The 144,179-nt window shown below is 37.4% G+C and overlaps 6 protein-coding genes across 6 annotated transcripts in view; 2 read left to right on the forward strand and 4 right to left on the reverse strand.

The window, feature by feature from the left end:
* Positions 1-1,733: 1,733 nt before the first annotated feature.
* Positions 1,734-8,982, reverse strand: LOC140143916 (uncharacterized). The gene is made up of 3 exons (XM_072165744.1): positions 8,885-8,982; positions 7,862-8,055; positions 1,734-7,198 (listed from the first exon to the last, which is right to left on the reverse strand). Exons 1-3 carry the CDS (start codon positions 8,960-8,962, stop codon positions 6,916-6,918), a joined length of 555 nt encoding a protein of 184 aa, XP_072021845.1. The 5' UTR covers positions 8,963-8,982; the 3' UTR covers positions 1,734-6,915.
* A 406-nt stretch (positions 8,983-9,388) lies between these two features.
* LOC140143925 (signal transducing adapter molecule 1-like) lies at positions 9,389-43,434 on the reverse strand. Its single transcript, XM_072165767.1, has 9 exons — positions 43,326-43,434; positions 35,629-35,713; positions 30,787-30,862; positions 28,605-28,700; positions 27,648-27,873; positions 26,587-26,797; positions 21,432-21,526; positions 13,268-13,447; positions 9,389-9,675 (listed from the first exon to the last, which is right to left on the reverse strand). Exons 1-9 carry the CDS (start codon positions 43,366-43,368, stop codon positions 9,389-9,391), a joined length of 1,299 nt encoding a protein of 432 aa, XP_072021868.1. The 5' UTR covers positions 43,369-43,434.
* Positions 43,435-43,479: 45 nt separating this feature from the next.
* LOC140143919 (COX assembly mitochondrial protein homolog) lies at positions 43,480-79,030 on the forward strand. The gene is made up of 4 exons (XM_072165757.1): positions 43,480-43,672; positions 70,230-70,334; positions 73,107-73,197; positions 75,911-79,030. The coding sequence occupies exons 1-4, from the start codon at positions 43,582-43,584 to the stop codon at positions 76,071-76,073; spliced, it is 450 nt and encodes a 149-aa protein (XP_072021858.1). The 5' UTR covers positions 43,480-43,581; the 3' UTR covers positions 76,074-79,030.
* Positions 79,031-90,424: 11,394 nt separating this feature from the next.
* On the reverse strand, positions 90,425-102,820 carry LOC140143926 (uncharacterized). Its single transcript, XM_072165768.1, has 3 exons — positions 102,620-102,820; positions 92,716-93,526; positions 90,425-91,246 (listed from the first exon to the last, which is right to left on the reverse strand). The coding sequence occupies exons 2-3, from the start codon at positions 93,472-93,474 to the stop codon at positions 90,425-90,427; spliced, it is 1,581 nt and encodes a 526-aa protein (XP_072021869.1). The 5' UTR covers positions 93,475-93,526; positions 102,620-102,820.
* Positions 102,821-110,018: 7,198 nt separating this feature from the next.
* LOC140143922 (endoplasmic reticulum-Golgi intermediate compartment protein 3-like) overlaps positions 110,019-144,179 on the forward strand; it is a 44,732-nt gene continuing 10,571 nt past the window's right edge. Inside the window, exons 1-8 of the mRNA XM_072165763.1 lie at positions 110,019-110,223; positions 117,611-117,681; positions 122,826-122,913; positions 124,031-124,191; positions 125,791-125,867; positions 126,586-126,751; positions 127,461-127,550; positions 128,701-128,797. Coding sequence (XP_072021864.1) covers positions 110,127-110,223; positions 117,611-117,681; positions 122,826-122,913; positions 124,031-124,191; positions 125,791-125,867; positions 126,586-126,751; positions 127,461-127,550; positions 128,701-128,797 — 847 coding nt within the window. The 5' untranslated portion in view covers positions 110,019-110,126. The remainder of the gene's footprint in view (positions 110,224-117,610; positions 117,682-122,825; positions 122,914-124,030; positions 124,192-125,790; positions 125,868-126,585; positions 126,752-127,460; positions 127,551-128,700; positions 128,798-144,179) is intronic.
* Positions 141,528-144,179, reverse strand: part of LOC140143923 (reactive oxygen species modulator 1-like) — a 5,195-nt gene continuing 2,543 nt past the window's right edge. Inside the window, exon 3 of the mRNA XM_072165765.1 lies at positions 141,528-144,179. This exon is cut by the window's right edge and continues 80 nt beyond it. Coding sequence (XP_072021866.1) covers positions 144,151-144,179 — 29 coding nt within the window. The 3' untranslated portion in view covers positions 141,528-144,150.

Raw genomic sequence — 144,179 nt, forward strand, 5'->3', positions numbered from 1 at the left:
TTGCTTGAGTGTTTGTTATTCGTAACATGATTGATCAGTGATCACTGATGGTCCTGCCAGTCGTTTGGGAAACTTCATGTATATCATCAATACAAAAGGTCAACATTTTCATATGATGGTCGGCTTTTCTCCAGGCACACACACACTTAAAGTATATATCATTAGATTGATTAAGTTTACTTACTGACTGTTTGTTAAATGTCAAAAATGTCAAAAAAATGAATTTGTAATAATTTGCCATGAAATTATTTGATATCAGAACGACATTCTTCATATTCAGAATGCAATTTGATGTGTCTGATGGGCTCTCATGTCCCACAAAAAATACAGTGCAAATGTTGCTTCCGATTCCTTAATCATGTTATGAATTATTATGATTACTCAAAAAAAATGGACTTTCTATTTCTGTGGTGTTCAAAACAAACAGCGAAACTATTCAGAAATGAAAAAGTACGAAAAATTTTATCACTAGAATATCTGCCGTATCAACAAGGGAAGAGGCTTATGCATCGTACACTAGAACATAGAAACACTCAAACATTACAAAAACAAGCGCACAATATGCTTAAAAGCAATACAATCCGAAGGTCTGGGGTTCAATTCCCCGCACAGGCAGGTATATGACTGGAATTTTTTCTCTGGCTTATCTACATATATGCATGTTATGTTTCCATTGTAATTTCATGTTTAAATGTGTTAGTGTGCAGTGCATTTTTTTTTTAATATTTCCCCTATCTGCTATTTAGTTTTGAATAATATGGCAAAACACCAGAAAAGATATTTTACTCTTCCCAGAACCCTTTGCAACACGATGCATCACCTCATTACATAAAACAACACTCCCATTACATTGTACAGGTTCCCTTTGTTTTCATATTGAGAATGGACTGGCTAATATGGGTTGATAGTCAAGAAATGAGCATATTTTGCAAGATCTGGATGTGCTCTGCTCATTGAGGAACTTTTGTCACCATATTGCACTAGACAGCAAATCAGTACAGAAAAATGAAATGAGAGAAATGCATTATGGGAAGTGTAAGATATCTTCTCTGGCAAAACACTGTAAATGTGGCAATTTTCACACAACGTTTTTCGTGAGGTGTTAATTTCACGATTGAACCTCCATTTGGGGAATTACGCAAAAAGAAAACCCTAGTGAAAATTACCACTTATGCAGTTCATTCTGAGATAAGTAAAGCATACAAAACATTTGTAATGTGTACAAAGAACCTTACAGTACAATGTATCATGGGATTGATTATAAAAACACATGCAGGATATAATTAGTAACATACACAAAATGAAGATTCAATGTCAACTTCCCACAATGCTTTGCAAATTGTGAACTCAGCCTTGCTCACTAATTAGACAAGAAACACTTCCCAGAGCGCTGAGCCAGGTTGCATGTATATCAGTAATTCTTAAATACTTGAGAACGTTCTTACCCAGCTTTACCCGTGTGATATGACACGATATCACATGGGTCAGCGCGTGTGCGTCAACGCGATACGCATACTCGCTATTTGGACAAATCGGAGGCGCACAGCAACGGGACTGATCGATTTTAAGCCCTAGGTAATTCCTTGCAAATGTAGATTTAATTTGATTAAAATTTGTGTAATATTTTTATTTGAATTGAAGTGTTAAGAATGAGAATAAAGGTATTGTTTTTTTTTCTTTTGTGTATCTATTGTCTCATATAACACGGGCGACATCATTATTTTTGGCGTAAAACTTAAAATAATGATGTCGCCCGTGTTATATGATACGATAGATGCACTTCAGCGGCTAAAAACAATACCTTTATTGTCTAAATCAAATTAGCCTATTCTTTTATACAGGGGGTGTATGGATTTCAACTGGAATACCCCAAAATGGGATCTGTTACTATAATACTAATGCACTGCTTGATATAATAAACAACTTGCATAAAATAAATAAATAAAAATTTAAGTTCCAATAAGGCGACAAAATAAACCCCGTTTTACGGGCGGATGGACTTTTCAGGTAGGGTCGGTCAATCTGGATTTTTTTTTTTTTGGAAGCTAAAGTTACCTTAAAATATCACCAAAAGCTTGAAAATTTTACAAAAATTTGATTATTTTTAGCAAACATATTTTGAAAATTTTCAGTCAAAATTAATCAATTTTGGCCCCAAAATGGCTGATTTTAAATGATTTTAGCATCAAGTATTTAATATAAAAAAATCCCAAAATGCAAAATCGGTGTTAGTCTGGCCCGTAATACAGGTTGTTTTTTTTGTCGTCTAATCCCTTTCAACTTTTATACTAGGTATGTATAAAACAAAGAGCAGGAAAGAAATTAACACATTTACAACAGAAGCTCATAATGAATATAATTTGCAACATATCACAGATGTAGAATTCCTTGAAATTATTTGCACAAACTGTAAAACAACTTAATTTTGCTAGCAATTAAATCGCTAAATTAAATTGCCGCTAAACATTTATGATTTAACATAGCAAGAGGATGCAAATTTGTGAAATTAAATAGCCACAAAAAGATGACTTCTTGCCAATTCGCCAAATCAAGTTGCCGTGAAATTTAAGTGTTTTACAGTATTGAAATGTCTAAATTCCACATAACAGGATCAATAACAACATGGAACCATGATATAAAACAACATGCACTGCATTTAATTATAACTTTTCCTTCCTACATACATTTACAAACATAATTCACACCCTCTAAATTGAAATGCTCACAGTGCAGTGACCCAGGGTCTTAGCTAGCCACCCGTCTGGCCGTCATTTTAGACGGCCAGTTTGCTCCTGGGACGGGCAAATTAAAGTTAATGCCTTTGACAGATGCTATATTATAAATTGTATGTTTTGAGAAGCTAATTGACCTTTTTAGCAGACCCAATTGGTAGAACAAGGCCATATCAGCACATATTTGAACTCTTTGAACCCCCAATGGGCTATAGATGTCTGGTAAATGTTTTAAAGATCAAATTAGGACAGGCAATTTTATTCAAATGACGGACAACAATCAATTTCTAGCTAAGACCCTGCAGTGACCCATTTCAAAAGAGAGTGCACATGCATGCATTTCAAAGAAGCAAAAAGCTATATTTGATATTTTTTAAATATTACCTTCATTTTATATTGTATTTCAAATCAAGTCGTATAAAAATGTTGTACGGGATGTGCCACTCAACCCATTAGGCAAAAAAAAAAAAAATTGTTGTGTTGCCCTCAACCGCCCGACCCTAAATCCTGAAAAATCAGGGTCGGCATTTTTTTTTTTTTTTGAATGATGATTTTTACAGATTTGTTCAACAAATCAATGTTTTTCACTAAAAATTAATATTTTATTGAAAGACTAGTCTTTAATTGATGTATAACAGGTATCCAGAAGTCAAAATTGACAAATGTTTCCTAATTGAAGAAGCATTATTTAATATTTGAGGGGATTTTTAAAAAAAACTGAAGGTTTGAAAAAAAGAAAAGAAAAAAAAAAGAAATCCAACCGTCAACTTTCCCATTTTCCCACTTGAGGGCAACACAACAATATTTTTTTTGGCCTTATTAGGCCCTTGAAACTCGATTTCCTGTTTCCTGTCACCCGCGCATGTTATGTAATTTTGCCAGCATTTGTGAACAAAGAATCCCAATATAAAATTGTACTTTGGAATATTTTCTGTAAATATTTAAGTGTTCTTCAAAATGAAAACGGGTAGCAATACGTTTCGGAAGCAGGGAATAAACAATTCAGCATTCGATTATCCCCTATTTATTTCACTTGCTTCAAGTGTCTTGTTTCTGTACAAGCCCTTGCAACTTTTTGTGAGAAATGGAAATTGACAAAATAATGAATAATGAAAAAGTTGCCTCATTATGAGCTGAAAAAAGTGATGGGAAACTGGAAATCAAGTTTCAATGGCCATATACCTTTTATTTTGTGCATAATGTCCTCACACTTCAGTGCTTTTGAAGGAAAAATGCAAAAATGCCCCTAATTTGTCTCTAAAACCACAGACAAGAAAATACACACTTTACAGACCATCCACTAACAGACCAAGTCCCTGTGCTTTGTACGCTTAGAATTATTGCATATTTATGAGGGAAGATCATTAGATCGTGTATGTCTAACAAATCACACACACGGCATTTGTGGCTATCGTGGAGATGTATTATGGTTTATTATCAGCTCTATAGTGCCTGTACATTAACACGAAAGATGTCAAAACTTTTGAAAAAATATGCGGCAAAAGGAACAGAATGTGTATGTGCATTTTCGTACACTGCTTTATGGAACAGTTGGCCCTCATTACAGATGATGATGGACATTGCCTGTTTGTGGATGGTCTGCATATTTTCTTGTCTGTGGCTGAAAACCACAAATATAAACATGTGATGGGCATCACTATACCCAATAAATAAAATCCTTGAAAGTGCACCCAAAACTGTGGCACATACCCGTATAATCATCAAACAAGGATACACCCTCCCCCCCTCATCAAACAAGGATACACCTACGGATACACCTCCCCTCCCCCCCCCCCCTGATATCAACATGTACAGAACAAGTTTATCTCTTATTGAGTTTTATGTCATTGACAGTGTTTTAATTAAAAATGTAAGGTTTACGTCATCTTTTGAATAAAATTGGCTATTCATGTTGTAACCATACCATGGGAGACATGACCTTAATCTCTTCCCACACAGGGGGTGTAGATTTTCAATGGAACCACCCACTCAGGTAACCCCATTTGAAATTCACACTCCCTGTGTGAAAGATTACAGCTATGTCTTCCACAGGGGGTATGGATTCAAAATGTAATAGCCCAATTGACCATCTCATTTTGAGATGACCGCGTAAATAAAGGTCAACTTTTTTGTGTGCAGTGTATTTGTTCTGCCTATCAGGCAACAGCAATAACATAGATCTCGTCCTGTAGTACCCAAAAATGTGTGATTATTCCTTATGCGGTCACATGATCAAGATTTAGGGCATTAGGACAAGATCCTGCTTACTGTCAGGTAACAAACAATCATCTTGTCATTATTACATAATATTTATATATATTTATCACTTTATGTACATTTTGCAATGGCGAGAAAAATTGTTATGTTGTCACAGTTGGTCTCTTACAAAGCAGTCAGTGGCCCAAGACGCCAGCCCTCGAATTAACCCACGGCACCCATGGCATTTTGCCGTGGGTGCCAATCACCACTGCCATAATGCCCTCAAAATATGTCCTTTACCCAAGGCAGTCACTTGCCCCTAATGAAGTTGCCGTCGGTGCCCCAGCCCTGCCCCTTCATTATAAAATTCTTTTATTCACTTTTGAGAAATTGCCTTGGTGCCCCTCTCATATTTTCAACAGTTGCCATGATGCCCTTTTGAAATATTACAAACTGCCGTGCTGCCTTGCCTTTTCAGTGGAAATCCAAGGTAATTATCAACTTGCCCTAAAAAAGTTGCTGTGCCCCTTCAGATCCTTAAATCGAGGGCTGCAAGACACATGATACAAACTACTTTCAAACATTCAGCTCTATACAGATCAACGGTATGTTCCTTGTGCAAGGGAATTTGGAGTAGGACTGTTTTAATGCTCTGTGTGCTGGTCATAGGCGTCAACATAAAAAGTCCCAAGTTATATTTGTTGCCAAAATTTAGGGAATAATATTAGTAACGACTACCAGGGAGGTTTTCCGGTCATTTAAAGCAGAAATAATACGGTAAAATAAAGAAAGCTCACTTAATATCTTGGCCTCTTAAAGAGGAAGCCCCACCAGAGCAGTTCTGGGGCGAACCAAATCTGCCATGTTATCAAATTAATCAGTGACAAGGTTATCTCTGAATTTGACAGGTGCTAATTGATGTTTTAATGTTATTGCATCAATTAGCACCTGTCAAATTCAGAGATGACCTTGTCACTGATTAATTTGATAACCAGGCAGGTTTGGTTCACCCCAGAAGAACTGCTCTGGCAGGGGGTTCCTCTGTAACTGTGGAGCTCTATGGGGGATTTAAATTTAATGTCTTAATAAGGCATTAATTCAAAATTGTTCTGTTGTCTTACAATCACAATTTGGGTAATTCCAATTAGTTGTAAAACTTGGACACGTTACAAATATGTCCAAAAATGAGGTTTAAAACTAATTTACAAAATTCATTTTAAAAGATCATACATTATGGCTTTATGATACAACAGAGGATATTATTACGAGAATTCATATGGAATATAATACATCCTAAAAGTCATTGAAAATACTAAAACAACTAGTGACTCATAATCTTGTGTTCCATGGCTACAGTGTGAAATTGATATGATTGAAAGCAAAATAAACAGTTTGTCAAACTCTGTCCCAGCCAAAGATGTTTTACTTTAGTAAAACTACATAGATCCGGTTATGCGTATACCGATGCATGGCCGACTGTCCCGGCTGAAATCCAGAAATGACATCATTTGTTCTGGTGCTGTCACTTCCGGGTTTCCAGGAGGAAGAACATGCCTTTTGCGAAAAAAATGGCGGACATGACTCTGCCCCCTTTCCAGCAAAATTACAGCTTATTTAGCCAATGTGAACATGGGGTCATCGCATACTCTAAAGCAAACAATAGCTGATTAACCCCATGGGCATCATCCTCTAAGAACTATTTTCATTGGTTACAAAGAGGGAATATATCATGTATTGAACCAATCAGAGATGTGGTAAGAAATATGACAAGCTTAAAATTGCCAAGATATCTAAAAGCTCTATCTTGATTGGTTAATCAGATGATTATATCATGACATTAACCAATCAGGAGCTCTGTAAGAAAGATGGTAGGTCTTTTGGGATTAAATCATCAATGAATCAAGAGGCAGAAAATAGAAACACCTTGAAGACAACATAACAATTTTTCTGCCCACTTCTTTAAATTTTGAATAAAAGTTGTTGGCTACATGAGCAGTTGTTGCTGATTATGTGGGGGCGGAGGTTGCCCCTGGGCCCCCTGCATGGGCATGCCCCCTGTCGTTCCTGGGTACGACGTTGTGGGCGGTGGTCCTTGTATGCTAGTAGGTAAACTGCCTTGGTTGGTGTACGCTGTGGTGGTCATGGCCACGCCCATGGGCGGGGCATGTTGTTGTGGCATTGAGCTGTATTGGGGTGGTTGGCCAATACCCTGTGTCATGTGACTTGGTTGTGTCATGTGACTTGGTTGAGTGGAATATACACCAGGCCTGCAAACAAACAAACATACAAACAAAGAGTGTGTTTAAATAAGTAGCTACATCAAATTTGCTTATCTTCCATTCACAACAATTCGCTGGCGAAGTCACATTAGAATATGACTGTTGCTAGGTCATTTGGCTTACGCTTTCTTTGATACAAACCACTGATCAAAATGATCACAACACAAAGCCTATAGCATGTATTAATTCGGAACAGGTGTATGACCTATGCTTGAACCGGTAACCAATGGTTGTTAATTATGTGCACTATGGTAGCGAATTAGCTTAATTCAGAGGTTCTCACTTACTGTGCACAAGTTATGAAACTTGCAATTCAACCCAAAAGGGACAACAACACAAGCACAAGTCGTTTTTTGACCATTTTCCAATGGGATTTTCTAAATTTTGCAATCATGTGCCCCCATGCCCCCCCCCCCTGCCCCTATGACGCTACTCCACTGGATTTATTTTACTCCCCATTCCAGAAAAATACACACAATTAAGACACCCTATATGGAAGACAAGACTTTAATCTTCCATACAGGAATTTTAAATGGGGTTACCTGAATGAGGGACTCCAATTGAAATCTACTCCCCCTGTGTGAAATCTTTAAGATCATGTTTTCCATAGGAGGGTATGTATTTCAACTGGACCAACCCAATAAAACTTACCCAGATGAATACTGCACTTGTCCCCCCGGCTGTGTCATAGGAGCCCCTCCAACAGCACCTGCTTGTGCCCCCGGATGTTGCTGTTGCATGACCATCTGACCATCCGGTCCCGGCATCTGACCGCCCTGTGCCATCATAGGTTGACCGGCTGAGCCCGGTGGCATGTACGGTTGACCACTTGGAATGGAGTTATACTGAAAATGATGTAAATCAATAATTCAATTAAACACTTTTGATAATTTAAGTATCATTTGTTTATAACATAATTGTTACTTAGAGCAATTGGGATATTCTATTTGCAGACCTGAAACTGACCATTTGTGAAAACAGAGGAAAATGCTTTAAAAAAGAAGAAAATAGCACAAAATCATGCTAAAAAACTCAAATTCAGGGACTGCCTTTTCAGGAGAGCGAGAGCAATCACTCTCTACTGCTCTCCTTAAATCTGATATAGGAGAGTGACTTTTAGCTCTCCTTAGTTGACAATTTTCTCCTTACACTCTATTGTAAATGCTCTAAACAGTTCTCCTTGAAGGCTCCAGAAGAGCTATTTAATGCTCTCATGCAAGTTCCAAAATACAGTCCCTGAAATTGGGCTGAAAATAAATAATGCGTAAAATTTAGGAATAAAAAAAAGAGTATGCTAATTAGAAGATCAACGAGTCAGAATCATGTAAAAAGAGGAAAAGTTTCAGGTCTGCATTTGTAATCCACCTCCCCCCCCACCTTAATCGTCCTTGACCAATCTTTCCAGGAGATTAAGGTCATATCTTTCATAGGGGGTCTATGGATTTCAATTGGAATAGCCTATAAAGCCATCAGGGTCATTCCGCTTTGCGCTTTTGTCTTTCAAAAGCAACACGTTGTGAAGACAATGAATAGTAATGGAGGTTGCGACACTGCATTATTGCTTCCAATTGCGTTGTAAAACAACCAATAGAAATGGAGGTTTTGGCAACTAGTTGCTTTCAGAATTTAAAGCACCACCCAGGTGGCCCCTTCTCTCCACACAATATATCTTACTTGTGTAGGCATGCTTGCATACTGTCCTGGTGCTCCACCAACAGCCATCATTCCCGGCTGAGGCCCGCCCTTCAACATATAGCCATACACAGGGGCTGCTTTCACTCCCCCCACCACACACACAATGCTTGCATGATACTGGCGGTTTACTAACAGCCATCATTCCTGGTTGAGGCCCAGTCTTCACAAATATAGCCATACACAGGGGCTGCTTTCACCCCCTCAATACACATCCCCACCCCATGCCCCCTCCTCTCCACAAACCCCCACACAATATCTTACTTGTGTAGGCATGCTTGCATACTGTCCTGGAGCTCCACCAACAGCCATCATTCCTGGTTGAGGCCCGCCCTTCAATGTATAGCCATACACAGGGGCTGCTTTCACTCCCCCCACCACACACACAATGCTTGCATGATACTGGCGGTTTACTAACAGCCATCATTCCTGGTTGAGGCCCAGTCTTCACAAATATAGCCATACACAGGGGCTGCTTTCACCCCCTCAATACACATCCCCACCCCATGCCCCCTCCTCTCCACAAACCCCCACACAATATCTTACTTGTGTAGGCATGCTTGCATACTGTCCTGGAGCTCCACCAACAGCCATCATTCCTGGTTGAGGCCCGCCCTTCAACGTATAGCCATACACAGGGGCTGCTTTCATTAATTTATGGTACATTGAGAATGCTTCTACTAGTCTGTAGTTCAGCCCTGTAAGATCGGCATGTTCACGGTCTACTTTCTCTAGTTCTTGATCAATGAGGGGTCCCATTCTATTACATGTGTCTGAAATAATAAGAAGTAGATTAGTCAATTACATGATACGTATTTTTTGTATGTATTTCAAAAAGTGTTAGGGGGAACTTATAAATTGTGAATCCTATTATTACGACATACATTGAGTTTGTAAATTATGGGATGGGGAGCATCTGTGATTCATTCAGAATTAACGAATGACTGAAACTTTATTTCCATAATTTATTTTGTGTTTACTTTTATATATGATTTATGTTATTGTTATGTACGGGAAAAAAACACGGTCTTTCCTGAATTGCCCTTAACATTATTTTGGTAATTAAAATAAATATTATTATTTTAAAGCAAAATACATTGAAATCCTACATCGAAACATAAAATAATACAAAGACAATTATGGAGGAGTTGGTCGAAAGGCCAATAAGGTCAGCCTTGACCATCCCCTTACAGAATTAATTTAAAACAACAACAAAAAAGTATATGTGCATGACCAAGGGGAATGAGTCACATGTCGGCCCTGGTTGAAAATGAGTTTTACATGTTTCTAAAGAGGACATTTAGAGCTTTTAGAAACTGAAAACCCGATACTGATACAACTTTTCTTTGCAAAGTTACGTCAAATTATCAATCAGTGAAAACAATAAAACAAAAGAATTTCAACACTTTCTTTGCCAATATATCAAAATCAATATTAGCGACATCCGACTCATTTCCTTTGATCGTGTCACAAATAAAGATTAGCAGACAAGAACAAAAAAACGGGGCGCAAAGAATTAGTTACAAACAAATTACTTATGGTGGGGTCAATTTTGGGGAAAGGAAACCACTGCAGAAAAAAAGAAATAAACCCTAAACCAAATCCCCCCCAAAAAACCCACAAAAACAAACTATTCCATTTTCATCAAAAGTCAATTTTGAATTAGGCCAAAAAAAAAATATTGTTGTGTTGCCCTCAACCGTCCTACCCTAAATCCTGAAAAATCAGGGTCGCAATTTTTTTTTTTTTGAATGATGATTTTTACAGATTTGTTCAAAAACTCAATGTTTTTCACTTAAAATTAATATTTTATTGTAAGACTAGTCTTTAATTGTTGTCTAACAGGTATCCAGAAGTCAAAATTTACAAATGTCCCCTAATTGAACAAGCATTATTTAATATTTCAGGGGACTTAAGATTTGACAGGATTTAAAAACTGAAGGTTTAAAAAAAATAATAATAATCCGACCGTCCTACCCAAATTTCCCATTTTTCCACTTGAGGGCAACACAACAATATTTTTTTTTGGCCTTAATGCTCTGCATGCTTGTCATAGCTTTCAACATAAAAAGTCCCAAGTTTTCAGATATTTTCTCAAGGTATCTTAAGGGCTGGGGTATGAACGTTTGGACAGTATTTATTTTGGGACATCAGAGCACATCAGACATATCGAATTGTATTCTGAATACGAAGAATGTCATTCTGATATCAAATAATTTTGATTTTTTGAAATTCGCAATTTAATACACATTTTATGGCAAATCATTAAAAATTGATATTTTTGATATTTAACAGTATTTGAAGCAAACTTTATAAATCTGATGATTTATACTTAAAGTGTATGTAGGTGGGATGAAAAGCTGACGATCAATTGAAAATTTTGACCTTTTCGTATTGAAGATATGGATTTTTTTTCCCAAAACACCAAAAAAATTAGGTCTTTTGGGAAAAAATCCATATCTTCAATATGAAAGGTCAAAATTTTCAATTGACCGTCGGCTTTTCCTCCCTGCTACATACACTTTAAGAATATATCATTAGATTTATATAATTTACTTCGAGGACTGTTATATGTGATGCGATCAAGCCAAATCAGTCGGAACTCGGAAATATTGATTTTGAGATATAGCCAAACAAAGAAAGTTTTTCCTTTTGTTTCCTCTTGTTTTGGAAACTCTTAAATTGCTCATATCTTTGAAACTGGTTGTTCAATTTTAATGGGGTTTTCTGCAAAATCCAGCTGTGTAAATGCGTTTTACTATTCTATAGGAAACTGAAAATTTATTATGGCCGAGTTCCGACTGATTTTGCTTGATCGCATCACATATATCAAAAATTTGAAAAATATCAAATGTTTATAATTTGTCATAAAATTGGTATTATATTGTGATTTTCAAAAATGAAAATTATTTGATATCAGAAAGACATGCTTCAGATTCAGAATGCAATTCGATAGGTCCGAGGTGCTCTCATGTCCCACAAAAATACTGTCGAAAAACGCAATAAACGCCATTTTAGATCCCTTAAAGAACCAATCAATACAATGCTTGTTTGCACTCATTTTAATCCATTTTTCATTATGATTCCAAATATGGTCATGAAAATTTACAATTCTGAAATATTTGAATTTTCAAAAAAAAATTGAAATTGTCGTCTGCAGTCGACACTCACGAGTAGAGAGTTTATGTAATGTAAAATGATCCAACCAGACCAGTCCAAACAAAAGTAAAAGATATAAATATTGAATTACTAACATCAATTTGCACAGTAACAAAGCGAGCTACTGGTGAAAGCCATCCATCATTTAAAATAGCACTTTAAAGGAAGTCTCCGGCAATCATAACATCATAACACAATCATAAAAGCATAGTATATGCGCTCTTGCATTTTTCTAACATTTGCTCTGATTGGTTCTCACTATCTATGAATGTGTGAATTGTTTTTAAATTATTGCTATGTTCCCTATTTTTGTCTGCATCTCTGTCTTACCTAAATACCAGCATTTTTTGACCAGCTAATACCAGCATTAAGTAACATCTCAGGACAACTTTCCAATATATTCAGGTTTTATTGGGGCAGTTCTATTGTCCTTATTTCAAATGATACCAGCATTTCACCCCGGTCATCCTTGACAACCCACTCCCAGTCTTACCTTCTAATACCAGCATTTCTTGACTATCCTGCCTCTCCTCTGTGGGGTCAGCATTCTGTAACATCTCCAGACAACTTTCAGGATTTATTGTGACCTCCTGCGGTGCAACTTCTATAGTCCTTACTGATACTAGCAGTTCACCCCCCCCTGTCACCCTTGACAACCCCCTCTCAGCCTTACCTACTAATACCAGTATTTCTTGACTATCCTGCCTCTCCTCTGTGGGGTCAGCATTCTGTAACATCTCCAGACAACTTTCAGGATTTATTGTGACCTCCTGCGGTGCAACTTCTATAGTCCTTACTGATACTAGCAGTTCACCCCCCCCCTGTCACCCTTGACAACCCCTCTCAGCCTTACCTACTAATACCAGTATTTCTTGACTATCCTGCCTCTCCTCTGTGGGGTCAGCATTCTGTAACATCTCCAGACAACTTTCAGGATTTATTGTGACCTCCTGCTGTGCAGCTTCTATCGTTCTTACTGATACCAGCATTTCACCCATCACCCTTAGCAACCCCCTCCCAGTCTTACCTTCTAATACCAGCATTTCTTGACTATCCTGCCTCTCCTCTGTGGGGTCAGCATTCTGTAACATCTCCAGACAACTTTCAGGATTTATTGTGACCTCCTGCTGTGCAGCTTCTATCGTTCTTACTGATACCAGCATTTCACCCCCCCCAATCACCCTTAGCAACCCCTCTCAGCCTTACCTTCTAATACCAGCATTTCCTGACTATCCTGCCTCTCCTCTGTAGGGTCAGCATTCTGTAACATCTCCAGGCAACTTTCCATCTGTTCAGGATTTATTGTGACCTCTTGTGGGGCTGCTTCTATCGTTCTTACTTCAACTGACTCATCAAATGATACTTTCTTCTCTCTCGCTTTGATATCTGTAAACAAATAAATATATTTTTACATTTTCAATGATTGAAATTACTTGAAAGTTATAAAAGAGTGGGCCTATAAGGTGACCCCCCCCCCCCCCAAAAAAAAACTCTGTTCTACGGACGGGTAGACTTACCAATTAGGGTGGGTCAGTTCAGGTGTGTTTTTTCTAGAAGAGACTATAAATAACCCTAAATATCACTTACACTAAAAGCTTAAAATTTGTTTTAAAAAAGGGTTATTTTTAATTTTATATACTAGGGCTAATCTCCAAAACAGCTAATCTCGGTCAGGAATTGTTGTATATTTAAATCCTAGTAATCAGGCCTACGTTCGTTTCTCTTAAATTTCAATTAAATTTCTGCTATATTATAACAAAAACTGTCTAATGTGACATTTAGAAATTGAGCTCTTCCATTAAAAAACACTACCCCTGTGGAAGATTTAGCTAAAATCTTCCACAGAGGGAGTATGAGTTTTGAATACAATAGACAATTGGGTAGCTTCCATACTCACTCCAGTTGTGGAAGATAAAGGTAAAGCCATAATACAGGGGGAGTATGAGTGTCAAAATGATTAACTCTGACCAATTACATTTGAAAAACATACTCCCCCCGTGAAAGATATTTCCAAAATCTTCCACGGGGTAGTGTGGATTTTAAATGGAATAGCCCAATCTAAAGTCTGCACAAAAAGTAACTCAGCTGTTATAAATACGCCTATAGCTTCAGAACTAATAATTGTTTTCACAATATTTCAACATAGAAAGAAGGGTAATTTATTTACGCGTATTGTGATACCTCATTTGTCAAATGTTGTTCAATATTAACAACACAGTAGTGCTTTTAAAGAAAAATACCCGAATTTAAAAGTTGCAGTTTATACCGATCAATGGTTATTACGAAGCATTGTGGCACATAAAATCCGCCATTATCTTCGCGCTGACTTCAAATCAATACAAATAGCTGCAACTTTTAGATTCGGGCATATTTCTTTCAAAACACTGCTGTGTTGTTAATATTGAACAAAATTGACGAATGAGCTATCAAAATCATAAATAAATTATCCTTCATTCTATGTTGCAATATTGTGAAAACAATGATTAGTTCTGAAGCTATATGCGTATTTATAACAGCTGAGTTACTTTTTGTGCAGACTTTAGTTCAAACTGTTATATTATCACCCATATCAGATGTTTTACCATAAAATTCAATCCACACCTACATGTAATTAGCAAATTGAAAATATATTATATTTTGTAAGTGATATTTTCCTTTCAAAGTGAATCAACAAGCCCATGGATCAATTTCTAAAATGTCCAATAAATCACTATCTCTGTAATTTGACCCCACGTCTATGCAAATTGGAGGTTTGATATCTATTAAAGCCATAATGTACAATCTTATATAAAAAGCACCTAAATGGTATCAGCCAAATTTGTTGTCTTTGCAGGTCAACAGAGCAAAGTCAACATAATGTCATAAGAATTATGACATTATGTCCTCCAAACTGGCGCTTTGGCAGTATATTGTGGCATACCACTGTCACAGTTGCGGACTTTTTCTCTTTCATGTGAAGGGGTCACACTTTATCTATGCCCGTGCAACGGGGCATAGATATTGTATTTGTTGTGTTTAGTCTTCGGCTTCTCCTTCTCCGTCTTCTCCTTCTTCTTCTCACGCTTCCTTTGCACTCCTCTAGCTCAAGAACTAAAGTATCCTCGGGGTCCATACTTGGTATAATGATGGCCCATGACCCCAAGAAATTTCCTAGCGTAGCCCCGACCCCAGAGGTCAAAGGTCATGGGCTGTAGGGGGCAATATGTGTAAAATTTGAAGCATCTCTGGTCCAAGAACTATAGCGCCCTCAGGGTTCATAATTGGTATAATGATGGCCCATGACCCCTAGAAGTAACTTATGGTAGCCACGACCCCAGAGGTCAAAGGTCACAGGCTACAGGGGGCAATATGTGTAAATTTTTAAAACCAATTTAGCTCAAGAACTATAGCGCCCTCAGGGTTCTTGTTTGGTACAATGATGACCCATGATCCTTAGATATTTGCTGCAGTAACATCGACCCTAGAGGTCAAAGGTCATGGGCTACAGTGAGCAATATGTGTAAAATTTCAAACAGCTCTAGCTCAAGAACTACAGCGCCCTCAGGGTTCATACTTGGTACAATGATGACCCATGACCCTTGATGTATTCTATATCAGCCGCATCCCCAGAGGTCAAAGTCTAAAGGCTTTAAAAGCAAAATAGGTACGACCTATTAACACAGTGTAGCGCAATAGGTAGTATTTTGTTAGCTCCTTGTGTTTGCAATGATAAAGGTCTGAATCGTACGTCAAGGAAACTGATCACTTGACAAAAACTCCCTTAAAAGGGAATGTGTGGGCATTTTGACCACCTCAAAAGGTTGTCATTATGGGACAAGGGGTGTGTGGTTGGTTAAGGGGTGGGGTATTAGAGAGAGTATGGTCCAGTCTGGTGGCGTTTTAGAGAGAGTGAGGGTCTGATGGTATCATGGGGTATAAGAGAGAGTGAAGGCTTGGTACTTAGAGAGAGTGTGGGCCAGTCCAGTGCTATGAGCATTACATGTATACCAAATGAAAGCTTAAAATAAGCGCTTTCACATGGTGCTCACCAAGTTATCTATGCCCGTGCAACGGGGCATAGATATTGTATTTGTTGTGTTTAGTCTTCTCCTTCTCCTTCGCCTTCTCCTTCTCCTTCTTCTCACGCTTCCTTTGCACTCCTCTAACTCAAGAACCGAAGTAGCCTTGGGGTCCATACTTGGTATACTGATGGCCCATGACCCCTAAAAATTTCCTGGGGTAGCCTCGACCCCAGAGGGCAAAGGTCATGGGCTACAGGGGGCAATATGTGTAAAATTTCAAACAGCTCTAGCTCAAGAACTATAGTGCCCTTAGGGTTCATACTTGGTATAATGATGACCCATGACCCCTAAATGTAACCTATGGTAGCCACGACCCCAGAGGTCAAAGGTCATAGGCTACAGGGAGCAATATGTGTAAACTTTAAAACAGCTTTAGCTCAAGAACTATAGCGCCCTCAGGGTTCATACTTAGTACAACGATGGCCCATGACCCTTAGATATTTTCTGCAGTAACATCGACCCCAGAGTTCAAAGGTCATGGGCTACAGGGGGCTATATATGTGTAAAATTTCAAACACCTCTAGCTCAGGAACTACAGCGCCCTCAGGGTTCATACTTGGTACAATGATGACCCATGACCCTAGCTGTATTCTATGTTAGCCGCATCCCCAGAGGTGTAGCGCAATAGGTAGTATTTTGTTAGCTACCTGTGTTTTCAATGATAAAAGTCTGAATCGTACGTCAAGGAAACTCATCACTTGACAAAAACTCCCTGAAAAGTGAATGTGTAGGCATTTTGATTTTGGTTCCTTGGACCACCTCAAAAGGTTGTCATGATGGGACAAGGGGTGTGGTTGGTTAATGGGTGGGGTATTAGAGAGAGTGTGGTCCAGGCTGGTGGTATTTTAGAGAGAGCGAGGGTCTGATGGGGTATAAGAGAGAGTGAAGGCTTGGTAGGGTATTAGAGAGAGTGTGTGCTAGTCTGGTGGTGTTTTAGAGAGATTGATGGTCTGATGGGGTATAAGAGAGAGTGAAGGCTTGGTAGGGTATTAGAGAGTGTGTGGGCCAGTCTGGTGGTGTTCTAGAGAGTGAGTGTATAGTGAGTATAAGAGAGAGTGAAGGCTTGGTGGGGTATTAGAGAGAGTATGGGTCAGTCTGGTGATATTTTAGAGCGAGTGAGTGTCTGATGGAGTATAGAGGAAGGGGGTTAGGTGTGGTCACGGGCATAGATATTCGTGTTTGGTAAAACACATTACTGTGGCATCTAGTTATCTATGCCCGTGGAACGGTGGCATAGATATTGTATTTGTTCTGTTTAGTCTTCTCCTTCTCCTTCTTCTTCTTCTTCTCAAGATCACTTTTTGCACTCCTCTAGCTCAAGAACCAAAGTAGCCTCGGGGCCCAAACTTGGTATAGTGATGGCCCGTGACCCCTAGCATCATCCTAGGGTACCCCCGACCCCAGAGGTCAAAGGTCGTGGGCTACAGGGGCAATATGTGTAAAATTTCAAACGGCTCTAGCTCAAGAACTATAGCGCCTCTGGGTTCATACTTAGTATATAGATGGCCCATGACCCCTAGATGTAACTTAATGTAGCCTCGACCCCAGAGGTCAAAGGTCACAGGCTACAGGGGCCAATATGTGTAAAAAATAAAAACTGCTCTTGCTCAAGAACTATAAGCGCCTCAGGGTTCATGCTTGGTACAATGATGACCCATGACCCTTAGATATTTCCTGCAGTAACATCGACCCCAGAGGTCAAAGGTCATGGGCTACAGTGAGCAATATGTGTAAAATTTCAAACAGCTGTAGCTCAAGAACTACAGCGCCCTCAGGGTTCATATTTGGTACAATGATGACCCATGACCCTTGATGTATTCTATATTAGCCGCATCCCCAGAGGTCAAAGTCTAAAGACTTTAAAATGCAAAATTGCTAAAACATATTAACACAGTGTAGCGCAATAGGTAGTATTTTGTTAGCTACCTGTGTTTGCAATGATAACGGTCTGAATCGTACGTCAAGAAAACTGATCACTTGACAAAAACTCCTTAAAAGGGAATGTGTAGGCATTTTGATTTTGGTTCCTTGGACCACTTCAAAAGGTTTTCATGATGGGACAAGGAGGGTGCTTGGTTAAGGGGTGGGATCACGGGCATAGATATTCGTGTTTGGTCAAACACAAGTGGTTTCTAGTTTATGTTTGTGAATAGGGGAAGGGGGTTAGGTGTGGTCACGGGCATAGATATTCGTGTTTGGTAAAACACATTACTGTGGCATCTAGTTTGTTTTGTTTTCGATATATTTAATGTAAAAAAGACACAAAATATGAATTATATGATATGGGATTTTAAAGGAACATTGACTCAGGTCTGATGAGTCCTGTTGGGGAAAATATGTTTATCATATTCTTGACTCTTTTTTTCTCTCTTTCATTTGACACCAGTGTTGTAGGTCTCGAGACCAGGTCTCGGTCTCGAGACCATCTCGAGACCTGGTTTTGCAGGTCTCGGGTCTCGGATGTCAAGGTCTCGGTCTCGGACCTCAAAAGTCTCGGTCTCGGACCTCAAAAGTCTCCGTCTCGGACGTTTTTTAGTTCGAGACCTGTCGAGACCTGAAGAAAAAGATTTGACTTTCTGTTGTTGATCATTACTTTTTCCTTACCCTAAATTTCAATGAATGTTGAAGAAATTGTTAAGAATAAAGATACAGAAATCATTTTTATGATACTGACATGTATGAGGTTAGGGATTTAACAATATGTGGAATTATAAATGACTCAAAAGTGAGCTAATGCTTCCGCCGCCACTCTGATTAAGCTGGGGTGGGGTACTCAGTACAGTACAAATGGCCATATGGGGGACGTGCTGCAAACATGGGTAGCAATTTCAGCCTTTCGGTATATCAATGACCTCCTTTTTTCTAGACCAAAAATGGATCTTAGGATGGGTCCTTTTTTTCTCAATTTTGCCTCCACTATAGCCAACATTTTTGAAAATTTCACAAAATTTGGAGGAAAAGTTGCAAAAATTAAGACACATTTTGTTAAATTCGGGTCCATTTTGGTACATTGATGGGTCTCCTTTCAAATTCCCAGCTGCACACCCCTACCCAAACCAAACTTGAGTATCCCCCGGGATTAAACCAAGGTCTCGGTCTCGGTCTTGGTCTCGGAACTTAGAGGTCTCGGTCTCGGAAGGGGTGGTCTTGGTCTCGGAAGGGTTGGTCTTGGTCTCGGTCTCGATCTCGGACGGGCAGGTCTTGGTCTCGGTCTCGGACATAGAGGTCTTGACTACAACACTGTTTGACACCACTCTGTGGTCTTATTTACCTTCTGCACATTTCAAGATTATGAAATTATGTTTATTATATACTGCAGGGGTCATACCTTCTTGGCATTTTGAGATATGAAATATACAGGTCTTATGATGAGTGTCACCCCCGGGTGGGAAAATATTTTTGCAATATTCTCTTTTTTTCCTTTCATTGACACCACTGCGGGGGTCATGCCTACTTGGCATTTCGAGATATGAAAAGGACCCATATGAATATTGACCCGGGTCTTATGATGTCACCCCTGGGTGAGAAAATATTTTTGTTATATCCTTTACTTTTTTCTTTCTTTCAAAAGCACCCGGGTGGTCATACCGTCTTGGCATTTGGTCCATTTAAGATCAAAACGCGAGTAGGTAAGTAAGTTATTTTGACTAATATAATAGGCTGATACCATTGAATGGTTCAGTAAAAAAGTTTAGAAGTTGCTACCAGACTTGGAATTTTTGCATGTGAAGTCAATGATTTTTTTCCCGATTTTTTTAAACAAAAAATATCTTACTCTCGTATGGTATACCGTTCATAATATTTTACCTCTGCAAAATTATTGCTATAAAAAATTATCAAGGGAATGCAGCCATTAAATGCACTGGCATTACCAGTATGTAAGCATGCATGGTGTTCAGAGATCAAGTGACTATTTAGTGGCTGTTCCATGTACTGCTGTGACCCAATTGAAGCAATTTCTATTTTATAAAATGCCCTCTCTCTGGAATTTGATACGGTTTAATGGTTTAAGGTAGTACTATAATTAAAGACAGAGATAAATGCAATTTATCGCGTCTGATGTCACTGTCAATTACGATCCTTGATTGGTTTACACAGGTTAATCAGCGCAGTAAAGGAAGACCGATCTATCTGGTGCTGATCGGAGAAAAGGAATAGCAGCAAATGGCGAAAAAGTTCGTACTTTTACAAGGCAAAAACAGCTTTTCTAGGGATTGTGGACATGGTGCTTTCACCAAAGAAAGTTTCTTACTATAAAGCCCTAACTTTTGAGATGGTTTGCATGTCGAAAGGTGCAAAATCAACAATAAGGCGCCCGGTTATAAATCCGCGTTCAGCAAGTCATCATCACGACACTTGTAAACAAACCGTGCTCGAGTTTGATTGACAGGTGACGTCCAGACGCGATAAATTGTCTTTATCTTTGTCTTTCATTATACACCCCCTGATAAATTTTGTGACTAATTTTGCATTTTTCTCAAAAAATAACTACACACTGGTTGTCTCATATCCCTGATACCGTACACACAATTCTTTTATAAAGCGCTGTTACATCTAGACCACAGCGCATAAACAAATTCAAAACAAAAACACAATATAGCAAAACAAAGTGAGCGATAAAAACAGTCAACTTTTTGGGAAGAGATATGACTTCAGTAATTTCTTGAAGACTGGTAATGAGTTTGCAGTACGAATGGTGATGGGTAAATTGTTCCACAGTCCAGGAGCAGCCAGAGAAAAAGCTTTATTTGCGACAGAGTGGAGAGATTTGGCATTTAATTTATGTACAGTAAGCCGTGTTGTATCTGAAGCAGAACAAAGTCCGGTACGTGATTGATGGTAAGGTGTGAAACAAGAAGCTAAATAACCTGGAGCATGTCCATTTAAGCATTTAAACACATATAGAAGTACTTTGAAATTAATGCGTTCTTTCACAGGGAGCCAGTGGAGTTGGTTTAAAAACAGAGTCGCATGATTTATGTATATTATAGGGGCAAGGAATCCAATTACTTCATTGAAATTTCAGTGATTCTAAAAAAGTGGTTCATTATATATGTTAAGAAATGAGGTACATTAACTTGTAACCGCTTGTTTTGAGTCAATGAAATTCCAGTTCAAAATTGGTCACAATAATTATTCATTTTGGCCAATCGGCAGGTAGTTCTCATGGGGTTAACTGGGTCATTTACAGGTATTCTTATTAACACCATCCTTGATTGGTTCAAAATTGGACACAATATTCATTTTGGTCAATCGGCAGGTAGTTCTCATGGGGTTAACTGGGTCAGTATTGCATTTGTTTATCTCACCTGCTTCTGTTTCTGCAGTTAAATCAGCCGTCACAAAGTTAGACGGAAATAATCCTACACCGCGGAAATTTTCTCCTTTCCACCAATTTTGATCACTGTAAGGAAATGATAATTAATTTATTAATAAAGAATTAATTATAGAATAAAGGTTTTGTTTTTGGATGCTGTTGTACGCATCTATCTTCTCATATAACATGGGCAACATCATTATTTTAAGTAAATAGACAACAAGGCGAAGTCCAGTTGCCATATAGTCATTTTCACGGTAAAGGGTGTAACTTTTGATTTTTAGGGTCAAAATTTCAAACCACTTAAATATGTTTCTGTTTACTGAAATCATGCATAGAAGCAACTTAAATTCAAGTAAAATAATGTTTCAAGGCTTAAACCTTTTGATTTCTAATAAAAAATTTGACATTTGCATAACATTTTGGTTAAAATCTAAGAAAAAATGTATTTTACATAACCTCAGAAAATTTTGACATGAAAGCTGGAATACATGTGAAATTCCATTCCAAAGTAAGGCAACACATGTAAATTAAATTGTATACTATGTTTTGGTATGTTTGTAATTGTAGTTTTGAAAATTTTTAACGTCAATTGTCATTTACAATGGAAATTTCCAAACCGTAAACATATTTTTTAAGTTTTAATTGGGTTCCTAAAATAATTTGAATGTCTAACTTCATGTACAAATACTACTTGATGAAAGGAACCTCCCAGCCAAGTTTCACAGAAATTGGAGTTATTTTTTAGAATTGGCAATTCAAGCGATTTGTGTTTCGGAGGCTTCAGTTAACAACACAGGTGATCATAAAAGTAAAATATTTAGCTAACTACTACAAGTTGACATAAAAAATAGGTAAAAAATATCACAATTACCAATTTCATGCTTTGCTTCTAAGTATTGAATTTCAGTTGTGACAAAAATTAAATTATCACAGCAAGTCATTTTTTTTGTTTCGAGGCTTCATGTTAACAATTGTTAAACATTGCAGAAGTAGTTTTTTGAAAACAACAGTGTTGGGATCATCTAAGCTGTTATTTTCTTGTGTGTATTGAATCAATAATTCTATGCGGCAGATATTGTAGATTTATCACACATTAATTTTTTCACCCATTTGTTAAGTATGGTGTTTTTTGCATGTGAAGCCTCCGAAACAGGCTTTTTAAGGTATCAGTATATTTTTCAAACATTAACCATAATGTCAATTTTTTTAAATTTATGACATTCTGCACATATCAAGTAATAATTACAATGCAGATATCATTATGAAACACACCAATTTAGATATGCATAGATGATAATTAAGTTTACTGTTGTTTCGGAGGCTTCATTTGTTTCGGAGGCTTCAATTGTTAACGGAAAGTTTGTATTGGGTCCCATTTTCAAACGGTGATATATATCTCCACGATTTAAAAACATGTGACTTGAGGATCTACTTTGCTACATTTTGATAAATAGATTGGATGAGCTCTTTTATTTATATTTGCACAAGCTTGCTGAACAGTTTGTTTCGGAGGCTTCAAAAAGTTAACGGAAAAACGGCTATTTGAAGTCAAGATTTTATAAAAATTTTAAAAGCTTGCAAATCGGCTAATTTTTGTTACCCATTTCAAGTTAAGATAACAACTGTTATAAATCAAGAAGAAGTGAAGAAATAACCAAGAATTATGAACCAAAGCTACACCCACAAAGTTTGTTAACAATTGTTAACGGAAAATGAAGCCTCGAAACGACAAATATCGAAGTCCGGTTCTCAAAAATACAGGGCCGTTCACAATTAAATCTAATGTGGCAGTGTTTACTGAACATATGACTGTACTTTCAGGATAAGAAAAATTATCCATGAACTAACTGAAGAAAACACAGGGTTTTACAAAAATGTTACTGTTTTTTATAGTTTTTCAAAATGGCAATATTAAGTACATTTAAGCCTGCTAAAACTGAACGCAGTAACTCCCAAAGCTGATTATGCTACCCAAGGTAGCTGCTAACTAGATGACTTATGTGGCCAAAAATTATGGAATTCTGTGGCTTTATTAGAACACTACGGATTAAAATGTTAAAAATCCAAAGTTACACCCTTTACCGTGAAAATGACCATATATGAATTTTTTCCTTCATTTTTAAAATATACCTTAAAATATCAACTTTCTAGATTTGTGTCTTTAGAGCACAAATATGCAATTTTTGTCAATTTTGACACTTAGGGTAAGTTGTTATGGTGGACCGAAAAAAAAATTGGCATGGAAAATAAAATTTGGCACTTTTCTCAAAAACTGTTCATTTTTGCAGAAATCTGCCATGCTAGTTGGATTCCTTGTATCATTTCCTTTCTGAAAATGTATACTTTTATGTACGTATCATCGTTACTTTTAAAGACACAATACAAAACAATGTCTAATATTTCCCACTTCTAGTGATCCTGCCTGCCCTCTTAAGGGTTGTGCAACATCCCATACACCCAAGTGTGTTTGAGTAAAAATGTAAATAAATGGGCGAGGTGCAGTGGGGCCCATTATTTCAATGCTTTTACTGCCAAGCCCATTATGCATAATAAAAGGAAGTCGCTAAATCTTGTCCAGAAGCAGGCTCCGAGATGCTTTCACTTTCAGCTCTGATTTTTTCGTACATTGATCGGGTACATATTGCCATTAAACCATCTGACGTTCATTTTTGCAAAACTATTCAATCACTATGGAAATAACAAAAAAAGTGGTAGGTTGCTAGGCCGTTGAGGTCAATAACCTTACGGCTCAGGTCATGACCAAAAACGCGTCAAATGCACGCGCGTGATTAGTGGCGTGTCACACACCCTGACACGTACTGCGTCTAGGTGTATAGGTCGCTCGCCGTAGATAGGTCGCTCGCTGCAGATGGTTGTCCGAGGGGGGGGGGTGTGTCCACTCAGAATTGGACACTTGATCAAAATAAAGGCCTAGGCCTAATTGAAGCCATTTCGGGGCCGTTTTGTTGTTATCATTGCTTTAAAGTGTACAGGTGTCCAAAACAGAAGCCAAAACGGACACCTCTTTATCCATACGCAGTGGTTGTCTTGGGGGGGCTGAGTATTTGAAAAGAAAATCAAAATAAAGGCTCAATTGAAGTACCATTTTGACACTAATGTTGTTATCATCGTTTAAAACGTAAGTGTATCTGAGGGGGGAGGGGGATGTGGCCCCCTTAGTAGGCACTCTAAAGAATTCAAAATAAAGACCCAATTGAAGCCATTTCGCGACTTTGATTATTGTTATCGGATGTCCCAAAGTGGCACTTCTTATCTATACGCGGAGGGAGGGTGTCTGATGGAGGGTGCACCCGGGGGGAGGGCACTAGAATATGAAAGTATCGTAGGCCTACCTGTAACTACCGGAGTATGACACTAGGGTCCGTATGCACAAAAGAGCGAGACAGGGTCTAAAGTTAGACCAGGTCTAACCGGAATTAAGTTCCACCAGGAATGGTCCTTTACTCTTATTCCTTCCTAGAGTAGCTAGCACATTCTAAAGATTTTAATGCAACGTTCAAAAATAATACAAAATAACTTAAGCAAATGTAAAGGAAAATGTCTTTTCTCATGGTACTAAATTCCACTTAGACCAGGTCAACCTTTAAACCCGGTCTAACTCTTTTGTGCATACGGACCTAGGGGTCTATCGAAGGCGATTATGGTCAAAAATGGGGTCATTCAGTGGGGCTCCAAGAAAATGTGTGAGAACGCTAAAAGTGTCATTAACCGTAAAATATAACTTTCTGAGCAACGTTTTGTGAAAATTTGCCTTTTTGCAGATTTGGTGTAAATTTCTATTAAAAAAGGGGGTAATTAGGTGTAAGCTGGTGAAAAAAGGGGATATTGGGTGACAGAATTTGCAAAATAAATGTGACGGGGATTGAGTGAGTAACAACATTATCATGCACAGATCTGGATATTCATTTAAATAAACGTTTAGCTTCTATAGGCTACATGACAGGAGCTAACATGTGGGCTAACATGATTATCAACATCTGATTATTACTGGATGAATAATCTACACCAATATAGCATAATTATCATCACCGTTTACCATGTTTACTAACCAGTCCCGTTTACCAACCAATCCCGTTTACTAACCGCTCCCGTTTACTCAACTAGCGGGGACCCGCGCGAAGCGCGGGTCTCCCGCTAGTTATGCATAATTACAAGAAATTGTAACCCTTTCTATTCTAAAATACCCAAAAGTAATGTGATTTTGTGCAAAAAATACTAAATATGGTGCAAGTAAAGCAAAGTAATAGCGCTTATCGCCAGAAAATTGATGGGGTAACCACTCGTTATATAATATGGAAACTTTAAGCCACTACTTAAAATAACAGGAGAAAAGTGTGGTCTATTAATCTGTTAATCATGTTCAGAACATATCCAGAATATACCTCACAACCCACATTAAGGCCACAAGGTATGATCTTTTAAAATGAGTTTGGTCAATTTTTTTCAAATATGATTGATTTTTTTTGACATACATGTCCCAACTTACACCTAATTGAATCAGCCAAATGTACTGTGTTTCTAGGACAACGGAGCAGGTTTGAATTAAAGTCATAAATCTAAGTAAGAGAGTTTTCTATTTTCATTTTTCATGCTCTCCTACAAATTCTTTCAAGGAGTTTTAGAGCATTTACAATGGAATGAATGAGAATAGAATAGAGAATGGGAAACTAAGGAGAGATAAAATTCACTCTCCTATATCAGATTTAAGGAGAGCAGTTGACAGCGATTGCTCTCGCTCTCCTCAAAAGGCAGTACCTGTTAGATTGACTTAAAATGACCAGAAAACTTTCCTGACAGTTGTTACTAATAATATTTGGTAAAGAATAACCAAATTAGAATTTGACCGAAACCATATCTGAAGGCTATCAGGTTGGCAATAGAGCATAGCAAACAAGCATTTTGAATAATGTACCCTCTGTGTAATAGAATAGTAAATAGCTTGCCCATCATGTTTCCTTTTTTCAACAATTCTGAATGAGAAACATATAATATTCCATTTTACCTGGCCTCATTATTCTCTAGTTACCATGGTGACAATCACTGGGAGTAAAATTACACTTGCCTGTTGTCTAAAACACTTAGAATCAATTCTTCTCATTTAAAGGTAACCTTGTAAATCTTACCTGTCGTCTAAAACACTAATTATTTCTCCAGATTTAAAGGTAAGCTCATTATCTTCTGCTGCTTCAAAATCATAGAGTGCTTTGACCTTCCTGGGCTCCTTTTTGACAGGTTGCTGGACGGGTGCTACGCTAGCATAAGAACTGGCAGACGGGTAGAGACTGCCAGAACTACTAGCTGATTTCTTGTTCTCTTGGAGAGACAGTTGAATAGCTGGAAATAATAAATAAAGAACAAAAAGGTTGTACTACTTCAGCATTTAAAAGAAAGTTCAATAGTTAGTACCTAATAGTCATGACTAGGCCATTCCAGTTGAAATCCATACACCCCTATGGAATATATGAATTTAACCTTTTACACAGGGGGTGTAAATTTCAAGTCACCCATTCACCTGATTCAGGAGATCCCCCAAGATTGTTGCTAACTGGCACTGGTTTAGGGGTTGGTGTGCTGCTACTGGAGACACTACATCCCTCCCCTAACTCCCCTCCTCCCCACCCCTGAACTACAGGCCTAATGATGATAACACTAACACTATACCTTTGGCTATATCATCCTCTTCTTGTTGTGAAGACACAACATCAGGATTGTTGCTAACTGGCACTGGTTTAGGGGTCAGTGTGCTGTTACTGGAGATACTACATCCCTCCACCCCAACTCCCCTCCTCCCCACCCCTGAACTACATGCCTAATGATGATAACACTATACCTTTGGCTATATCGTCCTCTTCTTGTTGTGAAGACACAACATCAGGGTTGTTGCTAACTGGTGCTGGTTTAGGGGTCGGTGTACTGCTACTGGAGACACTACACCCCTCCCCCAACTCCCCTCCTCCCCACCCCTGAACTACTGTCTGGCCTAATGATGATAACACTAACACTATATACCTTTGGCTATATCGTCCCCTTCTTGTTGTGAAGACACAACATCCGGATTGTTGCTAACTGGCACTGGTTTAGGGGTCAGTGTGCTGCTACAGGAGATACTACATCCCTCCACCCCAACTCCCCTCCTCCCCACCCCTGAACTACAGGCCTAATGATGATAACACTAACACTATACCTTTGGCTATATCGTCCTCTTCTTGTTGTGAAGACACAACATCAGGATTGGTGCTAACTGGTGCTGGTTTAGGGGTCGGCGTGCTGCTACTGGAGAAATCATACCCTTCTTGCTTCAAGCTGGTATACAGCTGAACTAAGAGACTTAGCACAGCGTCTGATTTGAAATCACCCTCTGCCCATTCTTTCACTAGCTGCCGCAGTTTTTCGGATACTTTGGGATGACCCTGGAGTTGAAAATTATAAAAACAAATACAGGGATATATAAAGCATGACTTTATGATCCACACGGATTTCCAGGCACTGTTGTAGCGCTCAAAATACAATAAGCCAAAAAATTAAGGTACCAGTTATGTTCACCCCTGTATATCCTAAACAAAGACAGATCCATCAAAATTAAAACATACAGTCAATACCTGTACTTTTTAGCTCTAATTTAAGACCTTATTTGTTGAAATTGGTTGAAAATTAAAGAAACGGTGATATCAAACCTAAGGAAGAAACAAAATCAAAAGTTGCAATTTTGTGTTTTAATCGATGAAAGCACAACGCTTGTTTTAATGTGCTATCAATTGAAGCATGGTGTTAGTTCTCTTGTTCGAGAACACCTTGTGTACAATAGTACTTGCAATGTAGCAAACTGCAACTTTTATATTGGCATCTTCCTTGGGTTTTTGTATGTAATTTCTTTATTTCTTGATAGATTTCAAACAATGAGGTCTTAAATTCGAGCTAAAAGTCGCAGCTATTGACTGCTTGTTCTGATTATGACATATCTGTCTTTGTTTAGGATATACAGGGGGTGAACATAACTGGTACCTTAATTTTTTGGCTTACTGTAGATGTGGCTAAAGGTCAGTTAATAAAATGTACTTCATTGATCATTTTCAGCCGCATCTTAACGCACCAAAACGCCAAAATAATATTTTGGCATCTCAACGCCAAAATAATCTCTTACCCTTGATATAATAGCCCTTGCTTCTGCACAGAAGTCCCTGGAGCTGACTTCAAGTTGGAATGCTTTGCCGCAGTTATTCACACATGCTGCTAAAAGCTGCAAACAAACAAACAAACAAATGATGAGAATTGCAAACTAAATGGATTACTTCATTACCTGTCGCTCGGATGACATACCGGCGTATCTGCCATTTTTGACGAAATCAGGTAAGTTTCATAATCTATATATTATAAATGCAAGCTCTACATTCTGAAAAACTTTCAAGACAAATTTAACATATCAATATTTATTACGTATGCATCACTATAATTAGGATTGATGTATCTCACTCAATGGGAAAATTGTGTACAACATTCCCCATGTCTTGCACAACATAGTGGAGTATCAGTGACAAACCAACCTAAATCTCCACAGCCTATATTTGAAAGGTCCACAGCCCGTAGAACAGTGCTATTTTGTTTGTTTGTTCATCGCCTGAACAGAAAATGTCACCTTTATTTTGGGCTAAAATAATGTAACACTAACAGGGATGTAAATGGGCAACATATATCCATTTCCTGACAATCCATCTGGCACTTGGTCAGGTGGCCGAGGGCTTGAGTGCAGTATAAATAAATAAATAAAATACATTTCGGAATTTATATAGCGCTTTTTCCAGAGGATTCAAAGTGCTGTAATTTCGCTGCGTGGTGAATCATCACAAGCAGATCGCATCAACTAGGCTAGTTGCAGCCGAACCCGGCGCAAACCTATCCGCACTTAGATTGTAACATCCACCCATTTTCTGCAGCTCCCCAAATTCCATTGGGTGAAGGAAGTTTTTGATAACGAAACAACTAATCACCAATTTTGAAAGCAGGAGGAAACCGGAGATCCCGGAGAAAACCTGCGAGAGCGAGCATGGATCGGGATAAACCAAGTGCACATGAGTCCTTGGGCGCGCCGGGCTTGAACCCGGGACCTCAGTGGTGCAAAGCGAGGAATTACCACTGCGCTAACTCGCCCTCAGTATTGAACATTAACTGATTTAAAGGGGTTTGTCCGAGGAATACGCTGCAGGGTATCACCCCCTCCTAAAAGAGGTTTTTTGGCTCTTTTTATGCAGAATTATCATCATCCAATTCCAGAAATGCAAAAAAAAAATGATATTAATTTTTTTTTTAACATTTCCGGACTATTTTTTATGGCCAAACTTCATGAATTGCGGCAATTTCCGGAAGATTTACATCTCTGATGTAAAATTGAACAATTTTATTAGCTTTGAGTGCAATTGTCATGATAACACAGGGCCAAAATACTACCCGCCGGAATTTCTTATAACTTTGCCCCCTCGGACAACTGACCCTGATATGTCACTGAACATGTACTTGGATCAAAAAAGAATTTTTACATCACACTGGTACAGAACCCTTAATTAGGTTTAGCAAAACTGACAATGTATTATAATTACTGACATGTGATATTGACAAGTATGGTAATATTATATTGAATTGACAATATAATTACTGACATGTGATTTTATTTATTTATAGTCACTGACCATCCTGAATTTGATGTTAGTTGAACGTGATGAAGTTAGAAATGTTGCAAAGGGTTCCATTTACTTTTTAAAAAAATTGTATAGGAATTTTTAGTGAAAACATGATTCTTATGATTTTTTTAGCATTATGTTTACATTGTAAGCAATTGCTGGCTGAAATTTGTATAGCAGGTTGTCCAAATGGGGAGCATTTTGCTCCGCTACACCAGGTAAATCGAACGCTGGCTGTATGTACTTACTCAGAGGATGATTTAAGCACTTCCCAACATTCCACTATGTTACTTGCGGATAGCATAGCTGTGTGAGCGAACATGACACCACTACTCGCCCACTGCATATAGACGTACTGTACGTGCATGGTTTAATTTGAATTTGTACAGTTATATTTACATAAAAAACGCTGTGAAGATGCTAGTCGATTTCACATTTTATGTTATCTACAGAAGGTGTGAATTGTCCTTTAAACACACATCACTTTTGTTCCGAAATCGACCAAGTAATAATGACACACGCACAATTCTAAAACAACATGTTTTGCACAGAGTTCAATGGATTTGAAAAGTAAAGTGGCAGTTGAAACTCTAGTGATAACACTTTTGCAGTGCATGATGGGGCTTCCTTAAATCATCCTCTGGTACTTACTGTAAGGCTTTGCATGGCAACGTGTGGAACAGGACTTTTCATCCTCCTTACTATGGATCGCAGTGCATCTTTTGGGCTACAAAAAGGAAACACAAAAAAAGTATATTAATTTTCAAGGTGCATGGTTTTATATTCTTGTGGAAGATTAAAGGTGGGTGACCCCATCGACAGCCTCATCCCCCACTTTTATTCATCATTACTGAGATTTTGGTATCAGAAAAAAGCTCATATTTTTCTCATTACCCCAGTGAAATTTAACTTACCCCAGTGAAATTTAACGGCCAGATATGTTTCATTTTATGGTGTTAAAACAAAAAGGTAGCAATTTGTGCACTGCTTACCACACCAGAAGTGTATACTGTACTATCCTATAGAGCATTGTTAAACATGTTTTTGCTTCTCATATCAAAACTGCTGCAGCAATGCAGCTCAAAATTTGGAAACCTATTGTTGTGATGGTTATAAATCATGCCTATCTTTAGAAGATAGAATTTCAGAGCAAGTATGTGATCTTCAAATGTAATTGGGCTACCTATAGGGTTAATCCTTTCATTTTGAAGCCCATCAGATGATCAAGATAGTGCTAACTTACGCCATGGGGTCATAGGCGCATTCATTTAGCTTTTGGCACACAAAATTACCACTTAGAGATTGCAGGTTGCTAAAGGGTCATTTGAACCTTTTATTTCTATTGTTTTGGATCCATACTTTCACAAAATCTCGAATTTTTGACCCCTTATTTGAAAACCTAGCGCTATCCCTGAAGCCCATACCATACATGTATGGCTTTACCTATATTTTCCACAACTGGAGTGAGTATTTCAAATGGAAATTACCCAATTGGTTATTATATTTGAAACTCACACTGCCTCTGTGGAAGACTTCAGCTAAATCTTCCACAGGAGGACTGTGCATTTGAAATGGTATAGCCAATGTGTTTCCTACATGTATCTTGCATTAAGGGATCTAAAATGAGCGTTTATTGCGTTTCGACAGTATTTTTTGTGGGACATGAGAGCACCTCAGACCTATCGAATTGCATTCTGAATACAAAGCATGTCTTTCTGATACCAAATAATTTTCATTTTTTTGAAAATCACAATATAATACAAATTTTATGACAAATTATAAAAATTTGATATTTTTCAAATTTTTGATATAACAGTCCTCAAGTAAATTATATAAATCTAATGACATATTCTTAAAGTGTATGTAGCAGGGAGGAAAAGCCGACGGTCAATTGAAAATTTTGACCTTTCATATTGAAGATATGGATTTTTTCCCAAAAGACCAAATTTTTTTGGTGTTTTGGGGAAAAAAATCCATATCTTCAATACGAAAGGTCAAAATTTTCAAGTGATCGTCGGCTTTTCATCCCACCTACATATAAAAGTATAAATCATCAGATTTATAAAGTTTACTTCAAGTACCGGTACTGTTAAATATCAAAATATCAATTTTAATGATTTGCCATAAAATGTGTATTAAATTGCTAATTTTTAAAATTCAAGATTATTTGATATCAGAATGACATTCTTCATATTCAGAATGCAATTCGATATGTCTGATGTGCTCTAATGTCCCAAAATAAATACTGTCCAAACGTTCATACCCCAGCCCTTAAGGCCTACCGTTAAAACATCTTTGAGTTGTATTGCTCCTTCGGTTTTGATATGAGAAGCAAAAACATGACACAGCATTGCCCCATACCCGTACTTTCAGTGGAGTTTTTATTCACAAAACCATCTAAACATATCATAGGCCTTACATTTTTACTGGGGTAATGAGAAAAATATGAGCTTGTTTTCTGATACCAAAAATCTCAAGTTTTGTTGAGGAAAAATGGGGGATGAGGACACATACAGTTCTTTTATAATCAAAGAATTAGGGAACAAACCAATGCAAAAGATCGATGATGTCCTATAAACGTAACTAGTTTCATTTCTCAGTCGACCGGCACTCGACCCCATCCCTCCCTGCCAGAAACGTAATAATAAAATGTTGAAAATTTTGACATAATAATAATAATGACACATTCTTCAGACTGATCTTTTTGTACAAACGTAATCGGACAATTTTTTTCACCCTCCCCCTATGTCATCGATCATTTGGTTTGTTCCCTTAAGACTAGTTCGTGTCTGATGTCATCTGTCAATCAAACTCGGGCGGTTTGTCAGGATAATTTTGTTTCTGAACGCATCGGTAAAACAGAGTGCCTTTTAGGCTGTCAGGGATAATTTTGCACCTTCAAAATATATACAAACTGACTTAAGGGGGTACTACACCCATGGCCAATTTTATGCCTATTTTTGCATTTTTCTCAAAAATTATAGCGCATTGGTGACAAGTAAGATACATATGTATGTATATTATAGGGGCAAGGACTACAACTACTGCACTGAAAATTCAGCAACTCAAGGCAAGTAGTTATTGATTTATTGATCAAATATTGGTTTTCCCTCATTTTTGACTGTAACTCCACAACTGTTGTCTGTGCTGAAATAAAATTTCCAGTGCAATAGTTGTAGTCCTTGCCCCTATAATATACATATCTTACTTGTCCCCAATGCGCTATAATATTTGAGAAAAATGCAAAAATAGGCACAAATTTGGGCAGGGGTGTAGTACCCCCTTAAAAGTTGGGTGTTAATGTTAGTAATAGGAACTTTCTTTCCTGAAGGCACCATGTCAACAATGCCTAGAATTAGAAAGTTGCTTTTTGGGCCAGAGCCAAAAATGGTCATCACTCAACCTAAAATTTAGAAATTGCCACAGGAGTGAATTTCTCCTCTGGTTTAATAGACTACAAACCAAAGATTATGAATCGGCAAAAAAAAAGTAAAATTTGCCCGTCAATTTCGGACTGCAAGCAATTATATATGTATGTAGCGCCCTCTTGGTGTGGCGGGACGGAATTGCTAAATTTGATGTTACTACATATTTAAAAAAGATAGGATTTTTTTGTTTATGGTATTATAAAGGTCTTCTGTATAGACAATTTCAGCACTAAAAAAAATGTCAGTGGACTTTGCAAAAATAAAGAAATAAATTAAAATATGTGTAAAATTCCGTCCCGCCACATTTTGAGGTGATTTTTTTACGTTTCGGAAGGACGAAAAAAAAAAAAAATTTAGTCAAAACTTTCCAAAATATCAACTATTATGGTAATAAACATTCCTGAGTACACAAAAATTGAATTCATCAACTTTGCTAGACTCGGAGCCATTTTAACTTCTTTTTTTTTCGGCCTTTCGTGGTAGGATGCCAGCAATAAGGCTATTTTCAGGGTCTGTGGTGTAAAACATGGCCCTGCCACATTTTGAGATGATTTTTTTAAGTTCAGGAAGGGATGAAAATTTTCTTTCTCAGTTTATATTTTGCAATAATTTTTCATTGGAAGTGAAAGAAAAGACAATTTTGTCAGTTTTAAAGTGAATCAATTGCTTTTTTTCTTGATTTTGACATGGTGGACAAAATTCCGTCCCGCCACATTCCGTCCCGCCACAATGACATGATTTTTAAAAATTAATGAGCGTACTATAAATAGGGGGGTGAATTTTATAATTCCTTCCATAACAAAAGAAGGATAGTTGAAGTTAATACCAATGTTAGAAGCAAATGTTTTATCCCAGTACTTTTGATAAAAATTCAACAAATGTACTGTGTTCACAAATACATGAAGTTTATCATTCCGTCCCGCCACATTGATGAATTTGTGTTACCATGGCAACATGTTGATTCTTTGGACTATTTTTCTTGCGTGTGAATGTAGTCTGTAACTTACTTGTTTATATTAAGAACATGAAGAATCCATAAAATAAACAGGCACAGAGCTACAATTTAAAAGGCCTATCAAAATTCCGTCCCGCCACAAACGGGAATTTTGGCTCTGGCCCTTTTGCCTTGTAAAAGTACCGTATTTTTTTGCCATTTTCTGCGATTCCTTTTCTCTGATCAGCACCAGATGGCTCAACCTTACTTTTATGCCCCTACAAACCAAGCAAGGGTCATGGGAAGTTTGATTGACAGTGACGTCAGATGCAAACTAGTCTTTTTAATTCTGTCTCAGATAATAGAGGTCAAAAATTCGGCCAGTACCGTAGTGATTGTTTCAGGTACAGTACAAACCTTGTGACGTAACAGAGGTGTTGGCAAGTTTCCTAAAATCTGAACTAACCCTTGGTCAAATGTAAGGACCGTCGATGTTAGGATTTTTTAAAATCGATATATTGGTCACTCATTATCGATAATAATCGATAAATCGATTTTCCTCCCAATTTTAGTGACCTGAAAATTCAAGTCACTAAGCTTCAAAAGTTTGAATACTTGCGAATTGCGCTGCCAGCGGAAAAGTCGGTGTCAAATCATTCGTGAAAAGATGTTTAAGTATGGGCTTAAAATCATCAACATCACTCGGTCTCATTGATTCTAGAAGTTTTACATTTCAAAATACGTCTGTACTGACATAATTGCGGCGGTTAACACACTGCTTACGCCCAATTTTTGGATTTTTTTTTTCATTATCGGCAACTCCAATATATCGATTTTCTTCCGAAAGTGATATCGGCGATATTGATATTATTGGATAGCCGATTTTTTGATTATTATCGATTCATCGACGGACCTTAGTCAAATGGTCAAGCACTTGTGCACAGCATCAAACATTTATTGTAGCTTGCCCGGGGCATAGGCCACGGGTATCACCCTCCCACCCTGTTTTTGCTTTTTGCTCTTATGACCAAATTATCATCATCCAATTCCAGAAATGTAAAAAGAAAGTTTTGTATTAATTTCCATCTACATGTACATTTTGCATCTCTGCAGGCAGGCCTGTATACTCACGCATTTGGGTTTGCATTGACCCGGTCACATATGTCCATGATAAGGCCCCAATCCTCTGTAGTATTCGCTTCACTTGTAACTTTGTCTGTACGTTTAGAGGAAAAGAAGAAAATTGTTACGTGTACATTCCATAATTGAGTATTTCATCAGAGAATTTGTCAATCATCATTGGCATTTTGATTGTAAATCATATCATATGGGTATGGGGCATTTCCATTCCAAACATGCAAAACATGAATTGATGAAATTGAAAATGAAATGTCATGAATGTTTTAAAATATTGCATTTCGTGATCCACAGCCTCATCCCCCAGGGATTGAGTTTTAAGGCGTGCGAGTGCGATTCGCACGCGCCGCACGCCTGAAAATACGCCGAGAGGTGCGATTTTTCGCACACCTAAAAAAAAAAAAACATTTTAATTTTTTTTAAAAAACTTTACAAAAAGATTTTAAAAAATTATAAATTCATGTTCAAAATAGGCAAATTTATAATTGATGTTCACATTACAACCTATTTATGAAGTAAAGAAGCATACAAAACAAATGCATTTTAAAATCATTCATAGATTATTATGTGAACATAATTTACAAATTTGCCTATTTTTAAAAACAAGAATTTATAATTTTTAAAATCTTTATAATTTTTTTTTTAAATTAAAAAAAATTCAGGGACATTCTAAAGTTCCAGGGACATTCTAAATCCAAAAAAAAAAACTAATTAAAAAAAAAAAAAATACAAATGACACTAGCAATAAGTCCAAAGTCCAGGGACATCTATGCAGTATACACCATTCATTACCCCAGAGCTTTTACCATGGCCATTTAAAAAAGTACATGTATGTTGTCACAATTGCTAAGTTTTAGCTGAAAATGAAATCATAGTCATACACCAGTTTTGAAAAAAGCACACCTTGGTTTATTTAGGTGTGCGATTTGCAGCACACCTAAAAGCACACCTCGGGTTATCCAGGCGTGCGATTTACAGCACACCTGTCACATTGCAAAACTCAATGCCTGATCCCCCCACTGGCTACATAATGTTTATGTACAAAATATTTCTTGCAGATTAATTCGTTTAGAAAAGATATCGTGAAATTTGAATTTCGTTCTGGTGCACCAGAACGAAATTACAATGCATTGTCTATGGAGCAGTGTAATACACATAATCATGCAAGCAACAACAATTCCCGTTCGTATGACGAATGCTGACATGCTGTACAATGCCCAGCCCGTATGAACGGAAAATATTTGGGTTTTTTTCGTACCATTTCAGAAAAAAGGAAACAAAATATATTTCCCCTTGCAATATGTACATTTCAAATGAATATAAAAAGTTTGGGTTAAAAATGGAGAAGAAAAAAATCTTCCGATACCGGGTTTTGAACCGGGTACCTCTCGGGTAACGCACAATGCGCTAACTAATTGAGCTATTCAGCCCACTACGCCCATCGTGGAATTGTTATTTATGGCGCACCGTCTCCTCAGCAGTTAGTGTGGTTCGCTTTTTTCACAGAATGTGTATGACGCGAAACCAAAGTAGCTGTTGAGGAGACTGATGATTCGCAATTAATTCCCTGCCCAGAAATCCGAAGTAATTTTTATTATTTACACTGGTAGCCTGTAAAAAACGCTGTGGTTATGATTTCTCCGGAAATACATCGACTTGGAGCGTCAAATTTCAGGATAGTAATGAGAAAAATAGTATCTATTAGGCGCGAGATATTCGATTCCGAGTTTATTGTCCCCCGCCCGCGTCACTTTTTGGAAACCAAAAACACCAGCGTCAAATTTTCAAAAATGCCAAAATAATTCATTATTTTCAAAGTATCGGTGTTTTCACCAGTTTTAGCAATTGGAAACATATATTTTTGTTTGTAAAACATATAAATTCATAACTTGGAAGCAAAACCAGGCTCTTTTCTAACTTTTCTAGTCCCTACCCATATAAAAACCTGTTTATAAATAACATGTATGAGTGTGGCTTTAAATCAACACGCATTTTAGGTCAATAATGAAATCTGATGAAATAATGAAAAATGAAAAAGTCACCTCACCAACCCGGGAAAAAACGGGGCGATAAACTCGGAATTGACTATCATGGGCCTTACGTGATACGGTCTGATACCCAAACCTCATCAACAATGAAAAAAATCGGGGGATGATGCTGTCGATCGGGTTACAGACCTTTTACACAAACGAACTTCCCCCATTCACGCTGTACAAAGTTAGAAATAAAAGATCCAGTTAGCACGCCAGGCACCACTAAGCATGCAAAGTGCATAGCATCTGACTTTTGGTGATCGCCGTTGTCTTTTTTTACTCATTAAATATTCATGAACCCAACACGTCCCGAACACATGGTCTTATTCGGCCGATCAGAACCGTTGCAATTGACCCGGCATGGTTTTATGAATGAATTTATGACCTTACAGGGCTCAGAGATATGCATATATGGCCACTTTTTTTGAACTGGTAGATTTTTGCGTGACATGAAAAGTTCACTTTTTCTGTTCCGAGAAATACGCCAATTTTCATTTGAAACTAATTATTTCAGTGGTTGTGTATGCTACTACAGGAAAAGTATACATATTCTGCAAGGAAATTTCACAAGGAATCCAAAAATGACATTGTTTTTTATGGGGGGCTAATGGTTAGGGAGATATGAAAATTTTTCTGAATTTTGTGTGATTTTTTGTTGTTGATCTTATACTCCACATCAAAAAGAACATTATATTTGAGCTCTATAGAGCTAGAGCTATCAGAAAATGTGTACTTTTACTATGCTACCTGTTATAGATTTTCCATGGCGCGAACATTTTGTTGGAACGCATAAAAATGTACAAATTTTTTTCAAACTCTTAATGATATTGATAATGCATGTACAAATAATTACAATTTATGTTACACAATTTTGCACAAAAACACATGTACAATGTTTTCTAACTGATTGATAAAGGAAAATTTAACAATCTTTTTGTAATAATGGGGCAGTTTAAAGAGAGAATCTAGTACCGGTATGTTACACGGAAATGGAACACATGATCTCGCATTCATCTACGGACTTCAGAAGGTACAACTCTGGTGAATTTCCTCTGTCTTGTAAATCCACACCTACATAAAGAACACTTTCCTTGGGCACTATGGTTTCTTATAAAAGCAATCTTCTCTGGTGGTTTTAGTATACATTTGTAGAGCCAATAGCCTTCAATAACTTTTGCACCGGGAAATTAGGTGTGTCCATATTCTGAAACATGGATAGTTTCAGTTAGTTTGATGAGTGATGACACCATCAGATGTATGAAAGAGAAAATATTCTCTGTTACTATCTGATGATGGCTTTAGTGCTACAACACAGTCTTTCTAAATTAAGTTTGTAAGCGAATCATTGTCTCTTTATCAATTCCTCAGAAATGCCCATATGTGACCCCTCAGCACAACTGAGCCCGGACGTCGCCAGTGCCACTATTGAGATATGATCCATCGAGCTTAACAATAAACAATAGGAAACAAAGGATTTATTGACTGTTTTATTGATTTTCACTACTTAAATGTCAAGTACTATAGACATGATATAGGGGAGATTGGGGTTAGTTGAAACATTTTTCAAAATCATCTTTTTAACGCAAACCGATTACTTTCAAGAAACACTAACCATATCAATATAAACATATACATACATGCTACAAATACAGCCTTAAACTTTATTGGACCTGCTTATGATTATTCATATAATCCAATTTGAAAATTTGAAAAAAAGTGTTTCAACTAACCCCACCCCTGGGGTAAGCTGAAACATAGAGTGGCGGTAGCTGAAACACGGCTAGTAAAAATTTCAAAATAATTATTATTGTGTTGTTAGGGTTATACTTCCCTTGAAGGCACCCTTTAACATACAATCAGTGTGAAAAAATGAATAAATAAATATGTGGGAGTGCGGGTCAATACTTTGGACACAAGGTGACGAGTGTCACCATGGACCAAAATATGAGAAGCCTAAAATATTATAAAATGTACTTTCTGTGTGCACTTTTTGCTTGTATTATTGCTTTTTTTAAACCATATTAAAAAGCAATATTGAAGAAATGGTAAACATGTTACAAATTTTTAAAAAGTCAAATTTTTAACCATATTTTTCTATGCGATTTTCACGTGTCAACTAACCCCACCTCAAAAGTTTCAACTAACCCCGATGCCTATTTTTACATTTCAAAGTTCATTACACAAAATAAGAAATACAATAAAACTTTTATTTAACATTATTCTGGGACTTACTACTTGTGCTTATGATACTCAAAAAATAATCCCCTGAATCTTCAAACAACATGGAGATAACGCATCTTTTCTGAGGGGTATAAAAATTAGTCAGTAAGTCAAAAAACAGATATTCCTTTCCCAAGCCAACACTGGTGGGGCATCAGTGCTGTTGCTAATTTGGTGGATGACCCTTACTAATACCTACAATGTATTACTAGGTGCCAGTATTTTACCAAATTAATTTTTTGTGTCAGAAAAAAATACAATGTTTCAACTTACCCAGCGTTCCAACTAACCCCAATCTCCCCTACATCATTTTAAAGCTAATTTCAAGCAGAATATTTTGGTTGAATATCTCAAAAATGATAATTGGCGACTTCAGGGCTCAGTTGTGCTGAGGGGTCACATATTGTCATCATCAAATTCTTCAGTATCTGTTCCAAATATGATGGAACAAAAGGGTTCCACATAGCCTGTGATGGTGGCATTCAGTGGCGTAACTAGGGTCGGTAGCGCCCGGGGCAAGAAACTAAATTGGCGCCCCTACCACCCCCCCCCCAGAATTCCAGTTAATTCTTGAAAGAATTTTTGGACAAATAAGGCCTACCACTAATTAATTTTGGTTACTAGAAGTTGAATATCGGTCTTAAAATGTTCTTTCAATTGATTTTGTGTTGAAATGCGCGCGAAAATTTTGACTTTCGTCACTTGGAGGCGCAGAATCGATGCTGGCCCTGGCTGAATTGGTCAATTTGGCGCCCCCTACCGGTGGCGCCCGGGGCATGTTGCCCCCCCCCCCCTGCCCCCCCCCTAGTTACGCCACTGGTGGCATTATTGATCTTACATATGGTAAACTAGGCCTAGGTCAGTGTCACATTCACTCTGTTGTGCATGATTTTTGCCAAAATAATTACCAGTGTGTTCAGTTCAGATTTGATTTTTTATTGCAAATTTTGCTCAGCACTTTTGTCCTTCTTTTTCTTCGCATTTAAGGCTCCAGCCCAAACAATTCTAAAACTTAATTGCTTTTAACTTACTCTACTATAGGGACAAGCAAAAGTATTTTTCAATTGCACTTATAATAATAAAAAGTATTAATTAATAATTTCACCAACTAGAATACATACGACATGATTTTACCAATTTTGCGGTATGAACATTTTGCCTTTCTGCAAGGCAACAGTCGTAATTCTGCTCCAGGGCTCCATCAACTTCCAACCTCTAAACTTTAATAAACTGATTATAGGCCTAAATTATACAGTTATCTTTAATAATGCACATGCCAATGATGAAATGAAAGTTAAATTAGCTGAGTTAAATCATTTCAGGTAGGTAACAAGCTATTGGTAAATTAGCAGAATCCCATTCTAAATTTCGACGTGTGGGAGCCACCGTGTGGGAGCCACGGCTCCACCCTGTCATTTTTTTACTTTAACAGTCCTAACTTTGAAAGTTTACATGGTATGTGCAAACCTATGGTACCATTTTAAAGAGCTCATCAATAGCTTTAATTTGATATGTATTTTACCTATATAGGGTATCATGATGTGAACTAAAATTGGCAAGAACGTATAAAAATCTCGCGCCAATGTCACGGCTCCAGGCTATCAGTGTACCAGTTCAAAACACATGGCCATATATATATTCATTGATTTTGTAATATTCAAGATGGCTGCTCGGGGCTGGCGAAAACAGAATGAAAATCAATGGTTCTGTTCGGATAATAATCATAATATTGCCGTTTGAAAATTGACTTTTTTCTGGCGTCAAACGAGCAAAAATTTTGATGACTGAAGATACTCAAATTTCATTTATCTGTAATTTTGGTTATAATTTTTGTTGGGCATGGTATATTTTTTCTGCCTTTGCTTGCTGGAAGCTTAAAATGTACAAGTGGTCATGATGGATTTTACAGCGGAGGATTGAGTTTTTCAACGGAGACGGACAATATGCACGAGGTGTTTTTTACCAAATTTTACAAAAATTTCACCGATCTTACGCACACGATTCGTCTGGATCTGGATCTGGATTGATAATCAGCACCGCCTCCTCTGGAGGATCAAGGGGGTTAGGGTCAGCTGTTTAGATACGCTGGATTAAATGTTCTTTAAGCCTTTCTTTAAAGGATGGTGTAGAGGGTGCCTCGATGACCGAGGGGGGCAGGGCATTCCAGTCAACAATTGTTTTGGGAAAATAAGAGTTCTTATACTTCAGTTCTTGAGTTGAGATGTTTATATCTTGCAGAATGTAAGCGAGTGCTCTTAGTTGGAATCAGCCGTTTATCCGCAGCAGTTACGTGTAGATCACCCTTTCTGATTTTATGAAAATTGGTGAGTCTACATGTAGCAGCTTCTCTTCTGTTTTGAAGAGATTGCCATTCTAGTTCTTGTTACGCTGCTGTATCTGCTATAGTTACTACAAACAAAACGGGCTGCAGAGCGCTGTACTTTTTCAAGTTTTGTAATAATTTTCGGTGTGTGCGGATCCCAGATGGATGCTGCATATTCTAAAGTACATGCTAGGATTTTTGTTTCCGTGCTGCGTAGAGGTTTCTCTTCACCAGACCCATGACAGAGACGGAGTTAGCTTTCTTGACAGTATTGTCAATGTGGAGGTTCCACGACATTGTGCGAGAAATCTCAACACCAAGGTATGGGTTTGAGTTGGACCCCATTGGAAATAAGTTTACACATTTGCAGCTAGACTTTAATTTATGGGTTATCCTGGCATTTCGGCTTTTTGGTGTCTTTGCTTGTATCCATGTATTTCATATGCTAAATTTGTGATAATTTGTGATTGATTATATTTATTGTTCTTGTCGATTTTGCCGAATAAATATGAATGAATGAATGAGTCGACTGATTTGAGTTTTTGCCCGGCCACATATTAAAAAATAGTAAAAACTTGTGGTGTGCGCCTAGAACTAGTCATTCTAATCACAGTACATTTTGTAGGGTTAAATTGCATTAACCATTTTTGCTGCCGTCAGTTTTGTGCACGTGATGTTATGCAGTGGGTGCGTGGGGCAGTGCTAGGAAATTTGCATAATTTTAACTTGGAAAGAAGTTTGATTGTGCTTTAAATGGCAAATGCAATGAAAAAAAAATGTTAAAAAGATTATAAAGTTAATAATTATAATAAAGCTAGCCATTAAAAGCAACTGATTACTATATAAAAAGTATATTGTTCAATCTCTTTGTAATATGTTTGTTTTAAATAGTATCACACTGCTGATTTTAATAGTATTACTCATAATCAGCTGGTGACACAGCACATACATGTAACAGTCATGACAGTGCAGTGCAGTGCAGTGGCAACAATCATGACAATCGAAGTGAATTAAAATAGATTTTGTCTTGCTGCATTTCCGTCCTTTCCAGCCCTGTATCATCACCAAATAAATTCAGTATGTTGAACATATTATAAAGAATATACTAAACTTACCAACATCTTGATCAAACGGCGAAGAAGTCCCAAAAAGACCCATTTTGGATACGTATTTTGTTCAATACAACACCGAATCAAGACAGTCTTCCGTATATTTTTCTTGTTAATTGATCTGCGCAAGCGTATTGACCGTAAATGACCCAATCGATGACGTCATGGTCATGCTGAAGGCAGCAATGTGTTTATTTTCAGCTCTGCGATCATCAAAATTTGGAAGTTACAAAATCTGAGAAACATTTCTAATAAACAGAAAATGGAGGAAGGAAAAGGCGATGCTGCATCTGAGCAGACGTACAAACCACAACAATTCGATGGAGATGCTGAACATGACCCTAGTATTTTGAGTAAGGAACATAAAACCATAAAACATGTCAAACTAAAATGAAACTTTTAAGCTTACTCACACGTACCACTACTGATATCTGATCGTGCATTAGGGTAGGGCGCATCAGATGCCCCTCATGTCAATGGATTTATCTGTCCCTAGTCTTAAAATGTTCCTATTGTCACAAAACTAACATGTGCCAAGTTTGAATTAATTCGGAGGTCGTCCTGAGGGGCCACCGAGAGCCTAAAGTTACAATGTGTGTTCCTATGTAGTAAAGTTCGTTGACCCCGGTACAATTCCAATTAGAAGCCGATCGAACAATTTAAAGTAGCTGCCATATCAAAACCGTTTGGATTTAGAAGCTCAAATCTTGGGAGCTAAGCGTATTGATAATCATCTTTGAATCTGTGATGAAAATCCATCTCCAAAGAAATGACTGTGTGTGTTTTATTGTCAAAAGCGCCCCCACAGTCCATATTCTTGGGAAAATCTATAATTTCTGTCTTAACCAAGTGCTATAATACTTTATTTCACACTGAAAGTTGTTAATATGTATTATATATTGATCTAAAGTTCAGAAAATCTGCTTTGTAAAAGTGTAATGACAACCAGGACATCAACATTTGGTCATGTTTGTTATACTGGGACCCTAAAAAAGGTGGTGCTGTCACATTTTGCTAAATCATTTTGTCTACTTATTCCTATTTTTGTGCTCAAATTCATCATGAACAAATGGTTTTGGTCTTATTTTGAAGATAAATTATTAATCTAATGAATTAATAACAAATACAATTAAACAAATGTATTAATTAATTACAACAGCTTAATTAAGTTAATTAGTCAGGGGTGGTGCCGGAAGCGGAGGAGCTCTGTGTAATTCCAATGGGAAGTTGAAGTTCATTAATAAAATGTATGCATTTTGTTGCCTAGTAGTTCTAGTAAAAATGCATTTGCATATTAATGTAATCTTATTTTTTAATTTTCTTTAGCTATAATTGCCTAGTTAATCTTAATAAACTTAGTAATTAAGGATTTAACAAGCTTTTAATTGATGCAGTGGAATGTGGGTCATAAAATACAATGGGCTTTAATTCTGCATGCATGCATATGAAATAAATTTCAATATTGTTTTATCTTCGAAATATAAAATAAATCTTCTCAAAAGAGATTATTACAGTCAAAGGATTTAATCTGATGACATATTGATCTCTGGTTATTGTTTTATAGTTTATTGATGTAAGCTAATTGTGCATGTATATGCCTACATGTACATGTACCTTTGTTACTAATTATTCACTGTATATTGATTTTTGGAACACCCTATATAGGAATTGGATATTTAAATTTGATATTATAGCAATTCTGTAAACTAATTTGAATATATTTTCCAAATTTAATGGCACTTAACGGAAATTTTACATTAATTAAACAATTTAATTTACAACTTTTTTTCACACCCTGTATAACACAATGGGCTTAACAAATATAGTGCAAACTATATATTTAATGAAAGGACTAACTGTGTACATTCCAAATATCAAGTTCATTTTCCAATTTAATATACTATGTAGAAATATTGGAGTGGTAAAGAAATTTAATTTTTTCGGTATTTTTCAATGGAATCACCCTGTATATTTTTTGGTACACCCTGTATATCCACTCAAACTTTACAGATTTGCAATCTTGACAATATATGCTTTCTAAAAATGTATACTTTTACTAGTTCGGGTGAAAACTTTTTGATATATAATCAGAAATACAAAAAAGGAGTTGATTTTTGACAAATTGCAAGATGTGACACAATTGGGTCCCACCTCAAAAAACATGACCATTTGTAAAATTTGAGGTAAAAATTACCACAAAATGCCTATTTCACTGACATTTTGTATCGAGGGCGCTTGTGCCAATTCCACACATGCTCATTTTGTTTGTGATTAATTTTATCACCGATTCAAGATGATTATCAGTACTATAGGCGCAAAAGATTTGAGCTTCTAAGTCCTAACGGTTTTGATATGGCAGCTACTTTAAATTGTTCGATCGGCTTCTAATTGGAATTGTACAGGGGTCAACGAACTTTACTACATAGGAACACACATTGTAACTTTAGGCTCTCGGTGGCCCCCAGGACGACCTCCGAATTAATTCAAACTTGGCACATGTTAGTTTTGTGACAATAGGAACATTTTAAGACTAGGGACAGATGAATCCATTGACATGAGGGGCATCTGATGCACCCTATCGTGCATATCACATGCGTATTCAGTGACATGTGTAAAGTATTATTCAGATTTCCTTTTACAAATTAACCATCGCGTATACGTGCGCGACGTCAAGCGTGTGCATTGGACCATGTGCAAAATAATACGCGCTGGACGGCTAGCAGTAGTACGCTTAATTTGTAAAAGGAAATCTGAATAATACTTTATCCATGACAAGTTAGGGGTAGTGCAATAATTATTTATGTGTACCCCAGGGTGGTGAATTATAGGGGGGCAAAGATTTTTGGCAGGCTAAAAGGGGGGCAAGCATTTTTTGGCAGGTCGAAAGCTGGGGGTCAAGCAATGTTTGGCAGGTTGACAGGGGGGAAGCGGGCAGCCTTATTTTAGGTATGTCAGGCAAACCTATATCTGGTTCCATACAGCAATACGCAAGTAACGCAACTATGCTGTCTGGTAAGCTGGTACGAATAATTCCGCCTGAATTGAGACGTCGGAGCAGGTCAAACACAGAGGACCAGCCTACATCCCGTATCCTATCACTCAAACAAGCAAATCTCTTCACGAATTCACTCACCTTGTGATCCTATCATCAGTTGAAACAAACATCTAAGTTTCCAAAAACAACTTTGTCATTCCTCAAAACTACAAGTACCGGTAAAAAATTGAAATCCTACTATTACCCGTTATTGAAAATTTTGTTTGATTTATGTCAACCAAAAGAACGCACGAGTCGAGTTCAGTTGACCAAAATGGTATCTCCTGCCTCCTGGTTAGTCTCCTACACAGCCAGTTTGCGTCACACCATGAACTCACATATTTTCAAGCAAATTTGCCAATAATATGTGATCAAAAGCGATCGGAATGTTACAAAAGTACAGATCGCATTCAGCTTACATGTACTTCATATGAGATGATCTTTGGAAAAATACAGCATAATTTGTCATGGTGCTTGTGGAATGCCATGTAGTGAAATACTAAAACGTTGCGGCAATTCATGATTGACTACTAAAAATCGGTGTGTCGTCGTATCCTCCACTGTCAGTTTCTGATCCACTCATCCCTGATCCTCACAAAAGCTTTGTGTTGATTACGGCAAAGTGCAAAAAAAGTACCGGTACAATGAAATAATGAGTGGGGCAGGTTCCGGGGCGGGTTTCTTCTTTGTCGTACGTAACAGTATTGTTCTCCAAAAAACCTGGTTGCTCTACCTATGGCGCTCAGCTCTAGCTCAGGCTCAGAAATCCGACGCGAATCCGCTAATCGATTCGCCTAAAGATTCTCGTAAAATATGAATTCGCGTGAAAAAATCCTGATCTTACGTACTGACTGTCGACATTTTTATTTTTATTTTTTAACTAACTTTTTGAGAAATGATGCCCAGATAAATTAAACTAACGTCAATACTTTAATTATTAAAGTCTTGGGGATAAAATACCTCACTGGTCAATTCATTTCAAACCCCGATCTTGTTGACATTTTTATCATGGTTTATGAATATTAATTTTGACCTCTTCATGTCATGACGTGTCGTTTCAAAGGTCAATATACTGAGCCAACTTGATCCAATGGCATTTACCGTTAGACAAAGTTTTTTTTTATTTAACCGTTTCGCTGATTGCAGGGGTGTGAAATTTCAGCTTTTTCTATTGCTAACATTTACGCGTTTTCTTTTATTTTCAGCCCATTGACGTTTTTACCCTGCTTTTACGCTGTTTTTCAGCTTTTTTTAGTAATTCTCAGCTTTTTTGGTCTGAGGCCTCTCACACCCCTGTGATTGGCTGTTCGGACGAGACTGGGCCACCTTGAGCCAATGGCATTTACCGTTAGATGAAGTCTTTGTACATGTATTGTACTCCAAGCTATGTGCTTATCATTGGGAATGACCACCTAAAGGAGACAAAGAATGTCAAGGTCATTTTGGGGTCATTCGTATCATCCAGGGTCAAATTGTCTGTGATTGTCGCAGGTTCATGAAATTTGGTGGGAACAACCTATACCAGGGGTAGCGCTAACTTGCGCCATGGGGTCATAGGCGCATTCTTTTAGCTTTTGGCGCACAAAATTACCAATTAGTGGTTGCTAAAGGGTCATTTGCACCCTTTATTTCTATTGTTTGGGTCCATAGTTTCATAAAAGTTCAAATTTTTGACCCCTTGTTTAAAAACCTAACGCTACCCTTGCAACCTAGTCCAATGAATAGGACATTGATTCCTTTGCCCAACTATACTCTGCTCACACTATATGATCACTATCTCAATTGGTGCAAGAAAGATAAATTTAAAATCTTTCTTGAGCGATCGGAGTCCAAGTATAGTTGGTACAGGTAACTAGAAAAAAAACAGGTCCTACTTGGACTGGGAACAACCACCAAAGCCACACAAAAATGTCAAGGTCATTTTGGGGTCACCTGTGGTCAAAGCGCCATAGATTCTTGCATGTTAATGAAATTTTGTAGGATGATTAAAAAGCTGCTGCTAACGAAACCACAGTCAACACAAAAGCAGGCGGTCACGAAAGCAGGCGGTCGCGAAAGCAGGGGATATAGGGCTATTTCATTATAAATGACAACTTTGAGTCCCAAAAGGGGTCAAAATTCAAACTCATTTATTTCATGCAAATTCATTATCATTTCAAAGTTCAGATGGTGTGTCAATAATTCTCAAAATATTAGAGCGTCAAACCCTCAGGAACCATTAAAAAATTAAATTGAATTTTTGCTGTGTAAAACATAGCTGCCGTCTGAGGGGACATTTTTTAAACAATTTAATACACAACTTTGAAAGAGTATATGTAACCAACATTGGGTTCATACTTATTCATATTTAGTCTGTAATAATTGTTGTATGTTCCTTTACACTTCAGTGTCTTAAATATGCCAGTTTCAATATAAAACAATTAGTAAATTGATACTAATCCAGATAAATGGTGCAAAATTACTACATATTTTAAGGATAAACTTTATCTTCACATGAAAAATTCATGAAATAGTCATTTTGTCCTGCCCAATAGCTACACTGATGCATAAGTGAGTATTCTGCGTCAATCTGTTGTACTAGTCATGGAAAACCTAAAATAAAAGACCCTCCTGTGTCATTTGTTCTGGATAGGACACATTTTTTAACACATAATAAAGCATACTTTAACTTTAGAAATAGCTGCATCAATATTATTGCATCAATATTATTGCATAAAAGATCCCCAGCATTTAAAATCCACTACAAACAGGGTTAATATTCTGGTTAAATTAGGAATATTGCAATTTTTAGCTAACCAAGTTCAATGCAGAATAATATCATATGTGTTCTCAACAACTGGACAATAATTTGAACACTAAAGTGGTTTGTAAGCATAATTTGCAATAAAATGCAAAAATTTCTTGTGGGTTTGGCTCTTTGAAATTTTTATTTTTAGTTTGTTTACCAATTCATGGAAATGACATAATTGTGCTGGAGAGGACATTTGTTAAATTGCAAACAGAATCGTGGATACAGGCTTGCAAAATGCAACAAATACCAAATCATGTGCCACCTTGGTAGAAGGAAGACCACTCTTCCTCTACAAATTTCACATTCTATGATATAATCCTTCTTATTTCAACAATTAGTAATTAACTTCAGTTCTGGAGAGGACAAATTTTTAACGCGGAACTGTTGTATCAAGAACAAGTGGTCTACTGTATGTAAAATAAATGAATTCCTCAATCAGTGCCCTGTCCCATCAATTGGTAATATAACACAGATTATACAGGTAGGGTAAGGGTTTATATTTCCTCTTTAATGTTAACAAAAATGGAGGCATGAATTGGAGAGGACACTCATTTTTTTATTTAACGCAAAATGCCAATTTTACAAGAATCTACGGAATTTTAACATTTTTGCACCAATTTTCACCATTCAACTTGCATGATGTTCCACACATATCATATTTTCATTGCAACAAGCACATTGCCATAGAATGTACCTAATTTTTCAAAGAATTAATTCAGAATACATGGGCAAAATGAAATGGGACTCCAAAATTGGGTTAAAATGTACCTTTTGGCAATTTTTTATACAAAAAATAGACAGAATTCTGTAAAAATGCTCATGTAGCTTGTAGTTTGTGGCATACTTAGAATTAAGTTAATAACACTGCATTATCACCCTAATTATATCAACCAGATATGATAAAAGCCATTTTTGTGAACGTGTCATTTATAATGAAATAGCCCTATACTTGGTTCGAGAACTGCATGCCTTGTGTAAAAGTGGCACCTTAATCTTTTGAATGCTTGACACTAAAGAAACCAGTTCAAGTGGATGGTTGCTTTTAATAAATGTTCTGCATGATATTTTTATTCACAATGTACTTGCACCGACTATACAGAAACTATATACATGTACCTTGGTCAAACCATACTTAAGGGATCTAGAATGAGCGTTTATGGCGTTTCGACAGTATTTTTTGTGTGACATGAGAGCACCTCAGACGTATCGAATTGCATTCTGAATACGAAGTATGTCTTTCTGATATCAAATAATTTTCATTTTTGAAATTCACGATATAATACAAATTTTATGACAAATTATTAAAATTTGATATTTTTCAAATTTTTGATATATAACAGTCCTCGAAATAAATTTTATAAATCTAATGATATATTCTTTTAAGGTGGTTATGGAGGCATTATAAAAGTGCTCTAAACATGTTTTAAACAGATTAATTGAGTAGACCAAACCCAACCTATCAATATGCCTTTTGTTTGAAACAGATCGGACATACAGTTTTCCAAATATATCAATTTATATTTTCTTTATATCTTATTGTTTTTATCAATAATCAATATAGTTAATGAGCTAAAATGACTGGAGAAGCTCATTAACATATAATTGTTGCCAATATTTTGCTAACAATCCATGCATAAATGTTCAGGGTACTTTTATTTTGCATACTTTTGCCTTGAAACTTGGTCAAAGTGTTCCTAATGTGTTCTAATGTATTATATTATGAAGCCGCCCCCTAATTTGCATATTTGCATAATTAATTAGTATTTATGCAAATTAGCTCATTAATTATGCAAATATGCAAATTAGAGGGCGGCTTCACTATATAATACATTAGAACATATTAGAAACACTTTGACCAAGTTTCAGGGCAAAAGTATGCAAAATAAAAGTACCCTGAACATTTATGCATTGATTTTAGCAAAATATTGGCAAAATTACATATTAATGAGCCTTTGCAGTCCTTTTAGCTCATTAACTATATTGATTATTGACAAAAACAATAGGATACAAAGAACATATAAATTGATGTATTATGGAAACCGTATGTTCGATTTGCTCCAAACAAAAGGCATATTGACCAGTGTACTTTACCCTACTCAATTAATCTGTTTAAAACACGCTCAAAGCATTTCCTAATTTCTAAAAAATGCATCCAATACCTTACCTTAAGTGTATGTAGCTGGGAGGAAAAAGCCGACGATCAATTGAAAATTTTGACCTTTTATATTGAAGATATGGATTTTTTCCCAAAAAGACCTATTTTTTTTGGTGTTTTGGGAAAAAAATCCATATCTTTAATACGAAAGGTCAAAATTTTCAATTGATCGTCGGCTTTTCATCCCACCTACATACACTTTAAGTATAACTCATCAGATTTATAAAGTTCACTTCAAGTACTGTTAAATATCAAAAATATCAATTTTTAATGATTTGCCATAAAATGTGTATTACATTGCGAATTTTAAAAAATCAAAATTATTTGATATCAGAAGGCCATTCTTCAGTATTCAGAATGCAATTCGATATGTCTGATGTGCTCTAATGTCCCACAATAAATACTGTCCAAACGCTCATACCCCAGCCCTTAATCTCAGAACATAAATGTTGATCTATACATAACAGAACATAAAAAATGTTGTAAAGAAACATACTAAAATCTTAGAATATTATAATCAGGGTGTGATTCTTCAGGATTTATCCAGATTTCCTGAATTTTTTTGTGGCCAAAATTTACGCAATTTTATTGATTTTCAGCCTGTTTTGGGGTATTTTAGCCCAATTTCATGCTGTTTTTCAGGATTTTCTAATACTTTCTGAATATATCACAAGCTTTGAATTACATCCCTGTAAAATGCTGTCAAATTCATGTGACTTGTACAGAAAATATACATAAATCTTAGAATATTAAAATGATCTATGCATGCTGGACAGAATCTGTGTGTTAAATATCTAGAACATATGCATTAGATATAACAGAGAGTATGTATAAAATATTTAAATACTAATGTTGCAAAGAAACTGTAATTAATATTTTCAACATTAAAAATAATGTAAATACACACGTATCATGCAGTATGCTTATGTTGTACTTCAACCATATGACACTATTAGTTATCACCTGTTTGTTCATGCAATACGAAAAATATCACTGGTTTTGTACTTTTGTACTGGTTTTGAGGTCCTATCACACGAGGCCCGCGGCCTCGTGTGATACGACCTCAAACCAGTGATATTTTTCGTATTGCATGAACAGACAGGGGGGTAACGAATTTATCATTCAGTAGACATGAATATAACACAAATAAATAAATAAATAAATAAATAAATAAATAAATACCAAACAATCATAAGATGATCAAGTTCTAGGCCTACTCCAAACTTTTCCATGCATGCTTTACAGTGTTTTAACGAATTTATCATTCAGTAGACATGAATTTAACATAAATAAATAAATAAATAAATAAATAAATAAATAAATAAATAAATAATACCACAATCATAAAATGGTCAAGTTATAGGCCTACTCCAAACTCGTCCATGATGCATGCTTTAGTTTTTTTAACGAATTTATCATTCAGTAGACATGAATTTTTAAAACATAAATAAATAAATAAATAAATAAATAAAAATAAATAAACAAACAAACAAACAAAGAATACCACAATCATAAATGATCAAGTTATAGGCCTACTCCAAACTCTTCCATGCATGCTTTACATTTTTTGTCATGCAATGATGCAACTACCGCCAAGCCATGTAATACAGTGCGCCATTGCCATCGCGCGACGCGAGGTAGCGCGTAATTGCTGTCTATACCGCATACGCGATCAGCACAGTGTACAATACAACGCGAGTATGCAGGCCCGTTAATTGCCAGTACTGATTAAGAGCTGAATAATACGGCTATATATTGTACGGTAATTTATGAACGCTGAACAATACGAAATTATATTATTTGGCTATTAACCAATGAAATGTCGTTATTCATGTCTACTGAATGATAAATCATCATATCAAAACCGACCAGATCTCAGCTGGCTTCATTCACAGATACATGTAACAATGAAAGGAGATGAGAGAATATTTACAGAAGAAATTTGAGCTTGTTTTGCCAGAATCATAAAACATGTTTTCTGTAACTGATTTCAATGATTGTCAAATTTTGAAATTTGTCCCATTTGGATTAAACCTGGTATAAATAACCCTTGATATAATGGGGATTAATGACAAAATACATCCGAAGTCAAAGGTCAAATGTTAAACTTTGCCGCAGTGGCAACGCTACGGGGGGTGGGGTGGCATTTGCTTCCCTCAATTTAGAGGCAAAACACCCAAAATTACGTAAATGTCCACTTTATACGGCAATTTTGCCCCCCCCCCCCTGAAATTCACTTTGCCCCCATGCCCCCCCCCCCCAAAAGAAATCCTGGTGCTGCCACTGCCCACTGGGCTTAAATTTGGTGCAAAGTATCCTTGATATGAGGAGCACATGAAAAAGTCAACCTAGGTCACCCAAGGTCAAATGAGGTCAAATGTTTAAATGGGCCCAGTGGGGCTTATTTTCCCCCAAAAGAGTTTTCATTCCCCCCCCCCAGTTTTGAGGCAAAACACCCAAAATTACGTAAAAGTCCACTTTTTGCAGCAATTTTGCCCCCCCCCCCCTCAAAAAAGAATAATTCCTGGTGCGGCCACTGCCCACTGGGCTTTAATTTGGTGCAAAGTATCCTTGATATGAGGAGCACATGAAAAAGTCAACCTAGGTCACCCAAGGTCAAATGAGGTCAAATGTTAAAATGGGCTCAGTGGGACTTAAACTTGGTGCAAAAATTCATTGATATGAGGGAACATGAAATAGTCAACCTGAGTTTTCCTGCAGTCAAAGGTCAAAGTATCCTTGATATGAGGGGAACATGAAAAATTCAACCTGAGATCAGCCAAGGTCAAATGTTAAAATGCGCCCGATTGGGCTTAACTTGGTGCGAAGAATCCTTGATATGAGGGGAACATGAGAAAGTCAACCTCAGGTCACCCGTGATCGAATATCAAATGTTAAATTGGGCCCGATTGGACTTAAACTTGGTGCAAACATGCTTAATTTGTGGGAACATGAAAAAGTCAACCTGAGGTCACATGAGGTCAAAGGTCAAATGTTAAAATGCACCCAAATGGACTGAAACTTGGTCAATGTATCCTTGATAGGAGGGGAACAAGAAAAAGTCAACCTTCGGTCACCCGAGCAGGGTTGTAGCTAGGATATTTTTAGTGCTGGGTGGCGTTTGATAAAATCTTGCATAATTGGCAATTTGTTGTCAAAATTGACCAAATTCTTGATTAATTCAATAAAATTGGGCAATTTTGCACTCTGAGTGGTGGGCTCCAGTAGCTAAAATTGCAGCTGAGTGGTGGGCTCTAAAGCCAAGTGGTCGACTCTGCCGCCCACCACCGCCCACTGTAGCTACAACCCTGCACCCGAGGTCAGAGGGTCAAGTGTTAAAATGGGCTGGATTGGGCTTAAACTTGGTGCAAAGAATCCTTGATATGAGAAAGTCAACCTCAGGTCACCTGAGGTCAAAGGTCAAATGTTTAAGTGGGTCAAAGGTCAAATGAGGTCACATGTTAAAATTTGCCCGATAGTGTTTAAACTTAGTGCAAAGTATCCTTGATATGAGGGAAACATGAAAATTTCAACCTGAGATCACCCAAGGACAAATGTTAAAATGTGCCCGATTGGGCTTAAACTTGGTGTGAAGAATCCTTGATATGAGGGGAACATGAGAAAGTCAACCTCAGGTCACCCGTGATCGAATGTCAAATGTTAAAGTAGGCCTGATTGGGCTTAAACTTGGTGTAAATCATCCTTGATATGAGGGGAGCATGGAAAAGTCAACATGAGGAGGGTCGTCCGGAATCATTTACTATCAAAGGTACTCTTAAGAAGCTACTCTGAAGTACATCTGATAGCTGTCAACCACGAGCCAACCCTGGAGTAACACCGAAGTCAGCTCCGGTGTACAACCGCAGCCAAACGGGTCATTGACCGGCAGCGGTAGACAACTCGCCGAACGCGTAATCGGCCGCGTACTAGTGCGCGTACCTAGCTATTTTTAGCAAAGCGAACGTTTGTTGTTTTGATTAATTGATTGACCATGTTTGCACGTTTGCATAGGGCGTCATGAATCGGTTTCAGCCACACGGAGACACGGACTATCATTTTGTTTCTTTTTAGTGGTTTTGTTTCCTTTGTAGAAACTTGTTCTTTTGTTTAACGACAGTACGACTTCTTCTCAATTTGTTTTTATAATCATTTTCAATCATTATTTAATTTTGTGTTTCTTGTTATGTTTTTAGTTTTGCTAAACTTGAGATGCTTGCATGACGTTGTCGTTGTTTTTCTGTATTTTAAAGAAAGTGTGCATACTGCGGTTCGCGGTTCTACTTTCCCATGTTGTTTGTTTATTACAGGAGTTTATTATTGGACCCACAGTTAAAATTTATTCATAATTTATACTTATTGAATTTCTTGTTTTCACGCTGTTTTCCTAACATTTTGCACCACATTACTTTACTGTTGCAAGTCATAGCCTAGGCCTAGGCCTATATTAATATGCCTACTTGCAATACAGTTTTGATATTTTACATGTTTTGGCTAGGCCCTACTAGTCTTTTAACTTTCATTGATGTTACTCGCAGTTTTCATATTTTCTTGGTTGTTATTCATCTTTTACTTTGACTTACCTGTTTGATATGTGTTTTTTCGTTTGTTTGAGTAGGCCTGCATTTGTTTGTTTTTTAACATTTTTCTTTGCTTATTATTATACTTGAATGATTGGTCACTTATTTATTAAAAAGTAAATATTTAAATAAGTTACCGTACTAAACAATTAAAAAGTAAATAAGTAAACGTAAATAAATAATAAATATAAAACTAATAATAAATTTAATAAAAGCGTAAAAAATAAATGAATAAAAGTGGGGTCCTAAAATAAATGACCAATCATTCAAGTATAATATGCAAAGAAAAATGCTTAAAAACATACAAATGCAGGCCTACTCAAACAAATGAAAAAACATGTAAGCAAACAGGTAATCAAATTAAAAAGTTAAATAACAACCAAGTTAATGATAATTATTATCATTCTAATATTGATTATTTTACATAGACCTAGGCCTACGAGTACTATTCTTTTTTTTATTTAGGCCTAATAGGCCTACACATGTTTACTTATTTACTTTCTTATTTGTGTAGTTTTTACTTGTTAATTTAATTAGGCCTACCTATTGTTTTATTTACTTTATTTTTATTTAGTCAGTTATTTACTTCATTAATTTTACTTGCTTATTTCTGAACTTGTTTATAGGCCTATTTACTTGTTTACTATTTTCTATTATTATATTATTAACATATATTTGAAAAAAAAAGAAAGAAAGAAAGAACAAAAATCCCTAATATATCCTAATAAAAGCATACAATAAAGCTAAATTGAGAAAATAGCATTCAATCTGGCAACAGATCATCACACATTTTTTTACGGAGTACCTCTAGAGGTACTCCGCTATAGGCTGTCTCTACGGGAGGTACACCGTGGAAAACCGGATAGGAGTAGTCCACGGATTTTTGACTCAGCGTTACGATTGCACCGCTACAGAGTAGCCCTGGGGGTAATCCGGAGTAGCTCCAGAGTACATCCAGTGAGAAATTGGATGTGTAAATTGTAAATTAAAATAGTGTAAAATGCAAATGTTGTACAGAATCTGTGTAATAAATATCTAGAACATTAAAATAACTGTAAAAATGCAAATGTTGCACAGAATCTGTGTAATAAATATCTAGAACATTAAAATACTGTAAAAACGCAATGTTTGTACAGAAACCATACATAAAGCTTAGATTAAAATACTGTAAAATGCAAATGTTGCACAGAAACTGTGTAATAAATATCTAGAACATTAAAATACTGTAAAAATGCAAATGTTGTACAGAAACTGTGTAATAAATATCTAGAACATTAAAATACTGTAAAAATGCAATGTTTGTACAGAATCCATACATAAAGCTTAGATTAAAATACTGTAAAATGCAGAAACTGTGTAATAAATATCTAGAACATTAAAATACTGTAAAAATGCAAATGTTGTACAGAAACCATACATAAATCTTTGAAAAATACTATAAAATGCCAATTGTATTGAATGTTGTACAGAAACCACATACATAAATATTAAATTATAATAAGTACTGTAAAAATACATAATGTACAGAAACTAAAATATTTTGAACATTAAAAATACTGTAAGTAGGCAAATATTGTACAGAAACAGTAATTATTTAAATGTAAAAATACGTAATGTTGTACAGAAAAACTGTGTAATAAATATCTAGAATATTACATTAAAATACTGTAAAATATGCAAATCCATGGCACAGATGCCATACATAAATATTTAAAATACTGTAAAATATGCAAATCCATGGCACAGATGCCATACATAAATATTTAAAATACTGTAAAATATGCAAATCCATGGCACAGATGCCATACATAAATATTTAAAATACTGTAAAAATACATGATGTTGTACAGAAACTGTAATTAATATTTTGAACATTATAAATACGTAAAATGTTATACAGGAACCATACATGTACATATAAATCTTTTAGATACATATGTTGTACAAAAACTATTGGCGCTTTCATTAGTGGGTATGCTTTGGTTTGTCATGTACATGTAAGTGCAGGAAGTCATATGTGCAATGCAGCGAGCATAATCTTGGTCAAAATCCAGTTACTCCCACACGGAATAAAGCAATTGCTATCGGAGTAACTGGATACAAAAAATGTAGCTGTCCAAGATTCGGCTTTCTGCATGTGCAATAGCTGCCTTTTGTCTTTTTGACTTGCATAGTACTGTGTATAGGGGACAAGTCTTGATGGTAGGGACTTGTGATGCTTCCAGGAGCAAATTAAATCACATGATGAACAATTTCAAAACCCAAAGCCTCATGAGATAAATTTGGTCAAGTTTTTGTATTGCTGAAGGTAAGAAACCTATGTAATCACTTTTCCAAATGGATGGCTGTACAAAATGTATGTAGGGGGTGTATTAGGGGTGTATGTGACAAATTAGTTAAAGTCTTGGTTGAAGTTTGGATTAAATGCTCTCAGGTGAACAGTTCAAATCCTATTGCAACCAAACTTGGGTCTAGAACTGGCTCCGTTCCTCTGACCGCGATACCGTTCCTCTGACCGCGAAACCCCAATTGCGAGCGCGAAGCGCTCGTGCCACGAAGCGGCGGCGATTCGCGCGAGGGTGAGAGGTGGTTTAGGGATTTGGATTGTCATTATCATGAACACGTAACCAGTGCTACTTGGGTCATAGCTAGGGGTGTGATTTTCGGGTAATTTTGTGCCCGGGTACCCGGCGCATTTTTTAATATGAAAATTGATACATAGTTTTCATGTCATGTATACTCTATTAATGATATCAAAATGCATTGAATTTGAATGCATTGTGATATCATTAATCTATACTATTAAAGAGGAACTTGCCGATAATCGATATACTTGGGATCGATTCATCGGTATCATCTCAGAGATTATAGATGAAAAATAAATTAATAGATAGATAAATAAATAAGTTCTAGCATTTCCAGATGAATGGTAAATACATAGATAGATAGATAAATTAATAAACACAAATAATTATTTGGATCAACCAATGGTGGACTCAAGCTAACGCTGTTGCTTCGCTTTACGACAAGCTTTAATACTGCGCACATACTATACGCCAAGATGTTCAAGACGAAAACACTGCTCAGCATTTCGTATTGCTTTGTAAAATTGTATAACCGTTTGCAAGTACTGTAACCGCTACACAGATGATTTTCGAAAGAAAAAAAGAGATCTAATATTTTGAAAGTGAAGTTTATCCGCTTGTGGTGACTTTCGATGGAGAGAGGGCATTATTAATAGCATGGTAACCGCAACCGCTATCAACTACATTCGCTTATGATGACTTTCGAAACTTCTTTTGTATGACTTTCCGAAGATTTTAAATTCAAGGTAGGCCTATATTGGAAAGTAATTTGAATTTATTCGCTTGTCATGTTGTGATGAATTTCGACGGGGAGGGTGGAGCATCATTAGCATAGTAACCGCAACCGCTATAATATCTCAACAATGGCGAGATTTCTTTATGACATTGGGTGGAAGGGATGAAAACATTTCGTGAAGTAGGCATATTAATAGTGAATCCGGCATCTTTTGGCAACATTAACAATGGCGTAGATTTCTTTTGACATGGGGGATGGGTCCGTTTAAATCAATTTTTGCAATAGGCCTACAGTGAATCCAACATCTTGGCGACAGAATAATTTATGGCAAGCTAATTAGGCCTACTGGTGAATTATATTGTGCAAAAGTGGAACAAATGAGCACGAAGACAGCAAAAATTGGCACTTTTTAGTTTGGCCAAAAAATGAGGTTAATTTTGTCAGAAACCCACATCTATCATACATGTGTCAATTTGGGGGTGATTGTAGTTTGTACGGACCATTGACCTTATCAAAATATTGGGGGGGTATCCCCCACCCCACCACCGGAATGTATGCCTATATGTAACTCAACCTTCTTGAAACCCAATGTTGCTATAGGCCTATTTGATGAAACAGAAACAAATATAAAAGAAAGAACGAACGAAAGAAAGAAATAACCCCACATACATGCGTCAACATGGAGGTCATTCAGTAGACCATGCACTTATCAAAATATTGAGAAATTTATTACTCACCCGGGGATTAAGAACGAAAGAAAGAAAGAGAAACAACGGGAAAGCAAGAGAGAGAAAGGGAGAGAGAAACGAAAAGAAAGAAAGGGAAAGACAAAGAAAAAATAGACAGAAAGAAAGAAAGAAAGAAGAGAGAGAAAGAAAGTGAACAAGCAAGAAACAGAAAGAGAGAAATGGAACGCAGGAAAGAGAGAGAGAGAGAAACTGAAAGAAAAAAGAGAAAGACAAAGAAAAAATACGTAAAAAGGGGAAGGAATGAGGGCAGGAAAGAGGGAAAGAAAGAAAGAAAGAGAAACAACGTAAAAGCAAGAAAGAGAAAGGGAGAGAGAAACAAAGAAAGATAGGGAAAGACAAAGACAAAATAGACAGACAGACATCGGGAAAGCAAGAAAGAGAAAGGGAGATACAAACGAAAAGAAAGAAAGGGAAGGACAAAGAAAAAATAGACAGACATAAAGAAAGAAAGAAGAGAGAGATAGAGAGAAAGAAAGTGAACAAGCAAGAAAAAGAAAGAGAAATGGAAAGCAGGAAAGAGAGAGAGCTGAGAGAAACTGAAAGAAAAAAGGGAAAGACAAAGAAAAAATAAGTAAAGAGGGTGTTTGGTACAAAAATTACGCAACAGATTTTATGCTAAGGAAGTCGTTTGCAAAGTAGAGGCAAAAAATGGTAGGCCTGGTAGGCCTACCATCACTAACCGCTGTTAAAAGCGATACCAATTGCCATGATTACCATTTCCATCGTTTATACTAACCGCCTCCGCTTACTAACCGCTCCCATTTACTCATCTAGCGGGGGCCAGCAAGCGCTGGTACCCGCTAGTAGAGAGTATGACATGAAAACCATGTATCAATTTTCATATTAAAATTACAAAACAATGTGCAAAATTCAATTTTTTTTTTTTTTTTTTTTTTAGGTCAACCATGATCCTAGCATTTAGGTCTAGGTCCAGAGACACTACAAAACCGAAAAAAAAACTTTGAAAAAAATTATTTAAAAAAAATAAATAAATAAAAAAATTTTAATTTGGGTACCGGCAGGGAATTTCCTGCCGGGTAATAGGATTATCGGGCGGGACTCGAATTCCCGGGACTCACTCACACCCTTAGTCATAGCTGCACTAAGGGTACATTCATGTGTTGGTAGTATCAAAGGTCACATTATCACATATGAGGTCAACTTGTAAAATATGCTGCAAATGATAAATCTGGTCTCCAGTGAACAGTTCAAATCCAAATGCAACCAGACTTCGGCCATAGTTGCACTATGGGAGCTTCCATGTAATGGTGATGTTCAAGGTCACACACTGAGGTCAAAGGGCATTTGAGGTCAACTTGTAAAATAGGCTGAAAATGAAAAAAAAATGCACATATGACTTTCTTGCACTTGCACAACTTTGTCTGCATCTGGTGATTTTTTATCATCTTTCTCAATCTCTTTGACCAGCAATTTGCCTCATTGGAATGTTCTCTTCTTAACCTCTTTGTCTACAACATGGGCATTTCTCTTTGTTAAATAAAAACCCTGCTAGGGTGTACAGAAATGGATTGAGGGTAGAATTGATTGGTAGCACAAATGTTGCTATCCAGGCATAAGCTGTAGGACTGACTTCTATTGCGCCGGCCTGGACAAGGATCGACACAATCCCAATTGGTACCCAGCAAAAAAAATCAGAGAGGACAAGAAGAGACATTTTCATAGCCATGCGTATTTCTTCATTCGATTGTCGAGAACGTCCGCAATCTCTGCTAGTTTTTTTTGCAGTGGTGAAGATGTTGATGTAACAGAAGCCCACTACTAAGAAACATACAAGGTTGAGGCCAGTAAACATTGCAGTAGATAAATACATAGATACCCTGTTGTAAGCAAGGGTATTCTTTGTATTGCGTTCATTATTATCAGCAAGCCAATTACCATCAATATCTATGATCACTGTCCTAGTGGTAACAGAACTTTCATTATAAACCTTGAGATTTAAAATCGGCAGACCGACACAAACTTCTGAATTTCTGTAAACATCCGAATCAATGCCTGCTAATATAAAGGAGGCGATGCTAAAACAAAATGCAAGTGACCAAAGTATACCTACTAATGAACGCGCTGATGTTGTACCCAGGCGTCGTCCACCGAATGGGTACTTAATGCCCAGAAACCTATCTATGCTTATAAGTGTTATAAAGAAAGCTGAAGCCTCACTGGATAATACAGATAAGGCCCCAGCAAATCTGCACAGCACACTTCTTCGCCAGGTTTCGGAATTAGATGGGAAAAAATCTGCATAATACCCATCTACTGAAAGCAAAATGATAAGGTATATGCACATAGTGAGATCAGATATTGAGAGGTTTGTGATGAGGAGAAACTGAACCTTGTTACTATCACGCCTATGCCTAAATCTGGTGTAAAGCGCATACATATTTCCAAATATGCCAAAGATACTCATAAACCACATAACAATTCGAAGTAAGTCAAATGTCAACATGCGCTTGCATGTTAGGAATGGAGAGGGTGGCTTATCACTTTCACACTGGACAGATGGTGCATAACAACATATTGCACCTCTGGTGACCAAGATGGTGGTTTCATTATTCAACCCTGAAAATATTTGACTGTGTATCCACAGCAGTGGGTTGGCTCTGATGTTTACTGTTTGTAAAGAGGTACACTTTGACAGTATTGGAATTTGACCTAAATAATTATGAGACAAGTTTAAAAACTGTAAGTGAATGAGACTATCAAAAATGTTTTTGGGAAGATAACGAAGCTCGTTATGGTCAAGTCTCAGCTCTATGAGGCTGGTTTGGTTTTGAAATGTGTTCGGATTGAGTAAGCGTAGCTTGTTGTTGTGTAACCTAAGCATTACTAGTATCCTCAGTGATCCAAAAGTGTGGAGTACTGGCTCATGTAAGAAAATACCATCTGTGGATATCACCAGACTATCCAGTCCTTCTTCAAACTCACCAGGATGCATTGAATGCAATGCATTGTGGGACAGGTCTAACTCATTCAGATTTGCCAGTCCTTCAAACGCACCAGGCTGTATCTCTTGCAATGTATTGTTATACAGGTATAACCTCTCCAGATTTGTCAGTCCTTCAAACACACCAGGCTGTATCTCTTGTAATGCATTGTTATTCAGGTATAACCTTTCCAGACTTGTCAGTCCTTCAAACACACCAGGCTGTATCTCTTGTAATGCATTTTTAGACAGGGATAACGCCTCCAGTCTTGTCAGTCCTTCAAACGCACCAGGCTGTATCTCTTGCAATGCATTGTTATACAGGTTTAACGTTTCCAGACTTGCCAGTCCTTCAAACACACCAGGCTGTATCTCTTGCAGTGCATTGTTATCCAGGTTTAACCCTTCCAGACTTGTCAGTCCTTCAAACACACCAGGCTGTATCTCTTGCAATGCATTGTTATACAGGTTTAACGTTTCCAGACTTGTCAGTCCTTCAAACAAACCAGGCTGTATCTCTTGCAGTGCATTGTTATACAGGTTTAATGTTTCCAGACTTGCCAGTCCTTCAAACACACCAGGCTGTATCTCTTGCAGTGCATTGTTAGACAGGGATAACCTTTCCAGACTTGTCAGTCCTTCAAACGCACCAGGCTGTATCTCTTGCAGTGCATTGTTATACAGGATAACCCTTCCAGACTTGCCAGTCCTTCAAACACACCAGGCTGTATCTCTTGCAATGCATTGTTGCGCAGGTATAACCCTTCCAGACTTGCCAGTCCTTCAAACACACCAGGCTGTATCTCTTGCAATGCATTGTTAGACAGGTCTAACCACACCAGACCTGCCAGTCCTTCAAACGCACCAGGTTGTATCTCTTGCAATGCATTGTTAGACAGGTGTAACCACACCAGACCTGCCAGTCCTTCAAACACACCAGGCTGTATCTCTTGCAATACATTGATATACAGGTATAACCACTTCAGACTTGCCAGTCCTTCAAACACACCAGACTGTATCTCTTGTAATGCAATACCACTCAGATACAGTCTTTCTAAGGATCTTCCAAACCTTTCAAATGCCAGTGGTTTTATACTGTGCAAAGTACTGCCACGCCAGTCAAGAACACGCACTTCATCAAATGGATACATAAAGTGGCTTGTAGACACACTTCCATCTGTGCAGTTACTGATTATGGTTACGTTAGCCAAGGTACAGATGCAGTTAGATTTGCAATTCACTTGACAGTGCATATCTATCCAGCTCTTACTGCTTTCACCACATGTAATTATCTCATCACTCTCTTGTCCGCTTACAATCAGAAGCTCACTACCCACAAATAAAAGCAAGTATAACACCAGTGTTATCCCTGTATAGCCTATGAGTTTACAAGGGATACTCCATTGACAGCCGTGCTTAGCCATAGTGATAACATGTTGTCAGCTCTGTTGCATATCACAAAATGATCAGTTTGTCTCAATTGCTTAAATATATTCTAGATAGAGGTTTAATATTTCAGTTCAACAAGTCAATTACTTGATTGGCTGTAGTATAACACCTGTTATGTGTAGTGATCACCAGTGTACGTGACCAACCATGGGCGTATCAATGGTATAGCACTGGCAGTGGGCGGGACCACCAGTTTCTCATGGTCTGCCTGGGCCTATAGCACTGGCAGTGGGCAGGACCACCAGTTTCTCATGGTCTGCCTGGGCCTATAGCACTGGCAGTGGGCGGACCACCAGTTTCTCATGGTCTGCCTGGGCCTATAGCACTGGCAGTGGGCAGGACCACCAGTTTCTCATGGTCTGCCTGGGCCTATAGCACTGGCAGTGGGCAGGACCACCAGTTTCTCATGGTCTGCCTGGGCCTATCAGTGCATCACTGGTGAAACAGATAATTCTAATCAACGCTGTACATAATATACCGTACTGTGAGTCAGTGACTATATTTCAATGTGTGATAAATGGGCTATTCTAGTTGCCTGAAATGTATTATATTACCCCCCCATATGGAAGACATGACCTTAATCTTTCACACAGGAATCTACACCCCCTGTGTGGGAGATTGCTCTGATTTCATTTTTGCCTTGAATGTATTATATTACACCCGCCCCCAATATGGAAGACATGACCTTAATCTTTCACACAGGAATCTACACCCCCTGTGTGGGAGATTAAGGTGATTTCATTTTTGCCTTAAATGTATTATATTACCCCCCCCTATGGAAGACATGACCTTACCTTCACACAGGAATCTACACCCCTGTGTGGGAGATTAAGGTGATTTCATTTTTGCCTTAAATGTATTATATTACACCCCCCCCCAATATGGAAAACATGACCTTAATCTTTCACACAGGAATCTACACCCCCTGTGTGGGAGATTGCTCTGATTTCATTTTTGCCTTAAATGTATTATATTACACCCCCCAATATGGAAGACATGACCTTACCTTCACACAGGAATCTACACCCCCTGTGTGGGAGATTGCTCTGATTTCATTTTTGCCTTAAATGTATTATATTACACCCCCCCCCCCAAATATGGAAGACATGACCTTAATCTTTCACACAGGAATCTACACCCCTGTGTGGGAGATTAAGGTGATTTCATTTTTGCCTTAAATGTATTATATTACCCCCCCTATGGAAGACATGACCTTACCTTCACACAGGAATCTACACCCCTGTGTGGGAGATTAAGGTGATTTCATTTTTGCCTTAAATGTATTATATTACACCCCCCCCATGGAAGACATGACCTTAATCCTTCACACAGGAATCTACACCCCTGTGTGGGAGATTAAGGTGATTTCATTTTTGCCTTAAATGTATTATATTACACCCCCCCTATGGAAGACATGACCTTAATCTTTCACATAGGAATCTACACCCCTTGTGTGGGAGATATTAAATTAAGATGATGTCTTTACACAGCCGTGACGTTAGTCACGGCTGTGTCTTTTTTCTTACAGGTTCTTTCTTCTTTCTTTCTTCTTTCTTCTTTCTGCCGACCACTACATTTGCTCTAGCACTTACATGCTTGTACCGATTTTGACCTAACCTGGTCACAACCATCACTGACCATGCCCCTACATGTCATATGAAACTCGTGGGGTCAAAGGTCAAGCAGGGGTCATAGGGGTCAAAAACGTGATTTCAACTCAAAATGCTTCTTCTCTCACAGATATTGTAGGAGAGTGACACCACTTGCACACAGGCATTGTTATTATCCAGTGTCTATGGGGTCCTCACAGATTTGGGGTCAAAGGTCATTAAGGGGTCACTTCCGGTATAAAACGAAAAACCTTACAAAATTTTTATTTGCTAAGAAAAACAGGACAGTAACGGTATGTTTACAAATAAATTGTAGTTAATCTGTGCATATGTGGTATTTTTTTATTTAGGGTCAAAGGTCATTAAGGGGCTACTTCCGGTATAAAACGAAATTCCTTTAAAATGCTTCTTCTCCCACAAATTACGTATGACAGTGACGCCACTTGCACACATGCTTTGTTATTACCCAGTGTCTATGGGATCCTCACAAATTTGGAATCAAAGGTCATTAAGGGGTCACTTCCGGTATAAAAACGAAAAACCTTCATAATTTTTTATTTGCTAAGAAAAACATTGGAGGGTGATGGTATATTCACACGTGAATTGTGTTTACCTATTGAACATGTGGTATTTTTTTCATTTTTTTTCAAAGGTCATTAAGGGGTCACTTCCGGTCTGAGACGAAAAACCTTCAAAATGCCCCTTTCTGCCACAAATAACATAGCAAAGTGGTGCCACTTGCACCCATACATTGACATTAGCTAATGTCTATGGGCGTTTTATATATTTTGAGGTCAAAGGTCATTAAGGCGTCAAAACACGGCTGTGTTCGTGGTCTTAGACCACAGCTTAGTCTAGTTTAATTTTTGCCTGAAATGTATTATATTGGGCACAAATTCAGCTTTTCCCATTATACACATGTCACTTGTATGACCCACCCTAGGACCCCCGGGGGATGTGCATCATTTACCAACCAATTAGTGATGCAGGGTATAGTCATTTACTCAATATGTGCGTCACAACATACCCCGAGGGGTGCGTCAGTGTCAGTCACTTTACCTAGGTGTGTCAATGGCTAGGTGCATCAGTGTCAGTCAAAATACCTAAATGGTGAGTCAAATTTGCGTCATGAGGACAGTCATAATCCTTAACATGTGCGTCCACAATTTTGACGAGGGCTCAGTCATTGTCGGCAAATGTCCGTCATTGTTTAGACGCACATGTGGGTCATGGTATAGTTAAATCCGACGCACCTTTGTTAAGTGACGCACCACCCCTGGGGGTCATAGGGTGGGTCATACAAGTGACACATGTGCCCCCCTGCCCCTCCCCTTGCCCCCCCAGTAGCGCTGCCACTGAGCCTCATCCCACCTAATTATGTGATTCTGATAGGAAACATGTTCTACAATGGCAGCTGATTTGTATATTTCTGAAGCTGACACTTTTCTTTGTAACACTCTTGGCGCTTACAGTTATAAATAGCGGTTTTCTTTGTTTTGCCCAATTCAGGTCAAAATTAAAAGGGGACATATCTGACAGTGAAAACTATAAACACTTTGTGGAAAAGAAATACAAATCAACATGGCTTTAATTCAGTTTCTCTGGAGGTAACTGTCTTGTATGGCTATAAATCAAGGATGTTGATGCTTTCTGTTTATAATACTCCAGTCAGTGTTTTGAGTGCCTGTTATGGTTGTATAATATTACAGGTATAAAGCTAGGGTTTTGATGTCTTTTGTTATTTAATATTCCAAATCGGAGTAATATCACAAGAGTATAATGTTATGATTGCCTATAGCTACAAATTATAAAGTAACCAATTTCAGTGGCTTGATTGCTTCGCACGTACACCATGGCATTAATTTTGAAAAGCATCTGATTTTATATGAGGTGCAATCAAGTAAGGCCTCAAACAAAAAATTGTTTGATTGGCATAACCTGACCGACCCTAAAATTAGACCTGACCCTTGAGTTTTTTTGTTTTGTTTTGTTTTTTTTCACAAAAAAATCAATTAATTACATTTTGTAAAAAAGGAAGAAATAATGTTCCAAGGCCTTTATCCAATGCAATTTATAGCTTTGAAAGTTTTTTTAAAAAATTCCTACCTACCTACCCTAATTATTTTTTATGTTACACCAATCAAACAATTTATTTTTTTAGGCCTAAACTATCCATCTTTATTATTGGAACATATTCATCGCTATATAATTTCAGTTAACTTTTAATAATAACCATCAGGAATTAAGCTTTTTCTATCAATTTGAAGCCAACGTAATCAAATATTGACCATTTATATATAAGGGGGGCACTACATGGAGATTTATTACCGTATGTGACCCAATCTGGTTCATGGGGGCCAAAGGCGGTGGGCAAATTTGAAATTGAGATAAAGGCAAAAATATGGAGTAAAAGACAGTAAAATACATAACAAAATACACATCACAAAACTTCTGATTTCTTGAAGCTTCAGAACTTTAGAACTATTAAGTATGCTAGACCTTTTGGGTCGGATTTCTTGAAGCTTGACTAGTGGTCAGACTTCCTAAGCCAGTAGGCTATATAGCCATACCAAGGTGGAATCCATTTTATTGATTCCCCCGTCCAACGGGAGTGATGTTGTGAAATCGCCTACACCTGAATCCATATAACTATATTATTGAACAATTTAGTACATGTATCTACGAAACCAAAAACAAATGACTAAAGTGACAGAAAGAAGAGAATTTTCACTCAATGAATAGGCCCTTATTTATGATTGATTTGATATAAAGTTTAGCCAAAAACAAACTTTTTCATAGCATGGGTTTTTTTCTCCATTTGTTGAGGGCAACTGCTGCCATTTCTACAGGAATGGTAGCTCCCATATTATATCATCTGCTACAACTTTAGTGGTATGGACTCTCAATTGACTCTCATTTTGTGAATGAAATGGTTCAAGTTCGATAAAAACTGATTTCCAAACCACCAGAAGGTAAAGAGTTTAGGGTTAGAGTTAGCATTAAATTTTAGGTTAGAATTCGGGTTAGGGTCAAACCCCCTTCCGGCAATTGGAAATCAGCGACTTATTTCTTGCATGCCAGCATCTGGCTTTACATAGTAGGCCTAACAGAATTGAGACATAATGCTATCTACTGAAGATAGCAACATTCACGCAGCATTGGGAGGGGGAAATATACTATCTACTGAAGATAGCGACCTTCACGTAGCGTTAGGAGTGTTACATAAGCTATCTATAGAAGATTCACACAACATTCACGACATTCACACAACATTGGGACATATGCTATCCACTGAAGATAGCGACGTTCACACAGCGTTAGCACTTGTGCTATCTACTGAAGATACGACATTCATGCAGCGTTTGGATATATGCTATCTACTGAAGATAATAACATTCACGCAGCGTACGGACATACTGTAACGCTGGTTTAAAAAAAATTGTGATTTTGAGTCTTCTTAAATAGACCTATGTGACACGATCAAGGGAAATGAGTCGGATGTCGCTAATATTGATTTTGAGATATTGGCAAAGAAACTGTTAAAATTCTTTTGTTTTATATTGTTTTCAGCGATTGATAAATTTATGTAACTTCACAAAGAAAAGTCGTATCAACATGGGGTTTTCAGTTTCTGAAAGCTCTAAATGTCCTCTTCATTTTCGACCAGGGCCGACATGCGACTCATTCCCCTTGATCATGTCACATTTGTGTGTTTTTATTTTCGCGGTAGCTGCATTGAGCGCGAAAAGCGCAAAAAATTCCACTTTTACAGCATGCATTCACGCAGCATTGGAACATATGCTATCTACTGAAGATAACAACATTCACACAGCGTTGGGACTTTTTTACAATCACGCAGCATTGGGATATGTGCTATCTACTGAAGATAGCAGCATTGGGAAAAATGCTATCTTCTGAAGATAGCGGCACTCACACAGCGTTGGGACATATGCTATCTACTGAAGATAGCAGCAGTTTTTACAGTTTTCCACACAGGGTTGGGACTTGTGCTATCTACTGAAAATAGCGGCATTCACACAGTATTGGGACATATGCTATCTACTGAAGATAGCAACATTCACAGATAGCCGTATTAGGCACAGAAGAAGCGTTTAAGAAGATGTGCAATTGTACATTCACCTCAGTCAAAATACGACGAGAGAAGCTAGTGGGTGAAATTGACATATAATAGGGATTTTATCGTATGCAGGCCCTGTGCATACATATATGATAAAATGACAAAAATGTCCTTAACAGTTTTTCACTCTTTTTTATGTTTATAGAATGGAAGCATGATGATAATTATCTTAGGAAAGTGGAAATTAACACACTAATACCCAAGAGGATGAGGGAGAAGGCCAGGCAATCATGTACACAATATGAAGATGGTAAGATAACATGTAGGCTACATGTAAACTATAAAATTATTGTTAAGGTGGTACTACACCCCTTGATCAATTTGTGACTATTTTGTACATTTTTCTCAAATAATAATAACACACTGGTAACAAAAGTTATGTATATTTATAGGGGCAAGGAATCCAGTTACTACACTGGAATTTCAGTGACTCAAGACAAGCAGTATCTTATTTATGATAAGAAAAGAGGTACCGCGTAATTTCTTAACATGTATAACAAGCCACTTGTCTTGAATCACTGAAATTTCAAGTAATTGGATTCCTTGCCCCTCTAATATACATAACTTTTGTTACCAGTGTGTAGTTATTTTTTGAAAAAAATGCAAAATTAGGCACCAGAAACAAATTTGTTCGATCTTTGGATTGACAGTCGATGCTGCTTCGATGCTTCTTATTAAAAATAAGAACTAATTAATCACAAGTAATGCTAAATTTATACTTTTCAATATAAAAACAGGCAAATATTTGTATGTTATCATAACTAATAATTGTCCATTAATTGAATTTATAAATTAATAAGGATCGACCAAGCATCGATGGTCGATCGAAAGATCGAACTAATTTGTTTGTATTGCCTTAGGAATCACCGATGGAATCGCCGATGACTTCATAATTCAGGCTGGAGTACTGCAGGGGGACACACTTGCACCATTTCTATTGTAACAGTCCTCGACTATGCTCTCAGGAAAGCACTACATGGGAATGAACTACATGGGAATGAAGATCGTCTAGGGCTCACACTAAAAACAAGGAAAAGTCAGAGGATAGGCCCACAAACCATTACAGACCTCGACTTGGCTGACGACATAGCACTACTGGCCAACAGTCTCAGTGATGCCGAAGAGCTACTCCATCTTGCCTGCAACAGCATGAACAAGATATGGAAGAGCAGCCTGCCTAGAAATCTTAAAACCAAGCTTTTCACCACCACAGTCGAATCAGTTCTGATGTATGGTGCAGAAACCTGGACAATTACATCAAAGTTTAGGAAGGCGCTTGATGGTTGTTACACAAGACTACTGAGAAAAGCACTTAATGTTACCTGGCAGTCGCACACCACCAATAAGGAGCTGTACGGCAATCTCTCCCCAATCTCCGAAAGGCTGAGATTTGCTGGACACTGTGCCAGAAGTGAAACAGAGGCAGCTTCCAGAGTTTTGCTGTGGCAGCCTACGCACTCGGGTATAAGATCAAGAGGACAACCACGGAAGGAATACATTAAGCAACTAATTGAGGATACTGGACTAGAGAAACAAGACATTAGCAACTGCATGCAGAACAGAGTTGTGTGGAGAGCCATCAGCGGAGTCCGACTAGACAAGTCGACATGAGCAAGCAAGCAAGCTTTAGGGGGTGTAGTACCACCTTAAAGCCATAATGTACAAAAAAGAATTGCTGGTGAATCATACTAGTCATAGTGACTGTGCCAAGTGGAACTACAGTAGCACTTGTTCAGTGCGTAGGGGGACCGTGACAGAACACGGTAAGCTTCTGTTGGGGACTTGAAACCCCAGCCATGTTCTTGAAATCAAAAATTGAACAATTGAAACCCCCCAGACCTTTGGATTTTGCATTTTAGTCTGTTTTAGTACGTACTAATTACAAAAAATTATATAAAAATCTGAATTTTGATATAAATTGAGGGCATCCTCTTCAGCAAAATCTTACAATTGTTTAAACTTTGTTTATTGTTAAAATTTGTTTATTGTTTAAACTCCTTGCTGATTGGTCACAAAAAGCCTATAATGATATTGTGAGCCAATCAGCAATATTCATTCATATTTTTCATTCATATTTTATTCATCAAACAATATCATCATCAAATACAATATATATATAATATACAAATCAATTGGAGTAGAAGTAAACATCAAGATTAATGGTGAAAGCAATTATTAATGCAAGATTTAATACAAGTTATATACCAGAAGCAATGTACTATAATTTATCATACCACTAAGGTAAACATCAAAGAACACCGCTAACCTAATATATTTTCGTATCTTGTCAGTGAGTGCGTATTTTTCGCTTTATATCTAGTCAGTGAGGCGTATTTCATAAGGCCGATCGGCGTAATGGCGAGGTAAGCGTATAAAAGCGAATCGCGTAAACCGGGCGCGTAAAATGCACACAACCTGCAATACGCGGAACAATCATCTATTTTTTGTAATATTTGTCCTATTTAGCAGGAATTAAAATGTTTAAAAACGTAATTATTTCAATATTTAGAATGACTTAGTGGTATGATAAATTAGTTATTAGGTTCAGCGTCGGTTTAGTGCGGAAATTATCGATGCGCTCAGTGTCATACTGGGTTCAGCCTTCGGCTTCACCCAGTATGACACTTCGCGCACGATAATTTCCCGTACCATACCTCCGCTTCACCTAATAACTAATAATACCTAACATGATTAGAAGTATAACTCAGGATATGACAATAAATCAAAATGACGTTATACATGAGAATATAGGTATCAAGGATATAATAATAAAATAACAACATTAACAGCTAAATTCATTAACATGAATAGGTAGGGTATATAATATAATATACTATGCTAAGAATGGTGGTAGGGCTGAAGAGGATGGAGCTTAAATATTTTAGAAGCTGCATTTAATTGGTCACAAAGATGAATATATTGTGTAATTGACCAATCACAAATGCTGTAAGAAGGCAATGGTTCTCAGGGGTTAATATATGAGATTTTGTGGTTTAACCATAAACTTTTTTTCTCTTTGCAGAATATTTAGAATGTTGTCGGAATCACAAGGTGCTCTTATTTTGGAAGTGTCGACCACAGAATAAAGCATTTAATGAATGCCTAATTAAACAGTAAGTTTCTATAATTCAGACTGTATCATAGCAGAGAAGATGTAAAGAAAGTAGATAGATCCAGCTATCCTCAAACAAAATATGTGTGCAGCCGCTCATTCAAAAGTAATCACACTATTTATATTTAACAATAAAATACAACAAAGGGGTTTGAACCCATGACGGGTGTGATACACAAGTTGCTGCTTACTAGTTTTAGGGAAAGGTCAGTGCCTGTATACCATCATACCATGCATGCAGACCCTAACATCCAGTTATATTTCAAATAAAATATGACCGAAGTTCCATGGCAAATTATAATTTCTGACGTTTGCTGACACTTTCAACCTCTACGATTTATGATACAGACCATTTTCACGTATCAAAATATCTTTATTAGGTTTGCAGGAAATGACAGGAAAATACATAAAACAATAAAATAAAGATGATCAACAATCATCCCTTTTCTAACAAAATCCTAAAACACTCTCCCAAATAATTAATATATGTTCCAAAATGGGCGAATTTTGTGGGAATTTTTACAAAACTACATTTCTTTCTTGTAGTATCCACGTGTGGTATCCCATCAGCATGATCAGAGCAACAGGTACCACGTGTCATACTTTCAAGGAATTCTCTATGGAAACATTGGAAATATTTCCAATTCCGGAGTGAAAATTAATCAACCGTGGTCGGCAACACACATCACATCAACATGATCAAAGACTACTTTCAAGTAGATGTGTAACTACTTGAGAATAAAGGACTATGAATAGGTGCGACAGGATTACCTACGGGATTATCTCAAGGATGTAATTCTGTTCTCTCTCCTTTTCTTGCATCTTTTCTGATCATAGAGATGAGACCAGTGATGTAGCCAGGATTTTAGTGTGAGAGGGCAAAGCCAAATTTCTGTGACTTTATTTATGGCATGTTTTATTACAAAACAAAACCCCTGGAATAAAAAGCAAACACTTTTTCTTTGTCCCTCTTTGTCAATTTTTTGTTCCAATTTTAGTCATTTTAAGGACACTTTAAATCTTTGCCGTCCCCATTTTATAGGCTTAGCGACCTAAAAGCAAAAAATGTATAATTCCATTGGTTTCACAATTTATTTAACCATTTTCATAATTTTTCCGCACTTTTTTCTTAATAATTCTTTTTTCCTCCCTTCTTTTTTACCGTCCCTGCTTTTACCGGGGGTATGGTCATGAAAACCACACCAAACTAACTTCTCTACTCATAAGGATTCAGAAAAAGTATAGTTTGACCTGTCTGTGATGTACGGTTCTTGAGATATAGGCAAAATGGTAATATTTTGACCTCACAGGTGTCAAGTTTATAAAAATGCTCAGATTTTAACAAAATGGTCTAAACTTGTTCCTCTTGCAAAAACAAGTCGATATTGAAGATCTTCATGATTTTTTTGTATTAGTCCATTTTTTACCATTTTCATGAAATTCCCCCCTGGAAAGTTCCTTGCCCCCCTCACCCCTGAGAAAGTCCTGGCTATGCCACTGAATTCTTTAAGTACAATACAATGTAGAGTACCCAAGAATAAACAGGATGTGTGGTGTGTGCTGTTTATTCCGTCATGATGTTAGTACAGGGCTGCTTCATACACAGCAATTGCTTTGGGCACCTTCAATTGAGCTTGTGAATCTTTGGTGTGAAAAGCAACACTCAGAACGCTAGTCACTCGCTGGCTATTGTTATGCAAGGCTCACTCAGTCATTGCTTTTCATTTGGCTGAGAAAATTCATTTTAAATTGAAAAGGTGTAGCTCACAATTTTGCTCATTTCAACATTAGGCACTGGATCAAATTTGGTGGTGAAATTGTGAGCTGAAACCTTTTCAATTTAAAATAAATTTTCACGGCCAAATAAAAAGCAATAATTTTCATTCTTTCAGTAAATATCATAAGAAAACCGTAATGCTTGATGCTATATTTTTATTTTAAATCCTGGTGTTAAAGTTAACTGTGAAATTTAGTCGTCTAGTGTAAGATTTTCAATTTTGACAGGCCTTTTTAGCTTTTCAAAGTAATAATTAGCTAATAAAAGGCATTTCCATATGCATCATACAGGGCTATATATCATAGTTTTGTCAGAATTTTGGTTTTGATTGCACCATTATTGACTTCCAACTGAGATATTGGCAAAAACAGTGTTCAAATTCTTTTGTTTTAAATTGTTTTCAGCCATTGATAAATTGATCATAACTTGGAAACCAAATGTCCGATTGTGATGGGGTTTGCATCGAAATGTAACATTCATAAGCTGCCAGAAAATGATGTAAAAACTTCTAATTGAAAATTACCGACATGAGACTCATTCCCCTTGATCATGTCACATATATGCATGGATGGATGATTTTGCATGCAACAATAGAAATATTGATTATTTCTGCTGGTTATATTCGAAATGAAGTACTGAGTTGGACATTTTGGCAAGTGAAAAATGGTGAAATCAAAATGGGATATTCTGACAAAACTATAATATATAGACCCGCACGATATGCCTTATTGGGAAAATCTTTCTTTAGCGAACTATATCAGTTTGAACACTAAAAAGTTGAAAAATTAAATTTATTTTGCTGGCAAAATGACTATATATAATTATATATCCCTTTAAAATTATCATCATTATTATCATCATCATTATTCATTGTTGATTAACTTGAACAAACTGGATTTGTTAATAACACCTGTTTTTAATCAACTTGTCTTTTCAGATATGAAGACCCTAAGTTGAGGGAGTCCTGCACAGACCAATACTTAAAGGACAGATCCCAATTCAGACACACCGGTATTCCTGCAAACCAAAGTGCACGTGCAAAGAAGATAGAAGAATTCCAAAAGCAGAAAAAATTGCAACAACAAAAAGACCATCCATAGGGTGATGGACAATAGGACTTTAAAGGAGCATGGTCCAATTTGCTTCATGTTCTGTTTTCTATCTTACATTGAGGCCTACCATTAAAACAATATGTGTCCAAATTGTGTGTTTTATTGCTCCAGCCAGGGTTTAGCTACAGTCGGGCTGCTGCCCACCACTCAGTTTTGGAGCTCACCACTCAGCTGCAATTTAAGCACTGGAGCCCACCACCCAGAGTCCAAAATTGCACAAATTGCCAAATATCAAGATTTTCATCAAATGCCACCCAGCTACAACCCTGGCTCCAGCAGTTTTGATATGAAGCAAAAACGTGTATAACAGTACCCAACAGGGCTCAGAAATTTTTTTAATTTCCCAGGAAGGAAGCTAAATTTCCCACAATTTTTATTTTCAAAAATTTAAGACAAATTGGCATTGGCAAAACATAATGGGCCAAAACTGGTGAGTTTTCAAGGGGGTACCCCAACACCTGATTTATTGATCAAATAAAAAATAAAACAACGCATACCGCATTGGATTTGTAATCGCTCGGGGGACGTTAGACAAACAAACAAGTCCCTTAAACCTGGTGTCATTTGCCCTTTTTACCAACAATTTTCCAATGAAAGGAATAATCCTTGATTTGATCTAAAAAGTGGATGGGGAAAGAGGGCAGTATATTAAGCCTGCTAGTTGCCCAGGCGGCATAGGACACGCAACACGGACGTACGAGGCTGGCGAAGATACAGGGCTGACAGCCCCATTCACAATACATGGTTAGCGATTATAAATGGACAATTAACATACTTGCAGTGGGGTACTTTGCAGAACCCCAACGGTTTTAGAGTAAGATAATTTTGCTTTGACACCACATAACAAATTTAGAATTGTTTGTGAAGATTTCATGATTATGTGTTAATCCAATGGCGGCGTCAAAAATAGCGATATCGCATCCACCATCATCTGCTAGTTGCCAGTCTGATTTATTTGTTGCTATACATGTATCAGTGAACTACTACCAGTAGAGGGCAGCAGACATTGCTATCTGATGGTGCTATCAGATCCAACCTGGGCATTATGAAATTGAATACCTGGGAGGAAGAAGGGCCCAACCTCATCAGAACTGTTTTTGAGATAATTAAAAAAACCTTAATATTTGCTCTCCTCCGACCCGCCTTAAGGAATAAAAAGTCGCATTGTGACAAGGTATCAAAATGCATAACAAAAATGTATCCACAGGCCCGTAACGAGGGGGCGGGCCACCCCATCGGCATCGCCAAATGGCAAAAAAAGTCCCCCTTTTGACCCCAAAAACCCCATTTGTGAGCATAGCGAGCAAAAAAAAAGAGGGTTTTTTTGGTCAAAAAAGGTGCAAATTTTGAAGAAAAGTCCACTTTTTCAAAATATGGCCCCCCAGTCCACTTTTTCAAAATCAGCTCCCCACCCCAATGAAATCCTGGTTATGGGCCTGTGTATCCATCCATAGAACCTTTAATTTTCTAATTGATTCTTTTAAAGGTTATTTTGTGATTTTTGCATCCTCTCTTTATGGCATGGTTCAATATATATCAAAAAAAAAAAAAGCTTATTGACTGCTCAGTGCCAGAAATGGTAAGTGCAACATATGGACAATTAATTCTGCCTTCCATAATAAATACAAGTGACTTTGGTCACTTAAACAGTTAAATATCTTAGACCCCAAAGCCACTTACATTTATTATGGAGAGCAGAATTAACCATCCATTTGTTGCCGAATTGAGTAATGTAATTTGCACTTACCCACTTCTGGCACTGAGCAGTCATTATTTCCAAATGTTCAGTTGATTCAGACATTGAATATGTGACTTGCACGTAACTGCTATTAGCCAGAGGGGTGTCAGTCCAGGTGTCATTTGGACACCCTAAAGACACCCCTCTGGCTAATGCCTTGCAAGTCGTCAAAGGCTAATCTGCCGATTTTGTAAAGTCTACGGTACATCAAATGCCAAGTTCACTCCCTTTTTGCATAAGGCTTCCACTGGTAATCTCAACAAACACACTTTCATGTACCATACAAAAAAATACATTTGTGACCATCCACCACGAAGTGGTAGTAAAGTCGGCTCTAGATCATTTTCTGTTTATTGCCGATTTTGAAAGAATGTACTTTCAGCTTTACAATGACACCTCAACCAGCTTCATCGGACATCTAAAAATGCCGACTTTACGACCAGTTTGTGGTGGATGGGCACATTTTACCATGCCCCATAGACCACTGTGTTATAGACGAATCCAACAAGCCGAGTCATGGTCAGGATTTGGTCGGCCATCTTTGGGTCCCCGCAACACCAAAAAACTGCTTAAAAATCGATGTTAGATTCTTTTATGTTGTAAACTGTCATCATTCTTTTGTCTACGTGTAACACGGGTGATAGAATGCAGTTTAAAATATCCTCCAAGGCCGCATTATGTCACATTTTAGGTAAGATTGAGCCGATGGGGACCCAACTTGGGCAGCCATTAAGGTATAGGAATGCGTGAAATTGGATTCGTCTATATTTTCTATCTGGTCCAAAAATAGCAATTTGATGATGTATTTGTCAAACGACCAAATCTGCACATAAAAATATGTAGCCCTTGGTTTGTGGTGGAGTAAGCTGGGGGATGAGGCTGTAGATCTCAAAGTGCCCCTTAATATGTTACAATGGGCCATTCCAGTTGAAATCCATACACCCCCTGTGGAAGACATTCACCTTAATCTCCCACACAGGGAGTGCACATTATAAATGGAGTCACCCATTTAGGTAGCCCCATGTGAAATCCACACTCCCTGTGTGGAAGAATAAGGTCATGTATTCAACAGGGGGTGTATGGATTTCAACTGGAATAAGAACCCAATACCATTTAATTATTTGCAGTTTATGACTTCATGGTGTTAATAAATCATGTAAATATTGAAGAGAAACAATGTACACAATAAAGGAATCATTACTAGACACTCATTATCATTATAATTCTTATCATATTTATTTTGATGGAAGTCCAGTGTATTGCATGCATAGTATGTTTACATTGTATAAATCAAGGCACAAAACAATACCTGTATTTTACGCTCTGCAAATTGGGTGCACCAAATGAAGCATTTTTTCCCAAATTGGCCAAATTTTAGCTCGGATAATCCACAACTGCAAATTCTTGTGCCCCACATCCAATTTTCACTGGGCCAAAATTCACAATATACGGCCTCTGAGTAAACATTGCATAGCCTAGGGTATGTAAGGGAACAAACTAAAAGATTGATGACATTCTATGAGGGAGTTAACAATGTTGATTTATGCTCAAAATGTTATCCTGACCCACTTCCAGTTTTGTTATGGACATGGTAGTCATCAAGTTACATTCATAGGGCTTCATCAATCTTTTGGTCTGTCCCCTAAAATCTATGGATGGTGAAATCCAGACATTTAACAGCCTTTTGTGTCTTCAAAAAGTTGATAAATTTGCTTTAAATGTATTTTCTGGCCACTTGATTGATCTATTTCATAATATATAAAGAGAGTGTAGTCAATCAAGTTCTTATCCACCCAATAGGGTGATTTTTTTGGCTCGAATGAGTAAAAGCACCCAAATGTTAGGATTTGGGTGCCTTATCATGTGACTGGAATAAGCTACTTGAGTGATGCTTTCTGCTGTCTCAACTATGCCACATACACAACTTGTCCATTTGGCTCAGCTAATTATTTTTAATGTATTTTTCACTGGTATTGGTGGTCTTTTCAAAAATAAAATGTCCATCTGAAACAGGTGTCATCCCTGAATAATTTGAAGGTGCTAGTGCAAGAAGACCCTATCTACAATAGCTGCCCTATAGATATTTGACCATTTCTGCATTCTATTTTATATATTGTACCCAATCTACAAATATCACACCAGGCAGCTATTGCAGATAGGCCTTCTTGTAACACTATTCCCACAATTTACTGGTTCATTAACCCACTTTATAATTGGACGGTGGATCCACTTGTTTAATATTATTAAGTACATATCACCTAAACCTACAAAAATAATAATACATAATACAAAAACATAGCACACATAAAATTCATACTCAGTGCACAAAATGTGCATCAATATACAAAAAATAATAATGAAATTACAATACATGTACAGTTACATGATTATTGATTTTTAAGTTGCATAATTCATGATAATCAAAACGCTGACATGCGAGACAAAATGTTGCCATTGACAGTGCCTCTGGAAGAAGTTGTAAAGAACATTTTGTCCTCCCGACTGCAATTTGTTTGAAAATTTTAGTCTAGATTTGTTCATTTTATAATTTCTGTGATTTCGACCCTTTTCTCCATACTGTATCATTTTCTCCAACTGTGTCACTTACCATAGAAGATAACTTACACTTCCCAGAATCCTTTGCAACATGACACATCAGCTCATTACATAAATGACACTCCTATTACTATTAGACTGACTAAATGAACATGGGTCGATAGTCAAGAAACATACATATTTTGCAAGATCTAGATGTGCTCTGTTCATTGAGGAACTTTTTTTTCACAACTGACCCATGTTCACACTAGATAGCAAATTAGTACAGAAAATTGAGAAATGCATTGTGGGAAGTGTAAGACATCTTCTCTGGTCAATCACTTACTAAGAGAATACATCCCCAACACAAACACACACATAAAAGAGTTTTTCAGCCATCCGTAAAAACATACTGAATGTCAATATCTTACACAGCAATTAACTGCTCTCTTCAGTAGCAGTACGATATCTACTGAAGACAGTCATTGTTGTAAGTGTTTGTTATCTTCAGTAGATAGCAAATGCACACTGGTATTAGTCGTATATGTCAGGTCTCTGTCTAAACTGGAGAAACTGACCGCTTTCTAAAAGATAGATGTAAATGGTTTGCTATCTACTGAAGATAGCAGATGACAGCATTTGCTATCTACTGTAGATAGAAAATGTCAGTGTTTGCTAATGTCAGCTGTCAGTGTTTACTGTCTTTAGTATTTGTAGCAAATACTGACAATTTCTTAAGTTTGTTTGGCTTTTAATAGGCAAAAATTATTAGTTTAAGTTAAGCGTGTATATCAATACACAGATGTTATGAATCTAATTTTTTTCACCAATTATAAGCCAAACAAACTTTATCTTCAGTAGATAGCATACGGTACCAGTATTAACTCTCTATGGGTGTGATAGAACAAATGCTGACATCTGCTATCTTCAGTAGATAGCAATGCTGACATTTTCCATTTTCAGTACATAGCAAAATGCTCTGTTATCTTCAGTAGATAGCAAATCATTTACATTGTCCATCTTCAGTAGACAGTGGTCCCAGTTTCGAGAGACCTAACATCAAATGACTAATACCTTTTGTTGGTGCATTTATCTTCAGTAGAGAGCGAACACTGAAATCTGTTGACTTTAGTAGAAAGCAGCCTGAAATTATCTTTATTTCTTTGGTGTAGACCTGTCATATAACTTACTGATACCAATGAAGTTGCATTTACCTATCTTCAGTAGATAGCAAACTCTGAAATGTTGAAATATATATGTTATCCTTATCTTCAATAGAAAGCAATCTTGATTGATCTTGTAGTTGCATTTATTTATCTGCAGTAGATACCGGAAAACTCAAAATGTTTTCATAACATTTTCAACCAGCTTAACCATTTGAAATTTGCAGGGGAGCTGTTAATCGCTCTCCTTGAGTGCTACAGGAGAGCATTTTTACTGTACTGTATATGAAGTTATTATTGTTACACCAAAGGTAGGTGAGCAATAAAAAGCTCTCCTCAGCTTTATTTGAGGGGAGTGATGGGGAGCAATCCCTCTAGCTCTCCTCAAACAGCAAAGCCTGTTTCAAAAGGTTACACAGAATATGTTTCAATTTTGGGGTGCATAAAAATATAAAATCCAACATTTTAAATTTTTATTAAAACATTTTGAATTTCCGAGACAACTACCCTTAAAACAATGATTACTTTTTAACATATTTTTAACATGATTATAATAAGTCACTCTACTATTTTTATCTTAAATACACACTTCTTATAATCTTAATTGGATCAATTTCAAATTTACAATTATGATTACACAATAAAATAATGTCTCCATTAACCATGTCCTGATTACCACATGGATAATGATATCATAAACCCATGCCTTTATAACATTTCTTTTATAATCATTTGCAGTAAACCTTTGACGAGCGCATAATTTAAGCATACATCGTGTTTTCACTGTGTTGGATGCACTTGTCTCTGATTGGCTGCTGAGGCGATCTGCTGTTGCCGAGTGGAAATATATGAATGAACTGTGCGCCGTATGCGTAGTTAGCTCCGAATTTGCAACATCACGGTAGTCGCGCTCGTCAAAGGTTTACTGCAAAAGATTAAGTACAGAGGTGACAGAAAGATTTTCGTCAATATGTACATGTGTACACATGTTCATACATCTGCTGTCTTCAGTAGATAGCAAACAGTAGCTGCTATCTTCAACATAAAACACTAATGCCTGCTACCTCAGTAGATAGCAAAGGTGTGCTGCAATACATAGTACATACACATTCATACACCTGCTATCTTCAGTAGATAACAAACATCAATGCCTGCTAACTTCAGTAGAGTAGATAGCAAACAAAAAGATTTCCTTAACAGTACATATTCATGCATCTATCTGATTCCTCAGTAAATAGTAAACTTCAATGCATGCGAACTTCAGTACGGTAGATAGCAAACAAAAAGGGCCTTTTCAATACATAGTCCTACGTCTATCTTCAGTAGACAGCAAACACCAATGCCTGTTAACTTCAGTAGATAGCAAACACTAATGCCTGCTATCTTCAGTAGAGCAGATAGCAAACAAAAATGTTTCCTTCAGTGCATATTCATGCATCTATCTTCGGCAGATAGCAAACATCAATGCTTGCTATTTTCATTAGATAGTAAACACCAATTCCTGCTATCTTCAGTAGATAGCAAACACCAATGCCTGCTATCTTCAGTAGATAGCAAACACCAATGCCTGCTATCTTCAGTAGATAGCAAATGCCAATGCCTGCTATCTTCAGTAGATAGCAAATACCAATGCCTGCTATCTTCTGTAGATAGCAAACACCAATGCCTGCTATCTTCAGTAGATAGCAAACACCAATGCCTGCTATCTTCAGTTGATAGCAAATACCATGCCTGCTATCTTCTGTAGATAGCAAACACCAATGCCTGCTATCTTCAGTAGATAGCAAATACCAATGCCTGCTATCTTCTGTAGATAGCAAACACCAATGCCTGCTATCTTCAGTAGATAGCAAATACCAATGCCTGCTATCTTCGGTAGATAGCAAATACCAATGCCTGCTATCTTCAGTAGATAGCAAATACCAATGCCTGCTATCTTCTGTAGATAGCAAACACCAATGCCTGCTATCTTCAGTAGATAGCAAACACCAATGCCTGCTATCTTCAGTTGATAGCAAATACCAATGCCTGCTATCTTCTGTAGATAGCAAACACCAATGCCTGCTATCTTCAGTAGATAGCAAATACCAATGCCTGCTATCTTCAGTAGATAGCAAATACCAATGCCTGCTATCTTCAGTAGATAGCAAATACCAATGCCTGCTATCTTCTGTAGATAGCAAACACCAATGCCTGCTATCTTCAGTAGATAGCAAATACCAATGCCTGCTATCTTCAGTAGACAGCAAACACCAATGCCTGCTATCTTCAGTAGATAGCAAATACTAATGCCTGCTATCTTCAGTAGACAGCAAACACCAATGCCTGCTATCTTCAGTAGATACCAAATACCAATGCCTGCTATCTTCAGTAGAGAATAGATAGCAAACAAAAAGGTTTCCTTCAGTACATATTTCTCAAATCGGACCTCAATTACAAAAATTATCATAAATTTTTTTTGTCTGTTTTGCATCAAATTTGGAGGGTATGCTCTCAATACATGCATGCTTCAATTAAGCAACTCAAATAAATTGTACATTTAGTATGCATCTGATCATACAGGGTGCATAAAAAATAATTTGAAAATAATTTTTGAACAGTTTAACATGCCGCATAGTGTGTTCTTTTACCAATTCTGTGAAGAAAATAGGCCACACTTCAGAAATATGAATATTGTGTTTGAAATAACTATACAGTTGGATGGAAGCATTTGACCTGAAAAATTTTAATAAAAAGCTTAGGGCCGACAGACAAAACTACAAACATCATACTCATTACTGAATAAATATCTTTGGCACAAAACCATAATTTGACTCACAATTGACGGTTTTGTCTATCATGGTTGATCTACATCTTCAGAATGATGATGGTTGACTGTCACTTCCAGTTTGTCAGACCCCAACTGTAGATGGTGTATTTTGATCAGTCAGGAGGAGATTGTTTAAATATGTGTGGGCCCGCTCGTCACTGTTCGTAACGTTGGGTCCTCTTCTGATCCAAATGGATTCTTTGATGTGTCTTGTCTAGTGTCTCAATCGTGAGAAAAATTCTGGTTTTGTGCAGAAGAAATCTATTCAAACAGTTTACCTACAAACCTGATGAATCTATTCAGTGATACGATCATCATGATTAACAAAGAACTAGTATAAATGCAGCTAAATAGAACGTAAATTTTTACATTTTTACACTAGATCATGCACACTTTGGAATAATAGTTTATAAAACATTTTGAAATTTTACAAGTTTTGTACAACACATATATGGGCCTGCAAATTTTGGAGAATATGCAACACAATCTTATTCCATCAGAACAAAGTCAGCAATAATGAAACCGAGATATAGGCAAAAATAAGAAGCAAAAATCAAATTTAAAAAAAATATACAAAGTTTGTAACTTTACAACCAAGTATACCACAGATTTGGAATTTCACTATCAGTATCAGCTTAGGTACTGAGCAAGTAAGTGAGGCTAAAAAATCTGAAAAAAATGGTCGATGATTTTGGTTGTTTTTTCAATGTCATTTTGGTTTATAATTTAATATCCTCGTTGGGCGGGAAAAACCTCCTGTATGCTTGTGGCCCCTGAACATGTGTAAAACAAAACTGCCAACAGGTTACATCTAGGAGGATTTGCTTTAAACATGATCAGGGCCAATAATTTTTTTAAGAGGTTTTTCTTTCCCAAGGATGATATTCAAAATTTTGTTTTATTAATGATAAACTGTGGTATAAACGCATGTAATAGTAATTTAATCTCAAATTCCGACTCAATTCTTGCATTTGTTTTGTTAATTTCGGGCAGCGTAAACATACAAACCGACTGACCTAGGTGTTAGCACCTAAAGGACAAGTCAACATTTTTTTAGCCTGATGTCTCAATTTCCAACATTTCTGACTTCAGTCTGAATGGATCAGATCATGTCACTTATTACAAAAAAAATATGTTTGTCTCTGGTCTGGGGTGTGATTTGTACCCGAAATTGCCACAAAAAAAACAATTTTGGAGGTCGACCATGAATGATCCTAGCATTTAGGTCTAGGTCCAGGGACACTACAAAACCAAAAAAAACACCACTTTTTTTTTTTAATTTCGGGCACCCGGGCAGGGTATTTCCTGCCCAGGTAATTTAATCTCGGGCGGGTACCTGCGAGCCCGCCCAAAAATCCCTGGTCAAATGTGTGCATTTATAAAATCATACACTATTTTCCCTTTGTTTTGTGTTTTTCTTTGTTTATTTTTTGGGTAAACAAATTTTATTTGAAGAAATTACCCAACAAAATCATCAAAAATAATTTAAAGACCATTCTGAACAAAAAAACAAGCGTACCACATTGTATTTCCAGCCTCCCGTGAAACTAGAGACAAACAGGGTTTTTTTTTTTTGTTTGGGGCTAATCAGTGCTCATCTTAAACAATTAAATGTCCCATTCAAAGGTTTGTACCTGACTATCACAAAATTGTGTATTGGAATTTAAGGCACAACTTGTGAATGACATTCAAAGCAGGAAGTGATCCAGAATCATACAGAACTGTATTGAATCGTTAGGTACAGTGGAAACTCGTTAATACGAGATCGCTTAATGCGAGAAACCGCTTACTACGAACAGACACTTGTGGTCCCGATTTTCCCCTATTATTTACTGTACAAAATAACCTGTTTAATACGAGGTAAATAATAATGAAATCCATATAATCGAGCACTTGCTGTCAGTCAAAGCTTTTGTTTTCGATTATTTTTATGATGGATAAAACGAGCTAATTTCCCAAGGTAAATTTGTGATTTAAATCATGTGAGAAGTTGACAAAATACTCGCTCGAGACATCACTTTAGCGGCAAATGAGGATTCCTTTCCTATTTTTAGATGTTATAAAATCAAGTCATGACGAAATTTGCCATATAAGGCCAATTATTGCTGACGACATATCAAACTAGCCAATCGCAAACGCGGAAGTGTGCCCTTGGATCGAAAGTGGGAAACCCTTCAAGGCATGTTTACTAGCTGCTGGAAGTAGGGAAATCCTGATATCACCGTGAGGTAATTGTTTTATTTGTTTACGATAATCAGCTTGAGAAAATCATTTGAATTTCATCAGAAAGCTGTGAGAAAAATGCCTCTTACCGAAAATCAAAAACAATTATTTAGCCTATCATACCGATTGAGGGAATTTCGAACTGTGACATTGCTCGGAAGCTGCAAATCTAGTATAAAATAATGAAGACGGCTATGCAGACTCGACCACTGAGCCGACTTTAATAGGCTTAAACACATGCAGTCTTCCGACACATATTTTGTACTGACTTTTAAAACGAACTCCGCTTAATACAAGCTAAACATGCCGACCCCGGCGATCTCGTATTAACGAGTTTCCACTGTAATACCTTTGGCGAGGATATACAGGCTGTATCAAAATGATTGGTACCCATCAGTTTTCATCAGTGAATATGGCCATGACTGTTCATCAAAATGCAATGATAAATTCCCCCAATTTTTGTTAGATAAATGTGACATGATCAAGGGGAATGAGTCACATGTCGACCCTGGTCGAAAATGAGTTTTGCATACATTTTTAAAGAAGACATTTAGAGCTCTCTGAAACTGGAAACCCCATGTTTATACGACCTTTCTGTGCAAAGTTACATCAATTTATCCATTGCTAAAAACAATATAATTTATCCATTGCTAAAAACAATATAAAACAAAAGAATTTGAACACTTTCTCTGCCAATATCTCAAAATCAATATTAGCGACATCCGACTCATTTCCCTTGATCGTGTCACAAATGTGATAAAAGGTTATAAACTATAAATTCTGGCCATTCCAAGAGGATCCTATGTTGCATTACGAAGACCAGGGCTTTTCAAAAAACACCAAAAACAATGGGTACCAATCATTTTGATATAGCCTGTACCAAACTAAAATTACCACAATTCTTATCCAATTACAAGGAATGTCCAATATATTTGTTTTTGCATCAATGATTATTTACAGAATATAATAAATTTACGACAAAGTTCAGTAAAAAAAACCTGGTATTTAAAGTATTTTTTTCACAATATCTAAACAATTGTTTCTTTCACTATAAGCCTGAACTACATACTAACTACAGTTGATGGTGAGAAAAGTGTCACTCAAGCTCAATATCATAGGTTTGCCCATTCTTACAGTGCCTCTGATTGGTTAATTATGTGATATAATCATCTAAGTAACCAATCAAAACAGGCATTAGATGTCCCAACTTCCCAAGCAGACTTAGGTTCTTTCTTACAGTGCCTGTGATTGGTTAATTACTGTACATGATATAATCATCTGAGAAACCAATCAAAACAGGCATTAGATGTCCCAAGCAGACTTCTAGCTGGGCTCTTTCTTACAGTGCCTGTGATTGGTTAATTACTGTACATGATATAATCATCTGAGTAACCAATCAAAACAGGCATTAGATGTCCCAAGCAGACTTCTAGCTGGGCTCTTTCTTACAGTGCCTGTGATTGGTTAATTACTGTACATGATATAAATCATCTGAGTAACCAATCAAAACAGGCATTAGATGTCCCAAGCAGACTTCTAGCTGGTCTCTTTCTTACAGTGCCTGTGATTGGTTAATTACATGTACATGATATAATCATCGGAGTAAACACTGACATCACCATCACATCAAGGTGGAAAATGGTATACAGTCCTTGCATAGATACTTTTGTCTTACAATTACAAAAAAAATCCCCCCCCCCACAAAAAAAATATAAAGAAACAGCATGTGATATTTGCACATCATGATTGACCTGTTTTGGGGGCAGAACAAATGATTGGGCTATTCTGGTTAAAATCCATACACCCCCAGTGGCATTTCTTTTTGACATTGGGTGGATGGGGTGGAAAAAAATGCTTGAAGTATAGTGAATCCAGCACCTTTTGGTCCTGCACCGGTCCCCCTGGCTGGCTACGCCACTGCATAGATTTCAACTGCAATAGCCCATTGAGGCATGTATATCTGGTGCACGCCGTTGAGAAGGCAAAAAACCTATGTGTTTATGGCCCCTGAACATGTTTAAAACAAAACTGCCAACCAGTTACACAAGGGGTTTTCCTGTAAACATGTTCAGGGGCCAATGACACATACAACATGTAGGAGGTTTTTGCCCAATGAGATGGTGATGAACTATTTTCCTACAATGTGATTAATGCTGAGTGTGCTAGCCATGAGGCTTCATTAAAAAAGTCCCAAGTTTTTTGATATTTTCTCAAAATTTCAAGAGCTCTCTCAAGAACCACTGCACCAATCCAATACTAGACTTGTTTGTACTCATTCTATTGGATTTTTACCCGCATGAAGAAGGACAAGAGAGAGTTAGCAATGGAGAGATCAATAGAACAATAAGAGCGGGAAAACCTAATCACACTCGAAAATGTCCACAAATACAACACACTAAAGCTACACATACACACTGAAGGAGTAATACCACAATTTCTCCCTTCCTGGCTAAAGCCAGGTTATCGAATACATGGTGTAATACTTTGTGTATAAAATACTTACAAATGATACTATGGTTTCCATACAAAACAAAATAATTATTGTATTTTGTCACTTTTGTTCGCTACCTGAGGTAGTTTTCAATGAGTTCCCTCTTTCAAAATTACACAATATTTAAAAAGGAATGAGTTGATCAAATTATAAAAGAAAAAAAAATACAGAGCTGGTTTCCATTCTTGACTCAAATTTACTCTGCCTCACGCCCTGGGTTTTAAAAAAAATACTGCTCACCTTACAATCAGTGTTCGAATTAAGGAAAAATAAATGGTTGTCCCACGGACAACCAGATTACAATTTCTGGTTGTCCGTCGAAGTTTTTGGTTGTCCGTAGGCCTACATTGTACAAAGGTGAGTTTTGGCTACAGATTTATGGTTGTCCGGTGGACAACCGAATCAGTATTTTTGGTTGTCCGGCGACTTTTTTAGTTGTCCCGGGCGAACGGACAACCAAAATTTCGAACACTGCTTACAATGAATGGGCTATTCCATCTAAAATCCACACTACCCCTGTGGAAGATTTTTGGAAATATCTTCCACAGGGGGAGTATGTTTTTTCAAATGTAATTGGTCATGTTGCTGTCAGCAGATCTGTGGGAGTGAACAAGACCCTCCAACTTTAGAGTGAGACTATTCAACACTGAAAGATGGGGGCTGGGTAGTGGTTGGTACAGTGTCGAGTCTGTACATAAGCACCCAGTGAAGTTATTTTGAGCAAGAGTGGTACATGTAACTAATTTTCTTTTTCCAAATTGGAAGGTATCATAGCACTCAGCAGCAAAAAGATGTCCATTAGCAGAGCTGTGCATTTACATACCGCTCAGTGGCACAAAGACCTAACTCCACTTTAGTCACAGTGTTAATCTTAAAATGCAGGGAGATTAACTGACATACATCTTTGTGCTGCTGAGCCCTGAATGGACGATCTTGATTCAATCACTCATACAGCAGCCAATGGAGATACGACTTCTTGCCGCTAAACAAAGGGCTTGTTATATACTCTAACCTTCGATTTCAGGCCATTCCATGAAGTGTCTAATGATATGCCGCTTCCACTCGTCATGTAGCACAAACGGCCTAGCACAATAATCACAGAAAAACTTGGCAATACCCGCCATCTTTCGCCTGATAATGTCTTGCTTGAAAACTTTGTAATTCAGCTTGGAGCTTTCCAGATCTGTGATCCGTGGCTGATGGCGACGCGAGGATACGGCCTTTGGCGGTAGCGTCGTGGGTGCCGACATTGACGCGTGATCTTCGGTGATCACTTCTTTTTTGACGTGTGGATGAGAGCTGGTATGATTGGACGGACTTCTTAGATTCGTTTGCCTGCCCGCAGCATAAGGCACTTCATCTGCGATAGGTGAAAAGGCATCATCGTTTACCCCAGCATGACCGTTCACCTGAGGAGCTTTTCGCTGGCGACTTTGCGCGCCTCGGCGATGCGCTGGCATCGACAGTCCGTTGCAGCGGTTTCGCGAGGTACCGCAGCCGCTTCTTAAAGGTCGTTTTCGTGCGATGATTCGTCGGGCTCAGCTTCTCCATCTTGATTTTTCTGTCCCACATGCTCTTGTTCTTGGCGTCGGGATCGGCGGTTTCGTCGTGACAGATCATGTGGTTCTCTAACTGATGCTTGAACGGCGTGTTGAAGGTGCACATGTTACAACAGTACGTTGCAGTCTGGAGATGTATGGAGCGGTGGGTGTGGAAGTCCTTTTCTAAACTCGTAGAATAGGAGCAAAACTTACACTTGAACTGCTTGGTGTCCTCATGTAACGCGATATGATTCTTGATGGAAAACGGCTGACTGGTTGAGAAGGAGCAGTACGGACACTGCAGAGGGCGCTTCCCTTCGTGCATCGTCATGTGCTCCCGCAAAGACTTCGGCACGGTGGACGCAAACGGGCACTCGTCGCATTTGAACGGTTTCTCGCGCGTGTGGGTCCGGATGTGGACGTTGAGATGACCCTTTTGGTTGCTCTCGTACGAGCACAGGTCGCATTTATACGGCTTAAGTCCAGTATGAAGCGTCATGTGTTGTAGAAGGTTGTGTTTGCGAGCGGTGGTGTACGTGCACTCGGAGCAGCTGTACGCTTTCTCGTGTCCATATTTCTTCATGTGAACCTTGAGGATGGACTGGTGTTTAGATCTGTAGGCGCAGGTATGACACTGGAATGGACGTTCACTACTGTGGACCTATGGGAACAGAAAGAAAAGGTAAGAAATACAAATCATGAAGTCAATATTAGAAGAGATCATTTATGCAAAAGCCGATACATGTTACCAACACTCATTTGGCAAAATAATACAGTGGAAACTCATATAAAGTTCTTTATATCCAAATTTCGGTATATCAGGGTTGTAAAAACAATAAATAACAAAAGAATTTTGTATCTTGGTTCTGGAAAAATACTTCTTTATAACAGGGTTATTCTTGTATCCGATTTCGTTAAAATGTGCCCATCCACCACAAACTGGTCGTAAAGTCGGCATTTTCCATTTTGAGATACAATCAAAAACAGTATGTGGATTTCTATGTAAAGTATATTAGGAATTTGACCTCTGATGAACCATAAATTCACTTCTAGATGTCCAATGAAGCTGATTGAGGTGTCATTTTAAAGCTGAAAGCGCATTCTTTCAAAATCTGCAATAAACAGAAAATGACTTAGAGCCGACTTTACTACCACTTCGTGGTGGATGGTCACAAATGAGGTTTTACTGTAGTACAAAATGATAACATTTGATGGCATTGGCATCCATGTTTGTACTTTCATGGACTAAACACAAAACTAATAAAAATCATCATCATTGACCAGATGATGTGGAACAGCGTATCTCGGGTCTGAGCTGACTTCCAGTGTTGGTACTAGACTAATTCCAATCAGCCATTCTACACTTCGCATGTACTGTCATGCTTCGTAGTGACGACTGATTATCTTACAGCCCAAATCATGACGGACTTCTGAAAACTTTTCAATGCGACTTTGGTTATGCGCCGTAGCGCGACTGACTAGCGGCGCCCGTGTACCAGCGTCGCTGTACCGCGCCGCTGTGACTAGGTCGCGTTCGTATCTTCTAAAACCAACAAACTCGGTCAAAAGGTCAATTTGGACACAACTGCGCACGCTCTATCCCACAGGAATCCTGTTGCAAAATCCGTCACTTTTTTTCCACGTAGTTTTCTCAGTCGTCAATCCAGACGGTTGACGACTGAGGGCAGTGCCTATGTTGGTACTGTGAACTTTGATATACGGTGATGGGAGACAAAAGCTGTATGGGAATTCCTCTTTAAGGAGGTGAACCTCTGCTATTTCTTTAAATTACACATCAGTGTCCTCCTTCTATTTTTGTTTACTCTTTTCCCTTTTCAGTCAGTCAAGCTCCGCGACCTGTTAAAGAAGTGCACACAGTTTGCCAATTTTGGGAAGCCCTGCTATATATCGTCGGTGGGCAGGAAAAACTTCTAGATGTTTCCTTGGTCCCTGAACATGTTTAAAACAAAACTTCCTACATGTATGTAACCTGTTGGCAGTTTTGTTTTAAACGTGTTCAGGGGCCACAAGCATAAAGGAGGTTTTTCCTGCCCAACAATGATATATCCTGGATAAAGCCTGTACTAAAAAAAGGTTCGAGCACGATTACCGACTACCACATACACTTACCTGCATGTGTACTCGAAGGTGACTCCTCTGAATTGTCGCATAATCACAATCTGGGCATACGAATGGCTTGGATCCGCTATGCATACGCATGTGCACCACGATGTGCCCTCGTTGACGAGCCCTGTAATCACAGATGCGACATTTGTACGGTTTCTCACCGGTATGGATCAGAGTGTGGCTGGCGACAGCGCTGTAATACTGAGACTGAAACGAGCAGTACGGACACTCGTAGTGACCGCTTTTCAAGTTCTTCTTGATGCGTTCTTTGCGTGGTTTTGTGCGCATTTTCTCGTACCCCACGCTCGCCTTGAGACTGTCAGTTCCACCGGCACCACCATCCACTACCTCTTCTTCCTCCTCAACAGCTTCGTCCAACGGCGTCATGAGGATTTTCTCTATCTCCTCTGGATCGGCCAAATCCGCAATGGTCTCTTCGTCTGGCTCTCTCTTTGGAAACATGCGCGGCCGACCCCGACGTTTTTTGACCAGCCCGTTAAGGACGACATCCTGGTCTACTTTGACCTTTGACCCCCTTTTACGCTGCATCTGTCGTTTTCTGTGCACTAGCCCAAGTTTCCTTCGACCTCTCCCCACTGGTTTTTCTCCGTTGACATGTTGGCTATCGTTTGTTAAATTGTCATTTGCGTATGCATCAACAGAGCCATTTGTTTGTTCTGTACTGCTGTGAGCCTGTTCATCTGTTATGGAATTAGAGCTTACGTCAGATGTACTGGGCTGGGAAACTTCAGCCTCTGCCATAACGGATCGGTCAAAAGGTCACACCGACACCTGTCCAATAGAGTACATTGATCTGAAAAAATGGAAGAGAGAAAAGACTTAATAATCATACATGTATGCTGCTCTGACAAAATTAGAAACAAGTCACATTTTAGAATTCATGATTTTAATGTTCATCATGTAAGTACTCCCTATTCCAGAAAAATACAGCACTCAAAAAAATTACACATCTAAATTTTTGGAAACATATAAATTTTGGAATTTTTCATAACCAATAAGGCCAAGTAAAATAAAAAAACATGTTTCACGTCCAGGTTTTTGAATAAAAGGAGGAAGAGGGACTTTTTTTTTTTTTAATTCCAAAATCCGTGTAAATACCCAAAATTAAAGCTGCACACACAATAATGCCTGGAAAAAGGAGGAGACCCCTTTTTATTTGTTGTTCTGAGAGATAGGCCCCTCTAATGATCACAAAACCTTCCAAAAGTGTTTCTTGATTATCAGTAAAGCTATAGAAAGCATCTCTACTTCCTAGACATATTTTTAGAAAAGTTATGACTGAATTTCAAAAAATAAAAATATAATTGAAGAAACCTCAAAAAAGGAAGCGGGAGTGAAACATGTTTATTTTTTTATTTGGCCTAATAATCAAAAATAACAAAATATTAAAATTTATATTGAGCTAACTCTTAGTACTCAAGAATATGGATGCTTAGACTTGTGCCAAGTCTTGGTATTTTTATAATTCCAAAAAATGTGTGCTGTATTTTTCTGAAATCAGGAGTAACATCGCAAAGTGCAATCCTAAATGGTCATCTGGAAATCTATTTTAAAAAGTATACTTTTTGGAAAGCTATATTGGCCCAAGGAATCCAAAAATGGAGTCAGAACTACATTGTAGAGAAGGGTGAATGGTGATATGTGATGTGATCAAGCAAAATCTGTCAGAACTCAGAAAATTGATTTTGAGATACAGCCTTTTGTTTAATTCCTATTGTTTTGGAAACTCTTTGATTGCTCATATCTATTGCTCAATTTCAATGTGGTTTTCTGCAAAATCAAGATTTGTAAATGCTTTTTACTATCCTAGATAAGAAATTGAAAATTTAATATTTCTGAGTTCCGACTGATTTTGCTTGATAATGTAAAAATTACAAGCCCTTTTTTTGTTATTTTAGATGAACTTTTTAGATGAACTGGTATTTTAGATGAACTGGGACAATGCTTTTTATTTATGTGTTTTGAAAAGTTTAGATGATTAGCTTCCTAATTTCTAGCTCTGGAGTTATAATAATCAATGGAAATGGGCAGAGGGGAAAGGCCATTATTAATGATTGCTACATTACATAACATGACCCTGTAAAATATTAGTAGTGCTGAAAGATGTGTTGAAAGTGGGTTATCCCCTCACATGTTTTTGAAGGTCCTGGCAGCTGGTTTTTAACCCACATTGAACCTTGTCAAGATACCAGTGTAAGCATAATATTTTCGCGGCATTAAAATTTCGTGTTTTAGAGAGAATCCATGTGCTGGGACATGAAATTTTCACAAATTTGTACATTTTCTTGAAGGTCTATAAATATGAAGAAAAAAATGTTATTTGTGTGCACAAAAATTTTGCAAAAAAACTGCACTCATTTCAAATATTTGAAAGTTTTATGCATGCGAATATTTCATGCTAAGCTTGGTTGCAGTCTATTATTTCCTCACAGAATCTGTGATTTCCTGGCCATATTTTGTGGCTCTCATTGGAGTGACACTCCTTGGGGGAGCTAGAGCAAGGGTCAAGGACAAGGTCATTCAACCAAAGTAGAAGATTGGCAATGGCAAGGGATGAAATTTGTAAACTTTAAAGTTTGGGTACAAATATTGGTTGTGTCCCGGGGGTACTCAAGTTTGGTTTTGGTAGGGACGTGCAGCTGAGATTTTGGAAGTAGACCCATAAATATACCAATTTTTCAAGAAATTTGGACCCATTGATATACCAAAAGTCAAAATTTTCGGCCGAATTTACGCTAAAATTGTCTTAGTTTTTACAAATTTTCCCAAAATTTTGGGAAAATTAGATTAAGGAAAAATTGGGCTGTTTTCCGAAAAAATTGAGAAAATTTTGAAAAAAGGACCCATTCATATACCAAAATAGGCTTTGAAAAAGGGGCCATTGATATACCAGAAGGCTGAAAATGCTACCCATGTTTGCGGCACGTCCCGTATGGTCATTTGTACTGAGTACACCCCGGGGTTGTGTGCCTGACAACCATATGATTGTTTTAAGGCGGCCTGACAACCACTTCTGTCATGCTGCAGGAAATGTTAGCTTTTTCAAAAAGCATTGATTTTAATTTAAAACAGTGCAATTTGGCAATCTCTGGCAGGGGCCTCAACCATATGTGGTTTCAACTACTGTAAAACAACTTAATTTCGCTAGCAATTTAATTTTGCTAATTTCACCAATGCACTGAAGGGTCTATTGTTCTATTGTGTCCGATTTGAGCGCTGACATATTGGAAAATGTTGCTATTCATGAAGTCGTGCGATCGACACCTACAGCTGTTCAATTGGGCGACTTTATTGTTAGGTGCTTTTATTCATACATTGGGCGTATCGAGCTGCATCGGTTGGTCCGCAATTATATTTAATATAGTATTATAGGCCTACAAGTATTATTTGCTTTGCTTTATTGCTTGATTAAGAAATAGTATGGCTATATGCTTCTTGAGTTATTAGCAAATATATCACATTTGAGGTCCAGGGTACTACTTACCAGTCCTATATACGCGGTGCTTATGTAAATTATTATGGTAGGCCTATATGATAAAACATGATGTGGACCACGGCTAATGTCCAAAAATACTACAGTAGGAGCGATATCATAATTACTTCAAATCCTTATTGTAGGCCTATTGGCAAACATTGTGTAGATTCTTATATCCGCCACACAGAGCGCACACTTTGCCCACAGATATATGTATTCCAATATCTGTGCTTTGCCTATGCTGCTGAACTGTCCGTAGCGAAATGGTAGAGCAAAGCGTGTTCACTGAGTATAATCAAATGAGCGCACAAACCAATTTGGGCGCTGCAATAGGTTTGTATTGTAGGCGAACCTCTGTTTTGTGTGCATGCGACAACTCAATCACACCCTTGGGTTGGATTACAACAAAGGGTACCTCTCGCTTGTGATAGAGGCTTTCACATGACTTTCGTTTCATCACTTATTGACAGTAGCCTGCCTATTATAGCGTTACGCTGTCAGGTCAGTTACGGATTTAATGGCGGAAGCCCTTTGTCTCAAACAAAAGGTACCTCTCAATGAATAGCGTTTCGGAAACTCAAATAGGCACAAAGGAACAATAGGCGTTACGTAATCTATTTCCTCTCCTTTATTAGCTCCATAAATTTCACTATAGGGCCCTCAATTGCTCAATTTAATGGCTGCTAAATAAATAGTTCATTTACAATGGTTTTACATATATATAGGCATGCATATTGCAAAAGGATGAAAATTTGTGAATTTAAATTGCCATAAAAAACTATGACTTCTTGCCAATTCGCCAAATTAAGTTGCCGTAAAATAAAGTGTTTTACAGTATTCCCCTATTTGACTTCTTTTGAGTAAGGCAATTTACTGGCCCAATTATAGAACCTGTTTCGCCCTCGGGCTCTGTTGCTAATATGGTTGCGCCAGCAAAGCGCTTCGGTTGAACGCCTCGGATGCTCGAGCTAGGCGCTCGCTAAGTCCGTGAGGGCTACAAACTGCGGCTAGTTTCGCCCATGAGTCATTCCATGCCAACGGAGGGGTGTACACAATAAACCTGCTGGATCTTTTTCTTAGTTTGGGTATCAATGAGAAATGAAAAATATGAAAATATGAACCTCTTTGAGTTTAGTTTTCGAACAGTGTCAATTTGAAATTTAAGGGGGGTCGGGATGAAAAGTGTGTCGTCAAAGTCCAACTTTAAGAGGACATTTCTCCCAAACTACACCCTGGAACATTCAAATGCTCCACACTGGGTTTTTTTTTGGGTGTAAATTTCAAATTTGCTGAAATCAAATCCATCTTGCTTCCATACAAAGTTATAGGGCCCCAAAGTGGGAAAAATTTCGTTTGAACTATGTACTCGGGAGGGGGGGGCTTTGCCCAGCACTAAAAATATATTTGTTGGAGTTGGTAGATCTACTAATTTTTTCACCTCGAGAGAATTTGTGATGTGCAAAAAACGCCAAAATTCACAAATTTTATACAAATTAATCGCAAATTTTAAGTCAGCTGCGAATGTTAAGAAATATCCAAATTAAAGTACATTTATTTCCAGAAAAACTTAAGTTTTCACAAAAATTGAAAGAAATCATGGCGATCTCGCCGATCTGGAATACAATCCATGCAGAAAAAAGTAGGCCTATAGAAAATATTTCAGAGAAATAAAGGAGAAAAAAATATTCAAAAAATTTGAAAAAGTTCTGCAATTTTGAACTTATATGGGAAATGCACACATTTTGGGAATAACTATGGACAAATCGCGCAAATCACAAATTTTCCAAAATCGCACATATTCCCAGTGCTTTAACTAACTTAGCATCAAACCTGTCTGAGCGCACTTAGCTACTCTGGGGCTGATCAAAGATGACAATTTAAATTATAAATTGGGTGGGGGTCATCATGTCATGACTGAAATAATTAATAATAGGTTTGAGGAGATACTAAGTTAGTAATAGTTACTAGTACCCGGTACCTAACATTATTGCAAACTCCAACAAATTGGGCACTAAAAATAAAGTACCGTATGGTTCAAATGAAATTTTTCCTATTTTGGGGGCCCTATAACTTTGTTTGGAAGCCAGACATGGATTTGAATTGGAACGATTAATTACCAAGTAGGGTGCAAGTGCAACTACTAGTCTTTTATTACAAGACTGCCCTTCCCCAACCCTAACCCAAAGCTCCGTAAACGAGGACTGGACTGGAGTCTACACAAATGTAGCAAGTTGTACCCTATTCGGTAATTGTACCGGTACCTTTGATTTCAGCAAATTAAAAATCTACACCCAAAAACCCGGCCCAGAGCAGAGCATTTGAATGTTCGAGCGGTTGTAGTTGGACTTTCGAGCGAAGACATGCTTTTCTGGTCGATTCCACCCCCCCCCCCAAAAAAAATATTTAAATTGATGCTGTTCAAAAAGGAGTTAGAGGCAGTAGAGGTTCATATTTTACGCCAATAAAAATAAAATTTAGGCCTATTGGTAAGCATCGGGCACCGGAGGTCAAGGAAAACACAATTTTGAAAGTGTAAAACGCACCTTGATTTTACGCGTGAAAAGTAAAATTTCCCGCTTTACTGCAAAAAAAAAAAGATTTACTAAGATTTTATTTAAAATTAGTACATTTTTGCTGAACCATGAAATGGTCTCAGCCTATAGTAGTCTATGTTACTTCCTTACTGACTTCCTTACTCAGCAACCTTTTGGTCTGAAATGGACATATCTCTAAATGCCACGGAGGTATGACCCCATGAGTGATGTCATATGAAAGAGGAAAACATAAAGAATATAATAAAAATATTTCCAAAGGTCATCCAGGGGTCAAAAAAGGTCATTTTAACCAAAAATGCTCTGATTGAGCTTAAATTTAAAAGCAATGATCCTTATGACATTCTAAACATGTTTAAAACATTCAAAAATTTATTTAAGGTCATTAAGGGGTCATAAAGAGGTCAAAGGTCAAGTTTTTCAAAATGCTCCAATTGAGCTGAAATTTATATGCAATGATCTTTATGACATTCTAAACATTTTAAAAACATTTTAAGATTCATTTAAGGTCATTAAGGGGTCATAAAGGGGTCAAAGGTCAAGTTTTCCAAAATGCTCCGATTGAGCCGAAATTTAAAAGGAATGATCCTTATGACATTCTAAACATGTTGAAAATATTTTAAAATTTATTTAAGGTCATTAAGGGGCAATAAAGGGGCCAAAGGTCAAGTTTTCAAAATGCTTCAATTGAGCTGAAATTTAAATGCAATGATCATTATGACATTCTTAACATGTTTTAAATATTTTAAAATTCATTTAAGGTCATTAAGGGGGTCATACAGAGGTCAAAATTCAAGTTTTCAAAATGCCAGCTTTCCACAATCAAGGTATATTAAACGGCATTTAATGATTAAAATTAATACTATCCAGCACAGTATTGCTGCTTGATCAGATCGTCACAGTCATCTGCCTAACTTACCTTGTGGTCGTGGGCACAGTTGCTCTAGTTTATTTTATATTCTTTACTTTTCCTCTTAAACACCACTCGGCCGGTCATACCTTTGTAGCATTTCGAGATTATGTCCATTACAGACTCCGGCCTACCACAATATACTGCCAAAGCCACATGGTTCAGCTATGGTGCGGTTATCGCTCTAGTTAGGACATTTTCTTTTGTTTCTATTGAACAGCTAGCAATGCATAAACTGTAGCTGTTCAATTGAACCACTTTCAATTTTTTTGGCTAAAATTTATTGCTAAAATGCTTAGGCCATCTTAATTAAAATCCTATGTCTCAAAGCTTGTAGAAATTGAAAACCTATTGTGGAATGCGGTGTTTTTTACTGTATTTTTTTTTTTATACAGTAGAAACAGGATTTCGGACAAGCATTTTGTGCAAAAAATATCCAATGTTGCAAATGTTGGAATAGCAGCATAGCACCATTTTACTAACGCGCGCGGCAGCTTTGAGACACAGGAATGACAGGATTGGCCTTATTAGATTTTTAAGCTTTCAGTGATATTTTAGGGTCAATATTTTAACCTAAAAACACAACTGACCAAACCAACTTATAATGGCTCCAAAAATCACAACTGACCAACCCAACTTGGTATAATGGCTATTGGCTCCAAACGCCCGTAAAACAGGGTGTGTGGGGTTTTTTTTGCCTCGATTTAACACCTTTTTTTTTCCTAGTATTTTCCGAAACTTTAATAAAAAAATGCAACTGTCCTGGAGAAAATGGAAAGAGGGCTTTGCAACATTTTTTAATTGGATTTTTGGGCTACTCTTTTTTTCATTAGAACTTTTTTTTTTTTTGGATCATGACTATAAAAAAATAACCTGAACAAGATTTCCTGTGTAAAATGAGAATGTTAAAAAAATAGGACCAGGTCTACATCTAAAATACATATAATTTATAACGAAGTCACCAAATAAATAAAATAAATAATACTTTTTATAATAGGCTTAAATAGCCAAGAAGGACATAAAAATTTGTTTCACATGCCACCTTTTTGGAAAAGTGACTGAGGAAGGAGGTTTTTTTTTGGGGCTTGACAGTTTGTAAATGTTAAGTTGACCATACTGTCTATGAGTTGACATTGCTAGCAGTTGTCAGCATCTGCCATGAAAACGATGAGGATGAGGCTAAGGACCGTCGATGTTAGGATTTTAAAAAATCGATATATCGGTCGCTCATTATCGATAATAATCGATAAATCGATTTTCCTCCCAATTTTAGTGACCTGAAAATTCAAGTCACTAAGCTTCTAAAATTTGAATTAGGCATATGGAAATGTATTAGAAACTTTTAATAGTGGTGAGGTAAAATAACACTTATTGATTCTAGAAGTTTTACATTTCAAAACACGCCTGTACTGACATAATTGCGGCAGTTAACACACTGCTTACGCCCGATTTTTGGATTTTTTTTTTCATTATCGGCAACTCCGATATATATCGATTTTCTTCCGAAAGTGATATCGGCGATATTGATATTATTGGATAGCCGATTTTTTGATTATTATCGATTCATCGACGGTCCTTAGATGAGGCCCTTTAAGAATATGAGGCGTAAGACCCCAAACTTATACGGTAAATCAGAACTTATCACTAAAACATTTTACTCTTAAAAGTATTAAAAACTTAAAAAATTTAATATGAAAAAAAAAAAAAAAAATGGAATGATCCCATTCCCAGATATTGGGGGGAGGCAAAACAAATAATTATTATTACATTTTTATTTGGCCTATAAAAAATTAATAAATACGGTAGGCCTACTTACAAATGGACATGTTTAGAACTTGAGAACCAAAACATATAATGTAGGCCTACTGCTTATTTTAATTCAATTTCAAAAAAGTAGTTAAAATATCTTTTTTATTTTAGGGGGTTAACTTTATCAGGGCCTCAGAACTGATAGATCAGGTGTTGCGACTACCAAATAACATACATACAATTGTCAATAATTTAGCCACAAATAATTTACATAAAAATAAGAAACTTTACCAGTTACCACATCAAAAGTTACATAACACACACAATGATGTAAATAAACAGTGTAGCATAAACATGATAAATAGACATTAATGTACATGCCTTGGAAAATAAACAAATATAACAAAAGAATAAATCTTCCCAACTACAATCCACATGTGCAATGAAAATAGTTTATTATCTTCTCTGTATCAGAGGAAGACATATTAACTTAATCATCATAAACAAAGTCCACAGCCACTTCAACAGGAAGTGACTTGTTAGTCAAGTCTGGTGAGCTTTTATAAAAAAAAATCCTCAAATCACCCAAACTTTACTTCAGTTACAATTTACCAAAGCAACTAAACTTATTTTTACAAGATTTTAATCACTGCATATCAACTTTATCTTTGCCCAACACGTGTGATACAAATTCATGACCCTTGGGTTGAATAATTTATTCCAGGTTTGCCCCGTTGGCTAGGACCCACACCACATGATTTTCCGCTCTCGTCTTCTGCTGATATGCTAAGTTGTTGAAGTAGTGTCGTATTACATACGGCCATGACTCTACACTGTGTGTATGCCTATGCAGCAAATGCATGGGCAACCGAGCATGCAAGTTGCTAAAACTGAACTCGTCTTTCGTAGACGGGTTATTTCCGAAGGTTTATTTCGCACAAATTAAGCATTACATGAATGGCTAACTACCACGGAAATTATCTATAATGTCTGAATAAAATAATCAAGTATGTAGTTTGAAGAATCATTAAGTAGTTTAGGTGAAATAAGGTGAAATTTGGTACCTAGTTTTACGAAAGTCAACAACTTCGCTGAGTGTGTATCCAATAGCTCTATATGCAAATGAATAGGAGATCCCACGGAGACGCGAGGCAACAACTTGTTGAACAACTTTATCGAAAACTTCCACCAAAAACTTACCGAAATTTGGATGCAGTCCGGTGGTGTCAGTCCTCCAGTATACTACAGCTAGTTGAAGTAAAGTCTCCTATAGCTTTATGTTAATTCCAAAGAGTCCTTGTTAAGGTTTTGAAGCTAAATTTGGATGATATTTCGTGGATAGTTTTAGAGTCTCATGAAGTTTTCCGATCATCGAGTCCGTGGAGTGATAAAAATCTGACTGACCTTCTGAACACCCGGAGCTTTTATCAACAGAGGGCGCTGTGACTTTGTTAATTGATTGATTTCAGGAGGATTTAGCAGTGGGATTTTAATTACTAATAAGATTATTGATAATAATTTTGCAGAAAAGGGATATTGCTAATTATTAATATTTATACAGAAAATCTTTTTACGGTAGGAATTTAGAGAGATGATTTGATGAGGAAATGAGACTCACTAGAAATTCCGGATGTAAGAAGCCGTAAGATACAGTGATCTGATTACAATTACATTTACAATTTTTCTAAATTTTAGGCCTCTTAGTGCCTATAGGCCTATTATTTTTTTCTCTTAATAAAGCCAAATGGATGGTGCAAAAATTTGTGTACCCACAGATAACAACTATCTGACTATGGAAAAAAACCGAGATTCAATTGGAATATGTTTTCAATATTAGACCATAAAAGGGCTTTGTTTGTTGTTTGTTTTGGGTTTTTTTTTTTGGGGGGTTGTTTTGTTTTTGGATTTGTTTTTTTTGTTTGTTTTTTAAGAATTGACATAGGAGTCCCAAACCAAAAACATGTAGGCCTATTTCTGATTTTAAAAAGAGTTCTAAATGTTCTAACTCAAAAAATTTGCTATCAATAAACTGATAGTAGATTGTAATCAGAATTGCGTATTAAAGTGCAATATTATGCCATTAAAAACATGCATTCAATAATATAAGCCTGCGTATACTTTACTTTTACTGTCATATAAACCTTTTTGACCATTTACTAGTATTTTGATGTAATAAACATCAGTATAATTTCGAATTCATGCAACTGATGATGATGCGTTCATCATGATAACATATTTGTATCTATCAAAAACCGACTATGGCATAGTCTAATCATGGAGGTATATAAATAAATGGAGAATGATCCAGCCAAGCCTCTTTTGTACTACGTTGGTTATGACCAATTATTGTTGAATAGGCAATTTCAGGTTTATATTGATTATGCTAAGCTGATTACATTGTGAAGTCTGTATCACTGGCCATTGATTTCAATGGGGTAAAATGAAGTTTATACTTATTGGAAAGTGCTCATGTTTCATAAAATTTTGATAGGCCTATCAAAATCTCATTTTCGCCAAAAATTGAGTGCTTAAATTGGATCAAGAAATCAGTCTTTTTGAAAAAAGAAACACCTTATCTGTTGTCATCTTGTGACTCCCTACATTTTGGTCATGAAAAATTGAATTATGACGTTTTTTTCCAAAAAGTTATGACCCCCCCCCCCGTATATTTAGAACCCCTCCCTCCAAAGAAAATGATAGCCTCCTAATAATATTAATAATCATTTAGGCCTAAATACTGATAATTATTTATTATACAATGAGAAGTTTAACTTGATGATGATTTAGGCGGCCTATACGATTTCATGACAATACAGAATTAAAAGTTTAAAAACAATAACATGACATATCCGTCATGGCACTCAATCAATTTGACCCGAAGCTTCAACCAAAATCACGGTTATCATACACTAAACTATGAGAAACTGTTTAAACAAAGTATGTATAGGGCCTATACAATGTATATATAGTATACATTCCGTATATCAATTTCTCTCTAGAAAAGATTGTCTGATCATCACTTTTGCTTGAATTCCGAAGTACTTCCGGTAAATTTTGCTCGCTCGTAACTCAAATGGCCCAAATTGGCCCAACATAATTTTTTCACAATCGGAAGGTAAAAACGTTTTGCTTTCATTTGCACTATATTTGAACTCCCTCAGACCCCCTAAAAAGCTTGATATATGAACATGAAAACTAAATATATTTGTCAAGTTACGGCACAACTAGTGTAGAAAACAGTTTCATAACTTGAGAACAGAACATCCGAATTTCTTCGGGTTTTCGCACGATCATACATTGAAACTATAAGCTATCAAAACTGGTGACTTTGAACTAGCTGATTGACTAGCTGACGTCATTATACAGTCTCTTTTACAAGGCTTCCGGTACGGGTCAATGTAGGGTCAATTCCTATGAGGAAATTTTGGGAGTGACAATCAATGAACCATGGTAGAGGCTCATAACCATCGTGGAGATCAATAGCTTGGCTGAAGTGGCTGGTCTATTCAAGTTTGGTGACTCATTGAATAGAGGTAACGGGATAATCTCCACTTAGGAGATTAGAATTCTGGCGATCATTCTCCATTTATTTATATACCTCCATGGTCTAATCGAAAAGATTCTGTTGTAAATAATTAAAGAAGGCTGAAACAACATCACCTTTGTAAACGTATATAACTATTTATTTGATTACTAACAACAATAAATCAAGCAAGTTTTCAAAGTATATGATTTGTAGAATGATCTTCTGCAAAACATCATATTTGGACATGAGCCCTCAAAGTGCCCGTAAATGTGCCATGCCAATTTTTACGCGATTCGCCCGAATTTATTCCACTTTTGCCCCATATTTCACCAGTTTAGCTTCAATAATTATGTCAATTTTTGTACCATAAACTTATTCTGTTGCCAAAATGGGTTGGATTCACTATAGGCCTACTTCAAGAAATATTTTCCAACCCCATCCCCCAATGTCGAAGAAATCTACGCCACATAATCCGGTGGCACTGAACAAGGCAATCATGTGAATTAAAGGCCTATTCAGCAATGTGATTTGCTCATTTTGGAAAATCGGAAAAGTCAGTTTTGTACATTTTTGTAGCATATAGATATGCTAACATATAGCATGTCACTGGTAGCTACTGGTTATAGCTGATGAAAGCTGTGTATTCATGACGTACATGTCGACAAAATAGGACATTTTACATGAAAAATGAAAAAATGAAAAAATTCTCTACTTAGGTTTTGAGAAGTTAGTTAGGCCTATATTATGTGTTTGAATGATGGGGCTTCAACTTTGTCAATATACTGCTGTTTCCCTCATTTTTTGCTAGATTTTGCATTTCAAAAATATGTAATGACAATTGAATGATATATCATTCACTTAGTTTATTATACACATCAGACATTAAAGTTTAATAATTCACTTTCGAGCTCTATATCGCACGCTGGGATCACTGATTGGATATTTAATTAATTTCAGATGATATTTATAATACTCTCGAATCTATGAGACATTGTCATCCTTCATTTTATAAAAAGTCCCTTTCCCAACCATTCACAAAATGATTATAGAACCAATATATAGTTATACAAAGAAATGGTTCTCAAGGTAGGCCAGAAAGAACCATTATAGACATGAAAAGGGTTCTGTGAGCCAAAAAATCCATGGTTCTTTTATCAATTTCTCATAATCCCTTTTTCTTTTCTTGAGCTGTACTGTGCGTAGAACCCTTAGAACCTATTTCTAAGCATCTGTTTCTAAGAGTACTGCTGGGAATAATGATTGCATCTTGGCTAAAAATAATGATGCTTTTTATACTGTCTGCTTCATAGCCAATACTGCTATCTACTATTAAATTTACATTGAAGGGGTCTGGTGGATAGGCCATTATTTGTACCCATGTTTTTCTCCCACCACCAGATCTAAGTACAGGGAATAATAATAATAATACTAAAATAATACTGCTATCTACTGAAGATAGCAAACATATATTATTGATGATGCATAAACAGGGAATTCAAGCTATTTAAGTTAATTGTTAACTGAAGAAAACACAGTTAGGCCTTAAATCCTCAGTTCGCTTCGTCCATGATTGCTATCTACTGAAGATAGCATTCATAAAAGCATTATGAATCACTGCCCGGGGAGGCACTCGCATAATTATATTGACATACGTCATGTGCCCATGAAAGACCCCGGTATTTTTGGCCAATCCTACCCAATGACCCCGTTTTTCAGCAGCCTACACTGAATGACCCCCCTTTTTTTGATCAAATTAGTCCTCAAAATTGATATTTAAACGTGCTACACGCGCATTTTCAGCAAAATGAACGAGTTTTGACTATTTTGTACTGTAAATTTGGGTAAAAAGCTATTTTTGATTGTGAAATTTTGGGCGCTCACATACAAAATCAATCATCCCATTTTTGACATTGCCAACACCGAATAATCCCATTTTTTCTGAAAATTTCTGCACCGATATACTCAGTCCTAGTTTCATACGCTGGTGGGCACAGACTACGAGTGCCCCCCCCACACACACACACACACGCTCCCGGAATCACGCTATCTTCAGTAGATAGCAGAGGAAAAGCGAGCCGAGCTAGGAGATACATTAATACCCCCCTCCTAAAATTACAAAACATTTCTATGCATAACTTGGCTTACATGGGGATACATTTTGCTGTCCTCCCAAAGTTGTCCCATTTCTAAAAGCAAATTCTTTGGATAAAGATAATCACATTTCCCCAAAAATGATGCTTTCAGTAAAGGTTGCACTATTAAACATCCCATACATTTAATGTACAATTCGTTCTCGATATCAATATGCAATGTCATGATTGATTTAATTGGTTTCTTTTCCTTTCTGTTTCTTGGATAAATTAAGGCGTAACAATCATGATGTTGTCACAACAAGAGGTTTTAAAGGTTACTCTCTATCCAAAGAGTGAAAAAGTCAATCCTCCTCGGAGTGACTCTTCGGGTCAATCGAAAAGATTGACATTTCAATCTACCAAGAGTGAAAATCACATATTTTCCTCCATACGAGTAAAATTTTCACTCTGCAAAGAGTGAAATTTCAATCTTTTAGAGTGAAATTTTCAATCTTTTCACAGAGTGTTCTCTCATCAGCACAATCTCTCTCGATTGAAATGTGTTTAAATTTAATAAACATAAATAAACTTCAATCGAGAGAGATTGTGCTGAGAGGGAACACTTTGTGAAAATATTGAAAATTTCACTCTAAAAGATTGAAATTTCACTTTTTACAGAGTGAAAATTTTACTCGTATGGAGAAAAATATGTGATTTTCACTCTTAATTTTGAACCCTTTATTATCCGTGATGTGATCTGTGGAACCCTTCACATATCGCATCATCGTGCTTATCCTATTTTGTTTTATAAAGAATCGAAAATCAAAGCTAAAACTCTTAAAGCATTTGGGTTTTTTATTCTTAACCCATCACTCTTCTATATTATACACAACCATTTTCTTGGCCAATAAAGAATTTTCTGTTCTACAAAGAGCCCTTGAAGGGATGGCGGGTTCCTTAAAGGTTCTTAAAGCTTAAGTTTCTATAAAAACATTTTCTTGGCTAATGAAGAATCCCATTGGTTCCCTAATCTTTAAGGTTCTTTATAGAACTTGTAAAGAAGTTGCACATTTTTTCTCTAAAAGCGTTCTTTCTTTCAAACAGCACCATAAAATCAAAACATAACTTTTGATGTTGAAGTCACAGGTACAACATGAAAACAGTAAAATGAGTTAATAATGTTCTAATTCAAAATTTAAAATGGCTTCTTATGAAAGGTTTTTTACAGATCTATCACATAGGGCCTAAGTAGGTCTAACTGTATTTAAAATTTAAAAAAATAGCTCGAATTCCCTGTTTATACACCATCAATGCGTGCTATCTTCAGTAGATAGCAATTAATAATAGGAGTTGAAGCAAATAGCGTATTAAGAGCACCCATATACGAGTAGGCCTACTAGCTTCATTTCAATGAGTAATGGACAATACTCTTTAATTGCAAATCTTGTGCAAAAGGTTACCGTAAAATGGGGTAACTTCGGTTAGCGCGGGGTAACTTTGGTCGGTCAAATATATTTTTTAAATGGTCATCCGTACAGCAATATTGTTTTTCGTCATATTTTTTCGAGATTTTAAACCAAAAATTAGCATTTTTTTAAGAAAAAATAAAAGGGGTCAAATGTCACAAAAACAACAACTTGCCTAGCGAAGATCAATATTTTTGATTTTTTTCCTTCATGGAATGCTCTGACCAAAGTTGCCCAAATGCGGGGTAGGCCTAACTTTTGGCCAGGCTATTTAAACCCCTAGGACACCCTTACAAAATTATTAAAAAATCTTTTCACTCTCAAGGTGTAGATGCACCCTAATGTCATAAAAAAGAGTTAATTAGAAATATAATTGGTTTTGTTTGTAATTGGAAGCAGTGGTTTAAAAACTCTGAAAAGTGCCCAAAGTTACCCCATTTTACGGTACCTACTATTACTAATTTAATAGTAGGCCTACCGTAAAATAGTAGTACTATTTTCGCCTGTTTCAAGTTGTCATACGGTTCAATGAACTATTGACTTTGCTAAAGAGCGCTTTATACAAATTGATATGTTATACCGGTTTTGAAGATATATATTTTCAAAAATATCAATTTTTAATCATTTGTCATAAAATGTGTATATCGCGATTTTCAAAAAATCAAAATTATCAGAATGGCATGACATTAGACAATTATTTAAATATTTATTGTTTAAGGTAGGCCTAATGCATCACATTAAATAAAATAAACGGTCTAATGTGATTGGCCTACTTTTCAAGGTGCCTTTATTATCGAAAACGTGTTCCAAAATGGCAAACTTTACTGACTGATCCCCCGAGTCTTTGGCTTGACTGACCCCCCTCCCCCCAGTTGATACCTGGGGATAGGGCCTACACATAATTATTGCACTCCATCTAGTTTCGTTATAAAATTATGTTGTCATTACACTATTTGCATCACGGTACTGCTATCTATCTACTGAAGATAGCATAAACACACTGACGGGACATGTGTAAACATTATGCCAATGATGGTTTTCTAGCAGCTTTTAGCTATCTACTGAAGATAGCATCTGGCATGTGAAATTCATATTCATCAATAGTCAAACTATTGTTTTTTAAAAGTAGAGCCAGTAGTTTATTGTTATGATACAGGTACGCTTGTGTCATTTAAAATGGATTGTTCAAAATGAAGAAAGAAAGAATACAGATATTTTCTGCACTTTAATAAGTGAATTTATTGATTTCAAAACCAGGAACTTCGCTAATAAAAATACAAAACTTTAAAATAATGCAAGTACCCCACCAAGCGACACGTGTCGCTGGTTGAAGAGATTTTAGGAGGGGAAAAAATCCCTAAATTTCCATTTTATTAAGATATATAGGGATAAAATCTAATATTCTAACTTAATTAAACACTTTGAAATATTAATTTCCAATATGAATAACGATTAAAAATCATTGGTATGTGTGTGTGTGTGGTTAAATGTCTATTTTCTGATCTGTTTTTGGCTAGAAACGCTCAAAATGGCCGCCGCCTGTAAAGAAAGAATTTGATAGATCTTCATCGGTACACGTCTTGTTTTGAGTGATTTTCTGAATAGCTTGAACTTAATTTGGTTCTCAAACATATAGATTGAAAATGGAGAATCAAAGCTTTTTGTCGAAGTTGCGCAGATTCGACGCATATCCTAAAACACTTGAAGATTTCCGGGTGAAAACGTTCGGTGGAGCTGCTGGTAAGTCACTAACTTAGGCTAGCATGCCAAGTATAGCCAAATTGGTCAAGCTGGGAGATTCCATGTTCTTCTTCTTCTTCCTTATAAGTGCCTCCCTCATATGTATGAGTATTGTCGCACTGCGTACAGACAAGCTGTACTTATTTTTTACTCTGGAACCTAGAGTAGATGAGTGTATTTTGAAGTACAGTCAACATGACCGGGATGATCCCCTGCTCTTTTCGAATAGCCTGTGACGTTCTTTAACGTGCACACTACATTAATGTGAGAAAATATGCATGTACACGGGACCGACAGCTTAAAGTGCCCTCCGAAGCACTGAGCAAGTAGAGTGAAGTGTCTTGCTCAAGGACACAAAGAGCCGGACCTGGGATTCGAACCCTTGACCCTTGGGTTCACAGTCCTATGCCTTAACCGCTAGCCACGCTCTCCTCTTTGTTGATAGAAAGACAGCTTAGGCTAATAGAAATTGGCACTCCATTCGTGGTGGATAATAATCAAGTTTAAAACATGTAGGCCTAGCCTATGTCCGGCACTAGGGTGATTCTTTGTTGGATTATTTTATTTGATCCTATTCATGTATTTGTGACCTTTTTCCTTTTCTCACAAGTCTGAAACATCGAGTCGTAGTACTAGTAGGCCCTACCGTCCATTCGAACTTGGATGTAAGCTTAAGCGAGTTTATAGGCCTACAAGCTACATGTTGACGCAAATTCAAGAAAGTAGAAAACTTGGAAGTATGACTATAATATCCCGGGACTATATAGGTAACCGTCCCAGGCAAACCTTGCTTAGTTTTAAACACATTTGTTAGTCAGCCAAATTCGCCGACAATGTCAATGCATATTTACATAGAAATTTAAAACAACTGCCCGAAGCAGGAAACGTACATAAATATGTTTTCTATACTTCACTTGACCCAAATATATGATTTTTTATGGTGATAAGTCACCCGCACATGGAATTTTAGAGGGATTTGGATAGCAGTTCCATTAAAAAAAAAGCTACTATCATAATGAGACTAAGATCTAGAAACACCCCCGAATGCCGTTTTGGGGAATTTTGCTAGCTGAAACTTTTTGATGAAAGTCAATCTTTGACAAGATGTAACTTTGCTACGGAAAGTGCTATGAAAAAATGGTTTTCAGTTTCGGCTTTGTTTACTCAAGGGCTTTGATTTGATATATAAAATGATGCAGTTTGATGCAGGGTTCGATTTAGAAAATAAAATTTACATGCACAACTCTGATTTTTTCCTCAAAATGGGCTGAATAACACAAAATTTTGCATGCACAGGCAAAATTCTACATGCACAGAGCCAAAGTTACATGCATTTGTGCATGTAAAACCCCTCTAAATCGAACACTGGTTTGATGGCAAATTTAAATTCACCTAGCATACCTAGACTATATCTGCCTCTGTATTTTGCAAACTAAAACAAGAATAGGGCCTACTCTATTAAATAAATACAAAAATGAGAGTAGGCCTATGACTGAATTAATTTAGATGTTGTTGGAGTGGCATTCAATTTCGGAAAAAACGACACTCGACCATGGAATTTAATTTTAAGTTTGTCAGTATATAAACGGTAAATCAAGTAAGTTTCTTTAACTCTTAAGACTTAGAAACGGTTGTTTGATTCCACTGACTATTTGCGATCGAAATTTACATAACACCAATGACAGAAATCATCAACAAAAATCGAATCAGGGACTTGTTTTCACTCGAACATCATCAGCCGGAAGTGACGTGACACGGACCGACAGAATATAATATTTCCAGGAATATTTCAAACTACAATGCGAACGTACGACCTTGGATACAATGCTATCCAATCACGAGTGCATTGGCATGGTTGATTTACTTCAGCGTTACTCACGCACAGTCGACACGCTGCGCTGGCGCACATCGCGCAGTGTACGCAAAAATTTGTCACGCCATTGAAAGCTGCGTTCATTCAATTGGAATTCCCACTATAAGTTATATAGAAGCTGTCAGTACAGTATGTACAATCATGACAATGGTACTGGTGTATGGCCAGCATAATTTGTGGTGTATTTCGTGTACCCATCTTAATTAAGCTGAATTTATACTCAATAGCCGAGCGATTGCGATGGACCGCTCTAAGTCTTAGTCTAATATCAGACTACCGTATTTCGTCGAATAAACGCCCCCGGGGGCGTTACATTTTCCCAAGGGGGGGGCGTTTATTAGAGGTCATTTTTAGCACAAAAATTCCCGTTAAAATCATTAGGTAAGCTTAAAAGTCACGCTAAAATGACGAACTATGACCTTTTGACACTGACTTTTGGTTCACTTCCGGTTCGATGCAGATTTTCGCCATTTATTGCTGCTATTATTGACCATGTGACAGCTTACGTACACAAGATAGCATGGAAATATCGGAATTTTTGAAACATCTTGGTTAGGGTGCATCTATAGCCCCCATAGTTTGCATTATTTTTGTCCATAGCCTTAACATGTTCCACTTGTCCCAAAACTAATCCCTACCAAATTTTATTGAATTCGGAGTTTGTCTTATGGGGCCACCGCAGGCTTGAAGTCCGAACATGGGTTTGTCCATTGAAACATGTAGTAACGTGAACTTTGCACTCTAAAAACACACTAATATCCTATATAATGCATGTAATGTATAAATGGAAAGAAGAGGGCCATATGAAACTTAACTTTAATACTCTACTGTAGGATTTGTTTGTTGGATATTCAGATGAGGGTCAAAGGTCAACAGAGTTCAATGTCAATAAAGGTCAAAGGTCAACCAAATAAGGTCAAAGGTCAACAATAAATGAATACATGTAGTGTATTATGACATTCAGACACCACATTGGTGAAGTAATTCTCACACAAGTTTTCAATGATCTGCAAATTGAGGTATCAAGATCGCCGGAAGTCACCTTACTTATTCACAAGATTTCGCATGAACTTTGACCTGCTCCCACATGGAGGTAATCAGCCGCTTGCGCAATTGAATGTTGCCAATCTCTGTGAGCCAGGGTTAAGCATGTAAATAGAAGAGTGGAGAAGTGAAGTACTGCAAATCCTGAAAACACAGTTAAGGACCTGAAGAGAGATGATTATCTTGAGTTTGTGCATCCTCTTCTTAGGAAGCGCTGATGCTGTAATTTCAGCTAAATTCAAGCAACCTGGAGCTCTCCACAAAGCCAGGTGGATGGCAAAGCTACTTTACTCAATAATGATCTGTTTGCTTGAAGCCCAGATTTCACAGCTGCCACTACATGTAGGTACCAAGACCTAGGTGTCAAGTGTTGAAAGTGAGAGAATTTGTTATCTTCGCCACTCTGATCTACAGTTCGTGGTGGTTTGACCTGCACTTCAGCTGCTGATGCTCCATGTCATGATCTCAATCTGTTTCACAAGTTGCTCATGTATGAGGCTGTGAATCCAGCCATTTCTTCAAGTACAATTAAAGCTTTGAAGCGTCACCTATACTTGACAAGAGAGCTAGTGTCCGTTGCACTGTTAGTGTTACTGTTTAGTGATACAGTGCCCACAGATGAGCGATGTGCACTCGCTGATAAACTCCTTGCAGTTAAACCTGCAGTAAACATCTTAGCACCTAAGAAGCGGATTGGATTAGCCTTTGGAAAGCTTGAGCTTCCAACCAACATCACATGCAGCACCGCTGCAACATCTCTTGGAGACTTGGTCAATGAGGACTCATGGTTCACTATCTACATCCTGCAAATACATGGTCGAATTCTCCAGCATATCGAGAATCCTTTGCCAACATTGGAGCCATCAGTGTTATCAACGACTGTGCAGAACGTGGTGTAAAGCTTAGCGCGGACTTCTTGGATGCAGCAAGAATGGAAAAGCACTCCAAAATACACTACAAGTTTTGGTTCTCCTAGTTGTTATCCAGCGAGAACCTTCAGGAGAACCGGTTCTCGGGTTCTCCTCGAATTTGAAACCCTGCGTAGCAAAGTTACATCTAGCCAAAGATTGACTTTCATCAAAAAGATTCAGCTAGCAATTTTAATTCCCCAAAACGGCATTTCGGGGGTGTTTCTAGATCTTAGTCTCATTATGATAGCAGCATTTTTTAATGGAACTGCTATCAAAATCCCTCTAAAATTCCATGTGCGATTGTCTTATCACCATAAAAATCATATATTTGGGTCAAGTGAAGTATAGAAAACATATTTATGTAGGTTTCCTTCTTCGCCAGTTGTTATAAATTTCTATGTAAATATGCATTGACATTGTCGGCGAATTTGGCTGACTAGCAAATGTGTTAACTAAGGTTTGCCTGGCGTACCTATAACATCTACATCTACATCTACATCAAGACTACGTCAAGACCTGTTGCTACAAGTTAGCCTACAACACATTTGTAAGACCAGTTGTTGAGTATGCCAGCTGCTTATGGAATCCTACCACCAAGAGAAACATCACCAAGGTTGAGTCTGTGCAACGCAGTGCTGCCAGATATGTCATGAACGACTACTCCCGAGAAAGCAGTGTTACATCCATGCTGAATAACCTCGGATGGGAATCTCTGCAACAACGAAGAGCAATCTCCAAAGCCACCATGCTGTACCGAATTGTCAACCATCTCATTGATATTCCTAACAGCCAGCTGATCCCTTCAAACATCACCACCAGGGGCAACTCTCAGAGGTTCCATGTTCCATTCTCCCGCACAGCTTTACTGCAAGGCTCTTTCTTCCCAGACACTATCCGTCTGTGGAACTCATTGCCCCAGGAAGTTGTTGAATCACCAACCCTAGACGTCTTCAAGTCCAGAGTGTGTGGTGGTGTCTCCTTCACTTAACCAGTCCACTTTCCAGTCATCTTTTTAGCTGCACTTTCACCTTGTATATAGTTTTGGATCAGCACCAGTCCTTGTCTGCACTTGCTTGAATGCACCACAACTAATGTGCGAGTATACTCCAGCGGAGGTTTCTGCACAGTATTGGAAGATGATGATGAAGATGATGTTCTGTACTCAGCATAGTCCTTCTGTCAGGATGTCGTGCCAAGGTGACAAAATGCTTGTGTGCGGTGCCGGAAGTTACATGTCAAACTATCTGACTTTCACTTTGCGATGTGCAAACGCCGAATTTTGTGATGCATCGCATCGGCATCGCTCGTCCGCTTGTGTCTTGTGATGCTTTCATTCTTTTGCATACATGTATATCTTCACGGCGAGTATAAATTCAGCTTTACTGTAAAACTTTAACAGGAGCCATGTGAATGTTGACAAGGTGCAAGCCCGGGCTTACTCGAGAACTCTAGATTCGAATTTGCACACGATAGTTACGCATTCGATGCTATAGTACTTTGCAATGGTTTTTCAGTCTGACAGCTGTGCATTTTGTTGCACTGGGGGATATTTATTCTGTTTTATGAAATTCGGATTAAAGTTTATATTTCGATGAGTCAACTCAACTGTAGGCCTATCTTTTGATCAAGATTTGCCTTTTTTGGACAGTCTAAAATTTCACTTTTAGCAACATTTTTGATGCAATCGCCTGTCGTGATCGGCTGTGCTTACTTCTGAACTTCAATTGCTGTACACAGTGTCATTATTCAGCGAATCCGTCTTGATTTTGAATAAAATATAATAAATAAATGTAGACATTTATATAGCGCTTTATGCCGTAAACAGCCTCAAAGCTCTTTACATTTATTCCGCCATTATTAAATTATGCTGGAACCACGTTTGCAGCCTACAAATGGTGCAGGTTTCATCCATGCGTGTATTTGGGGGGGGATTTAAGGGGCGGCCAAAATGAAGGGGCGGCAGAAGAAGAAGGGACGGCAAAAACAGGGGCAGCAAAAACGAAGAAGTATTTATAAAAAGGGCGGAAAAATTTGATAAAGCATAAAGTGCTCTTCACTTTTTCAAACGACCGATAAAAAAATTGGGTCAACCTTTTTTCGCTTTTCGGGCTTTTGAGGAAGGGGCGGCAAAATTGAATTTTCTTCAGCCCCCCGGGGTTGGGGCGGCCACGGTACGCCACTGTCATCAGTACAACGACTATGACTAACCCTAACAGCTTCCCATTGCACCTGGGTGGGGTGAGGCAAGCGAGGTAAAGCGCCATGCCCAAGGGCGCAACACGGTGGTGGGAGGGGGACTCGAACCCACGCACATTGAGCAAGCTCTCAGATTATGAGTCAAAGGCCGTAACCACTGAGCCACCATGCCCTCCAGCCTCTAGGTCTCTAGCCTAGAATGTGAATCTATCGGTGAGCAAATTCTTGGCTAGACTTCTCGAGCAAGCCCGGGCCGCAAGCCAAACTATATCATTATGCATTTTCAGATTCCCACATATGCACATCTACACGTATGAATGGGAATTGTTTTGCATACCGGACGTACCTTCCAAAATGTTTGGTTCACGAGCACTTGTTCGAGAAGTACTCTAGCCAAGAATTTACTCATCGATAGCCAGGACTCGGACCCTGAAGCTAAAAACTCAGACTTGGCCCCCAAGGACTCGGGACTCGGCTCCGAGTCCTCCTCGAGTCCTTTTCGAGTCCGGCAAAATGGGGTCTTTTTAGGTCTTATATTTTTGTTCATTTTAATCATTTACCACCTGAATTTGGTTTTGCTGTGGAACTGAATTCAGCAGTCGGGCGCTTGCAAAAATAGACGGTTTTACAATTAATCATTGCCATCACAACCAAAATGGGAACTAATTAAATCGATTCATCAATTATTTTACCTGCTCATGTGTGGAACTTTCTGTATACTACTATAATGATGGTTATCAATTGGCAAGGATACTTGGGCTGTAGTGACGTCAAGAAATGATACCGATACCGGGTCGAAATTTAAAGATATTTTAATTTTATTTCTTTATATAACGGAGAGTACTTTAAAACAAACCAGGTATAAAATAAACAATGATAATAGGGCAAAACATAAATGACCGGTTGATCCCTTGACTCGGTTGACTCGGACTCGAACATTGAGGACTCGGACTCGGACATCAGAAATTGGCAGGGACTCAAACTCGAACACCAAGGACTCGGACTCAGACATTGAGGACTCGACTGCAACACTGCCGATAGCTTCACATTCTAGGCTAGAGACCATTGCATTCAAAATCTAGTCGGATTCGCTGAAGCATGACACTGTGTAAAGCAATGCAAGTTCAGAAGTAGAAAGCAAATTTATACTTCTACGCCACTCAAATTTGGTACACTCACCGGAGTGCTTTCACCGGGTCAACCGGCGTCATCAGCGGATGTTATTGCTCTGAAGATTGTTGTTGCTAGTGATGTAGTACCATACTAGGACACCTCCGATGACGTCACAGATGTTTAATTTCCGAACACATTTTAGTAACTGATAACCATGTTTCACTTCATCTTCTCTTTCCAATCCTTGCAGTAACTATCATCAGTGGGTTCCTGATGGTCATCCTATTTGTATCAGAACTCAACTACTACCTCAGCAAAGAGGTAAGTCACACAATTGTCAGTGTGTTCAAAATGTTTTGCATACATGTGAAAAGTCCGATCCTGACTCCACATCGCAGTGCGATGCGATGCTGCAATGCTATAAAAACATAATCTGAGCCAGGTTTTTACCAGCTCAGCGGTGAAAATTCTCATTTTGTGGTGGACATTTCATTCTGCAATGTAGTTGCAAAATGTTCAACTTTTTCGCATTGCGCTACAATATGGCAGCCGTGCATGCTTGGTACTGGAAAATCAAGGTTGGTAGAATGACCTTGAAAAGAGATGCAAACCCCACATGCTTTTCAAACATGGCAACATCGTGTGATGAAATTAAAATCTTCATTTTAATTTTATCATGTGATGCTGATTTCATCGCGTGATGCTGCGATGTTTGAAAACCATCGCAGCATCACATTGCACTGGGAAGTGGAGTCAGAATCGGATATAAATCTGTGCTCAAGGTACATGTAAGGCCAAACTAAAAAATGTCTCAAATAGGGGTGTGATTTTCGGGTAATTTTGTGCCCGGTACCGCCAGATTTTTCGGCGGGTAACCGGTACCAAATTGCAAAAAAAAAAAAAAAAAAAAGTTTTTTTTCGGTTTTGTAGTGTCTCTGTACCTAGACCTGAATGCTAGGATCATGGTTGACCTAAAAAAAAAAATAAAATAAAAATTGAATTTTGCACATTGTTTTGTAATTTTAATTTGAAAATTGATACATAGTTTTCATGTCATATGCATTGAATTTGAATGCATTTTCCCTGTGCTATAATTTTCGGGTACCCGGGCAGGGAATTTCCTGCCCGGGTAATAGGATTATCGGGCGGGACTCGAATTCCCGAGACTCGCTCACACCCTTAGTCTCAAAGCACCTGCGGGCATTCATTTTTCTTAGCACATATCCATATCAGCTGAAACAGCAAATTATCTTTTTTTCTTTAAAATCATGAAAGTCTGAGATATATTTGGCAAAAATGACTTGATTAGATTATAGGTAATAAAACAATTGATATTTGTACTTCAATTGTGTAAATGAACCACAATTTTATGCTGTGTACTTTTGAACACTCACAAATGACATCTTAATTCAAAATAAAGGTTTTTTTTGCTCTTCACTGTTTCTAACGACCGTGAAAAAAATTGGGTCAACCTTTTCGGGCTGTTAAGGAAGTTGTGTAGAAGATTGAGATCTTGTCGTCCATAGGGGGGTGTATGGATTTCAACTGGAAGAACCCATTTAAAATCTATAAGTTGGAGTGACATCTTGATTTGTAATCCTCACATTATGCGACATATTAGGCTGATGAAAGTTCCATGTTTCCTGTCACCTGCCCGCATCACTTTTTTCATTTTGGCAATTCCATGTATCCCGTCACATGCACAAATGACTTTTTCATTTTGATAATTATCTGCAAATTGAGATGCAAATATGTTTAAATTTTTGAATTTTAAAATATCTGACATTTTGAGAGTTTATAAAAAATCTCAAAAATCCCTGCTGATGAATTCAGCAGTTTGTCTTAGTTGTACATGTAGGGGTAGAGGACATAGTCAATTGTGAAAGTTTAAGAACCCTTCCATGTTCCTGGCGATTATTGTAGATTGTAGATTTCTTTTCATTTTTTAATACCTCTAATATGGTCATTTTCACGGTAAAGGGTGTAACTTTGGATTTTTAACATTTTAATCCGTAGTGTTCTAATAAAGCCACAGAATTCCATAATTTTTGGCCACATAAGTCATCTAGTTAGCAGCTACCTTGGGTAGCATAATCAGCTTTGGGAGTTACTGCGTTCAGTTTTAGCAGGCTTAAATGTACTTAATATTGCCATTTTGAAAAACTATAAAAACAGTAACATTTTTGTAAAACCCTGTGTTTTCTTCAGTTAGTTCATGGATAATTTTTCTTATCCTGAAAGTACAGTCATATGTTCAGTAAACACTGCCACATTAGATTTAATTGTGAACGGCCCTGTATTTTTGAGAACCGGACTTCGATATTTGTCGCTTCGAGGCTTCATTTTCCGTTAACAATTGTTAACAAACTTTGTGGGTGTAGCTTTGGTTCATAATTCTTGGTTATTTCTTCACTTCTTCTTGATTTATAACAGTTGTTATCTTAACTTGAAATGGGTAACAAAATTAGCCGATTTGCAAGCTTTTAAAATTTTTATAAAATCTTGACTTCAAATAGCCGTTTTTCCGTTAACTTTTTTGAAGCCTCCGAAACAAACTGTTCAGCAAGCTTGTGCAAATATAAATAAAAGAGCTCATCCAATCTATTTATCAAAATGTAGCAAAGTAGATCCTCAAGTCACATGTTTTTAAATCGTGGAGATATATATCACCGCTTGAAAATGGGACCCAATACAAACTTTCCGTTAACAATTGAAGCCTCCAAACAAATGAAGCCTCCAAACAACAGTAAACTTAATTATCATCTATGCATATCTAAATTGGTGTGTTTCATAATGATATCTGCATTGTAATTATTACTTGATATGTGCAGAATGTCATAAATTAAAAAAAAAATTGACATTATGGTTAATGTTTGAAAAATATACTGATACCTTAAAAAGCCTGTTTCGGAGGCTTCACATGCAAAAAACACCATACTTAACAAATGGGTGAAAAAATTAATGTGTGATAAATCTACAATATCTGCCGCATAGAATCATTGATTCAATACACACAAGAAAATAACAGCTTAGATGATCCCAACACTGTTGTTTTCAAAAAACTACTTCTGCAATGTTTAACAATTGTTAACATGAAGCCTCGAAACAAAAAAAATGACTTGCTGTGATAATTTAATTTTTGTCACAACTGAAATTCAATACTTAGAAGCAAAGCATGAAAATTGGTAATTGTGATATTTTTACCTATTTTTTTATGTCAACTTGTAGTAGTTAGCTAAATATTTTACTTTTATGATCACCTGTGTTGTTAACTGAAGCCTCCAAACACAAATCGCTTGAATTGCCAATTCTAAAAATAACTCCAATTTCTGTGAAACTTGGCTGGGAGGTTCCTTTCATCAAGTAGTATTTGTACATGAAGTTAGACATTCAAATTATTTTAGGAACCCAATTAAAACTTAAAAAATATGTTTAAGGTTTGGAAATTTCCATTGTAAATGACACTTGATGTTAAAAATTTTCAAAACTGCAATTACAAACATAGCAAAACATGGTATAAAATTTAACTTATATCTGTTGACTTACTTTGAATGGAATTTCACATGTATTCCAGCTTTCATGTGAAAATTTTCTGAGGTTATGTAAAATACATTTTTCTTAGATTTTAACCAAAATGTTATGCAAATGTCAAATTTTTATTAGAAATCAAAAGGTTTAAGCCTTGAAACATTATTTTACTTGAATTTAAGTTGCTTCTATGCATGATTTCAGTAAACAGAAACATATTTAAGTGGTTTGAAATTTTGACCCTAAAAATCAAAAGTTACACCCTTTACCGTGAAAATGACCATATACATGTAGGTAATAATACAGTCAAATAAATAATGAAATATATGTTGCTCCATCACTGGACAAAAATATGTGACAGCACAGAAAACTTAACATTAATTTTCATTAATGTGTGTCTTCTTCTATGTTTTGGGTCACCTCAATGCTGGTAATGACGTCAATGCTTTTTTGCGGTTGCACTGCAAGCGTGCAGCTTTGTACACATGTGTAAGCTCTGCACAATTAACTTTATGTGAAATACGCACCTGCGACACTACCAAGTTTGTGGTGAACCAAAGTTAAGTGTGAAGCTAAATTTTTGGCCTCTAGGAACTATTTTGATTGGTTATACAAAATGTAAAGAGAGCTATATATCATATATATTGAACCAATGAAGAGATAGATAAGACTGGCTAGTACAGGCTTAGAAATCTGTGGAAGTGTGGGCGAATCCATTTGGATTCTCACTAGAGAATTTTGCATTAATGTTTGTACAATTTCACTCCCAATGAGAATTAGAGAATAAAGGTATTGTTTTTAGCCACTGGAGTGCATCTATCGTCTCATATCACACACGGGCGACATCCTTATTTTAAGTAAAACAACGAGGCGAAGCCGAGTTGTTTTACTTAAAATAATGATATCGCCCGTGTGATATGAGACGATAGATGCACGACAGGTGCTAAAAACAATACCTTTATTCTCATTCTTAAACACTTCAATTCAAATAAAAAATTATCATAACATGTATTACAAATTTGAATCTATACTAAATCCTACATTTTGCAAGGAATTTACCTAAGGCTTAAAATCGACCAGTCCAGTTGTTGTTATGCGCTTCCGATTGGTCCAAATAGCGTGTGCACGCGTATCGCGTTGATGCACACGCGCTGACCCGTGTGATATCTAGTGATGTGGTCGACATGCCTTATGTCGACATAATGTCGACGCCGGCACGCATGCCGACATGTCGACCATATGATTTTTTTTTTTTTTTTTTTTTAGTTTTCAAAAAATATTTTTGGGCAGAAAAGAAAGTAAAAAGCAAAAACTGACAAGTTATTAAAGGTTGAAAAAAAAAAAAAAAAAAAAAAAAAAAAAAAAAAAAAATTTTTTTTACAAAGTTGATGAACTTGTACATTTTGATTACCTTTGCTTCTATTGAACAGTCAGGGACACATTGAATTAGTATGCATTGCTAGCTGTTCAATAGAAACAAAAGTAATTAAAATGTACAACTTTTTCATCTTTGTAAAAAAAAATTGGCATTTTTTTTTTTTGAGTAGCAGTATTTCTCTGGTTTCAACCTGAATAACAAGTCAGTTTGGGCCTATAACTTGATTTTCTGGCCAAAATATTTTTTGAAAATTAAAATTTTAATTTTTAATTTTTTATGTCGACACACTGTCGACGTCGGTATACGAATTATATCGACATGTCGACAATAAAAAACGGTGCCGACCACATCACTAGTGATATCGTGTCATATCACACGGGTAAAGAACCAATAAGATTGCAGGAACGTTCTCAAGTGTTTTAGAATGAGTAATACACATTCAGTTCTTTACTTAATTACAACCATGTACATATTCAGAATTTTGACAAAAAGAATGGAATGTTACAATATTGCTTTGAGTCTTGACAGTTATCCATGATTTCCATTTTTTTTTTTTTAGGTGGTACCAGAACTATACGTAGATTCATCACGGGGAGAGAAGTTAAAGATCAATGTAGACATCATTTTTCCAAAAATGCCATGTGCTTGTAAGTATATATCACATGAGAAAAGCAATTTCATAATCAGTTTTCAACAGGCAGGGCTAAGAATTTTCATGCTTTTGATTGTTTAGTGCTGTATTTTTCTGGAATAGGGAGTAGTTAAAAATAATTATGTTGATGCTGTATTCAGATGATCTATGCTAGAACACAATGCTGGCACAGCTGCAGCCCTCGAATTAAGGATCTGAAGGGGCACAGCAACTTTTTTAGGGCAAGTTGATAATTGCCTTGGATTTTCACTGAAAAGGCAAGGCAACACAGCAGTTTGTAATATTTCAAGAGGGCATCATGGCAACTGTTGAAAATTTGAGAAGGGCACCAAGGCAATTTCTCAAAAGTGAAGAAAACACACACAAACATAGATACCGTATATAATTTTATAATGAAGGGGCAGGGCTGGGGCACCCACAGCAACTTCATTATAGAGGGCACGGCAAGTGACTGCCTTGGGTAAAGGACATATTTTGAGGGCATTACGGCAGTGGGGATGGGCACCCACGGCAAAATGCCATGGGTGCTGTGGGTTAATTCGAGGGCTGCACAGCTGTGCAGGCTGTGACAGCAGGTTGGATCCCTATACAATACATGTAGTCCAATCTACAGTTCTACACTTAAATGTAGGCAATACCTTTACATGTATCTCTTATCCGAGGTTTCTCCAGCCATGTGTATTAAACTGGTGCAGCTAAAGCTAAAGCTTTTCCTCTTTTCAGCTGATTTCCTCTTTTTTATTCCTGAAATTAACACATTTTCTTTTATTTTCAGCCCAATTTGAGCCATTTTACCCCAATTTTACGCTGCTTTTCAGCGTTTTTTGAGCATTTTCATTTTTTTTCCTCTTTTTTTATAAAGACCCTGTTTCAGGTCTGAGAGAAATCTTTTTCTTTGGGCACTTTGACTTGTAAACATTGCTACGACAAAAGAGAAATTAATTGTTTTTTTTTTATGTCCATTGACGCCTCTCAAAGAAACAGAACGCAGCTTTATATTTTGTCAACATAATTTCAAAAGCAAATGATCTGATCATTTTAGTGAATAGTAAAAACACATTCTATTTTGTTGTGTATCTGATATTCTTTTCTTCCCCAATCTCTTTCACCAGTTCTGAGTATAGATGCTATGGATATATCCGGTGAGCAGCAACTAGACGTGGCAACAAATCTGTATAAGAGACGTTTGAATCCCGATGGGAGCAAAATCACAGATGAAGACGAGAAGCACGAGTTGGGAAAAGAGAGCAAAAACGCTGCAGATATTATCAAGGTAAGTTGTAAGGAGAGGGGAGGTGCAGGCTTTGCCGTTTGAGGAGAGCTAGAGTGATTGCTTCCTACATGTATCACTCCCCTCAAATAAACCTTAGGAGAGCTTTATTGCTCACCTATCTTTAACAACAATAATAACCACATACATGTATATACAGTATGACATGTAGGAAAAATGCTCTCCTAGTGCGCTCCTGTAGCATTCAAGGAGAGCAATTAAAAGCACCCTTGCAAATTTCAAACGGCAAAGCCTGAGGTGTAATTTGAGCTTTGACCCCCAGTCCAATTAAAAAAGCATTTTAAAATTCCACTATTTTGGGCAATACTTTCCAAATTTGAAGCTAATTTTCAGATTTGGTTATTGGTTTATTATTGTATTGTGAATTGAGTGGATGCAACTTGAGCTTCCTCCACTCAAAACTAACAATAAAGCAATTATGGACCGACCCCAGGCCAACCCAGATTTTGCGTTTTGGGAGAATATTTGTTTTACCTTAAACGGGAAGCCCAGCTTGGTCAGTTCGCCACAGAAGAACTGACTTACACCTGTTACTTTGATGACAGACAGAACAGAATTTACATGGATAAATTTTATCCTTGACTAATTCCCTACAGAACTAGAAGCAAAAGTGGGGCTTCCACTTTAAGCTGTTTTTGGACCAAAATGTATTAATTTTGACTGAAAATGTTTTGAAAAAAATTCAGAACATTTTCAAAATCATCAATTTTTGCAAAATTTTCAAGCTTGCGGTGATATTTTAGGGTCATTTTAGCCTCCAGAAAAAAGAAGAAAAAAAGAGAAAAATATCACGACTGCCCGACCCTACTTGAAAAGTACATCCGCCTTTAAAACATTTTTTTTGTCGCCTAATTCAAATTTCAAAGTCTGGCAAAACCAGGACAGATTTGCTTTGATTTTGGATGTTTGTTTATTCCTGAGTACAAAAACCCTGAGATAACCCCTGTCTGTGTTTGCAAGCATAGGCGTAGATCTGGGGGGGGTAAATCCTCTCCCCCCCAATATTTTGCCAGGGGGGGTGGTCCATACAACCATCCCTCCCCAATGTTGACACATGTGTGTGGGTTTCTGAACAAATTAACCTCATATTTGGCCATTTTAGCCCCCAAAGTTCCAATTTTTTCCCAGGAATTTATTCCACTTTTGCACCATATTTCACCAGTTTAGCTTCAATATGGCAAATTTGTTCGTAGCACTTCTCATGTACCATAAATTTATTTTGTCGCCAAAATTTATGGTACAAATTGGGACACTACAAAACCAAAAAAAAAAAAACCTTAAAAAAAAATCCTGGCTTAGTTTGGACATTGACTGTTCACTAGTGGTTACTTGTCTGGTCGCAAAAGAATTTCCCATCGCACAAATTTGATCACATAAGTACCACGTTTCTAGAATTGTTCAGAGTTATAGTGTGATATACAATCATTCTGATTGGCTGATCAACAATCATAACATCAAGACAGCTGTTGATTGGTCTTCGATCACATCAAAAGGGCTCCTCTTGTACGTGATCGATGATCACCAAGAATTAATCGATTTACTGTACAGTGACACAAAAATGATATGTGATTGATGTTTCAGGATGTGTTAGATAAAGAGCCTGAATTAGACCCCAATAGATGTGAAAGCTGCTATGGTGGTGAAACAAAGGAACTCAAGTAAGTCACTAAAGCAAAATAGAAACATTGCTGAGGAGGATGCCCTCAATTTTGTTCAAAATTATGATTTTTGCACAGTTGTAATGTATAATGTACTGGAAAAATCAAGGCCTTTGGTGCTGTGACAAAATTTGAGATTTGTAATAAATTTTTACGGTAGCTAAACTTATGTATGACACTATTGTCTTGTTGCTTGTGTGGATCATTGAGCAAATCAACTTCATTAATGATCGGTGGACTGAAACACGCATTGACGAAAAAGGTGTCGGAAAGAAATAGCAATTTTCTTTACTTCATTTGTTTGGATCAAAATTAAATTTTTTTGGGGAGAAATGCATTATGGGAAGTGTAAGCTATCTTCTCTAGGCTTAATGAGCCATGGGGTCCTGTTATCACCGCAAGTGCTTTTTGGCAAATGGAAAGGAAAGAATGGAAGAATAAAGAAAGAAGATGAACAAAGAAGTTGTTTGTTTTGGTTGGGATTCGAACCTGAGACCCCTTGTGTGCCGTGTGCCAAGCACTAGGTCGGTGACTGGTAGCCATGGGAGTTTGGCTGGCCCAGGCAACCAAACTGTGTGTATATATAATTGCTTATGTGTTTTTGTAGTTTTAGGTACGGTTAGGGATACACATGCAATGAGGGTCCAATGAAATTGCATGTGGAGTTTCTTAAGTGTTTTACCATTATTAAAATCATTTGGATGACTATTTCTTATAGATGCTGCAATACTTGTGAAGATGTTCGTGAAGCCTACAGAAGAAAAGGCTGGGCCTTCAGCAATGCTAACGACATAGAACAATGTAAACGAGAAGGCTGGAGTGATAAAATGACATCGCAAAAGGGTGAAGGGTGTGAAGTATATGGCTATCTAGAAGTAAATAAGGTAAGCAGCTATAGAGTTCAAAAGGTCAAGAGTTCACAATCACGAAGTCAAGAATTCGAAGAGATGGTATGATTGATAAAATGACATCACAAAAGTATAAAAGGTTGAAGTCTATGGCTATCTATAATCTGAGACAGAATTCAAAAGTTTGCGTCTGATGTCACTGTCAATCAAACTCCCCACGACCCTTGATTGGTTGGTTAGTAGCGCAAAAAGGAAGGTTGATTCTTCTGGAGAAAAGGAATCACAGAAAATGGCGAAAAATTGCGGTACTTTTACAAGGTGAACTTATCAGGCATTTGTTGACATGGTGCCTTCTGGAGAAAATGTTTCCTATCACTAAGAACTAACTTTTGAAACAGTTTGTATATTTGAAAATGCAAAATTAAGACCATAAGGCACACTGTTTTACTGCCGTTTTTAGAAACTCAATCATCACGACACTCGTAAACAAACATTTGCCAGAGTTTGATTGACAGATAACGTCAGACACAACCTAATAATTTTAATTCTGTCTCCAATTATAGAAGTAAACAAGGCAAGGAGCTATAGAGTTCATAAGGTCAAGAGTTCAAAAGGTCAAAGAGGTGGTTGGAGCAATAAAATGACACCACAACAGTTTGTGATATAATATGTTTACTGATATGATTGCACAACAGTTTGTGATATAATATGATTACTGATACGATTGTTTTTTTTTTTTTGACAGGTTGCTGGTAATTTTCATTTTGCTCCTGGCAAGAGTTTTATGCAGCATCACGTACACGTACATGATTTACAGCCATTCTCAGGAGATAAGGTATTGGCTGTTCCAGTTGAAATATACATACCCCCTATGGAAGACATGGCCTTAATCTCCCACACAGGGGGTGTATATTTCAAATGGAGTCGCCCATTAAAATTCACACTCCCTGTGTGGGAGATTAAAGTCATGGCTTCCAAAATGGGGTGTGTGGATTTCAACCGGTTTAATCTATTAAACACGGGATGCAACATTTCTGCTGAATATTCTTGTGCTGAGTCATGCAGCGAATTGTTTGCTTGCCCACACCCAACAGAATTTTGTGTGCCACCCCTTAGTGGTTTTATTTTGTGAAAGGGTTGTGTTTTTTCACATTTTTAGGTCATCCGAATGAAAAGACCTTTGTATGGCATCACATGTTGTGTGTCCATTTTTTAGTGAGTGTGTCGGTCAGTGTGTGTTTTTGCACTGCTGTATTTGAAGTTGCGCAAGGTGAGGGGGGTGATAGAGTTACGCAATCTAATGTTCAGATATCGGTAGGCCTATATTTTAAGCGAATAGATAGGTATAGCTATATATTTTACCTTCGTGCAAATTCATTGCTAAGTTTTAGGTAAAAAGAAACTATGTTTTTGCTATGCAAAAAATGCGTATAGAGGTTGTAACATGGGTGGTTGTGAAGAAATTCCAACCAAATGGCCATTAATTCCGTATAGGAAAATAGACACTTGAGTTTCTCTATTTTTGAGAAACTTATAGAAAGCTATCGTGAGGACGCGTTTGATTAATGGTGATCAAGGCTTAGTTGATCTTTTATTAATCTCATCAGCTACATTTTGCTCAGCTTAATTTTAAGATCACCTAGTATTTTGGTATATTTGTTCACAGTAGAAACATGGATCTGCATACCTAATTAACTTAGGTCTAAAGTGCCTAACTTTTTGACATTTGCAGTTTGGTCCATTTTTAGTGACAGAGTTTTTCTCTAAAATGGCAAATGCAATGTCTATTATGACATTGTGTAGGCCTATGCTAATATTTAGTGGCAGAAATCATGTTCTACTATGAAAATTAAGCATGAGTGCAGGTTCGTCACATAGAAATGCTTGTAACAATGCAGAATGTTGAAATAATAACAATGCGTTTCCTGATCCTTTGCAAAACCCACCACATTAACACTTCAAATGATTTGATTTCTTTTTGACAGTTTAACTTAACACATCACATAAAGCAGCTATCATTTGGTATGGAGTACCCAGGCATGGATAATCCACTTGATAATATGCTGGTAACGGATGTACGAGGTAAGGAGAGTCAAGTTCAAGCCTCGAAATAAGTAGGCACCCAGGAGCCATTTACCCAATGGTCATAACATTTTGGCTCAAAATCATGTGAATCAGGCTCTACATTTTTTTAAGAATAGAGCCTGGCAGTTAAAGCGGGTTTTGTATTTTATGTGTACAATTAATATTTGAATGACTCTTAGCTCTTTAAAAATGGCTCCTGGGTCACTAGATAATCTCAGGACCAGGAGCCACTTTTTCCAAATGTGTGGCTTCTGGTCCAGATCTGCTTATTTCGAGGTTTGGTGAAGTTCAATTATTATGTAGACAAATCCAACATTCTACTCACAGTTTTGTCAACCAGGTTATGCGTTTTCTTCAGTACCGGTAATATGATAATCGTCTGTTTTCTCACAAAAATTCTCATTCCTCGTTTCTTAATAGCGGATCATTAAGTGATTTAGAGAACATATTCTGATCCAAAGTGCTTCACATATTCATTTGGATTGCTTGTTTACGTCCTTATCTGAACTGAAACTATCAAGCACGACGAGGGAGTATATTTTCTAATTCACTGAGAACTGAGCACCAGGGTTTACTTTAACACACAAATCTTGCGTATTTACGCATTCACGTACTTTGCAGACCCCTTCAAATCCAAAGTCAAAAGGCCAACGCGTACAAAATTTTGAAAACGTACGCGTTCAAATATTGCGTAGATACACCTGATAGTGTGCATTCATTTTGTCAATTTTTTTGGAAAATAGTCGCAATTTTGCCTCACTGTAGTCTGTAGTCAAAATTTATGAAATTTCCCCCTAAAATGAATTTTTGTATATCCAAATTTCTTGAAAAAATGGTATATCAATAGGTCCAGTCCACTTTTGAATTCACAGTAGTGGCACACCCCTACTCAAACCAAACTTGAGTACCCCCCCCCCCGGCCAAATTACCAATGCCAATAACAACAAGTGGTTCCATTTTCATTTGGGGCGGTGGCATGGGATCTACATCTATAAGCATTGAATCACTTGAATATTGTCAAAGGACGAAGAAATTTACTCTCTTTTTTTAAATTGTAGTATCATTTTATGTGATTCATGTACCGTATACAGTCAAATTGCTTACATAAACACTCATTCCAAAAATACATACATTGTTAAAAATGTCTTTCAAAATAAAAAATACCCCTTGGGAAATGTTTTGGACCCCTTCAGAGGAAAAATTCACAATTTAAGGGTCCAAAAAATTTGAAAATACCCCTTCAGCAAAATGCTAAAAGAAAACACTGCTGAGCACCTGAGGGATGAGAATTTTCGCGAGAAAACAGACGCATCATCGCATTACTGAAGTGTAACAGTGAGTTGAATTTTGGATTTGTCTACTTAATAATTGTGCTTAATTTGAAATAATTTGAAATTCCAATCCTGATGAATCTATTCCAAGATGTCAGTTGGGTCTCATTATCTGCCACATTGGGCTGTTCCAGTTGAAATCTATTGGGGTATTCCCTATCAGGGTCTTAGCTAGAAATTAAGGTCTGCCGGTCATTTGAATAAAATTGTCTGTCCTAATTTGACCTTTGAAACATTTACCAGACTTCTACAGTCCATTGGGGATTCAAAGAGTTCAAATATGTGACATGATCAAGGAGAATGAGTCACATGTCGGTCCTGGTCGAAAATGAGTTTTACACATGTTTCTAATGACGACATTTAGAACTTTCAGAAACTGAAAACCCTGTGTTCTTTGTGAAGTTAAGTCAATTTAACACTTTCTTTGCCAATATCTCAAAATCAATATTAGCGACATCCGACTCATTTCCCTTGATCGTGTCACATATTTGTTCCTATGGCCTTGTTTTGCAAATCTGGTCTACTAAAAAGGTCAATAGCCTTTCTCAACACCTACAATTATAATGTAGCATCTGTCAAAGGCCTGTCAAATTTGCCTGTCCCAGTAGCAAACTTTGTGTCTAAAATGATGGATAGACGGGTGGCTAGCTAAGACACTGCCCCCTATGGATGACCTTAATCTCCTACACAGGGGTTGTAGATTTCAAATGGAGTCGCCTATTAATCCAATTTAAATTTACACTCCCAGAAAGTTGACAGTCTTCAACCCAGAAAGTTGACAGTCTTCAACCCAGAAAGTTGACAGTCATCAACCCAGAAAGTTGACAGTCATCAACCCAGAAATTTGACAGTCATCAACCCAGAAATTTGACAGTCATCAACCCAGAAAGTTGACAGTCATCAACCCAGTAAGTTGACAGTCTTCAACCCAGAAAGTTGACAGTCATCAACCCAGAAAGTTGACAGTCATCAACCCAGAAAGTTGACAGTCTTCAACCCAGAAAATTTACAGTCATCAACCCAGAAAGTTGACAGTCTTCAACCCAGAAAGTTGACAGTCATCAACCCAGAAAGTTGACAGTCTTCAACCCAGAAAGTTGACAGTCTTCACAGAAAATCAGTCATCAACCCAGAAAGTTGACAGTCTTCAACCCAGAAAGTTGACAGTCATCAACCCAGAAAGTTGACAGTCTTCAACCCAGAAAGTTGACAGCCATCAACCCAGAAAATTTACAGTCATCAACCCAGAAAGTTGACAGTCATCAACCCAGAAATTTGACAGTCATCAACCCAGAAAGTTGACAGTCATCAACCCAGAAATTTGACAGTCATCAACCCAGAAAATTTACAGTCATCAACCCAGAAAGTTGACAGTCATCAACCCAGAAAGTTGACAGTCTTCATCAGTCACCCAGAAAGTTGACAGTCATCAACCCAGAAAGTTGACAGTCATCAACCCAGAAAGTTGACAGTCTTCAACCCAGAAAGTTGACAGTCTTCAACCCAGAAAGTTGACAGTCTTCAACCCAGAAAATTTACAGTCATCAACCCAGAAAGTTGACAGTCTTCAACCCAGAAAGTTGACAGTCATCAACCCAGAAAGTTGACAGTCTTCAACCCAGAAAGTTGACAGTCTTCAACCCAGAAAATTGACAGTCATCAACCCAGAAAGTTGACAGTCTTCAACCCAGAAAGTTGACAGTCATCAACCCAGAAAGTTGACAGTCTTCAACCCAGAAAGTTGACAGCCATCAACCCAGAAAATTTACAGTCATCAACCCAGAAAGTTGACAGTCATCAACCCAGAAATTTGACAGTCATCAACCCAGAAAGTTGACAGTCATCAACCCAGAAATTTGACAGTCATCAACCCAGAAATTTGACAGTCATCAACCCAGAAAGTTGACAGTCATCAACCCAGAAAGTTGACAGCCATCAACCCAGAAAATTTACAGTCATCAACCCAGAAAGTTGACAGCCATCAACCCAGAAAATTTACAGTCATCAACCCAGAAAGTTGACAGTCATCAACCCAGAAATTTGACAGTCATCAACCCAGAAATTTGACAGTCATCAACCCAGAAAGTTGACAGTCATCAACCCAGAAAGTTGACAGTCATCAACCCAGAAAATTTACAGTCTTCAACCCAGAAAGTTGACAGTCATCAACCCAGAAAGTTGACAGTCATCAACCCAGAAAGTTGACAGTCATCAACCCAGAAATTTGACAGTCATCAACCCAGAAAGTTGACAGTTATCAACCCAGAAAGTTGACAGTCATCAACCCAGAAAGTTGACAGTCATCAACCCAGAAAGTTGACAGTTATCAACCCAGAAAATTTACAGTCTTCAACCCAGAAAGTTGACAGTCATCAACCCAGAAAGTTGACAGTCATCAACCCAGAAAGTTGACAGTCATCAACCCAGAAATTTGACAGTCATCAACCCAGAAAGTTGACAGTTATCAACCCAGAAAGTTGACAGTCATCAACCCAGAAAGTTGACAGTCATCAACCCAGAAAGTTGACAGTTATCAACCCAGAAAATTTACAGTCTTCAACCCAGAAAGTTGACAGTCATCAACCCAGAAAGTTGACAGTCATCAACCCAGAAAGTTGACAGTCATCAACCCAGAAAGTTGACAGTCATCAACCCAGAAAGTTGACAGTTATCAACCCAGAAAATTTACAGTCTTCAACCCAGAAAGTTGACAGTCATCAACCCAGAAATTTGACAGTCATCAACCCAGAAATTTGACAGTTATCAACCCAGAAAATTTACAGTCATCAACCCAGAAAGTTGAGTCTTCAACCCAGAAAGTTGACAGTCATCAACCCAGAAAATTTACAGTCATCAACCCAGAAATTTGACAGTTATCAACCCAGAAAGTTGACAGTCATCAACCCAGAAATTTGACAGTTATCAACCCAGAAAATTTACAGTCATCAACCCAGAAAGTTGACAGTCTTCAACCCAGAAAGTTGACAGTCATCAACCCAGAAAGTTGACAGTCATCAACCCAGAAAGTTGACAGTCATCAACCCAGAAAGTTGACAGTCATCAACCCAGAAAATTTACAGTCATCAACCCAGAAAGTTGACAGTCTTCAACCCAGAAAGTTGACAGCCATCAACCCAGAAAATTTACAGTCATCAACCCAGAAAGTTGACAGTCTTCAACCCAGAAAGTTGACAGTCATCAACCCAGAAAGTTGACAGTCATCAACCCAGAAATTTGACAGTTATCAACCCAGAAAATTTACAGTCATCAACCCAGAAAGTTGACAGTCATCAACCCAGTAAGTTGACAGTCATCAACCCAGAAAGTTGACAGCCATCAACCCAGAAAGTTGACAGTCATCAACCCAGAAAGTTGACAGTCATCAACCCAGAAAATTTACAGTCATCAACCCAGAAATTTGACAGTTATCAACCCAGAAAATTTACAGTCATCAACCCAGAAAGTTGACAGTCATCAACCCAGAAAGTTGACAGTCTTCAACCCAGAAAGTTGACAGTCATCAACCCAGAAAGTTGACAGTCATCAACCCAGAAAGTTGACAGTCATCAACCCAGAAAGTTGACAGTCATCAACCCAGAAAGTTGACAGTCATCAACCCAGAAAGTTGACAGTCATCAACCCAGAAAGTTGACAGCCATCAACCCAGAAAGTTGACAGTCATCAACCCAGAAATTTGACAGTTATCAACCCAGAAAATTTACAGTCATCAACCCAGAAAGTTGACAGTCATCAACCCAGAAAGTTGACAGTCTTCAACCCAGAAAATTTACAGTCATCAACCCAGAAAGTTGACAGTCTTCAACCCAGAAAGTTGACAGTCATCAACCCAGAAAGTTGACAGTCTTCAACCCAGAAAGTTGACAGTCTTCAACCCAGAAAATTTACAGTCATCAACCCAGAAAGTTGACAGTCTTCAACCCAGAAAGTTGACAGTCATCAACCCAGAAAGTTGACAGTCTTCAACCCAGAAAGTTGACAGTCTTCAACCCAGAAAGTTGACAGTCTTCAACCCAGAAAGTTGACAGTCATCAACCCAGAAAGTTGACAGTCATCAACCCAGAAAGTTGACAGTCATCAACCCAGAAAGTTGACAGTCATCAACCCAGAAAATTTACAGTCATCAACCCAGAAAGTTGACAGTCTTCAACCCAGAAAGTTGACAGCCATCAACCCAGAAAGTTGACAGTCATCAACCCAGTAAGTTGACAGTCATCAACCCAGAGAGTTGACAGTCATCAACCCAGAAAATTTACAGTCATCAACCCAGAAAGTTGACAGTCATCAACCCAGTAAGTTGACAGTCATCAACCCAGAAAGTTGACAGTCATCAACCCAGAAAGTTGACAGTCATCAACCCAGAAATTTGACAGTCATCAACCCAGAAAGTTGACAGTCATCAACCCAGTAAGTTGACAGTCATCAACCCAGAAAGTTGACAGCCATCAACCCAGAAAATTTACAGTCATCAACCCAGAAAGTTGACAGTCTTCAACCCAGAAAGTTGACAGTCATCAACCCAGAAAGTTGACAGTCTTCAACCCAGAAAGTTGACAGTCTTCAACCCAGAAAGTTGACAGTCTTCAACCCAGAAAGTTGACAGTCATCAACCCAGAAAGTTGACAGTCATCAACCCAGAAAGTTGACAGTCATCAACCCAGAAAGTTGACAGTCATCAACCCAGAAAATTTACAGTCATCAACCCAGAAAGTTGACAGTCTTCAACCCAGAAAGTTGACAGCCATCAACCCAGAAAGTTGACAGTCATCAACCCAGTAAGTTGACAGTCATCAACCCAGAAAGTTGACAGTCATCAACCCAGAAAATTTACAGTCATCAACCCAGAAAGTTGACAGTCATCAACCCAGTAAGTTGACAGTCATCAACCCAGAAAGTTGACAGTCATCAACCCAGAAATTTGACAGTCATCAACCCAGAAAGTTGACAGTCATCAACCCAGTAAGTTGACAGTCATCAACCCAGAAAGTTGACAGTCATCAACCCAGAAATTTGACAGTTATCAACCCAGAAAATTTACAGTCATCAACCCAGAAAGTTGACAGTCATCAACCCAGTAAGTTGACAGTCATCAACCCAGAAAGTTGACAGCCATCAACCCAGAAAGTTGACAGTCATCAACCCAGAAAGTTGACAGTCATCAACCCAGAAAATTTACAGTCATCAACCCAGAAATTTGACAGTTATCAACCCAGAAAATTTACAGTCATCAACCCAGAAAGTTGACAGTCATCAACCCAGAAAGTTGACAGTCTTCAACCCAGAAAGTTGACAGTCATCAACCCAGAAAGTTGACAGTCATCAACCCAGAAAGTTGACAGTCATCAACCCAGAAAGTTGACAGTCATCAACCCAGAAAGTTGACAGTCATCAACCCAGAAAGTTGACAGCCATCAACCCAGAAAGTTGACAGTCATCAACCCAGAAAATTTACAGTCATCAACCCAGAAAGTTGACAGTCATCAACCCAGAAATTTGACAGTTATCAACCCAGAAAATTTACAGTCATCAACCCAGAAAGTTGACAGTCATCAACCCAGAAAGTCTTCACAGAAAATTTAGTCATCAACCCAGAAAGTTGACAGTCTTCAACCCAGAAAGTTGACAGTCATCAACCCAGAAAGTTGACAGTCTTCAACCCAGAAAGTTGACAGTCTTCAACCCAGAAAGTTGACAGTCTTCAACCCAGAAAGTTGACAGTCATCAACCCAGAAAGTTGACAGTCATCAACCCAGAAAGTTGACAGTCATCAACCCAGAAAGTTGACAGTCATCAACCCAGAAAATTTACAGTCATCAACCCAGAAAGTTGACAGTCTTCAACCCAGAAAGTTGACAGCCATCAACCCAGAAAGTTGACAGTCATCAACCCAGTAAGTTGACAGTCATCAACCCAGAAAGTTGACAGTCATCAACCCAGAAAATTTACAGTCATCAACCCAGAAAGTTGACAGTCATCAACCCAGTAAGTTGACAGTCATCAACCCAGAAAGTTGACAGTCATCAACCCAGAAAGTTGACAGTCATCAACCCAGAAATTTGACAGTCATCAACCCAGAAAGTTGACAGTCATCAACCCAGTAAGTTGACAGTCATCAACCCAGAAAGTTGACAGCCATCAACCCAGAAAATTTACAGTCATCAACCCAGAAAGTTGACAGTCATCAACCCAGAAAGTTGACAGTCATCAACCCAGAAATTTGACAGTCATCAACCCAGAAAGTTGACAGTCATCAACCCAGTAAGTTGACAGTCATCAACCCAGAGAGTTGACAGTCATCAACCCAGAAAGTTGACAGTCATCAACCCAGAAAATTTCGTCATCAACCCAGAAAATTTCGTCATCAACCCAGAAAATTTAGTCATCAACCCAGAAAGTTGAGTCTTCAACCCAGAAAGTTGACAGTCATCAACCCAGAGAGTTGACAGTCATCAACCCAGAAAATTTAGTCATCAACCCAGAAAGTTGACAGTCTTCAACCCAGAAAGTTGACAGCCGTCAACCCGGAAAGTTGACAGCCGTCAACCCGGAAAGTTGACAGCCATCAACCCGGAAAGTTGACAGTCTTCAACCCAGAAAGTTGACATTCTTAGTCAGTGGGGGTGGTCTAGTTCGTAGACACATTTTTGATTGGACAATCGCAAGATATCGGGTGCCGCTTTATCAGGCCGTGAGACGACCCCACGCCATCATGCGCCTTGATAATGCCTTACACGCTTGTAGAGGTGCGCGTATGTATTGGCGCTGTAATGCGTAGACTAGTGCGGAATACGCGACGCCGCTAGCAGTACGCGCAACAGAATACGTGAAGTTGTAAACAAGTTTCGCTTCATTTTATAATGAGGGAGTTTTTATGATGGTAACTTAGTTTTTGCTTTAAAAAATTGTTTACAGTTATTAAAATAATATTTAACTGACTAAGAATGAGAATAAGCGATAGGAATTTTTATTTTGCCTATCCTCTACCTATGATAGCGACAGGCAGGTCCAATATTTTTTATCGTAGTGGATACCGCTGCGCCGGCATCCACTACTCAAAATATTGGACCTGCCTGTCGCCTATCACACGGTAGAGGATAGGCAAAATAAAAATTCCTATCGCTTATTCTCTAAGTCTTCAACCCAGAAAGTTGACAGTCATCAACCCAGAAAGTTGAGTCATCAACCCAGAGTTATTACCAAAAAGGTTGAAGGTCAATATTTTGGCACAATAGGTGTCAATAACATGAAAATGCTCTGATATTGACAAAAAATGTGTCAAACTGTTCGTTTTGATAGTACAATTTAAATAAAGAATAGTTTGCATTATCTAGGATGTTTTCTTATATAGGTAGCAGGAAAATAGGTCAAGATCAGTGGGATTTCTTTTGAATAGAGGATTAATATGTTATTAAGGGTAGAGGTATTGTTGATCGAAGCAACCTAAAAATCGATATTCATTATCTAGATCAATATATTATTGAAAATTAACACCTTGATGCTTTGCAAAAGTTCATTCTACAAATCGTATACTTTGCAAACTTGCTTAATTTATTGTTGTTAATGAGTTATGTACGTTTTACAAAAGTGTTGTTGTTTCAGACCTCTTTACAACGTAACTCAAGAACCGCAGCACGTATAAAAGTATATCTGTGATATTTTAATTCTTCTACACGCTCGCTATGAATTGAGCAATGCAGTTTCTGCCAAAGCTGACTACCATTCGTAAGATGATGTGAACTACCAAATCACAACAATTTAAAATAATTAATAACCTTAAGAGACTTGTATTATTTTAAACACAATTTGATCATGTTTGAATCCTGTACAAAGTTTTATGTCATTTTTTTGTCATGTCTCATGGTTGTAGTACATGACTGTGAGTAACTTCCGGGACCTTTTATGCAAATGGGATCAGCTTCAGACAATGGACTGGGAAGCCTAACTTTGACAGAGCTAAGAAGTAATAAATAAATACAGAAATAGATACAAGATCTAAATGGGGCGGGAATTGGTGGATGGGATTCTCAGTCAGAGATGTCACTCAGTTTGACTCAAAAAACCTAAAACTGATGAGAAAAACCTGAAAAAGCATGCGAATGCGGGCCAAAAAGCCCCAAAACGGGCTGAAAATAAATATCGAAACATGGAAATTTGGACTCGCAAAAAAAACCTGAATTCTGGCTAAAATCTGAAAAGTGACATCTGTGCTCAATACTTCCCACCTGTCATGCCTGTGCCTGAAACCTTTGAAATATGCTCTAAATGGCAATTTTGTACCCATAGATGGTGTAAATTTTATACCGGTACAGTATGCAAAAGCTACCTAAATGACATAATTGCCAGCAAATAACCAATACTAAACATGTAAGGCTTTTGTCTGTTTTGTAAGACTTATGAATGATGCCTCCTCAATAGCAACTTTAAAAAAACCCAGGGACATCAATGTGCTGTGTGATAAAAAAAAAACAGCTGTTGTGAATGTGAAACTTAATTTACGTTTTGGACGAATAGCAAGTCACATAAGTGAGTGAAACCCCTGGGTATGGAACGCAATCACCAGTGCAGTGGTGTAGTGTCATGGGGGGCACATGCCCACAATTGATTGCAAAATTTAGAAAATCAAATAGGAAAATGGTCAGAAAACGGCTTGTGCCCCCCATCAGGCCCGCGGGCATCATGGTTGGTGCCCCCCAATATGATGACCCACGCCACGCTACACCACTGGCACTCACACGGTAGAGACAGGGTGCCAACTCTCACACTTTTTACTGGGAATTTTAATTGAATCTGTGCGTATTTCAAAATACAACACAAACGCACGACCTTGGAAAATACTAACCAATCACAAGTGAGTTGGCATGCGAGCGTTCATCACAGAGTGTAAGTACGCGGACGATCATCACATTGTTATGCAGCTGTGTTCATTCAATTGAAATTCCCAGTATAGGGACTCGTTTCTCACACTCACACCCAAGTAGTACACATCTCACACCTCAATGTCAGTATGTCACACATCCATTAAACTAAAATGAATATTAACACCGAGAAGGAGAGGAGATGAACATAGAAGTCACTTGGTGCCCCTGGGATTCAAACCTTAGACCCCTCGCATGCCAAGCATGTGATTACCGACCACTAGCCACAGGGGTTTCGTTGTGGCGCTGGTATTCATCATTGCATCACATGGAATTCATGTATGCCTCATGATATTTTGTGGTAATTTCGGCTGTTAGGGTTAAGGGAGGTGTTATGAGCGAACCGTGGTTTGGATTCCAGAGGGAGGGTTCCTGTAAGAGGCACAGCCATCAGAAAATGAATAACTGAGATTGCGCGCCAAATAAACTTACTGCAGTAATTTTCCAAGTCTTTAAAAAAAAATGCACATAGGTGGGAATCGAACCCGGCACCTTCCGGTTCTGAATCAACAGATAGTATCACTGAGCCAACTTCCTATCTGCAATAAAACCTGTGATATTAATTCTTGATAATGTTTTAACAGAAAAATCAATACTTAATGTACGATGTCATTCAAACTCAAATAGAGGTCCCACAACTAAAGTAGCAATCGATAAAACTGCTCACTCAATCATCAAATAATCAATCGAAAAATAAATAAATAAATAAATAAATGTGTCCGTTCTCTCGAGCCCCAAAAATAATTAAATAAAAAAAATAATAATATATAAAAAAATAAATAAATAAATAAAACAAACAAATAAAACAAACAAACAAACAAACAAACAAACAAACAAATAAATAAATAAATAAATAAATAAATAAATAAATAAATAAATAAATAAATAAATAAATAAATAAATAAATAAATAAATAATTTAATTAATTAATTAATTAATGTGTCCGTTCTCTCGAGCCCCAAAACATCATTAAATAAATAATATAAATGAATAAATGAATAAATAAATAAATAAATAATACAAAAAGAAATGATAAATTAGTTTTTCTAGGACCTACGCTGGAAAAATAAATCAGCGATAAGAAAAGAAACCAACGCTCAGATTCGAACAAGCGACACTGAGAACAGCAACTAAGAAACCTCAACGCCTTAGACCACTCGGCCATAGAAGCACACAGTCTTTTCCATGTCAAAAAAATATATTAACCTTTAACGTTGCGCAATATTGGCACATGACACGGGCACATGTCTGTGGGTAAAGATACGGCATGATAGACATGATAGAAAGGCGTGCAAAGGGTCTTTCCCTGAAGTTAATGGTCATTGACATGTAACCAATTTTTTTGTATACCAGCTACACTCAACCTATACAAAGAAGTATATTATTAGGTGTTGACGCAATCATGAATGCGGGAAGTATAAAACCATAGTCGCCACTCGTGCACTTGTTTGAGTCCATGGGTATTCCGGAAACTCGTCTTCAACCCGAATTCAGAGGTCGATTTTGGGTTGTTACATGCAAGTACAAACTAATTATATCATGAAAAACCCCACCAAGAGGACTACGATACTTATTCAGAGCCAATCTACATTCTGTTATTTACAAAAGCCGACGGTCAAAGTAAAATTATAAAAGGAGCAAGACCAGATATCAACGTTAAATCACGGTAAGCTTAAAATCACATCGAAAACGCCAAAATGCAGTCACAAAATTTATAATATTACTAAATCACCACAACGAATTGTAACGTAGGTATGCACAAAAGAGTTGTATTAGCAATAACAAAGTATGTGCAAAAAGATTTGTCTTTGGCATGTCGCTTTTTTGAAATATCACCAGAAATATGAAATTTTGGAAAAACGCCCCAAAATTTAAAACAAACACGAACCTTCCAACTCCTAGTTATGCCACTGTGTACAGTCATACTTTGAAAATCCAAATTAATCAAGAAATAATCTTTTTAAGTTATATTACATTTTCTTACTTTTAAATCAGGGTGCATTTTTTTGTTTTTGTTTTTTTGAATGATGATTTTTACAGATTTGTTCAAAAACTCAATGTTTTTCACTTAAAATTAATATTTTATTGAAAGACTAGTCTTTAATTGACGTCTAACAGGTATCCAGAAGTCAAAATTGACAAATGTCCCCTAATTGAAGAAGCATTATTTGAGGGGATTTTTAAAAACTGAAGGTTTAAAAAAATAAAAAAAATCCGACCGTCCTACCTAAATTTCCCATTTTCCCACTTAGGGGCAACACAACAATATTTTTTTTGGCCTAACTCTGAATAATCCAGCAAAAACTTTCTTTGTAAGGTTTCCAGAAAATTTTCAATAAAGTGCACTCTTTTCTTACTGCACCATCACTGGTTATGATGTCACTTCATACCTTCCAAATTAGCTTTTTAGGATTAAGCCACCAAGTACAATACATGTACCAAGTACAGACACAGGAAAAAAAATCCTTTTTCTCATTTTATTGCCAAACATGCATGATACAGAATAACATAAATCTATAAAGGTATTGGAATAAAATATATAATAGATTCAAACTTTCACTTTATATTGACCTCTCTTCACCTTGGTATGCAATGGCAGCCCCAAGGGGATATCACCCTCTGCCATCTTGGACTTTGCTCCCCCGATCAATATGCAAAATCTGGAAAATGTCCACTTCTTGGGCAAAAAATGTGATTTTTAGAAAATTTTCCAAGCTCCCACACCCTAAAATTCATGCCGGGGCTTCTGGTGCTGCTACTGCATAGAACTACCCTACTTGTTCTGTTAACCGCCCAATACATGGAATTAGGGTTTTTCTACCGTGAAAGTCAATTTGTGCCGAAATTCCTCCAAACAATGCAATAGGCGTATTGCATAACAAAGGAGATTGATTAACCTCCGAAATGTGTATATTGTAGGGAGGAATTTCAGCACAAATTGACTTCTGATTGAGAAACCTTAAATCTGTGTATTTGTGTCAAGTTGATAGTGACTCGGTGGGACATGATCTCAAAATAGCTAATATTGAGGGGTGAGAGCCAGAAGGCCCTAAGTGCATTTTTGGTCAAAATGAGATTTTGGTACCAAACTATTCCTTACAACACTGGGCACCTTATGATTGTATAGCCATAATCAACACTACAGTTTTTGCCAAAGAATGGCAGTTGTTTACATTTTGAGAGTGTGCACAGCGTAAACACCGATCAATCGTCTGGCAATCATAACAAGACGCGCTAATCCGATTGGCTGATTACGCAAACAAATTAAAGCTCTGTGTATGTCACAATAACATTACAGGGCGCTCGCGTCAATCTGAGCAAGGGACTGCTGTTCTTCTCTGAACCCGACAAGTGTAACACTAATTCATGAAATGTGTGAGACCCACAAGGGCCACAGTACACAAATGCCTGTGTCATAACATGGCTTTTTTGCACAGCCTTCTGGTTCTCTCCCCTCGATATGGCGATGAAGAAGTATTGTAAGTTCATCAACATTATACCGAAACCAGGATGTCTTCAAAAGCATTGTGACATGTAATGGTACTACAGTATAAATCATACTTATTTTGGTCATGAAGAACTCCAGTTATCAAGGAAGCCATGTGCTGCAAATTGCAATAGCTGCCTTCTGCTTATGATCATTTGGGCAGGGAAAACCTCCTATGTGTCATTGGCCCCTGAACATGTTTAAAGCAAATCCCTCCTACATGTATGTAACCGCTTGGCAGTTTTGTTTAAAACATGTTCAGGGGCCACAAGCACGTAGGTTTTTCCTGCCCAACGATGCTATACATGTAATTGTTGCCATCAGCTTGCTTGTTGAAGCACACAATTTCATCATAATGTGATGGAAAAAAAACCCTGTTCTACAAGCCAGACCGATTTTGGTAATTTTTTTTCAATTTGTGCTGTATGCATGTAAAATGTAAAAGTGCATCGCATTGATTTTGACAGAATTTTTTTTTTGGTGATTTTGTTTGTCTGACCGACCCAACTTAAAGGGTCCATGATCCAACCATACAACCAGGGGTAGCATTAAGGCCCGAAAGTCGGGGATTGATTTCCCGTGCTTTTCACTCCCGAGCTTGCAAAAAATCCAAATACATGGGGTGAAAATTAAATCTCGGGGGTGAAAAATAATTTTGCAGGGGTAGGAGTAAGGTCCAAAAGTAGAGGGTCAGAGTTCACCCCCGAGCTTGCACATATTCCCAATATAGAGGGTGAAAAATTAATATTTTTTTAATTTAGGGGGTCATTCACTCCCGATCGGGGGTTAACGCTACCCCTGCATACAACAGGGTTTGTTTTTGTCATTTAAGTTATCCAAATATATGTATTATCATCAGTGATTGGCAACGTCAAACATTTAATTTTTTATACATTTTTTACATTTAATATTTATCAACTTAATTCCTGCAAAGAACAGTTCAGCTAGCGACTTGTTTCGCCATCGGCAATATCTAAATACTGAAGCAAACAATGCAGAGCATATACACACATGTATGTAGTTTGGTATGCATTCAGTGGCATAGCCAAGGGCCACAATGGGGCTGCTGCCCTTTGTGATAAGTCTTGCCCCCTGTCGGATGCTCTCCGCCTTTGATATTTAAGATTTTTAGGCTTTTTTTGCACTTTTTTGACAATATCCATCAAATTTTACCCCCCCCCCTTGAAAGTTGCCTCCCCTCTGAAAACGTCCTAGCTATGCCACTGCATGTATTACATTGTAATTATTTTGTAAGAATAACATTAATATTTTAATAGTCATGTCAAAAATAGATATCCTCAGGAGTGCTTGGGGTGATATATCCTTGTGCATTATCGTCTCTATTTTTTCGTCATAGAAATCATGCCGGATGTGAGTGACCTGTAGCTTTGTGTGTGAAATGTAGTCAACTTCAATTATTCTTATGTGTGTTTCTCATCCAAACATATTAAACTACTGAAATTGGTCTGGTAATAGTATTCCGTAATCTTCCTCTGTGGGAAATGGATTAGGCCATTGTGTACATGAGTTAATTCTGTGCTTCCGGCAAAGTTGATGATGTTGCACGCAACCCTCCTCCTTTCAAATGAGTGCTCAATGCTAGCACCTAATTCCAGTTCCAACCGACA

Source organism: Amphiura filiformis, unplaced genomic scaffold, assembly GCF_039555335.1.
Source record: "Amphiura filiformis unplaced genomic scaffold, Afil_fr2py scaffold_32, whole genome shotgun sequence".
Taxonomy (NCBI): Eukaryota; Metazoa; Echinodermata; class Ophiuroidea; order Amphilepidida; family Amphiuridae; genus Amphiura; species Amphiura filiformis.

Bases quoted from the DNA above. Each gene is read 5' to 3' on its own strand.
- LOC140143925 (XM_072165767.1), bottom strand. From the start codon at position 43,368: ATGGGTCTTTTTGGGACTTCTTCGCCGTTTGATCAAGATGTTG. The intron at 28,701-30,786 runs GTAAGTACCAGA...GTTTGTTTGCAG, and splicing joins TTGCCATGCAAAGCCTTACA to CTTTTAGCAGCATGTGTGAA. The intron at 9,676-13,267 runs GTAAGGCTGAGA...TTATTATTTCAG, and splicing joins GGAAATGCTGGTATTAGAAG to ACACATGTAATAGAATGGGA.
- LOC140143916 (XM_072165744.1), bottom strand. From the start codon at position 8,962: ATGTTGAAGGGCGGGCCTCAGCCGGGAATGATGGCTGTTGGTGGAGCA. The intron at 8,056-8,884 runs GTAAGATATATT...CATCATTTTCAG, and splicing joins ATGCAAGCATGCCTACACAA to TATAACTCCATTCCAAGTGG. The intron at 7,199-7,861 runs GTAAGTTTTATT...GTTTGTTTGCAG, and splicing joins CAAGTGCAGTATTCATCTGG to GCCTGGTGTATATTCCACTC.
- LOC140143919 (XM_072165757.1), top strand. From the start codon at position 43,582: ATGGAGGAAGGAAAAGGCGATGCTGCATCTGAGCAGACGTACAAACCA. The intron at 43,673-70,229 runs GTAAGGAACATA...TTATGTTTATAG, and splicing joins ACATGACCCTAGTATTTTGA to AATGGAAGCATGATGATAAT. The intron at 70,335-73,106 runs GTAAGATAACAT...TTCTCTTTGCAG, and splicing joins ATGTACACAATATGAAGATG to AATATTTAGAATGTTGTCGG.
- LOC140143926 (XM_072165768.1), bottom strand. From the start codon at position 93,474: ATGGCAGAGGCTGAAGTTTCCCAGCCCAGTACATCTGACGTAAGCTCT. The intron at 91,247-92,715 runs GTAAGTGTATGT...CTGTTCCCATAG, and splicing joins ACCTTCGAGTACACATGCAG to GTCCACAGTAGTGAACGTCC.